The 125508-nt window shown below is 36.3% G+C and overlaps 2 protein-coding genes across 8 annotated transcripts in view; one reads left to right on the top strand and one right to left on the bottom strand.

The window, feature by feature from the left end:
- The first annotated feature begins 19418 nt into the window (after positions 1–19418).
- Positions 19419–101416, top strand: LOC133522438 (protein nervous wreck). Of its 6 annotated transcripts, none has more exons than XM_061857892.1 (19): positions 19421–19550; positions 32083–32226; positions 48609–48694; positions 49056–49200; positions 51791–51927; positions 52425–52578; positions 53018–53083; positions 53333–53494; positions 62690–62875; positions 65780–66016; positions 67216–67351; positions 67689–67936; positions 71568–71717; positions 85915–86163; positions 90004–90117; positions 90197–90308; positions 94797–95021; positions 96267–96298; positions 100690–101416. In XM_061857892.1, exons 1-19 carry the CDS (start codon positions 19530–19532, stop codon positions 101089–101091), a joined length of 3006 nt encoding a protein of 1001 aa, XP_061713876.1. In that variant the 5' UTR covers positions 19421–19529; the 3' UTR covers positions 101092–101416. The 6 variants fall into 6 exon arrangements, with proteins under 6 accessions (XP_061714093.1, XP_061713876.1, XP_061713812.1 ...); XM_061857828.1 differs by having other exon boundaries at positions 85885–86163; XM_061858031.1 differs by having other exon boundaries at positions 19422–19550; positions 67776–67936; positions 85885–86163.
- A 21173-nt stretch (positions 101417–122589) lies between these two features.
- Positions 122590–125508, bottom strand: part of LOC133524329 (ATP-binding cassette sub-family F member 2) — a 19980-nt gene continuing 17061 nt past the window's right edge. For both annotated transcript variants that reach the window (XM_061860328.1, XM_061860404.1), the window contains one exon: positions 122590–124839. In XM_061860328.1, the coding sequence (XP_061716312.1) occupies positions 124705–124839 (135 nt within the window). In that variant the 3' untranslated portion in view covers positions 122590–124704. The remainder of the gene's footprint in view (positions 124840–125508) is intronic.

The raw sequence follows: 125508 nt of genomic DNA, 5'->3' as shown, positions 1-125508 counted from the left end.
CGGTAAAAAGAAAAGATCATTGTAAATTGGTATTTTCCAAATGGCAAGAAAATTTGCAATTTATTTTAAGTATTTCGAAGCATGTAGGAACATGCTTCGAAATGCTTAAAATAAAATCGAAGTTTCTCTTGTTTATATTGTCTCTCGAACAGAGACTTCGTCTTGGACCATTTCTCGAACGGAATTAGACTAATATTATTAGTGTGTTGCCATGGAGACCCATACTATTTGGCAGTTCGTGGACTAATAATATTAGTCTAATACCGTTCGAGAAATGGGCCCCAGTTCTTGGACTAATATTATTAGTCTAATACCATTCGCCCAATGGGCCCCAGAAAGATTGTTAATAGAATTTGCGAAAACGAAGCATGCCCATCATATTTATACAATTTCCTACGTTCAAAAATCGCATTTGGTAATTGCTGAAGACCAGAGTAAGATCACCAAATGGCCTGCAGTGCCGTTCTCTTTCATGGCATTTACTTTATTAAAAACGTTTAAAATTTTAATATACAAAATAACAACAAGTGTGTGTTAGCCCCCTCTTAAATAAAAAGCAATATTTTGTAAATTAATCAATATCTATTGATTTTAATGAAGTTGTCTTAAATTTTGTAAAGTTTCTCACTTTTATGTCTGTCAATAAGTATGAAATGTTACTAAATAGGTTGCACCCAGAAAACTCCATACGACATTTTATGTTTATGATCAGCGACGTACCGTTTGCTCTCGGGCATGGTGAATAAGCCAATAGATTTTCTGTCTTTTTTGTATTCTGACGAATTATCTTTGTTATGTTGGAATTATATGAAGTATCGTGCAATAGAAACATAATACTTTCATGCGGTGCCTTAATTTTAGAGGTCACATCATAATATAGCTGCGAAAAAAGCGTCTCTTGTGGCTCGAGAACGACGGAAACAAATCTAGCTCGCTAATAATCTTGCGAGAATTATGTTACCATACGTTAAAACAACATACATTTTTATAATAAATTAGGTAACTAGGCAATATAAGGTTAGCATTCATAGTAACTTGTGTATATATGAAAATGATAAATAAATAGAACGCGTAGGTATCCAATTCCACTGAAAGATTTTCTCAGAACGAATATATCCGACTCAGTATTGCACACACGTGCTTAAATAACTGCCCAAAGCCTTACCGAGCTCTAGTTCCTTTCTGATTTCAACCACAAAACAAAACGAGTAATCCCATTCTCAAGAGTTTCCAAAAAAAACTTATTTTCTCATAACATGTTCCTTAAAATACTATTTAATTAACTAAAAAGACAACGACTAGTTTTATTTACAAATCACGTTTGTTTAATTTCATTAGTGAATTTTGTTCGAATTAGTTATACAGAATGTCCTCTTTGTTGTTATACCTACTCGTGAAAGTTGAGCTTGTTAAAACATTCGAAATAAAAAATAACGTTCTGTCTACATGCACAGGCACACTGTAGTTGTGAAACGGACGTGGGGACATACAACTTTTTAATTGGGATATTTAATTGGAAATTGCGGGCACGTGGGGTTTGCACCCTTTGTGTTTCCATTATAAGGATGTCTGCATGTAACCAAAAGTCCTTTGATTATACATTCAATAACAGAAAGGAAAACTTTTATGCACGTATTCCTATATAGATGTAAAACGTTATTTGTTTTACACGACACAGTTATATCAGAAAACATGATACCTTTAATTTAGTCACGGAATGTTTTTCCCGTTCTTGTACTATTTATTGTGTTCTTTTACACTGAAGTTTCGAACTACTTGTGTTTAAAATTAAAATCATAATTCTTTATAATGGGTTGTTGATAAACAAAACAGTGTGCAACCGTTTTAAAAAATGCTTTCCTGATTTATTTGTCACAACTTTAAAAATCAATTTGCGTACTCTACATACATGATTTTGATTAATGTTTATTATTGCCTTTTTATATAAATGAAATCCTTAAATCAATAAATCTAGCCTATTGGCCGTTATAGCTTAGTAATTGACTATTTGTACACGGTGATTAGACACTTAATTGGAGACTATAGTCTTTTAAGTCTAAGTAGGTTAAATCGTAAGTTTTAAGAGTTCTACGGTCGCCTATGGCTAACTACCTAACTAAACCCCAAAATTAGAGCTTAATCGACACATAGACATTTCGAGACTTTTTGTAAAAAGATTATCGTAAAAATATTTATGTATAGTATTTAATCATAGGCGACATACGCACGGCTCTCGGGTATTAATAGCAACATTCATTCAATTATAGATAGAAATGTCCATATAATAATTAAATTATTCTTAATGAACACTTCCGGGATCTCAATTTAAGTGAGCATCATAAAAACAAAATAAATTATTATTAATATTTAAAATTTATTTCGTCTCACGAACCCTAAATCGGATTTATATGTCAGAATTACGAACCGTTAGGTAGAGAATAATAGAAGACGTATTGTTCAAGACAATAGCTAAGAGAATTACAATAATGTTGTTATTTTTAATATGAAGAATGGAGTCTCCGGCATTCACAGACTAACCGACTAGTCTCATCGACACACTAGTCCATGTACATAGTTAGTTGTTTGTTTTGTGTCATTGGTGTTTGATATTAAATTCTTGAATACGAAACTGCAGGCAAAATCACGCTAAGGATGTCTTCCGTCGAACAGCGGGGCCAATACGGCGCCTTGTTCTCGATTCGTAACCGAACCGGTACGATGATATGCAGTTTCGCAATTCGTTCCATTCGTAGCGCTCACCGCCGTAGCCTCTCGCGCTACATCGCTAGTTTACAAGTGCCTATGGCTTACTGAGCGCTTTGCTCAGGCCGAATCAGGATCTCGTTGTACGGATCTCGGGGTCACTTATACTATACCTATTGGCTTGCTAAAAACAATGTGTTCAGTAAACGAAACTCTGTCCTTCGTTAATTAAAGGCGGGAATTTGTTGAAGCCGCGATTTAGCACTTGATACTACGGCGTTCGTGCATCGACTCAAACGAGTCGAAATGAAAAAGTCAATCTACTTCATGTCTAGATCTCAATACCGACTGAGACTTTTTAAGAATCCTCAGTGACTTTGATTCTACGGCCATTTGAGTCGGCGCATTGCGAATAGTAATTAATAATAGACTTAATTTAATTAATGTATTTTAATAAATTCCCATCTGTGTCTGATCGTCTGATTTGGAGTGTCTCTCTTGAGCCGCTAATACTTGTTCTTCATGCGCACTGTGCGCCGGCGCCGGATAGCGTTCAGCTAGTTGTCGTACGGTCAGCATCCTTCGGTGGCCGTCGTTCGATGATCTTTTTGTATAATAACTCGATTTATCTCTGTCCGATGGACGTTTTCTTCGTGTGGTCTCACTGACCCTCCGGATTCACTTACCCTTGCTTTATAATAAAACGAAGTTTTATTCACAGTCTTAGTTCTCAAACTTAATTATCGAGTGACGTGTTCGGAAACAGAGTTTTGAAGTTTATGTTACCGACACCTTCTCGTGATTGAAAATGAAATTCTGCCATTGAAATAGTTTAGGTAAATGTTCGTGTATGTAGTTAGTTGGACGTAATCGGAACCAAAGGCAAATAATCTGTCCCTTCGGAGCCCTGTCGCCCCATCGGACCGGACTGTCCGTACAGCTCTCATTGTATGCCAACCCCATGGTTTGTTTATTATCTATGCCGGCGTTAATTCTTCTCTTTCACCCTTTTTCTACGCACAATTCGACATTAGCTATACGACATCACATACGGAAATTATATTTATATCGTTCATTACCTTGTTACTGTGATTTGTTTTAATTTATATTTTAAAATTAGATTTTAAATTAGATTCGGTTTTTAAACGGAACATCATTCGGTTGTGTTTCCGTGAAATTAAATGGTTTTTTTAATACATATTTTTTTACAAAATCAATGAAATATTTAAATATTTTGAGAGGATAGCATTCATTTGAGGTGATTTATAGCATGGCGTTATTTAGATTTCGTGCTTTGAGCGCATGATTTTATATTGAGTATTCTTATTTACTGAGTGTTGAATATTATAAAAGTGTTGTATGGAATTGTAATTTACTTTGTAAGTGATGTTGATAAGAATGTGTGTTGTTGATATGTTTATGTATAAAATACTTGTAGGAAACGTCGAGGCCGGCGGCGGCCGCCTCCGCGTCCGCTAGGGACGGAGTCTGTTCTGCTAGACTAGGCATAGGATCAAGCTTCGACATTGATTGTTCAGTAGCTCTCAGTGTTGGTATATTTATTATAAAGGGAGTACATCTATTACACTATGTATGGTACCGTTAGACTACGTGCCACTGACGCAGAGGTTATCTATGTTAGATGTAAAGCTATGGCTGACCGTTTCGTACCAGTCATTAGGTTAAATGATTCAATACATATATTATTTATATTGTAGCCGATACACCTAATCAGTTTATAAGTATTTAACTTTAAGAGATTCACTTCTTATACCATTATCTGTATAAGTATTATGATCAACAATATTTCCATTGTTTTAATTAAATTTAGAATATTAGTGGTTAAGTTTAAGATAACTAACTTGTACAAATGATTTGTGTACAGTAATGTAAGTGGAATAATTGTACGGGCGAAGGCTAGGCTCGGCCCGCGCGGCCGCTGTAAATAGTGTACAAGTGGTCTTGTAATATAACAAGTGTTTTCAATGTGCACATAGTCGCCTCATTCATTAATAAATTTTTTAGATCAATTACTCTTTCCTTTTAATTTTTTCTGTCCAATGTTTTTATTTCCCGCAACCTGTCCCGCGAGGCCGTTTGGGTTTGACGGCTTTGGTCATCTTCCTAATAACCCGTAAAATACTATAATAATATTATCATTTTTCTCGAGCAACATATCATACAAACCTGGAATATGAATAGTGGTTCCCTGATAATAAGTGAATACATATGCAACCAAAGTCTACCCCTGAACGACCTCGAATTATCTTTGGCTCGTAGCGAATTTGTTGTATTCCATGATAAATGTAAGTTTAGACTAACAACACTACTATTGTGCATTGTTTAAGTCAATTAAAATTCAGTATAGATACTATCGTTTTTATTGGGGTGGAAATCTGGACCTAACATGAAGAATCTGAATGTTACAACAAAAAATCATAGGATATGGTGCCATGGTGACCTTAGCACCAGAATTGATAAAGAATGGTTATATTAAAAAGTGTTATAATTTCTTTAAGTTGCATTTACACGTAGAAAAATAGCCAAAAAGATTAGATTAGGAGTTCCCAAACTGTGCTTCTGTAACATCTTCGAGGCGTCAGAATACATTTACTTTGCCATCGATGCTATTGCTAACCACAGGTTATCTTCATTTTTAAAATTGAACATGTCCTGGGAGTATTTTTGTGACAAAGGTACCCCTTCATAAAATAATTACTACTCGAACCTAAACGTGTTCCAAGCATCCTGCTATTATTAGTATTACTTTAGAGTTCATGGTCGTAACATACTAATTGTTTTTTTATTTTTTTTTCAATTTGGCCACTGTTAATTCTACCTACGTACCTACATGTCAATTCACAAGAGCTGGCACTAATTGGATGAATGGGTGAATGAAAATATCTGTGTGTATCACGTTATCCAATAAAATTGTGACTAACTGTATATCGCTACAGGCCGCGTAGCTAACCTTACAATCGTTAACGCTCCGTAGCGTAGCGTAGTCATCTCTCTCTATCACTCTTCCATATTAGTGCGACTGTGACAGTTGCGTTTCGTTCGCCACGGAGCGTGAACGATATGCACGTTGGCTACGCGGGCAGGTGTCACTTATACAATGAAAGATTCGTCCATTCCATTCGTGCCAGCTTTCGTGAATTTGACAAGCTGGGGCAGCAGCTTCGTTTTGACAAGCTTACTGGGGTTACTGTAGTCATAATATTAACGTTGGTTGCACTAAACCGTGTGTCACCGTTAACGTTTTCTCTAAACTCTATAGGGACCGTGCGCGTTGGAGGGTCTGCCATCTTGTGGTCTGAATCGGAACCATAAACAGGCACATTTACACGTCAAGTGTTTTCTTGTGCATAGTAGGTTCTGCCATCTTGTGGGCTACATCGGAACAATAAACATCACATTTACGCTTCGCGCCATAAATCTAACAGCTCCTGTGCTGCCTCCTACAGTTCATGCACGCTCCCTATTGTATGAGAAGTTTCATAGTTCACTGCTGAACGTCGTTGGCCAGTCCGTCAACTGTGGGCGGTGCAACTGGTCGTAAGCCCTCAAAGCCCTGTGTAGAAGTATTTCAAGAGTTGTCCCGTACAAAGGCATTTTATTGCGTGTATTAGAAAATTGTTTAAACCAGAAATTAATAAAATGTCGAGCTTAAGCAGCTCTAAGACTTCTAGGGCCTACCGCGAACATTAAAATTCGCAAATTGCTTTACATTTTTCAAATTATTTTACAGAATTTGTGGTAGATTTACGTCTCATTATTGGTGCCACTTAGGGTTTGCAATCCGAATATCTGCCTATAATAATATCCGAAAATATTCGAATAATACAACTCAGAATATCCGAATAAACGGATAATTTAGATAACACAAATAACGCATTTAACTATGTTTTAATACAAAGACGTTACCCCAACCAATTTTAAATGATTACTATGATAGCTAACATAATGTTATCTTTAGAAGCGTACTTAATACTCGTAAAGAGGCTTTATATATGGATTAACTGGTTCATATTTGGAAGTACATCTAGTGCCTCACCTCTCTTCTCTCCCGTCCTGTCCAAGTGAGCGAGCCAGCGAAGTCGTGCGGCTATAATTTCGCCAATTATATCGGGTGCCGCAACTAGCTCTCTAGCTCCCTATTTTTCCTACGCCTCCAATTTCTATATTCATCTCTGATAGGTCTCATAATCTTCCGCCAGAATTTCGTTTTCATCATTAAGAGCTTGTTCTCTTTTTTTCGAGTCAGAGTCCAAGTGTGAAACTTACCCATACATCAACATCAAATTACTGTCTTATACTCGTAGACTCGAATCTTGGTCAGTCTACTGATCAACTTGGACACTATTAGAACTCGGTGATGGAGCGCTGCAGAGCATCTTAGGGCATTTTGGATTGGAACATCTATCTCCTCTTCCCTTCGGTTGGTAACATCCGGCACTGTTCAACCAAGGTACCTAACACCATTCACACCTTTGTAGGTAGTTGCTCCGACTTTTTTCACGCTGATGTGCTGACCTTTTCATTAGATTTTTCTCTTTTCTGTTGGTTGATTCTGAGACCAATCTTTCCTTCCTACTCTACGATCCTGTCCCTGGCCTTCAGGTCGGTTTTGTTTTGAGCCTATAGCCCCAAGTCATCAGCTTATCCAATGATCTTAACTATGTTTGCCGTTCAAGTCTAAAGCCCCACAAACAATTTTTGGACGATGTATTCGAGTGCCAAGTTGAACAGCATTGGCGAAAGAGCGTCTTCTTGTTTCAGACCAGTGACTACCTATAGTTCAAATTCGGCTGTTTTTTCTACGAGCTTAGTTCACTAATCCTGCTTAATTTGGTAGCTCTTTAAAGCACTGCAAAATTATAAAGTGTCTCTCTCTCTCTGACATAATTATACTTTGGCAAAATCAATAAATAAAAAATGGATGTATTGTGCCTACTCCCATTTCATTTCCATCACCTGTTTCAACAGCTCGGTATATATAATCCACAGTACTGTACTGCGGTTCTTGCAATGAAAGCAATAATAACTATGAATGAAAAACAAAAACAGGGACTTTGTCTGAAACGAATAATCATCAACAACTGAACTAAAAATTGCATTCGTGTTATTTTACTCTGCATGAGTCTCCGTCTGATTATGTGATCTCAAAGCATCCTTTAAGGTGTCTATGAAACTGAATGTCCCCATTTATTTCTCATTATTTATTTAATAGTTCTATAGTCCTTGGTGGTTTTTTTGCCCACAGTTCTGCTGATTTACGCATTTTTTTAAAGCAAGATGCTAGTTTGGCATTATGGCACTCTAGTATCACAGCCGTTATCAACTCCACGCTTATTTTAGCGCTAGTTTTACGAGTTATATTACCTGGAATAAAAATTTTGATACATTTATAATTATCCGAATATTCGGATAATACAAATTCTATTATTCGAATTATCCGAATAATAAAATCGGACGGATATTGCAAACCCTAGTGCCACTGCCATTATAGGGGTGTGTACTATACAAATCTTCAAATCTTAATGATTTTCGTTTGTATGGAACAACGTTAGCTAATATCGAGGAGTGCTTCTATAAAAAATAATTAAAAACCATGTTCTTATGGTAAATAAATCATAAATAAATATTGAATATTCTAACACAAATTGACTAAACCCCACAGAGGTTGGAACTATCACACACAGTGGATCCCTGAACAACTATTTAATTTCATGGGAAAAAATACATTTTCTGTAGGATAGTCTAATTCCTGTGATTCTAAGTAAAAAACACCCCCTGTCTCGGGCCGGTTGATGGGAACTCTACTCACTATTTATGTGGGTGGTGGACAACAATTTTGGATTCAAACATCGTATAGAGCAGAAAAAAACCGTTCTCGAGAGAAACACAAAAAGTTGACTAATAATTTAGTCAAATCCTTATCACACACAGACGAGAGGTTTAATAAATTGTTACTGATATGTTACGTCATGTTAATTCATACAAAAACAATCAATAAGTAGTAATGATTCGATAATGCTAACTATTAAACGTTATCATATTATCTCTTGATAACGGCTAATAAGAGAATCAAACAAGGAACAGAAAATTCAGTAAATATTATATTATCGAATAAGACTGACAATACGTTTTGTACGATGGATTCAAAACGGGCGAGTTATTACGAGAAAAAGTATGGCGAAAGGCGGCCTAAACCAAAAGTGCTGGTAAGTTGTATTAACGCATACTTATTTGACTTACAAGAAAATAGTGGCTTAAACGCCAGGATAATTAGACTCGATTAGCGATATTTGACCGAACTCACGCAGCATTCTTGCGATTAAATATCGTGAACACCCACTGTTTACGTCAGTTATAAAATAATCAAGTTTTTTTTTAATGTGGCGGTGGGAAACGTATAAATTACCTATCAGCGGGTCTCATTATGGTGCCAAAAATACTAAGATGCCGCCATAAAAAACAATTAAATATTAGGAAACATATTAACCTTTGCGCGTGGAAAAATCATTTAACAAGTTTAGTACTTCCAAGAGTATTAGGATAGGCGCGTTAGATTTCGTCCAATTATAGGAGTTGCCGACTTTGAAATGCGAAAAAAAATGTTTAAGTACATTTGCTTAAATGTATTGTATTTATTTGTATTGCTCATAATGTCTATTTTAGGTTAATATTACTTGACTATAAAAAATATTGACTTACAGTTTTTTTTAATAAAAAATATAATTAGCAAAAGTGTTGATATTTAAGTTTCCGTCCGCTTATGAGCTAGTTTTCGTCCACGTATGAGCTAGTTTTTAGTTATTATGATATATATAAATCATTTTTAGTTGGTTTTATAGCCCCTGCCCGTGACCTCGACCGCATATAATGATTATTTTCGTAATAAACCTAACCTGTGTCCTTTCTTGGGACTCAAGCAATTTTCATACCAAATTCAAAGTCCTTAATTTGAATCGGTCCAGAATCAATGGTACAAAATACCATTTTATTCACACACCGTTGACAAAGTAAACTACATGCCTGCTTTAATAGGCGATACAGATCATATTGAGAGGAAAAACAAATGTATTTAGTAAATAACTAAATATTCACCTAGCTACTTATTTGGGTTTCCGTCCGTTCGTGGACGACAACTAAATTTTTCATAAAATTGATGTCAGTTTTCGTCCATAAAATTTCACTAAGTTATCTTTAAAAAACTTCATATCAATGATAATTTTTGGTTTTTTCATACGTCTAAGGATACATACGTGCTAAAAATACTACTTAAAATGGCTAGAATAGTAATTAAACTTTCCATTCACATTTCCCGTCTGCCCTTTTTTTCTTGGTTTTATGACCTCTGATAGGCATGGATGCGAATTACACACTTTTTTCCAAGTCTTCTAACCGCCTCGTTACCTCGAAGAAGCAAGCTCCTGAGCAAGTCAGCTTCCGAAGTGGACTTTCTCAGTAGATCACCGTCACGCAGTAAAACAGTTAATGGAAAAATATCACGAATAAGTACAACCGGCGCTTGCGTTATGTTAAAAATGCCGGTTTTTAAATTTTAATTTATCAATAGCTGTTTGAGCTACGTTTATGAAACGAAGTAGCTCGAAACGAAGGGTATAGCCATGGTTAATATACGTCAAATTGTGTAAAAATATATTTACAGTATATTTCGTGTCATCCACGATGACGCGCAGATTTGTCCAATCTTATCTAACCTTTAATAACTTGACAATACGAGTCAAGGCATGCTTCTTTGTGAATGACATGATATATACATATGGTGCTAATTTACCGCCCTAGTGCGCACTTGTCGCACTTGTATATAAGTTAATACTTATCTTCGTTTGTATGGAGAAACGGTTGTCCACTATGCTCTTAAGTTCTTTTTATCCAGTTATTTGAGCTTTGCTCTTTTCTATTCTATCCTTTACTTCCCATACTTTGTTATGTGTACACTGTACAGTAAGATATTTACATAAACTGGCACTAGGATGCACGCTTTCACATTTGCAACGCAATCTAGACGCGTACCGTATGTCGCTCGCCATGTTTGATTAGACACAGACATCATGTTCCCGTTGCATGGGTAAAATGTGCCTAATTTGCTCCCAACTGTATGATTTGTGCTCCAACTAGCTTTTTACATATAGGAACAAAAATAGCGGGGATCCATTTAACACGTCGGCTGCCACCTTCTTACACCCCATGCAAATTTAGTAATACCACCGGTGATGCTCACAGTATCGGAGTATTTACTGAGGTTTATTAAAGAGGTAAAGAGCCTTTGAACCCACCGACACCGGTACTGCTCATGGCAGCCAACGTGTTAAGAGCATATTCGGTATCGTGTACTGATTGGGAAAAAGTAGAAGTTTTTTTTTCGCGAATATATTAAAACACAAGATTTGTCTTTATTTAGACATTGTTGCGGTAATTGGGCTTGTGTAGTTACCTAAACACTGTATGTATGTATAATGTATTGACTCAGTGGGTTGCCACGGTTGTTCGTCACGTGTAAATCGAATCGTTCATTAAATGTACCACGTATGGTAAGAGGGACAATAAAGTTACCGGCGACAAACAAGCATACACACCGCCTTATGGAAAGCGGGCACCGTTGCATGGACTCGTACTGGGTGATTTTGGGGTCGTGATCCTGACTGTAAAAAAATATGTTAATATGGTCATAACTTTCCTATATGGGATCCAATCACAAAATCGCGAAATAAATGTAATGTACCTACATCTTGAGGACCTGAAGTAGACGGGTTATTCCCAGTAGTTACCACCAAGTTCTTACCAGTGGTACTTACTGGGAATTTTTTTCCCACCTTTTACCAGTGGAAACTACTGGGAATAAAAAAATCCTACTACTACTGGTAAAAGGTGGGTTTTATTTTTCCCAGTAGTTACTACCAAAATTTTGTTAGAGTTCAATTCTAATCAAAACCGTATTAATAGTATATTTTAAATATAGAGAATAAATAACTATAAAACAATTAGTGTTTCAGTCAACTCTATATTTAAAATATACTATTAATACTGTTTTGATTAGAATTGAACTGCAACAAAATTTAGGTGGTAACTGCTGGAAAAAATCCCACCTTTTCCCAGTAGTGGAAAAATGTGGGAAATAATTCCCACTAGATACCACTGGTAAGAACTAGTGGGGTTAACCTGAAGTTGACGAACAATTTGCGTTATATTTTTTCACGATTTTCATGTCGGTCCCAAATGGTCCCATAAGAAACCTTGATCAGCAGCTGCGAGTTATCATCTTTCAAGCAAGGCAAGTCATTCGAATAGCATTTAAGCGCTTCAGCCTTAAGGCATGATATTAGTTATTTCCTTGTGAACAATATTCGATATATGTAGAGTGACGTTATCTACACGGGTCTTGGAGGATTTAAAAACCGGAGTCGCCTTTAAGAGCTTACCCCTCTGTCGGAAACCTGCGCCAAACGTCATATGTATATTGTATGGACTGACGTTACGTCCACAAAAATCGGCAGACTTTTTTGTACATAAAAATACAGACAAGGAGTCTCCAGTTGTTAAATTCTCCAAGACACGGGTACATATTTTGAATGTTGAATTTTGTAGTACAAGGGATGCTTGTGATCTTTTTGATATCGCTATTCTTACTTGTTTATTTCGAAGGTAAGCCTTTTACTTTTACCTACGCATTTTGAACTCTTTTGACTAGCTATAGCTATAGGCTAGCTATTGACACTCGGGTACAGGAGAGGGGACGGCCGCTTCTCCATACAAACGTAGTCTCCATTTTCCTCTTTCGGTATTGTCATTATGGAAAATATTTTTATTTAATTTGATGTAAATTAACCAAAGCTATATGTCCTTACGTTTGACTTTTTTCAAATTTTTGAGAATTGTAAGAATTAGGAGCGAAAAACAGATTTTTAGATGCTCCTAACTCTTATATTAATAATTAAAAATACGATATATATAGAGGGGAAAATGAGGACTACGTTTGTATGGAGAACCGGTCGTCCCCTTTCCACTTAACACAACTCTAACAAGATCAAACCTTAACAGATTGTTAAATCAGAGTCGGCCTCCAAGGCTAAGTGCAAAGCTTACAGGTGAAATCTAATTTTAATAATAGGTTCAGAATTAGATCTGGATTAGATGGATGGGTGGAAGTGCATGGTGGGGGTAAGTAAAGCGATCCCGGCGCATAAGGTGGTAAAAATTTGAACTAACTGCGGATAACGTCTTTAACAATTCATACAAGTTATATGGCTGGAAATGAAACTTTAATTTACGATTACTCCTGAAATATTCATGTAAATTGTATGTGCTGTAAGGGACCATTGTAATCGGTATGAAATGCTTAATATAAGTAATATAACTAACGTATTTAATTTGATAATTATTAATACTGTATCCGTGTAATTAGCGTTGCAAATGCCACATATTATGTGTATAGAATAAGTTATCCATAAAAGATAGACATTCAACATCGCGGACTTTATGGTAGACCCATGACAGAAAGACAACCCCACCATACATTGTGTTGATATAGCTCAAACGGATTAGGCAGCGTTTTCGATTAAAGCTGCCTGATTTTTTCCGACAACATCGTTATATTTCAACCAATTTACATAAAACCTTAATAAGTTATATACCTAAACCTTCCTCAAGAATCACTGTATTGATAGATGAAAGTCGTATAAAAATCCGTTCAGTAGTTTTTAGTTTTGGAGTAGTTTTATAAGACGTAGTGAATTAACGTTTTCCCGTAGACTTACGAACGCTAGGTTGCGTGACAGTCGTGCACATAGCGAATTGTAAGTACAAAGTTTCAGAGCGATCTAGCTAGTCGTTTTAAATTGAGAGCGTAACTACGTTTATATGGAGAACCGAGCTTGCTGCGGACTTAACCTATGATTAAAATCAGAATATGTTTTCCGTTTCTCTGTTAGCCTGACTTAGATTACAATTCATAGGTGAAGCCAGGTCAAGGAGTCAGATTTATCGTATTGATGCTTTCAGTGCATTCAAAACAAAGGCATATCGTATGTCAATGCTGAAAAGGCTTCGTGTTTACGTCTGGCCAGTTAGGCCATTAGTGCTTGTCAGACAACGTTGTTGTGTCGTGTTGATATTATATTACAGTATAAAATTACTAAAATTTTATAGGATTATTAAATATCTTTCTTACCTTGTTATTTTAACGCTTGCATACCTAAATCTGTCAAAAGTAGACATAGATGTAATATAAGGTGTAAAAAATAGTGAGGAATTGTTTAAAGGCATATTCGGTATCGTTTTATCATTAGGAAAAAGTAGACAAAAATTTTTTTGACGTAAAACTTGGCCAACCTTACAATGGCCAACAATTTTTCGGGCCCAACAAAAATTTCAACTGCCTTTACCTTATTAGAATACAATACCGTGTATGTCCTTAAACGGATCCCCCCTATTTTATTACACCTAATATATTTTTATTTATTTATTTAGGGTTATACGTACCTACTTATATTATAGTAGATAATGTCCGCGACTTCGTCTATAGATGTCTTTCCCCGAGTCTCTAACTATAAATTTCCATACCATACCTAATTTCATCCAAATTGGTCCAGTTCTGGAAGTATGAAGAGGTATAGTTTCTATTTTCCTCCGTGAGCTTCTACGGGTTATCGTCTTATCTATTGTTTAAAAACCGCAAAGGCGCGTGCCACTATGAAAAAATGGGCAGGCCGCATAGGTAGCGTTTATTGAATTACTACTCTATTGAGCACGGAATAAGATTCATTATGAACTAATACAGAATTCTAACAGAATAGCTGTCTGATCTCTATTGGTGCGTCTAAGGTAGGCGACTAAACGCTCTCAAACCAGCTTAACTTGTGACACTGCGATCCGAAACAAAGATACGTATTCGAAGACCTCGCTTGCACTGGTAATGCGAGCGCACGGCTAGCTAGCGCAAAGGAAGCAATGTTATGTTTCTCGAGGAGCAGGTAAAAAACAGGGCCGGATTTTCACACAAATATATTTGGGTGGTTTTACGTTGTTTAATTTAAAGAGATAAAACATAACACTATTTAAATAGTAGGTACACATCTAACAGAATGGGTTTGTGTAATTACAATAATAACGAGATATACTCATTTTTATAATCAACTGTTTAAACAGTTGTTTGCTAATTTATAACTTTAAACAGGCTAATTTTAAATAAACAATAAAACAATGGTAAAATAGTAATAAATATGTATATCCATTTAACAAACCCGTACTACTAATGTTAAAATAGACCTATATGTTATAATTATGTACACTAAAATAAAGATATTATTTACAATAGAGTACACATTTAGTAAAACATTTATACAAATTTATATTATGAGTCAACAAAAAAATAAGTAACATATACATAATAGTGTATGCATAAAATAAATAAATATAAAACAAAATATGCATATCGTTTTGAGTCAAATCACGCTAACTCTTTCAAGCAAACCATACAAACAGTGTCAGTTTGTTAGAAGTCTGAAGAGTTAGCGTTTATTGTAAATAATATCTTTATTTTAGTGTACATAATTATAACATATAGGCCTATTTTAACATTAGTAGTACGGGATTGTTAAATGGATATACATATTTATTACTATTTTACCATTGTTTTATTGTTTATTTAAAATTAGCCTGTTTAAAGTTTAAAATTAGCAAACAACTGTTTAAACAGTTGATTATAAAAATGGGTATATCTCGTTATTATTGTAATTACACAAACCCATTCTGTTAGATGTGTACCTACTATTTAAATAGTGTTATGTTTTATCTCTTTAAATTAAACAACGTAAAACCACCCAAATATATTTGTGTGAAAATCCGGCCCTGTTTTTTACCTGCTCCTCGAGAAACATAACATTGCTTCCTTTGCGCTAGCTAGCCGTGCGCTCGCATTACCAGTGCAAGCGAGGTCTTCGAATACGTATCTTTGTTTCGGATCGCAGTGTCACAAGTTAAGCTGGTTTGAGAGCGTTTAGTCGCCTACCTTAGACGCACCAATAGAGATCAGACAGCTATTCTGTTAGAATTCTGTATTAGTTCATAATGAATCTTATTCCGTGCTCAATAGAGTAGTAATTCAATAAACGCTACCTATGCGGCCTGCCCATTTTTTCATAGTGGCACGCGCCTTTGCGGTTTTTAAACAATAGATAAGACGATAACCCGTAGAAGCTCACGGAGGAAAATAGAAACTATAACAGAGGTCGCTTTTTAAATATTAGTAGGGATGAATGTATATATGTGTGTATATGGACTATATGGAGTAATGAAGATGTCATAGTGGCCAAGCTATAAGTAACTTTCTAATAACGTTATACTCGTAATGTAATGATGAAAGTGAGATTTATAACGACAAAAGAGTTTCTTGACAGACGGAAAGAAAGACAAACGGATAAAGAAATAATCCTATAAAGGTTTCTTTTTTCCTGCTAAGGCGCGGAAAGTAAAGTATCCTCAAAAATGATTGTGGTTATATAATTTTGTATTGAAGGTTTCACCTCAGTAGCTCGAACAAGCCTACTTTTGTCACTCCAGGGAGTGAGTCAAGCTTTCATCATAATGATGATGCCTTTCATTCATGAATTAATAATGTGGTTAACTTTACTTGATGTTGAATTTTTTTTACCTTTAATATGTTCTCATGACTGAGGTAAAAAGTTGTATGTGTCACACGAGCAAAGTTATTTTACATCTCGTGTTTTTGAGTCCCTTGCTACGCTCAAGGTTCTAACTTCCTGTCGCTTACTCGGGACTCAAAATCAACACTCGCAAGAAAAACCAACTTTCCTCTCTTGTTGCACAAATAACTATTTTCAATCCATATATACATATGTGTTGTGAGGTTCTCTGTTTGTAGGCGGCTTTCGCTACAAAGCGGTAAAATAACGTTATCGGCTACACGCGTAGCTAGCGCGAAGCTCACACAGGCTTGCAGCCAATATCTTCGCTCTGTTTATCATCTGTGTTTCTTTGACATATCCCACAGAAAAACTGTACTAGGAACAGTTTTTTTGGGGCAAGGGTTTAGTATAATATTTTTATATTAACAGAAAAATAATAAATCAATAAATATTATACGGCATTTATTTATTTATTATTTATTTAATCTTTATTGCACAATACAAAAAAGTACATATGGCGGACTTAATGCCTTAAGGCATACTCTACCAGTCAACCATTGGGCCAAAGAAAAGAAAATCAGTACAGAGAGACAAAAGTCACTATCTAAATACTACTATTATCAATAAACATGCCTACATACATAGTATTATAATACATACATATACCATATATACATATCTGAAATATGGTACCCATTTAAAATCGTCATATTGTCAAACAATGTTGGTGTACGTCCGAACAGTGTTTACGTAATTGGCGATTTAAGGAAAATTTGCTCTGTGCTTGTCATATTGGGAGACGGAGATCGTTCTAGAAACGAATTGCCTGGAGGGCGAAAGAGTTGGACATGAAATCAGTGCGGTAAAGAGGAATAGAGAGTTTAAAACTCCGAGAGGTACGAAGGTTGCAACCGGGACGAGGTGTTACAAATTGAAATTTTGATTTGAGGTAATCTGGTGCAGGTGTATCAAAGAGGATAAAGCATGCAAAGTATACTAGACGACCGACGCTCGCGGATCGGCAGCCAGTTTAGTTTGCGGCATTCTTACACAAATTGCTGAAGCCCCGTAACAAACTCAAGAAAGCTTGTATTGTGGACACTCAGTCAACGATATAACATACAAATACTTAAATAAAACAATAAAGCTGCTCTGTAAGTCGTGGTTATAAAGTCACATCGTTACCTTACCGAGACCGTGCATTTCCAGTCCAAGTTTCCGCAGAATATATTTTGCCTAAAAATTCTCTCGATACGATATCATCAAGCGATCTATTTAAGCATTAACCACGGAGCAAGCGATGCTACCTAAACGTTAAGTCTTAGAATGAGGTTTTAAATGATAATGAGTAATAGTTTCGTACTTCTTCAGCTGATTTTGCGTACACGGTGCTGTTATTTATCTGTGTATAATCTCAAAACATACTTTGTTGAATATTTTAAATATGACTTTTTTCGTACTTTCTAAATATTTCATGCACCTAACTGCTTGTTCTCTGTTTGACCCGAGGGTTCACTGGTAGAGAATGCGTTCTCGCCTTAACTTCGCCTTTTGTACAATTTTGACTGTGCAATAAAGTTTAAAATATATAAAAATATATTATATTCCGGTTCTTTAGCACTTTCGATTTAGATCTTTATTTCATGGTCCGAAGTTATATATTTTATTTATATAAGTTTGGCAAAAGATCTGGGACTGAAGACAAAACACTAATGTGGACGAGTTAAGGTGACAATTTCGGTATGGAACGTAGAGGTAAGGAATAGAATTTAGGTGGAACTACAATACCTAGAATACTGAAAAAAAAAATCAAATCATAGACATCGCGCTTCACTCCGTCAATAGCACCTACGTTCTTATCTACTCTAGCGCTACTCTGGAGAGATTTGGAACTATTATTTATAGTTGACAGCTGGACACTTTTGTAACAGTTCTGCCTATGGAGATTGTATTCCTTACCTCTACCTTCCATAGATTTAGGAATTGTGTGCTGATGACATTACATTGTCGATGATTTATAAAGGTGACGAAATAGGAGTGTGGACGAAACGGTCCTGAGCCTACAGTCATTTGACTTGAGGCTAAAATCTGATAAACTATTTGACATATGGCCTGATCCGAAGAATGAGATACGATAACGATAAGTTCCCATTTAGATATCGTTTGTATGTCGTATAATTGACAGAAGCAGCTCGATTCGGCGACATATATTGTCACTTTGACGTTAGAAATATCTTAGATAGATCTTATTGCGCTCACAGCGGAATCGAAATAAACGTCAATTTTGAAATGTCGTTTAGTTATCGATCTTTTAAAGATCTTAAACGTGTCTTAGTCATTCTTCGAGTCGGGCCGGTAGGTGTGGTAGAGTCGGGCCAAGCTAAATCTGCAGACTGCAGTGAGAGTTTGAAGGTGACCACGATAAACGTATTTAACTATTTACCGATTATATGAAAATATGACGTTTATAAGCTCTGCGACACTTTGTCACGCCAAACTAGGTGCACTCGGTGCAGGCAGAATTGGCTTAGAAGGATTTTGATTTTGTTGGTCCTAGTGTAATTTCTTGTAATAAAACGAGATTGTGGATAAAAATTTGACATGCTTTGATGACTACTCGTGTCACAGTGTACCTACAACATATGTGATAACCTTGTGGGTAAGTGGCGAGTTATTGTAGCTAATGACTACAGTTGTTTAGTTTAGCATATCGCTCAAATCGCAAGCGCTATCATAGATATAAAAATTCCCATGTTTTGCATCCGTCAAATTATAAATGTCACATGTCAATAACACATGCGATCGTATCTAATCATTACCCATACGAAAAATGTAGCTTCCGCTCTCATACGTTGATAAATAAGTATATATGTGTAAAGGGTAAACAAAAAATAGAGTAAAAACAAGGGTTTCTTTTTGCACTGAATAGGACTCTGAAATTGCCATCAATTCCTAGAATTGCCATCTCATTTTTCTCCGCTAGCACCTTAACCAAAACAAAAATGTACGTCTATGGTAGGGTGCGTGGGTCGGTGCGCGCAGGCGCGGCGCGCGGCCGTCGCGGTCTACGGCTAGCGGCTATCGCGACGCGGACGAGTTACCCACCGCACGCAAGCGTGCGCCGCCATCGATCGGGCTAAGGCAGGCACCATGCAGCCGCCGCCGAGAAAGGTAAGAAAAAAATACTCCAACCGTAAAAAACTTCCCTCCAAAATTGGTAATGTTATTTACTTAATATTTCAAGTTTTCAATATGTGTTACTCACGCATTATATAATGTGATAATTGCGCAATATTCGAGGGTGCGTTTCTGTGATTTAATTTCTCTAAGGCTATAAATTACTTATTTTTTGTAGATTTTTGTGACGAATTTTCAATACAATATATCTTAAAGATGACAAAATAATATGTAGTAAAGTTAGATAATTAAAATCAATAATAAAATTTAAAATGTCTTCCTTAATTGTTCTAAATCCGTAACAAACACACTGACGGTCAGGTGAATTTCTCGCGGTACGGCTGTGAACGATACCTGAAACTGTTAATGGTGATTAAGTTATATGGACGAAATCAAATTGTGTAAATCCTTAAATAAAACAAATGAACCATTAACAATATCCCACAAAAAGTGTCACTTGGTTTAAAGTTCATTCATAAAATTAGACAGCGTAAATTCGACGCAGAGCATTAGGCTGTGTAAGGAACTAAGAATCGATAGCTGCAGCGATTCGAACCATCCACCAAAATTGAAACACGCGCGTGTTTTCAAATAAACAGCTCTAAAACCTAAAAACACATGAAATTGGCTTAAAACAACATTAAATACGTTCATACAGATTATGCACTGACTTAGAAAAGTCCTTAAAACTTATTTTTTTTTATTAAAGCCTGACTAAGCCTATTTAAAGTGTGACAAACGAAACTGCGGGATTTGACAAAGGCCCGACATAAAAATAAAAACGTATTGATTTTCAAGGGTGAAGTGTGATAACGTTTGTTTAACATCGATAACATTTGTCAATTTTAACTATTGTTAATAGGGAAGGCCTGGTTGTTAGTTCATAAAGTACCTTCAATTAAATAACATTTAAAAATATAAATACTGAATAAAACTGTATAGTAAAACTGATTTTTATGCTAACTAAAGAAAGATATACAGATAAATTTATGTACTTTTTAGTGTAGGATCTTTTTCAATATTACTAAATTATTACCTATTTAAATAAAGTATGGGATATATATATCCCACATTTTAACATTCACTAATAGGTATGTACCTATATTTCTTTAAGTGTCAGTTGTCTATTTTGTCGTAAGTAGCTGCCGTACTTGAGTTTGATGTGTTGAAAGCAAAAAAAAAACGAGCATGTTTTTAGAAATATATATTAGTAAGATGGAAAGAAGAACTAAGAAGTGTAGGGTATCGTTATTGCCATACACACACTTTTACTAAAAAAAATGAATCTTGATTAAAGTTTCTTGTTTCAAAGTGAGTTTTTAAAAGTCTTCGATTTTTAAAGAATTTTCATATCTGTTTGATAATGATATCATAATAAGATATTAATCATTCAAAAGCTTATTCCATCCGAGCGAAAATTCCAAAACAGCTGTTAAATTTGTTTATTCCTAAAAAAACACTTAGAACAAATACGAAAATGACGAAAATGCAATATTTTCAGCAACCCGAAGACAGTTTGCTGGCAAATAAATGGACTGTTAATGCTTTTATAGTCTTCAAACTTTTAAATACAACATAGCTGTAAATAATATTACAAATATGAAAAATTACATCAAAAATAATAATATAAATAGATTAACCCATTATCTTTCTTCGGGTTATTCCAAATCGGGTTAAAAATAACTCTTATCTTAAAAATCGATCTCACATAATCGCACACAGCCTTATAGAAATACCTAATTATAAAATAATACCTAACAAAAAATCAGTGATATTGCTTGGAATTTGCCCTTGCAAATACATATAGTCTAATATCCATGTGATTTTTTTCATAGTATTTGCCCTTAATACGTGTAAAAATCAATATAAAACTACAGTTTTGTGTTTATGAGCACACCGTAGGTAAGCAAAAAGTTAGTTAATCTGACAACATTACAGTTGCGGAGTTTATTCACAGGCTACTAAGTTCTGTTCTGTACCCCTAGTGTAAATAAATTCGATTTCGAAACGTGACGTACGCGTTTGCGTTTAGTCTCATTTTGTATTGGATTTAGAAAGAGCGCGCCAAGTGGGACGTTTTGGAAACTCAAAATCCTATACAAAATGAGACTTAACGCAAACGCGTTCGTCACGTTATGATGTCGATCAAATTTACACTAGGGGTACTGGTTTAACTTTCGCTAACGGACTTCAAAGTTAACAAAAACAGGCACAAAGTTACTGTTTCAGGCTGCGTAACAGAACTAGAAATTATAATTAATTACATCTATGTTGCATTTAAAAGGCAGTTTGAATACTAGAAAAGAGTTAATAGTTTTGTGCATTAACACAGACACAAAAAGTAGCGGCTTTTTGCACATGTACGGAGAAATCAGATTTATCTAATAAAAAAGTTCTAGTTTTTACTTATTTTACAATACATATTTTGTATAACGTAAAGTATAATTTTGATCTCTTATATCACGCTAAATGATTGTAAAAACCGGTTAAACACCCCGAACAGTCAGTGTCGCGAAGTTAAAGGTGATACGGCTTCTTCTTTCAGAGATCACATTTTCTTTCGGTGACGAGGGCTTTTTGTCTCCCTATTCGTTTGATTACATATTGTTTCATTCATCGCTTTCTTAAAAGCGCTGCTAAGTTAAGAAGTGTTTATTATTAAACACATAAACAAAAATAAGAATATTAAAAAATAATATCGTGTAAATATATTTTTGGAACGTTGGCTTGTAAAATGTTGGTGAACTCGACCGACCGAGGCACTTATTATTTAGAATCATAAACATACCTGTAGATTATCGATTATTGCTTTTGGTGTCTCATTATTCTCCTAAGTGTTTGTATTGGAAATGCGTCATCATTATCTATAAGTTATATAGAATAAGTTTTTTTGGCAAAAAAATAATTTTTAATACAAGCTTTTGTGGCTGACTGTACTTTTCCTACCACAGGCAACTACGGCCATTTCTCGTCTCCATTATCAGAGCTCAATGGTATCGTAATATTGCAATGGCACCCAACTTACATATATATGCAAATTTCTAGCTAAATCTCAAATCGGGTAGTGACTAGTGAGTCAAATTTAACTTCCAAGATTTGACTCACACATACATACATAGTTACATACATACATACATACTAACACGGCAAGTTCAATAAAAGCTTGTAAAAACGCCTAGTATACATATCCAGTTATTTATAACGTGTAATAAAGCGCTCGGTATAGAAAAGAATCCAAATGAAGCAAGGACCGTGAAGGGTCTCGGCGTGTAGAGGCTCGTAGCACTCGCGTAGCACTCGGCGGTGCTACGACGCGTGCAGTTGCGATGTGAACTTATACATTCGTCACTCTACCGCTGAAATAAAAGTTGCCTGGTATTTATTGTAAGTACCTATTATAACATTATCCATACAAGAAAAACTCGTTTTAAAATCGAACGAAATAAAACATAATAGTTATGTGTCTACACTACATAAAAATGGCTTTCTCTGAAACTTAGCAGAATTAATCTTTGTGTTTCTAAGATGTATTCAAGAAGCGGAGTGACCCAGATTTTTGATGCAGGTGGGGTGGAGGAGGGTTTTCAGCGTTGGCAAAGTCTGAGGTTAATAATTGTTTAAGTTTAGGTTCTAAGACAAGTTTGGTGCCATTTTCAACTAAATCAAAGATATGTAGACGTAGATTTCAGCTATTAGACTAAACCAACGGGCATGTATTATTTAAGCTACTAAGTTTAGTATCGTTTTTGTATAAATCGAGGATGCTAAATTCATTTATTGTATCATTCCGTAGTAAGAACATATAAACTAAATGAATCACTCTGTATAAGACAACCCCATATGTGTCACCGGGCTAATTTAGCATGGAATTGAAACCGTTTCAGTAGATCAGTTTCGTCCACGCTACAGAATGCGCAAAATCAGATTTTTTTCTAAATGTTGGAAATGTTCTCAGAAATTTCTGCAACATTCTTAAAAAAAAATATTTTTGGATATTTTTTCTCTTTTTGAAACTGGTTACGCAGACAGATATATAATTTTGTGAGATTTCGCGTTTTTAGGTTATAATTTGTATGGAGATGACACATGTCACCCTACCTATCGAGCTTGAAAAATACTATAGTTTGGAAAATACATACATTTGGAAAATTTTCAGCGGCACAGTATCTGGAGGCCTATTCTGTTTTACAATTTGATATGATTTTCTTCTCATTTTGCGAACGACCTGCCTTATGAAACCACCCCTGATTTCGTCAGCACAGCACCCATCAGTGCGACGCGCTAACCCTTTCACTCACGTTCAAGGTCGAATCAAAATAAGATGACAATCATATCAACTTGTTAAAATTGAATGGGCTGGAAAACCTTTTATACACCGTGTTTTTATTGAATTGCGTTAACTCCGGGGTTTGGGTAAGTACGTTTAAGGAAACTAAATGGCATAGTTAATTTTCAAAAAAAATTTTTTTTTTGTCTTTTTTTTACTTTTTTTATTTTTATAAAAAGTAACTAAATGTTGCATATAGCGTTGTTGTAACACGGGCATTACATTTAACTCAACCAAACAATTGAAAACTGTGACATATCAATGTCATTTCTAACATCGATCGTCCGAGATAGTACGTACGTTTAGTAGCAAATGTATGAACTCGCACTAAACACTAACTAATAAGTAAACAGGTCCTAAAGCAAGTGTACACGCTCGTAAGGGCCTTATAATATAAAAATTTATGATTGATTATCTCCGAAATGGAGTTAGTTAGAATATCGGTATCTTTGAGAAAGTTACTTAATTTAAGCTCAGGAATGCACCCTCGAAATTAACGCAAATCAAAAAAAACACGGTGTATAGGCCTCTGTAGGCCTAGCATATGATTGGCGCGGTGATATCTCGCGGGGAGATAGACTGCCCGTCTTTTTCTATATACATAAAAGAGGGTAGTCTATCTCGCCGATCGAGATACTGTCGCACCAATCATATGCTAGCCCAGCAGAGCGGCTTGAGGTATAGGTTGCAAGTCAGTAACTATTCGTGGCGTACCATTTTACAATCAAAATTGCAACTACTCGTGCGATCTCTCTTCCAAACGATGCCTTAGTTATGCAATAAAGATATGATATCATTTATAACGTTCTAAGCCCGCCTTTGCGACATACATGCGAGTTACCTACTAGCATATTTTCTGCATTCAACGCACAATTGAAATCTAAGTCGGTATGAAAAATTCTTGCATCTGCCTATTCCTCCCCGTTCATTCGATTTGCGTTTGCTTGATGTGTTACATGTGTGAAATATGTGCCCCCGTTTCTGACGCCCGTAATGTGACTGCTGTATGTTTGAGACGACTCGCAGCGCTTTTGAAATATGCAGTTTTTATTGGTGTATAATAATCTACTTATTCTTAAGTTGGTTCCACCATTATAGTGAAGGCACAATTTTCCCTTTTCAATTATATATTTTTTAAGTTCGGGTTTTATGTTTTCATAATAAAAATTTTTTTTAGTGTTACGTATATTTTGAAATGGTCTTATCCGTATTCTATAAGGACCCCCATTTTTCAATTGTGTTCGCTATTTTCAAGATTTATATAGCCTATGTGACTACCATATTTCTGACGAATTTAACGACACCTTATATGTCAAAAACTTTCCAGCGGTTTAGGCTGTAGGGCATGCCGAATAAATGGACATACATACAACATACATACGCTCGAAAAATATTGCCCTCCTTCTGACGCAGTCGGGCAAAAATAAGTGTATTCGGTTGTAAGAATTCAAACTGAACTTTATAAATTCACAACACTCATACCAAAGTTTTCTTTATTTCGAGTCGATTCTTATTTGTTCTTGTATAGATTGTCCTGAGAATTATAAACTCCGCGGTGCCTGCGGGACTCAACTTTGAGATCTGAAGAATATCGCGCCCAGTATTACTTTCGACTATTACTTCCAAATCGGATAAAAAACTTTGAGCTTTTAACAATTATAAATGAAAGTACTTTCTTTATTAAAAGTTGTGCTAGAAATAAAGAGAACACTTTTAGAAGTCTTGCTTGTTTTTTTTTTAAATTAATAAATAAACTTGTCGTGCGTTATGCATTACCTGCTTCTCCCTTTGGACTGCATTCAACGAAGAGAGATTCGTTGTCCGTAGCCAGCATATTTTATTACCGGCTTGACTCCTTGGCGCTGCGTAGAGATGTACTCGTAGCCTTGCTCTGAATTTTCTATCACGCCTATAGGTATGGTCCGTATGCTTGTTTGCCGCCGTCGTGGTATAAAAAAAGCGGCCAAGTACGAGTCGGACTCGCCCATGAAGGGTTCCGTACCATTTATGACGTATTAAATAAAACTACTTACTAGATCTCGTTCAAACCAATTTTCGGTGGAAGTTTGCATGGTAATGTATATCATATATTTTTTTTAGTTTTATCATTCTGGTATTTTAGAAGTTACAGGGGGGGGGGACACTTTGGAAGTGTCTATCGCGCAAACTATTCAGTTTAGAAAAAAAATGATATTAGAAACCTCAATATCATTTTTGAAGACCTATCCCTGAGGGCCTACCGCGAACCACGAACGACGTGTTGCCTCCCTGTCATGCTTGCGTATGAATTTACAAGTGCGACAGAGAGGCAAAACGTTGTACGTGGTTCGCGGTAGGCCCTCTGGGGTTTCTATACCCCACACGTATGTATGGGTTTGATGACATGGTACATTTCGATGCTAGTGCGGAAAAAGAATGACATTTCCGCACGTGTATCGAACGACGTTTTTTAATACAGTTGCGAAAAAATAATAAAACCACCAAGTACTTTTTTATGCATGTTCTACAAGACAAAAACAATTGTAATGATAAAATATTATACTATTATTACCTAAGTATCGTTATTTAAAATTATTTGTGTATCGTACATTTAAATTGTATGAAAACAATATCGAATGTTGCCTTTGGAAACTTAAAACATTCTTGCGGTAAGGAAAAACGCCTCTGCTTTGACAGGCGTTTCGGCAGCTATTCCGTTCCATTCAGACAACTTATTAAGAACGGTTTTTCAATATTCAATATTTAATAAAATAAACGTGTTATAATGATGAAGAGTTAAGTAATAATATATGAAATATGCTTTAATTTATTATTTTTACCTTAACAGTAGGCTTTTATGTTAATTACGACTTTTAATGAAAACTAACATCACTCATCAATAAGTAGTCATGAATTGGAACACGTGGAGAAGTAAAAAGCACTAGTTCGCGAAATCCAACTTTCCGCACGCTAAACAGCTACGTAAAATAGCACTTTTTGAGCAACTGTATTAAAAAAAAATGTTGAGTTGCAGTTCTAAGTATGGGGAACTCCCAAAATCTATTGTTTTTTTTTCTATTTTTGTGTGAAAATCTTAATGCGGTTCATAGAATACATCTACGTACCAAGTTTGAACAGTATAGTTCTTATAGTTTCGGAAAAAAGTGGCTGTGACATAAACGGACAGAAAGACGGACTTGACGAATCCATAAGGGTTCCGTTTTTTGCCATTTGGCTACGGAACCCTAAAAAAGGTAACGGAGAGTGCTCCAAAGAATTATTCGGATTAAATTCCCAAGCCCCCTGTTAAAACTGCTTTTGCTATGAGATTCTCGGCTTATCTCTTTCCGCATTTATACAATAAATTAGTAAAAATCTGCGACATAAGGCACTGTAACTTAACTGAAGCAAAAAGGCATATCCAACCCCTACTACTTTCTTGGAACTATGATGAGTCAGAGGATATTTTGAAATGACTGTAGTAGACGACAATATTCAATTGCGTCTGCTCCCGAAAGATGAATAACTTCTACAGCTACTTTTCTTTTATTTTGTTTTCTCTCACATTTCGTAGTTATACACACGCACATATTCATACATACATACTCACATATATACACACATACCCTCACATAAACACTTTCACTTACATACAACTTACTGAGACCTTTTTAACTGTTTTTGTGCTTAGTTTGATAGTTAGTCATATAATTAAAAAAATCTTATTTAATTTAGCTTTAACAATAATGTATTCTGTTAAAATGAGAACCGCACCATTTCGATACTTCTCTGAGATTCCCACGTGACAGGCTGAGCCTAGTGTGGGGATCAATGTACTGCTGGTCTTGTAATGCCAAATTCTTGAAATAAATATTATTCTTATTCTTATTCTTATTCTTAATCTCTGCCACTTCTTTCCGCCATCGCTCTACGCGACATCATTTCCATCTTCACCACTTAGACGGTTAGCAGTTCTCAACTGTCCGTTTCTCCAGAAACTTTCTGTCTCGCACAGCTAAACTATGGAATGAACTGTCGCCAGGGGTATTTCCAGACCGATACGTGATAACTACAATAAAAGAGCATATACTCTCATTTCAAAGGCCAGCAACGCACTGTGCACACACAAGTTCCCTCGCCCACCGAATCTATAATTTTCAGATATTTTCCTGTACTTGTAGTATAAGACGATATTACTTGCTAAATTATTTCATTCTGGTTCTAGGTCTAGGTCTAGGTCTAGGGAAGTACCCTATAAATTTTGATGCCCTTGAGAGTGTGGAAATATAGGTACGTTTTTTGAGGCATAAACGGTTGTAACTATTTTTTCACAGTTTCAAGAGTATATGGTTTTAATTTCAAGTTGATACCTCCACGGGTTCCCGAGATAAAGGGTCTTGACAACCAGACAGACGGACGGACGTCACGGACGGAAGGAAGCAGTTGTGTCCGAACGTCACGTTAAGAGAGAGCAAGGGAAATATGTATACATATATATATATATACATGTTTATGGTTGTCTAAGTACCCAAAGCACAAGCCTTATTGAGCTTACTGTGGGGCTTAGTCAATTTGTGTAATAATGTCCTATAATATTTATTTATGTAAAAGCCCGGTAACGATTTTAGAGCAAAAATTTAAAATTGATAGATTAAGTCGTTGAAATTATACACCATTTGCTACGTAATATCTAAATAACAAGTATTAGTTTCTATTAGGCACGTCTTCTCATTTTGCCTTTTAATAATGAGGTCGCAAGCGTGCGTCCCCGGTAATATGTGACGAGTAGGGACAGTTTATAAAAATTCATCAATAAATTATGGTGGTAAATTATATAAAATGATGTACAAGAACAGTTTCAGCAAATGTTGTAGATTGTTTAAGTATCAAAATTACGTTGAAATTAAGTCTATTTTCGGAGAAATTGTCACTTCTTTTGAAGTAATTTCTGGAGAAAATGATTTCGTCTAACTTTCATTTACACTAGGGACATCAAATTTATTATAACAAAATTTTTGTGTATTAAAGTTGAAGTACAGGATATATGTAATACAAAATTACCATTTTTAGCAGTCAATACTTTACGAAATTTACAAATAAGAACTTTAAAATCAGTGCTTTACGCGCGTTTACCTACTACTACTAATTAAGTCTGTATTCAAAAAATATTAAAATGAAAGATAACAAGACGTGCTAATAGAAACCAGTACTTGTTACTTCTAATAGTTATATATATTTAAGTACCTACAGCACAAGCCTTATTGAGCTTACTGTGGGACTTAGTCAATTTGTGTAATAATGTCCTATAATATTTATTTATTTAAAAGCCCGGTAACGATTTTAGAGCAAAAATGTAAAATTGATAGATTTAGTCGAAGAAATTGTACACCTTCAATTTCATCGACTAAATCTATCAATTTGACATTTTTGCGACTAAAATCGATAACGACCTCTTAAGCGAAATTTTATTGTTCAGTGGAAAGTAAAGTCGACGTCAAAATAGTTTACTTATACTGTTGATCTTTTACAGCTTTACAGATCAGTTACATTCCTAACTATAACCAAAAAATTTACTTTAACATGTTACAACGAATACATTAAACCTTGCCCCGTAGTAGTGGGATGGGGAGATAGGGGCCGAAGGGTTACTTATAGCTAGCCCCAACCCAACATGTAGGTACTTATTTACTTTCGGTACTTTTAGAGGTTAAAATTTAGGTCTGTTCGTTAAAGCAGTTGATCCTTTCTTTTTAGACAACTTGCGGTATCATTAATCACGTAAAATAAGTTGTTGTACATACATTAAGTTTACTTTTCCTAATTGATGTTAAGTTACTCAACATACAATACATTACAACTATTTCTTTTAAGACTTTAATGAATTCTTTTTTGTAGCAGAAACATTTCATGTTAAATACGGAACATATGTAAGTCGACAAATAAAGATTATCAACTTCGATAATTTTATGTTTTGCAATATATGGGAAAAACGAATAAATGAAAAAATATAGGGACGATCACAACAGTCGCTTCCCTCTACACTCTTTAGGGTTCCGTTTCTGCTAGAAAAAAAGAATTCATTGAAGCCATAAAAGAAATAGTTGTAGTGTATTGTATGTTGAGTAACTTAACAGTGTAATGGCAGCTTATACGAATATTGTTTTAATAGTAAAATACGCACAGTATTGTAATTATAATTACAATACTGTGCGTATTTTACTCAATACTTAGTATTGCAAAGCTCTCGGACTGAACGGGGCCGGCTTCTATATAAGTAATAAATATTCTGTTGTACTCGTATTCAGGTCAGGTCCTGTATTTGAATAAGAGCTCGTATTTATTTGTTCATGAATATAGAAAACGAAAATATCCTCTTATTGAAGTTCAACGTAGCACGCGTGTTTGTAAAGGCCTAATGTGAACACAACACACGCACTCAGATATAAATAATGTGACGCAAAAACAACAGGATTGATTTCAATAAGTATATTTTATTAATAATAGCCTATTGCCTTATACAATCACTGGACAAGTCTTTTTTAGGGCTCCGTATCCAAAGGGTAAAACGGGACCCTATTACTAAGACTCCGCTGTCTGTCCGTCTGTCACCAGACTGTGTCTCTTGAACCGTGATAGTCAGAAATTTTCACAGATAATGTATTTCTGTTGCCGTTATAACAACAGATACTAAAAAGTACATACGTCAGACAGTCTGACTTGCACTTGGCCGGTTTTGTTATATTTGTGGATCTCAATGTTAAGTTTGACTGCAAAATTGTAATCGGAAAATTCGTCATACGTCTTTATTGAAAATTGTATTCACAAAATCATAGTAAGACTGGCTGGTAGGTAGGTACTCTAATAAGTTGATATTGAATTACACACTGCAATTGAACTAACACGTGTACATGGCACAAAACACCGGCATTATGAACGTTTCGTCATCGTGTTGATCAAACTTTCGTTGAAATGAAAATCGGTCAAGTTTCGGACAAACGTGAGATTAGGTATATCCGGCCAAATCATACGTCGCAACGTGCGTAGCCTGTGAATATCTAACTACCGAATCTGTTCTACTCGTATAAATATTTTTATATATAATGTACCTATAGAAGATTTTCGGACATCACTAATATGCAATAATGCAGTTACGCTGTTGAAATTTGCGGTCCAGCGCTTGGTGCTGATGCAAACTTATTACATGGCACCCTCCCAAATCAGTTGCAAGCGAGAAAACAATTATCTATACCTTATTTAAGCATCTACCGCTGCAATAATCACAGCATAGTGACATTATTTGTACCTACGTGTATATCAGGAGGGTCTCTATTGTTTCCCATAAAGTTTTAAGTCATAATGTATTGTTTGTCCGCATTTTCGTTAGTCATAGTTTGGTTTTTCTCAGAAACGCGTAACATTTCAGGATTGCCATAAAACAAACCTAACCTAACCTAACCTATCTATAGGATAATCTAAGGAAATTCCTGAAAAGTTAACGGTTTCAGAGTTATGACTAATGATAATATGACTATCATTACATTATGACTTTCAATAATTATGTCAAACAAAGGGATCCGATATCAGGAATACAGATTTTCAAATTATAGAAAAATAACAAAAAATTGGGAACGTTCTCAAAAATTAAATGCAAATCCCAGAAGTACGATAGTTTCTATTTTGGAAATGTAATTTCGTTCCCCGTAAAAAATATAAGAATAACCATAATTTTCCTTGTCAAATGTTCCAGATTTTTTTAAGTTTTTGTCAGTATACCACGCGACATTGAGATGTCGACTTGTCGAGTTAAGTACAGTAAACTAACCCGATTGCCACTGAAAAGTACCGACATTAGCCCCTTTTTTGTACGATATTCACCACTGCTACTTTCCTTCAATAAGTTGATGAGTTGCCCAAATGGCTAGCAACAATGTTAAAGCTAATATTTTTAATTGTGCTCAATTCATTACCTATAACAGTGGAAGTCTCTTGCTACTTAAAAATAAGGGAATTTGATGTTTTTTGATAGGAATGGAGTAGTATTCCAACATTTCATATGAGTATAATTTTTTTAACCACCGTATTCACACTGTTATGGGGTTAGAAATGACTCGTCTAATATTTTGAGTGACTACTACATCATCTAGCACTTCGTGTCCCACCGGCGCTGATATTATTAGCAGAATAAATCATCTACAAACCTAACAAGCGCTCTTTTTCCAGAGTAACTACACCAAGTTCCTGAAGAATTTACACACGGAGCAGATAGCCAAGCTCCACGCCAAAAACCAGCACGAATGCGACCTGCTGGAGGATCTGCGGACCTACACCATCAAACGCTCGGCCATTGAGAAAAGCTACTCCGAGGTACGTATTTCTTTCTTTAATTGTGTGGGTAACCATATCACCATTTAGCAGAGATCAATTTTGAGAGCGAAATTTTATTCCCTTGGCGACGCCCATGCAGAAATCTATAACGTAGATGAACCAAGAAACTATATAAGGAATTTATTGAATGTTTACGTGATAACTGTTTTTTAATAAACTGACAACTGACATACATAAAAGAAAAAAAACAGCTGACAGAATCGTTATTACACAAATAAATTAAACAGGGTTCCATTTACTGCACGTGGCCTTTCAAAATTGACGCAATCAGTTTCTACAAATACCACATTAACGTAATATTCAATAGATTGCTTTTGCTGAATGTGAAAATAAAGCTAAGAAGTACCGCTAACGGATTATCAGCCTTACCAATCCATAAAATTTTAATGTTGGCAATTTCGCATTCTCACTGACAAACGTATGCAGAGTTAGCTTAGTCTGACAATAATTAAATCTTATCTTATACCTTCAATTATCTTGAGCAATTCTTGTATATATATATATATATATATACAAGAATTGCTCGTTATATATATATATATATATATATATATATATATATATTTCGGGGATCTCGGAAATGGCTTTTGCTGAAATTTCGTATATGGGGGTTTTTGGGGGTAAACAATCGATCTAGATTTGGAAAAACGCGTGTTTTCGAGTTTTCATGCGTTTTTCTTTCGACGCAAAATATGGTCGCTAATTTCGTGTTACCGGCCACTATCCGTCTGGTCCAGCGGGTTAAGACGCGGACGGCAAGAAACAACCAGTGTTACGGGTTCGAATCCCGCCCGGTGACTAACTTTTGTTTTTTTTATATGTTCAAGTTTATATATAATTTTTTATACTTAATTGTTTTTAGACAAGTTTAAAACTAGTAGCTCTGTGAGCTGTAGACCTCGCGAGCTAAGCTTAAAACTGAATAAATATATAGCAACGCTGTTTAAAAGAATTTATAAAAACTAATAATTTTCAAGAACAAAAAACCGACTTCAATGAGGGACACCCGTTGAAAAAAAGATAATTGTTGATGCGTCCGATTTTATTTTTCATGAACGGCTTAGGCTGCTTTTATATCAATGCTAAGCTACTTACCTTAAATTTACATACAAATCGACCAAGCTAAGCTCCAAGCTGTCTCATTGTAAACGTAGCGGAGCTGAGCTCTGTTATAGAAGCAGATTTTATTCTTATGTACGGTAGAGTTCACAATAGTATTTTATACAATCGTGATATAAGCTTGATTTTATAACTATTGTATACAATACTCTTTCTACGAGTCATCTTAAATAATACTTTTTTTACCATAAAACCTATATAATTAATGAATATTGGTAAATATATTAATAGACAAAAACGTAGTATAAAAGACATAAACGCGCGACTGTTGTGGTCCGTTTATTAATTTCTATGGGAGCACGTGATTGGCAATTATTTGTTATAGTTGACTACAGCGTATCGAAATTAATATTATAGTTGAGTTGGGAGCCCATACTAGAAAAGTACGCAATTATAGTTAGGTATACGAAATCTTAATTCAACCATTACAGTCGACGAATAAAAAAACATCTTCACAAGCCACCGTATATATTTATAATAAATATATTTGCACGAGCTTATTGTCAATATCTTAGAAGCGTGTAAATGTATTTTTAGAACGTTGGTTTGTAAATATTCGATACGCGTTATCGACTATCGTAATATATGTATAGAAAATATAATTTAAGCGTCGCCTTAGAGGATTGAACCGTGTAGGCAAAATCGAATGCGGTACCTAATCTTATGCGAGAATCATGTTAAATATGTCCTCGAGTTGTTTACCTTTTACAAATTATATTATGAATATAATTGCCCGTTTACATGAGCTTTTACCGGGAAAGTTACACAAAGAATATGGCGTATAAGGATTAGGGATCGGATAATAAATACTCTTATCGGATTAAATTCTCGGTAGGTGGTGATCAGGTAATGCTTGTTTACCTAGAAATCTTGAACGAGAAGTGCATCCTGGAACTGATTCGAAAGCATAAGTAAATAATGTATTACAGTACATTGAGAAATTTGGATAAAATATTTATTTTCCAATTCTAACAACCTGAGTTAAAGTTATTTACGTGTAATTTGCAAAGCAAAATCTTACCGCTCAAAGTGGAGCATTCTCGACCAGATTGACTGTGTTGTGTGGAGTACGTATCTAAGTAACAGAGACCTCCAAACACAAAAACTTTTTGATCCCTTTAACCCTTTACCTTAAAGAGTAAAAAATAAGAATCAAAGTCAAATGGCGTTCTAAAATTTTTTATCATACATGATTAAAATTTTGAGAAGTGTCGAAAGAGGGCAGTAAATTTACTGTTGCTACAAAGTTTTCTTTGACAAACCACCTCCATTTCAAATTCTCTTTGCTATTAGTTACATTTGCTAATCTCGCCATATTTTATTCGTAGGTCAATTGTACTCACAACTCAAAGTAACCTACGCAGTGCTACTCAGAAATGCACCCTCTAATTGTTGTACATGGCTGACGACAGGAAATAGATGTGAAATTGAATAGTTTATATTAGTTCGTGCTGTAACCGTGTTACGCGGTGGTAGGAAACAGGGCACAGGAAAACGGACGTAGGCACGACCGCGCTTCCTTTTACGCTTATTACATACATGTACTCGATAGACTTGTAATACCATTACTTCTACGAACCGTACACATACGAGTATATGTAATACCTATTTAGATCAAGATGGCAATCGTTGACGGAAAAATCAAATCAAAACTTATGGAAATAAACTAATGTCGCCGACAAGAAGGACCGTGCGTAATAGTAGATTGTTAACCAAGGTAGTTTGGCGCTCGAATGCAATGAGACCCTCCACTTTACATTTCAAATAGGTACAAGAAAAGTAAAATGTATTAAAATAACATGACTAAGAATAAACTTACATAGAACTTCTTTCAATTAACAATTTAGGTAAAAGTATCGATATTTATGGAATGAGGAGTTAAATATCGGAATGGAAATTGACCAACAAATCCATTTTAAACCAAGTTTTAATTGCTTATCGTTGAAACAAATTAAATAACCTAATTGAAATGTAAAAAGCTCTAGTGCAGAAACGTATCACTTTCTGCACATTTCATAGATCAATAATGATTCCAGAGCATGAAAAATGGAAATGTTTTTTTTTTTTTCATATTATAGGGTAGCCTCTTAGGGGTAGCAGCTCGGTAGATATTTTTATTTATTACCGTTCACATACAATCATTGAATTTTAGAGATACAGAATTCTACTCGTATGTTTGCCCATGCACTAATGCGTCTGCGTGAAAACCATCTTATTCTTAGGTGTATCCTTTCCCGAGCCTCGAGCTATAAACGGCCAAGCCACATATTTTGACTAAGGATTAGAGTTTGTGAAGTTAGGGATTGTAGAGTTAAAAGCTCTCTGCATGAAATCTGATAATTTTTTGACAGTGTGAGCCTTATTGTTTCATCTTGGCACAATTTTACATGTAATGTTTTTAGTCAGATTGCACTATTCCGGAAAACGCCGAGAAATGAATAATTATGTTTGAATTTATACGAGAATTGTGGACGAAATAGCTGTTCTAGCTTTGGTTTAATTTGAATTCCTTTGGAGCTTTTAACCGGGAATAGGTATTGCTCTAGATTCTCTGGCAAATAATGCATTGATTTGTAACCAATCACATTACATGCAAGAAAAAGCGCCAAAACGAGATGCTTAACGACAATTTTGTGCTACTTTATCCATCGCTGCCTGGTTTACTCGTCCAAGCAGTCCAATGCTGGCATTTTTAAGTTCAAATATTATCTTCCTTAGAAAACTTTTTAGAAAAACATGCTCAACATAATTATCTCAACATATGGCACCGGCACGTGTGGCGTCGCCGCCGCCCGCCGCTGTTGGCCGTACCTTGCTCGCACAAAACTGCTGAGGGACGACCCGCTAACAAGGGCTATTCGCACTATCAATAAACTTGCGTTGAAGTTGGACATATTTACGTACTCTCTGAATGATCTCACAAAGGCTGCAATGTTAACATTAAGTTTATAATTATATTGTCAATAACTCTGATTATTGGCTTGTCGCTTATCTATCGCATTAGGCTAAACCCGTAATGATAGATATAAGTTTTATTAATAATAATTAAAAAAAATTTTTTACATAATATATACACATATTTCACATTCTGGTTAGTTGGACCATTAGTATTCTCAAAATAAAAGTTACCTTGCTTGCTTGCTACTAATGAATCGTCACCCATAATGTCCATAATGCAGGAACGATTATTTTTACATTTTTTGTACAAATGGCGTTGCCGAATTTACAGAGTAATTTATTTTTATTTTTGGAGTCTATTGGCTTAATTTTTTTAACGTTTTCCGATGCCTTATTGCTGTCACATTTGAATGTCGTCCTGAGTTTTCCGTAAGATTTTGGGACTCAGCCACCCGCCGTTTACTTTAATCGACCTCTCTCAGAAAACTGGCTAAAGCTAGAATATTTATCTGAACCAGACATTCTAGCAGCCTCTAATTTTTGTAAAAGATAATGAACTAGAAAAACTATTATAAGCTAAGCTTCAGCTCTCATTAATTTCCACAGAATGTTCCATTATCGTCGGTTTCGGCCATAGGGAATGTGTGCTGTAGAAATTAAATACTTACAAATCTTACAATATCGGGACATCGTTTTTCTCGATCGATCATAATTTCAAGATTTGAATGCGTTCAATTCCCAGTTACAAATAATATAATGTCAGTTTATTTATTTTTTCATTTTACATTTTCCTTGTAAAGGCATTTATTAGTTCCTAGGTCATCGGTGTTCTCTATATATTTACGTATTTATAAATCTTTATATCGTTGTCTAAGTACCCACAATTTACGGCTTGTTTCGCTTACTGTGGGACTTTGTCAATTTGTAATAATGTTCTTTAAAATTTATTTATTCAAAACTTTGTCCAAATTTTATTCCGCATACGTTATGTGTATAAAATAATGCTTTGTTTTCGTGACAGCACGAATTTTACTGTTATCATCAACAATGTCACGGTTTATTTACTTAATTGCTTGTGTAAACTGTACTAATCGCGATTCGTCACCTAGTAAACCTATGAAATTAGTCCTAAGGGATAGCACCACCTATGTAAACTATCAGACGTTAAATACCGTAGGCATTGTAAATTGTTCATTTATTTTTACTCCATACGCAATATTATGTTTGCTTATTTTCATTTAATTAATTTTTATGTAAATATTTTAACTATTGAATATTATATTGTTTGTGTTTTTTATACAGTGTGTATTTTTGATATACCAACAAACTTAAACTAGACGTAGGTTTTTGTGCTATAAAACAATTCTGGATGTTTTTTTTTTTAATTTAATCTTAACCACCAGAACATAATTATTTTTTGGATTTTTTTCGAGTGGCAATGTATTTCTTACATCATGATCACTTGAGGAGTGTCCTTTCAAAAGGGCTTATTTCCACTATACACATTTTTCAGGAAATCGAGAAAAACATAAATACACGGTTTTCATTTCGTAATTATTATTTTATTTTCGATATTGTACTAACGTAAGTTGACATAAATTCTATGGTACTGCATACGTTTTTTTATCTATCTTTATAATTATTTAACTTATCATACAATTTCAAAATTAAGCACTTTGGATGCGAACTTCAGGAATTAAGCCGTTTTGTTGTGGCCTTGTGAGATATTCACTTTTTTGATTTGCACATTTCATGAATAAACTTTTTCGAAATCGATAACTTTTAATTCAGAAATTAAAATTCACTACTAAAAATAATGTTATGGTGGTGTTTAAGTTCGTCTATAATAAAATTATAAATTTACATGTTGCTAAAGTAAACCTTAATATTAAATACATATGTTTAAAACTTATTATTTCGTAGTAACTGGACCAGAAGATAATCAAAGTGCAATAATAATATCAGCCAAGGAACACTGTGTATGTACAAAGAAGAAATAAGCCCTTTTGATCCGAACTTCGATATTTGAACCTTTTTTTAGAGAACAAGAAGGAACTTTTAGAACTTTAATCTTAATGAAAATGCGTAATTTTATGTTATAAGCAGACTTGCATTGATAGTTGAAAAAGTAAAGAGAAATGGAAATAAGTCCTTTTGAAAAGACAAAACTGTCACTTTTGACAGTTGTGACGTCGCGTCATTAAGTGCGACGTTTTTGAGTTAAAACAATGTACATTGTTTGCTGAATTATTTTATATGTAAAAATAAAAATCGACATTTTTTTTATAAAACCTTTGATAGTGTGTTCAATGTTCATTACAGCCTAAACTAACTACCATCTGATTATGTGGTCGTATTAAAAATACACGCTGTATATTTATTTAAGATATTCAGTGTGTCGTTGTGTTAGTTTCGAACCCGACTGTATACCGCAGCGAACATCGTAGTTCGAAATTCGTGTACCCCTGTCTTTACATTTTAGATTATAAAATAGCAAGTAAACGTTAGATATTGACATAGACTTTCATCGAATTTAGTTTTCACGGTAACCGTGCAGCCAACTAACTAGCCAGAGATCCTTGACGTGATAGGCGATTTTATATCGTTTGCATAATAGTATTAAAGCCCGACCAGAAATATATGATCATTGTCAAGAGGGCGCTGTTATTCTCATGTATAGGGAGACAGTTCAGTTTAGTATCATAAATTAATTTCCAATGAAATTCCGCAATATGGAGCGTGATCATATATTTCTGGTCAAGCTTTATACTTAATGAGGTTTAAACGGAACTATTGAAACAAACAATTCCTCCCTATTGCTTACCCAAGCCAAGCGTTGACGCGAAAAGAGCAGCAGGGGTAAAAGGTGGGGGTAGTGGGGTGAGGGTATTAATCTCATTAATTAGGCCTAGATAGGAGCTGACGTCTAGACGGGAGGAGGAAGGGCAGCATCCTGTTAATTGGCATCATACTTACCAAATCGATATGAATTATTAATAATTATTTGTTTTCGAGATCATATTGATAATGATACCCGGGCAAGCGAAAGATTCTAAAATTGAACCAAGTAGCGAGTGATTTGAAAAGTAGAATCTTAAACGTTGCGAAGGTTTCAAGGCACGAGGATTAAACACACTTTGCTCCCAAGCGAAACACAAAATTTACACACCTAGCGTGGAAAAATCCAAACTGTAAAAAAATATAAAATTTATAACTTAAAGTCAAATGAAAACTATAAAATATTTATCATTCAACAATCATGACTTGAAAGTCTGTTCTTCAACCAACATCAAAATTTGCAACAGATTACTTTGCCATTCTTGTGGATAAGATGCAATTGTCTCGTCAGTTTTTGAAGAATAAAACATAAGAGCTATTACTATCGGGTCTGGTGTAAGTAAATACTTTTTTATGTGTTAAATATTTCAATTGAATTATATCTCTGATACAAGGTCTAGTAGGAGTATTCTATTACTGCCAGTTTAGTAAAAAACATTACTAGCCTGGATTTAATATTTATCAATCAATCAATTACCTGGTCTACTTATTGATTAAAATATTGAGGCAATGTACCACCGTAAAGTACATTTCAACCATTTATTATGTGTCGCCATTTTTTTTCACATTTTATCTCGAAATAACACCAAGCAAAGGACGACGTTCATAAAAGTCAGGCACCTCTTTGTCTTGCCGGTTATTTTATTCCATGATAATAAGAAGTTTTCAAAGGTTTTATAGTGGAGAGGTTTCTGCGGCGAGGGTGCAGCTGATTTTATTGCATGGAAGCTATAAAAGAAAACAATGCTGTATATTTCTCTTCAACATCTATTCATAGCTTTAATTTTAATTAATAATTATAGCTTTCATATACCGAGCATGTCCAAGAATCGTTATCGACGCTTTTAATTAAATTCTAAGCTTCGAAGTAAATTAGTTAGATTAGAAGTAAACCACAGAATCAGTATTTTGTAATCGCTTGCAACATTTTTCAAAAATAAGACTCATAATCATAGAGCTGCTTAACTTGCTTAAGTTAGACGTTTTATGAATTTCTGTCTATTGAATATAAAAAGAAATGGTGCCATAGGCCCTCAGTACACGGAGCGTACGCTTAAACATTGCGAGTACGTGACGCGTAGAGTTCTGGGCACCAAGCGTTGCGTAAGCGTCGCGTAGGCGTTGCGTAAGCGTAATTATTTTATAAGTAACGCTTACGCGTCGTGTGCTGGGGGCCAGCCATACTGTCCATGACTATAGAAAAAATGTAGGTAGTTTTAATTTGTTACTACCGCCCGTGTATCTTTAATTAAACAGGCCGAAAACATAAAAGACGAATAGGGTATTCGACTTTTAAGTTTTAACGCACAAAGCGGTAGATATTTTAATGTATCATAATTGGTGCTGTTACTGTTACTTATAATCTTTCTAAGATGGCGGGACGTCAATGTAAGCAAAGTGAATTTAGTATAGAGGCGTATTGTCAAAGTAAATTTTGTAGGCAACTAAATTTACTGCCATCTTTCGACAAGTTGACTAAAACTCTTAGTATGGAAGGTGGAGGTAAGGAATGGAATCTCCATATACCAAAAAGTGTCATCCAAAAACCTTGAATAGACAGCGCACTTCACTCCGTCAATAACACCTAGGTCTACTCTAGCGCTACTCTGGAGAGATTTGGAACTATTATTTATAGCTGGTAACTAGACACTTTTGCATCAGTTCTGCCTATGGAGATTGCATTCCTTGGAAAGAAGAGCTTGGAAGGTAGAGCCTTTCATAACTCTTAGAATGACATATGGCTATTTGAGCCATGTTCTTTCACTGATATGAGTTAAATGTCTAACGGTGTCGCCATCTACTCGAGTATAGGCCAAAGATATATCGCCATCTATTCGAGCATATTATTTTCTTAATTTTTCGAGGCACGTTCTTTTTCTTATATGGAGTTTTATATATGACTGACACATTCAATAGATATGTAACTGATAAAAATTGTGATTAAAGTAAACGAAAATATCAGAAAGTAAAAGAAAATTAAATGCATCGTAACGTACCTAAAATAGAGTACGTAGGATAGAGGCTCTGAGTTACAAAGAGTAACTTTTTGACCCTGGCTTTAGGTTTCTTGGATCTCTGCCAGTTGGCCAGAGAGGAATCTAGAGAAAACAGCAGCTCCCTCGCGGCTACTTGTTTTCAATTAACACCTGTGGGGCTAAGATGGTCGGCTCTTTATCATTTGTCACCATGCCTATCACGTTCTAACAAATATGTAAGTGTGAAAGTGACGCATGACATGACAGGTGATAAAAATGCGACCATGATACCGCTGCTGAAATCACAAAACTATATCTTAATATACCGTAACTATATTTTTTAAAGCTTTCACGCCGATTTCTTATTATTGAATGTATGTATTGTTTGTTTTAAGTTGAACTTGCATATTGATTTATTACAACCAAGGCACCCTATTCGAGGAGCGATTTTAATTAAGAGGCTGTCAATACCGAAACTACTGCGCGTCAGTGTACAAGGAACAGAATCCGACAAAAAACCATAAATAGGTGGCGCTACAATACCTAGAATAGGTACTTGAGAAAAAATCTAATCATAGACAGCGCACTTCACTCCGTCAATAACGCCTAGGTTCTTAGCTACTCTAGCGCTACTCTGGAGAGATTTGGAACTATTATTTATAGCTGACAGCTGGAGACTTTTACAACAATTCTGCCCAAGGAGTTTCTGTTCCTTGCCTCTACCTTCCATAAGTGCACACTATTTGTATCGGAGTTACTTGGCCTTAAAAGGAAATAATAAGAATACTATTGAAATTTGAAAAAAACACATGTGGATTATTTGTGTAATATTGCTCGTTATGGTTTAGGTATAAATATTTTGAAATAGTGATTTTTATTGTAGACCCATCAGCAAAAACTAAAGACATAGAACCTTTTAATGATGACTTTAAGACCAATCTTTGCAATTATTTTCTATCAAGCCGATTTCGTCCAATCATATATCGACTACGGCCACGGTCTTTAAAATTTGATGAATATTAACATATCTATTTATGCTTAACTAAAAAAACTCTTAAGAACTTAAAAAAGACAAACCGCCGTATTAATTAAACTTTACCATCTTTGTTACAGCCGGATAAGGACAAACGATTGTCAAAGGCTTGTTAGACTTAATAACACCATAAGAGTAAGCAGTACATATTTTCACTTTTAAAATGTGTAATTGGTCGCAGAGCATCTTGCTTGCATTGAAATTGAAATCAATTTGTAAGTTTCAATGGACAATATCGAGGTGAACATCGATTTTAAAGGAAAACTGTCGCATCCGGGGCTATAACAGCAAAAATCGAAGTTCGCAAAGTGCGGCCTTTATTGGAGTAAAACAAAAAGATCCCCGCAATTTGCGAATATTGGTTGACTGAGGGCCTACTGCGAATAACGAAAATTGAAATTCCGTTATCTATCTCTTTAACGCCTTTGTGTATTATAACGATAGAGAGGTAGATAAAGAAATTTCTATTTACCTTATTCGCGGTAGGGCCTCGGGCACCTAACGCGGCCTTCTTCTTCTTCCTCCTGCCCTTATCCCACGTTATGTGGGGTCGGCACAACATGTTCTTCTCTTCCATTCTCCTCTATCTTTCGTCACCTCAGCACTCACTCCTTTCTTTCTCATATCCTCTTTCACACAATCCATCCATCGCGGCCATCATGTCGTAAACCATTTATCGACATTCCCAAGGGAAAATAATTACAAAATTTGATTTTTATACGGGAAATAAAGAGCCGTCTGAGTTATTAACTGAAAACTAATAGCGTTTCTTATCGGCTTCTAAACCATTTATCGACATTCCCAAGGGAAAATAACTACAAAATTTGATTTTTATACGGGAAATAAAGAGCCGTCTGAGTTATTAACTGAAAACTAATAGCGTTTCTTATCGGCTTCTTCTCTGGTACCGTGTTCCAGATACCGTATACAAAACATTTAATAGTGGCGATATTTTCATCACGATAATATTTCGTAAATGTATACTATTTATGCTATTTACTTTGTTTACTCGTAAGTACCTAATTTTCTTCTAAGAACGATATTTTCCAGTTCCGAAATGGAAATGTCCTTATGAATTTTTTTCTAGACTTTTTAAATCCTTTTTCGAATGATGCAAATTATCTTACGTTTTTTTTTTCTGTTTGAAGTTGTATTTTTGTTGGCGAATGACTATGAGTATTTATAAAATTTTACGGGCCTGATTTAGTTTAATTATGTTTTATCCCTTTCAAATACATAAGTCAAAATGACAGATAAAGACAAACGATTCATAGCGAATTCAGGCCAGTAACGCGTTTATGAATAACGCCATAAATATTTAACAGCGTGAAATACATAACTTCGTTACCTCATTTTCTATTTGTTTCATAGAAGGTACAAATAATATCGAGGCAGAGTTTAGGTTCAACTAATTCGAGTAATTCGTGATCTTGTTACTTTCTAGATTACTAGACAGAATACTCCATGTTTTAGAATAAATCTGTAAAATGCATACCAAAATAGTGACCCGGTCTTTGAAAGTAATTCCGTTCACACGGAAATAGGCACTAGACGTTGAAGAAGATTGCATTTGTGCACAATTTATTTACTTAAAAGGTAATTTTATTTGCGGTAAAGGAAATAGAATTTTCGATATTTTCTGCGTTAATCCAATGAAGTGCTCCACCAGGAGGTTCATTCCGATTGTAACAACAAGGTATACTGTTAATACATTCAGAATGGACCCCATTATGTAAAGTGGGTACTATTTACAATTTTATCTGCTTTCTAATTTATTAACACTTGCTTAAACTTATTATGACTGGCCTTTTACGTTTTACTGGTACGGCCGGTTTAGATTGCAAATCAAATTCTTTAATTTAATCCTTTATATTGCAAATTCCTTTCTAAAAACCAGCCCAGTATATTATGCCTTACTTACTCTGAAAGCAGCAGAAAACTTATTTTAATGGCTTGGCTTATTTTTAACAACGGCAGGGAAAAAATTGGGGTCCTAGAATTCTAAGATGTCGTTAGAGACTAACTAAATATATAAGTAGTGAAGGAGGAAAAATGGTGTCAGTCTTCTGTACCCTGGTTTTAGTAAGCAGCTTTGCGAATGTGGAGCCCTGCGAGATCCTTATACAAAGAAACCTAGTTAATTGGGACCTGGATAAATGGGAAACCTCAATAATTGCAACCAAAGGCACCAAAAGTTATCTATAATTGAAATTACGGAACCTCTTTAAATGACATTCAGAAACATATCACACTCATGACCTCCATAATTGAAACAGTGCTAAAAAGTTCCTTTACAGTACATATGGGGCTACTTTATAGCACTAGTGCGAGAAGTAGCATATTACGTTACTGTGTCGAACATTTAAAGGGCCATATGTACTGTAAAACGTTGTACGATACATGTGCGAATAGGTAATTCGCAACTCGTGTCGATTTAAAACACTCCCTTCGGTCGTGTTTTAATTTATCGCCACTCGTTTCGAATTTCCTATTTTTCGCACTTGTATCGTAATGTACTATTATAATGTGCTTTCCATTGCCTCTACTATTGAAACGGGTCAGGGTATTACCTCTGTAATTGGAATAATGTAGCGAGGTGAAACAATGTTCTTTATAGTTATAGCTTTCTGTTTTATAAAACTATTTTGAAGTTTAAAATAAAACCGGAAGTTATTTAATTACTTAGGTAGGTATCTGTCGAAGCGTGTAGACGAATGAGTCTTTTTTTAAATCAAATAAATTGTATTTTTCTGTAATTAATATAATAATTCCCTACTCCGTACAATGAAACTTTCTTTTACAATTCACGAGAAAAATATTAAAACCCAAACAATTATAATAAAATAAACTAGTAGTTAACATAGTATAAAGTTGATTTTAAATAATCTATAATATATAGACCAAAAAACCAGAATATAAGATTGTGAAACTAATTTCAAAGGTTATTTGCACGTCCATAAAATAATTTTGCCAGAGAACAACCTGTGTAAATGAGAACCTCTATGTGTTTAAGGATATTTGGCATGATCTGCTTAAAAAGAAAACAAGGTTAATTGACTCAAAATCGCCGATCTCTTGAGATTTCAATTATCCAGATTTCACTGTAATTCATAATGTTAATGAAACTACTTAAAGGAATATTTCTTCATCATAGTGTTGGTCCGGATTATGTTGCCTACAATGTATCACATCCCAATATAACATTTTCACATAAAAATGTGCTGAAAACTCCTCAGTTACTTTTTATTCTATTGGGTAATGTTAATATCTTGTAGCCATCCATGCGTTCGGGAGGCCAATTCTAACTTTCCCTACATTTTGAAGTCAAAACGTGTCGGAAGCCGGTGCCGCTCGAAAAGTCAAATATTAAATGATTTTGTCAAAATGATATCTATGTAAATAATTTAGTATAATTCGCACGTGCATTTCGTTCGTACTTGTTCGTGCATCTATTGACGCAAGCGAGACACACGGCCGAACAATAACAAAATGACGTCTTTTTGATATAATTTCGACGTTTAATCGATTTGTCTACCAATGGAAAGCACATAGACGCTGTGTGAACAATCACTTAAATGTTGTACTGTAGGTATGGTACAGTCAGCATCAGATATGTCGGAACCGCCGTAGTGCTCAATCAAACACGCACTTTAACGCGTTGAAAGTAGAAGTGTGTTCGGATATTTGTGAGCACTGATATATCTGATGGCGCCTGTATTAGGTAATATTTATCCATTCAAATTTTTTCTATCTCTGTCACAAAGGAATCAACACAAAACGCTGAATGAAATACAGGAAATACGTTGGATAAAATACGTTTGTACAGGATAGCCGTGGAATGCCCCATTAACACATTCGTTTCGTTACGGAAAACATTTGGGCGTATTTGACTTTCCGTCGGTGCGGCAGCTATCTACGCTTGTCTTGCCCTCAGTCCGGAGGTGGCTTTTCTATGTTCCCGTGTAAGTAAGAAAAAGATGACAATCATTCCGATATTCTTACTTCAAGTATATTCCATTTCAATTTCCTGGTTTGATGATTTTTCTGGTGCGCTTAGGAGTAAGAGGATTTACAATTAAGGAGTTTAGAATTAGAAGTCAGATAAAAATATTTATCGAGTAATTTGTAAGGTAAACGTCCTAGTGTTCGGCATGATAATGCCCAGTTGATGTCACCTGTCAGCCCTGTTGACAATGAGTTAGGTTTAAAAATGACATGGAATGGGACGGTGACTGGCACTCGGATGTCTGCCTTACCAATATTTTGTACTTTTTTATCAATTTTGTTCATTCCATAAATCATTTTCTTTTTATTTGGCTATGCATTTGCTCATATCATATTTTGCGTTGCTAATTAATCATTTTAAATTGCGCTGCCTTCAAACTTTTCATCTCTTCATGCGAAATTAGCAAGCGAATGAATTATTAACTTAAAGCAGCGGGCACACCGCTGCACAATAGATGTTGATACACCGTGTACGCAAACTGTGTTTACGCAAATTGCCTATGACAAAAACGCAGCGCATATGACGCGCTTCTGCGTATAAGCTCCGTTAACTGCGGGTGTGGTCGGTCCTTAACTTGTTAAATTTTGAAAATAAAAATTAATACTAGTTTCTTTATGTAGGTACCTGTACACATCTTCAGCCGGTATTGAAATTCCTTGATTAACTAAAATTCGCTAGTTATGTGTTCATAATCTACCTAGGCGGTCATATTTTCTATTTCCCTGTATGGATAGTGATTATTGGAAAAAACTTCCCTATTATGCCCTTTCCCAGGCCTCAAACTCTTTCCGTGCCAAATTTCATGTAACTCGGTTCAGCGTATAGACATGAGGAGGTTACAGATTGACTGACAGACCGAATTCCTGTCGCATGTATAGGTATAATATAATGTTGGTAGGGATGTATCTACAATTGCTCTTAGTAAGTAGATCAAAACGCCTGCATTGATTGACGATAGCATTGATCTAATATTTTATTATGTATGACGTCGCTACCCAGTTTGGTTGGACATAATGAAACTTATTAAATGGCAGGTTTAACTATCTGGTAGACGTATAACCTAGTTATTAACCTATTTAGCGTTTCTAACTTTACAAGCCATGAACAATATAAGTAGGAACCTAGATAAGAAATTGCAAAATCTGGGTCATTGTGACATTAAATGAAAGCTTTATTTTCGTATTCTGGTAGCGGAAAGGAAGGCCTTTCAAAATATCCTGGAACGTATCAAAAGAGATTATGGCACTGGAGGATATAGAATAATGCCGAAATCGAGGAGTTGGTGGGTGAACCTAATATCATCGGTGAAACCAAATCCCAAGACTTCGCTGCTTCGGCCACCTACTTAGAATTGAAGAGGATCGGGCTGCTAAGAGAACCGGTCTTCCGGGAAGACCGTGGTGGTGGTTGTGGCCGCCCGATGGGTCGACCCAGATACCGCTGGGGAGACAGCATTGAAGCGGATCTGCGGCAGCTCCAAGCCGATAATTGGCAGGAAGCGGCGTAGGATCAGATAAAGTGGCGTGCTCTTCTGTCGGAGGCCAAGACCCTTTAGGTCGCTGAGCCACATTAGTTAGTTTCTTTTCGCATGGAGGCAAAATTGAGTCTCTGCATAAGAATGATCAGGTTAGCTTTATATATATACCAGTAGCGGCCAGTTATAAAACATGGTCTTGATTTGACATTATTCTCAGTGCGTGTCGCTCGCTTCAATAGACAAATTCGATGCTATTTTGTATCTATTATAGATACTGTTGACGCTGTAGGTGTTCCACAATAAAAGCTCGAAATACGGATTACGAAAAACAGTTTAATTTCACAAAGTTACAGACACCACGTGAATTTTATATGAGAGCGATATGTACGTGTGTCGCGCGCGGATAGACAAGCCGACTGACGCGTGGTCAAAAAACAAAACCGTTGGAACCTTGTCGCTGCGTCACACGTATATATATATATATATATATATGTACCTTCAAATTTCAGCATAAAACTAACATTGTACAGATTATGAGAGTACCACCATATTAAAATAAATTAAAATAAAGAGAAAAAACCCATTTTGAGCACGTCGCTAACAGATACAAAAGATATTCTTCTAAGCCCGTAGAGATTTCTAAATTATATTTTATTCACTTTCCAGATCAAGAAGACTTTCTGGGTGTATAATAAGCGGTTAGCGGTTTTAAACAAGCATCTGTTATGTTTGCTTGAAGATTGCGGTATCTATCGAAGTTACAAACGCATCTTAACACAAAGTTTTTGTTCGCAGGCCTTGCTGAAAATATCTTCAGGATATCTCAGTAAGAAGATCCCAAACATCCCGGACATCAAAGTCGACGGAGCGGAGGAAAAATGGTATTTAATATATTTAGTTTACTTAGACCGTGACTGCTGTCGTTTGGTGTTGACTTAATATCCACAGGTCTATTTGTATCCATAAGTAATTGTCATTTCCGCTCTTATAATCAATGTTATAAAGGCAAAACTTGTAAACTATTAACAGTTTTAAAGAAACAACAATATTCTTAAGTATAGGAGAAATACGGTTTTTTACCATGAAATACTGACGAGGTGAAGCTGAAGGTGACCTTACTTCTTATTCTTTGATACCTCGAGTTGCATGCATAAAAGGGCAAAGGTCTTCTCTTACCAAAAAAAAAAATTCGTGGTCGCTTTTAACTTTTCTTCAATTGACGAATTTACTGTTGACGAACAGGAACATGTGGAACGTGTGGCGCACGGTCCTCGAGGAGAATGAGAAGCTCGCCCGCGCGCGCCTGGCGGCCGTCGAGGTGTTCCAGCAGCAGATCGCCGACGAGGCCAAGATGCTGCGCCAGCACAAGATCAACGTTGCAAAGAAGGTTGGTTCCTTCCGAGTGGGTTTCAAATAAAGGATCGCTGACGAGGTCAACATGTTAAGCTAACACAAAATCCACGTCTTCAAGAGGGTTAGTGTGTAGTGTAGGTATTACATGTAGATGGGATGGGAAGCTAGTGTATGCCTCGCCGACGGCGAGGTGATCCAGCAGCAGATCGGCAACGAGGACAAGGATTAATATTTTGCAAAATTTATTGTACACTCTGTGTGAGAAAACTTTAGTGCAGCCTTCATCTGTAATGCAAATGCAATGTTAAAATATAATGGCGCAAGGGAACTAAAAAAGACCAATTTATTGGTCCCAGTATATTTTAATATATGTAATAATTTGGAGGACGCTTTTAATTTATAGGACCCTTAAGTTAATTTATAGTTTATTTTCATCAATTTGTCTAGTCTAGTTTTATGTAATTATTACCACGATTATAGGTACTTACCGATTATGCCCTTCAAAGGATTATCATGATTTTTGTTACATCCTCTGTTATGTTATGCATGTAATGTAACATTGTCAAAAGTCAAGGATGGTAATAGTAGTAGCGTAAGTCACATACCTGTGCCTAACGTTACGATCACAAAAAGTTAATTAAAATCGATTCGCTCGTCTGCGACCATACCATGAAAGTGAGTTTATGCCCTATAATAAATGCCATTCCAGTTCTTTTCTTCCAATTACATAGTCACCTGACGTGTCCCACAAGGTAATAAAGCAGTTACACCTTCAATTACCTATTTCTTACTAATTGTAGACCTTGTAACGGTCTCCGAGTTATTGGAGTTCAGGAGTCTACGAGTTCTTTATCCTGTTAAAATAGAACGAACTTTGTGATCTTAACATGCTATGGCTTCTCCACTTTTGAGTGGTTCATTCCAATATTAGTAACTGGCTCTAACATATTTGACGCACTAGCAGCTCTTGGAGCTGATGCGTGTACTTACATCGCAGCACTTGTGTTTATTTTGGACTTATTAAAGTTCTAAAATGTGTATCTAGTGTATTTTGGAAAGAGTTCACCGACGGTGTACTAACAACAGTTTCTGGTAGAGAGTTTCACGCATTTACTACACGATTTGCCATGAAGTGTTTTCTAGGGTAGCACATGGATGTTAGATTAGTTTTTTAGTGTCCTCTCAATCTTACATTCTGGCTTGATATGTATATGTCTTTAATATTTGAAACATTATAGTGTCCAGACAAGACTTTGTATGTCTCAATAAGATTGCCTCGCTTCTTCCTTCAGTCCTTCAATGTTGTAAAACCAATTCATGAAGCCGTTCTTCATAAGGCTTGTCTTTAAATGAAGCAAATATTTTAGCAAATGTGATGTCCTTTTTAAAGCAGGCCATATCTGAAAAGCATACTTAAGTAAAGGACGGAGGAATGACTTGTATTTTCTAATAAATAGATCCTTAGTAATTACATTACATTGCGTCAATACCTACACTAAGCAACTTGATACTTGTATCTTAGGAATTTCGTGTTAGTAGGTCAATGTGTAACTTAGGTGCTTATTGGTCAAAAGCAATAAGGATGATATATTATTACAAACAAAAACGTATGTATATACTTAAATAAATTTATACGGTCAAGCAATAAACGGGACAACCAAATGTTAACCTAAGTAGCAGAATGATTATTTATAACAAAAAAAAGGTAGATAAAGTGAGTGAACTATGTTATATTTATACAAATATCAACTGGTGACATAACTATTTTAAAGAAAAAGTGATTTCTAATATTTTTTAAAATACTATCGCTATACTTAGCGCTCTAGTGGCTCTAGGTACCCGCATAGTCTATAGAACTTAAATATCCAGTTTGCGCATTTTCATCGCTGGGCACTGCTCGCCTTCGGTTTTATGGTTGGACGGTTTCTTAAAGCGCTGACATGTCGCACATTTGGAAGGCTCACTCCATGCACATTCCTTGATGCCTTATATATCAGACTACGGCGTTTAAAAGGTTAATCATCATGACGTTTATGCATAACTACATATTATACACATATTATGGTTAGTATGCATTTCTGCAAATTCATTTTATTCGAGGACGTCGCGGGCTTTGTCCGATGTTTACCCGTTATTACATTATTCATATTACGATTGGCTGTTTATATTGACAAGGTCGAAACAATTTTTTATACGTCAACTATAAGACAATAACATATTTAAGTATTTTTATTACCAAATTTAAACGCCCTCCTGATATATAAGCGGACAGTTCTTATTACCCTAATATTATAATGCCAAGGTACCTTTCTAGCCCCAAAATATTAGAGTAGCGTGACGCACCGACCGATATTAGAGATCATGTCATTTAAAGATTGCAAACGCCATGCCACAGCTTTATTCTGCGAAATACCATATTTTTCTTCACCGAAAAGCGATCGGTAAATATCAAATGAGAGCCGGGGTTCGAAAGCCGCACGCCTTGGCACACGTCTACACAGTGCCACACGTCGCACATGTATGGCAATGTGGGCTATTGTCCACCAACGCTTCTATTTGTGTACGAGTATGTGATATTACTATTACTGTAAACACTAAACATAGTTTTGTTCATTTGTCTGCAGTGCACAGACTCACTGGCGCAAGCGCACAAGGAGCTGCAACTAACAGTGATTGACGTCGACAAGACCAAAAAGCTGTACTTCGACGAGGAACACACCGCCCACGACGTCAGAGATAAAGCCAAAGACATTGAGGAGAAGTAAGTTGTTTTTTATTTAAGAGCCTGGAATGTCCACTTCCAACAGGGTAAAGGCCTCCCTCTCACTCTCCTTTTTCGGTCTTGAGCAGTCTCCCAGTCAGAGGCATTCCATGAACAGTCCCGTACTATACTCTATCTCTCCATACTTACCTGCAAATCTTCAGGAAATTCGCGTTGGTACGGGACAAATGGTAGACAATATCGTGGAATACTCAGTCAGCAAAAAAGGTTTCAATTTTGACGGTCCATCGTTTTCATGGTTTTCTATTACGCATGTGTTTTTTGCCCTTAAGTCTCACGGCAGACGTATCCAGGCTCATTTTAAATTGTGTTTGTGTTAGTACTTATTGCTACAGCCATATATGACATTTAGAAGTGAGTATGTTGAGATTTTTTTAATCAATCGCAGCAGTCGTTGATTTAGATTACATACATTTTGATTTGCTAACCATTCAATACAAAAATACTCGTTCCTTATCCAAGATTTTTTGCTGTAGATTGAAGAAGAAGAAAGGTTCCTTCTTCCAATCGATAACGTCGCTCCAAAAGAACAGCGCCAAGGTATCGTCGCGTCGCGATCAACTCGAGGAGAAGTCCACGGGCGCCAGGAACGACTATCTGCTCAGCATCGCCGCTGCCAATGCCCATCAGGTACCATACGTAAACCTTATTGCAATTATATTAGATCTACCAATTATCAGTTAGAGATGGACCACGCTAAGTTTTTACATGGGGTACTAGGATATGTATAGTTATCAGTAGGCCTAGCACAGGAGGGGCGCGACAGTATCTCAACCGCGAGAGTCAGTAGTCAGTCGTCTTTTTCTTTATGTATTCATTAGAGAGGGATGGGTAGCCTATCTCGCGGGTGAGATACTGTCGCGCCCCTGCTGTGCTAGGCCTACCTACTGAGTCTGTGTGTTTTAGTGTTAGTAGAACATAAGACACTTTCGTTCGCCACGTGTTGATTGGCTATCACACATGTACTGTAAGCTGCAGAGATAACTGACCCCATGAAACTAGAAAATTGTTTTTTCTCATTTGTTTTAAGCAATATGAAAATAGGTACATATTGTATTTTTGCCCTCAGAATCGCTACTTCCTCGTAGAACTGCAGACTTGCATGCAGAACATGGAATCAGCCGTATATGAAAAGGTGAGAAATTCGCTAAATGTTGTTTTACCTATATGAACATTTTGAAATTGTGATTGTAATCATCTCGGAGTTAGTATATTTTCTTTTTATTTATGATTCTATTAATCTAGCTAGCTTACATTTTGACAAGAATAAGATAATTTTTATTCTGAGTGCTAAGCGTGACTGATTAATAGAAACTATGGACCCTTTGTCCTGCGCGTGATAATATTTTGTATACTACATAAGTAATATGTATTTATTGTCCAGGTATCAGAGTTCCTGACCCTCATGGGCCGCACCGAGCTGCTGACGTGCTCCGCCACCCAGCACTCGTTCGGCAAGATCCGGGACCAGGCACAGCAGCTGACCCGGGACTATAACCTGCAGTGCGTGTACCTGTACTACCCGGTGCTGAAGCAACACATCCAGGTTAGCTATGTGTGCGATGCGATATGCGATATTTTAACGTCCCTTATTTTGATTTTTTTAATCGAAAATATCCTTTACAGTACATATGGGGCTACTTTATAGCACTAGTGCGAGAAGTAGCATATTACGTTACTGTGTCGAACATTTAAAGAGCCATATGTACTGTAAAACGTTGTACGATACATGTGCGAATAGGTAATTCGCAACTCGTGTCGATTTAAAACACTCTCTTCGGTCGTGTTTTAATTTATCGCCACTCGTTTCGAATTTCCTATGTTTCGCACTTGTATCGTAATGTACTATTTTAGGGTTCCCTAGCCAAATGGCAAAAACGAAACCCTTATGGATTCGTCATGTCTGTCTGTCTGTCCGTCCGTATTCGCAGGAGGAAAATACTAACTAAGAAATACCAATAAAATCCAATGAAATCAAATCCAAATAAAAAAAGTATCATCCAAAGTCATAATTTAAAAGTAAATTCTACCAGCTAATTATTATTTATTTATCGTATGGCATATGTGTGTCACTGGATTAAGTACATAGATAAACTTATAATTAGAATTTCGCCTTTCCTAGGTACGCGACCGCTTCTTCTGATAGGATCTTAAAATCATCTACATGGCCTGTGTATCTAGTAAGGGGGCACTTCAGAATGATGTGGTTGATGGTCTGGTCTGGGTGCCCGCAGTTACAGGCAGGAGAGGAGCTAATTAAGATGGAGAGACTGGATTTATTATTAAAAATAATTTATTTAATCGAACAGAGTAACGTCCAAGATAATAATTAATACAATATTAACTTAAATCTAATTCTTAACAGCTATTTATAATAAAGTATTGACAAGTAAGCATTGACGTCAAGACCTAATTAGGGGTAGCGCTGACAAAGGTTAATTGTATTGGTTGCTCCACCTTAACTCCTCCCTCCTCAAGAGAGAAATTATCTGAAGACGACACAGTTGGGTTCAGAGAATTTCGTCCTATACACTTTGTATAAGGTTTAAATTTATATAAAGTAAAAACAATGATTAAAAGAATGACAACATATAGTAAAATGGTCCAGACACTAATATTTTTCACCACGTAAATGAAGTCGTCCGTGTTGCTTTCGCTCACGCTGAACTTGGCACTGTTGATGACGTCCTTGATGTCGCTGAAGTCCACATTTTGTAGGTCTAGTCGTCTTTCTTCTTCTCTAATGGGCTGTCGTAATTCTGGTAATGGTACGAACGGCGTTTGCAGGTCGTTCATTGAGGTGTTTGTGGGTGTTGGAATGATAATGTCTCCTACTTCTGTTCTGCATTGTTTCTTCGGTTGTAGAAAGAAGGTTCCTTGTATGGTATGTTTGTTAACTTCTTCGTTGCAGTATTCTGTAACTATTAGGTTATTTTCGGTATATATCAGCCAGTAGTTTTCGGTGATCCTTTGAATTTTTTCCTTTTCTATTTGTATGACGTTCTGGTGGCATTTCGTGTAGTTCTCCTTCAGCATCATAATTTGTTCTATGCAGGTCTCAGTGGCGTAGGGTACGAGGTCATCACTCGAACACAGGAACTTGTTGTCCTCGATCTCTTCACATGGGTTTGCTACGGGCCTGTATTTCAACCTGTTCACCACTAGGTAGGGGTGTTTGGGGATAATTGTGGTCGTTTTTAGGGTTTTATGATTATGAATAGGGATAGGGATTACCTTGTAATAATTATACGTACTTGGTTCTATCAATGGAACTTCTAATACAAAAACTAATTTATTACTAACTATATAGGATTTAAGAATAATGTTACGTTCTATTTTAATTAAGTTTATTCTATCTACTGGGTAAATTAAGTGAGCATGTTTCGTTATTTCTGAAAGGATGTGAATAAGTTCTGTAGAATTTATTATAGACTGATGTAGGACATGTAATTTGCTGAAAGCTATTGCTGTCTCTGTTTCTTGAATAAAATCGTATATAATGTGAAAGTTGTTGGATATTTGAAACAGGTTATTCATAAGTGACAAGGTGATATCTCTTTTGGATTCTCTTTCTAACAATGACTCTAATTCAATAGTTTTATTACTTAATTTATTAATGTTTGAATTTGTAATTTCTGCAAGATTGGCAAATTTATCTAGGCTATTCACCATCAAAGATACTTTACGTTCTACTGAATGTTCTGCATTTTTAAGTTGCCTTATCTCGAGGTCATAGCGTATTGCGTCTGTTTCATCTAGATTTCCTGAAATTGACTTAATTACTGAACCTAAAGGACTAAATAATGCTCGTTTAGATCTAGAAAAAGGTAAAATCTGATTAATCCTATGTCTTATTTTAGATTCAAATGATTCTATTTGTTTACACAAATTACCTAATTGATTTTTATATTCTATGTTGCTTGAAATAGTTATGTTTAATTTACTATACTGTTGAAAGTTAACATCTACTTCATTTATAAGTAATTCTAAGTCTAATGTCTTAAAAATAGTCCATGAATTAATCCTCATCACTGCTGTGCCCAGTTTGATCGGTGCTATTCCCGGATTTGTTTTCAGGCTTTGAAGTTCCAGGCTGTAGGTCGAGCCGATCAGTGTCAGGATTGCGATTCTTAACCTGTGGAGGACGTTTAACATTCTTAATAGCTACCTTAGTTTTCCTTTGTTTTAATTGAACTGGAATAATATTTCTACTTGGTTCACCTATTACCTTAGCCTTTTCGAAGCGTGGTAAATCTTTAGCCTTTCTAGTCCTAGTATTTTTCATGAAAATATCATCACCTTCTTTGATTTTCGGTGGTTCTTCACCTCCCCTCTTTTCCCTAACTTTAACTTTATCTTTATGAAGTTTTTTCGCCACGTATTCGTATAAAACCTTTAACCTCTTCCTATGGTCCTGTAAGAGTTTTTGCGTGAGATTTCGTTCTCTATCGATATCGAATACATTATTCGAATCCGTATTACCAAAGACCATTTCGAAGGGTGTAAAACCAGTAGCCGAATGGATGGAGTTATTGTATGCCATGATTGCATAGGTCATTACGGAAGCGGCATCTGAATCACTTCTTTCATATTTAGCTAGACGATAGATTTCGATAACCGTCGAGTGAAATCGTTCGACCACTGCCATTGAGCTGGGGCTATTTGGAGTACCTATGTGTAGCTCGATTTTATAAAGTTTTAGCAGCTCTTTTATAAGTTCGTTATTAAACTCGGTACCTGAATCACAATTGATTTTCTTGACAAGTCCGTACATACTAAAATATTTGATAAGCGCTTGTACTACCTCTGGTGTGCTACGATTTGGTATATTAATAGCCTGTCCTAATTTACTAAACGTGTCTGCTATTGTTAGATAATATTTACTATCGATGTAAAGTAAATCCATAAAGACTTCTTGAAATGGTGAGTTTTGGGTTTGCGTTAATTGTATACAGGGTTTGATTGGTTTCCTTTCGTACTTCATTTTCTTACACTGTTCGCATGTATTTATGATGGCAGTAACGGTGTCTTTCATATTTGGCCACCAGTAGTAACGTTTTAGCTTTATTAATGTTTCGTTAATTCCCCTGTGGCACGTTTTCCCTTCATGATATTTTATGATAAAATCGCGTTGATCAACTTCTGAGTCTGTCAAATTAACTATGCGCTCTGTACATTCTATTAATTTTAATGTTCCCTTTTTGTAGAGTTTTGTAATTACTGTTGAGAAAGTTTTCCTAAACTCGGGGGCTTCAAAGTAAATAAAATATTTGTATTTTGTATCTACATATTCTTTAAGAAATTCCTTTACCAAGTTTTCATTATTAATGGGCATAAATACTTCTGTGATACGTTGTTTTTTGTTAGATCTATCATTTACGCATATTTTGTCTTTAAACCACGTGTGAACCAAGATTTGTTTTGGTTTGCTATCTATGGCTTCTTTTAATATTGGTATACCCTCGTGTTCTCTATTTGAAACGGAATTCGCTGTAGCATTGTCATCTGAATCTGAGATTTTTATCATTTCGGATGACTGTTCGCTTTCGGAGTCTGAAATTTCTATCGTCTCCAGTTGCGATGAACGATTTTGTTGTATGTTTTCCTCTAATTGTTCTAACTCTCTCCTAACTTCAGCTACGCGAACTTCGTTTTCATCTATGTTTGCTATTATAGAGTCTAAATCATCATCTATGGCATTAATCCTAATTCTAGAAAGGGCGTCAGCATTCGTATTTTGCTGTCCTTTTTTGTACTTAATCTCGAAATCGTATTCTTCGAGTCTCAATCGCCAACGTGTGAGCTTACTATTCGGCTCTTTTAGTGAGTACAGCCATGCTAATGGTCTGTGATCTGTGTAGATAGTAAACTTTTTACCGTAAAGATATGGTCTAAAGTACTTCACGGCCCAGATTACGGCTAGGAGTTCCTTCTCGATGGTACTATACCTACTCTCGGTATCACTTAGAGATCTACTAGCATATGCTACAGGTTTATCTGACCCGATTGGTCCTTGTGATAGGACCGCACCTACTGCAAAGTTGGATGCATCAGTGGTTAGAAGGAATGGTTTGTCGAAGTCAGGAAACTGAAGAAGTGGTGCGTTAGTTAGCAATTTCTTACATGTTTCAAAACTGTTAACATATTCCTCATCTAAGACTATCTTTTTTCCTTTCTTTAGACAGACGGTAAGAGGTCTCGTAATCTTCGCGAAATCTTTAATGAACTTTCTGTAGTATCCTATAAGACCAAGAAAGCTTTTGATTTCCGTTGCTGTCTTAGGAATTGGATATTTTAATACGGCATCTATTTTATCATTATTTGGCTTAAGGCCTTCATTGGTTATTGTATGTCCTAAGTAAAGGACTTCTTTTCTAAGGAAATGAGACTTATCTAACTGAATTTTAAGGTTAGTTTGACGAAATCTTTCAAACACGGCCTTTAATTTATCTACATGTTCTGATAAGCTTTTTGAAAATATTATTACGTCATCTAGATAGACCAAACAGTGTATTCCTTGCAACCCTCTGAGCACGTTGTCCATTGCTCTTTGGAAGGTAGCCGGGGCTGTTTTTAACCCGAACGGCATTCGATGGAATTCGTAATGACCAAAGGGTGTGCTGAAAGCTGTTTTAGGTTTATCCTCTGATTCTACTTCTATCTGATGGTACCCACTCGCAAGGTCTAGCGTAGTGAAGTACATACTTTTACCTAACATATCAAAAAGGTCATTGATGTTTGGTAAAGGGTATTTATCATCAGTCGTTATGTCATTTAGCCGCCTGTAATCTACGACCATTCTCCATTTTTGTTCCCCCGAAGCATCCAATTTTTTTGGTACGAGGTGAACTGGGGCACTCCATGGTGAGTGTGATTCTTGAATTATATTATCGCGTAACATTTTACTAACTTGTTTTTTTATTTCCTGAGTTTGAGTTTGAGGTAACCTATGAGCTTTTAAGTTAATGGGATCTTCATTTTTAGTCCTAATTTTATGCTTAACTTGATTACTGAAGGTTAATGGAATATTTTCACAATAGAATATATCCTTGTACTCTCTACATAAGTTGCCTATTATTGTTCTTTCTTCCTCGTTCATATGGTCTAATCTAAGTTTATTTAAGTTGTTTACTAATAATTCATCCACATCTTGTGAAATTTCCAGTTGATTTGAATTGATTGAATTTATGTTAAGTGCTTGTTGATTAAATAACTCTACACGAAATGGGGCTGTCACTGTTATTTTTTGGTGTAAATCAGTTGTATTTTGAATTACAGTTGCAGCGTAACCGTTAGTGCATTTTACTATAGCGGCTGGCATTCTTACCCCGTTAGTGAACTGGGTAAAATTTAAAATTCCTTCCCCATGTAACAAGTTAACTGGTAATTTAACTCTAACCTCAGTTCGCGGCGGTACATTGAAGGTTTCTTTTCGAAATGATTTATATGTCATTGGTATTTGCGTGGTGTTTGTGACTAACATCCTTGTTTTATAATTAACATCGGCTCCTAATTGATCTAATAAATCACTGCCTATTAGACCGTCGTATCTTTCGTCCACCGTATAAATATAAAATTTATGCTTTTCGTTAGTGTTAAAAGTTTTTGGTAGATTAATGTAAGCTGTCTCATTATGTGTGCTTATGGCGTGTGTGCTAACTACTTCGAATGGTTCAAATCGTTTTGAGTTTCCGTAATATTTGTTAGCTATTTGTGGACTTAAAAATGATCGAGTACTGCCCGTATCTATCATAAAAACGGCGTCTAACTCTGGTATATGAATGTATGGCAGATTTTTATGCTTATTATAGTTTAAAATTATTTTCTCCCTACAATTGAGGCTTCCACGTAAAAATTTTCTACTGGTTCGCAGTACGAGACAGAATTTTGACCGTCATTATACTGTTGAGAATCGTAATTATTCTCTGTGTAATTAACACGCTTCGAATTAACTGTTCGCATAGTGACATCGGTATTCGAACCCGATGCTACCGGTTGTTGTGCATCATAGCCTGTACGATACCTATTGTCCGTAGCAGATTGCTGACGGGGCGTCTGCGCCGGCGCCTGCATTGGCGGTGACCTACTTACGCGGGGCACGTGTTGTGGATTACTGTCGTTAAATCTATTATTAGAATATGAAGTTTGTTGGCGATTATTTCTATATTGGAATGAATTATTTTGGCCGTTTGAAACATTGGTGCTATATGGCGTGAATGTACTTGTTGAACCAAATGTCCTATTAAGTACAGGTGTGTTTGATTGCCTTTGCGTATTGTCAAATTTTGGAGTGTTGCTACTAATCTGGTTTCGGTTTGAATTCATCCTCGGATTCCTAGCGTCGTATATAGTTTGAAAGTTTTGTTCTTCTAAAACGATTTTTAAAGCATCCTCCAAAGTTGTGACATTTTGCAAACGCACTAGCCTAACTAAATAAGCTGGCAAATTAAAAAGAAAAACATTCAGTGAAGTGTTATTATAGATATGGTGTTTAGCTGCTCGTAAATTTTCGTCTTCTATTGTTTCACTTATTTTTGCAAACAAACTACTTCTTAATTGTTGGACTTTGTGGCAAAAATCCAAATAACTTTCGCTTTTATTACGTTTTAGTGATTCTAATTCCATTGCCAAACATTCCTCGGACCTAGGGTCACCAAAATGTTGGCTTAAAAGCTGTTTTAACTCTTGCCATGTATGTATGGAGTCCCTTTCTCCTATTAAATTAGCGGCATTCCCAGAAAGTCTACTGGTTATAATGTGAAGCAAATATAAGTTTTGTGCGATACCTCCCGGGAAAGATTGTAAAACATATTCACATTTTTTTAGAAATAATGGTAATGCTCTTGTTTCTCCATCGAATACTGGGATTACCTTAATTATTTCTGCAGGTACCCTATTAACGTTCTCCATTATTATTGCAAAGTGAATTAAAGGCAAGTGAGAGAAAAGAAAAAAAATACCTCGAAATTAACTAATATTCTTGTGTTTACTTACTGCTACACGCTATTTGAAAAGAATTTTATTCTCAATTAGCTTTACTATTTATACTATACGATTAAGGCAATGTCTAATCCGTAAAGGTACGTATAAATATTACTGGTAGATAACGGAAGTAAGCGAGGGAATGGTGAAAAGGTGTACTCACAGTCCCGCAGCTTCCATGTCCTTCCGGAATATTGTAGATCTTGAAAATACTTGTTCTCGGGTCCAGTCCAGGTCTGTCGCTGCTCGGCTGCTCAGCTTCACAGGAACTTGACTCAGTTTCCTCTTAATAAATTTATTTGTTCGAATTCCCGTTTAAACGTAGAAACGTACGTTGTCCGGCACGGCACAGTCGCGAGATTTTATCGGCTTTCTGAACGTGTCAGGATACGACGGGAATCCTGTCCTCAGCGCCAATTAAGATGGAGAGACTGGATTTATTATTAAAAATAATTTATTTAATCGAACAGAGTAACGTCCAAGATAATAATTAATACAATATTAACTTAAATCTAATTCTTAACAGCTATTTATAATAAAGTATTGACAAGTAAGCATTGACGTCAAGACCTAATTAGGGGTAGCGCTGACAAAGGTTAATTGTATTGGTTGCTCCACCTTAACTAGCTCCAGCCCCATTTGTACCAGTGGTGGCCGCAGTTGCCAACTCCTGTTCTTAAGCGGTTAAGAGCAGACCACACCCGGCGCGGTTCCTTGAATCCCACTAGGGATACTCGCAGGGGTAGAGCAGAGAAGGGGTTTGCTTGGTCCCTGAGGGCTTCCCATTCTGCGGTCCATGCCTCCTCCAGGGTACGGGTGGTCAGGGAGTTTTCAATCCGTAGTGCAGGCGGGTTTCGGGATTTAAGACGTTTTCTTCCGAAGCCCTCTAGGTCTTGGTGAATTGGTAGTTCAGGACTACAGTGCGCTTTCACTAGTTCGCGTTGGAGGCATTTTTCTCTTCGCAGGCGCGCAGGGGCTATGTTGCTAAGAGCGGGGAGCCAGTGGATGGGTGTTGGCTTAAGGCATCCCGTTATTAGACGGAGAGTCTGGTTAAGCTGCGTGTCAATGGCTGAGGTATGAACACTATTTATCCAGACTGGAGCGCAGTACTCGGCCGTCGAGTAAACCAGTGCCAGCGCCGTGATTCGGAGACACGAGGCAGAGGCTCCCCAAGTTGTCCCTGTTAATTTTTGCACTAGACTATTCCTGGTCTGCAATTTAGCTGATACTTTTTGTAGGTGACACTTGTAAGTAAGACTTCTGTCTAGAGTAAATCCAAGGTACTTGGGGTGCGGATTATGTTTAAGTATTGTGCCCTTAAACTTGACGGTCAGTGTTCTTTCTGCAAGCTTATTGTTAAGATGGAAGCAGCAGACTTCCGTCTTGCTTGGGTTAGGGCAGAGGCGCCAGCTAATATAAAGATACAACTCAAAATTTGCATCTGATTACTTTGCCCCACATGTGGATAAAATGCAACTTTCTCATTAGTTTTTGAACAATCAAGAGGCCCTTTACCAGTTAGTGTGGTGAAAAAGTTATTTATGTATGGCTGTATGCATAGTTTATAGTATGTTATTATATAAAATTAATTTAGTTATAGGTTAACTGGAAGTGATCCTTCTTAGGGATAAGTTCGCCTTTGTACTACACAATTATCTTATATCTGGTGTAATCTATATATATTTTTTCTCGTACAATCAAGTGTTTACTTACTTACTTACAATGGATCGCCAATACTAATTCGTGTTTTGTTGAACAGTACGACTACGAGCCATGCGACAACGACCCCGTCGACATCGTGACCATGGAACACGAGTCCGTGGCGCAGACGCTGGCGCAGGAGGCGCGGCGCTGGGCCACGCGCGTCGTGCGCGAGACCGCGCTGGTGCGGGACGCGACCCGCAAGCTGCACTTGTACCAGGCCATGCGCGAGGCGGGACAGAAGGTGAGTTGTTTCCACAGATAACGAGGCTGGGTGCACACGCGAAGGAATACCTCGCAAAATACAGTCACTTGAAACTCACAAATTTACAATTTTGATTTAGACAATTTCTGACTAAACATGGTAAAATATGTGTAAAACCTGCTGTTCGCGCTATAGACAACAAGATTTACATAGTTAACAAAATACCATATGTAGGCCACAAACCAGTCCCATCTAGGTATTAATTGTTGAATACTGAAAACAACTTCTTATCGCTCACGCATTTTATTATCTTACGAGTATTAAAACCTGTTTTTTAGCTCTTAGTATGAACCTACTAAAGATTAAACTTACATACCTAATGTAATTTTTTTTTTACCTTTACTCGATTAAAACTATGTAGATATAAAATCTACTTATACTACCCTTAATACCTTCAATAATAGTATAATCAAAGCTACAATATACGTAAAAACATCGGATTCTTCGTCATTCAAGTAAAAACATAGTATACTATGGCATCGAAGCGAGAACTAGTTATCTTGTCGTTAGCATGCATTGAAATTAATACGTATACATGCAAGGCGGTGCAACAGCATCAATATTAAACTAGAGCGGGTTTCAGAAGTTAGGAGGCGGAGCCTCTGTTTACACGGAGAACACGGTTGTCGCCCCGATTGCCGATTTTATTCCTTGGATCGTTTGAGAAGAAATATCTTTGATCCTAGCGAAATAACAGTACTTTTTCTATGAAATTCCTTTTCATAATAATATATTATAGGTTTGTAGGTTCCAATTTTTTTTTGTATCGCTTATTTTGAAAAAAGGAAAACCTATAAACCAAGTTTTTTATTGTGTCAATAACATAGTAAAAATCGTGGATAATGGAAAATATTTAGAAGTGGAAAAACGTCTTCTATTTTTTTATGGAGGATCACGTGGCTCTTAAGAGGAAATTTGGAACAAAAAATATGTTACGCCGCGTGAAACTTTTGATGGAAGATATGGCGATCGCGCGCGTTTTAACGTTTTTCCTCAATAACTCTTAAAGTATACTTCTGATTAAAATTTCGCTAGTCAAATCCCTCGGCTAAGTCACTAACTATTTTATACAAAAATTATACTGATATAGTGTACAGGGTAACGATATGCCATAGACATGTTTTCGTATTTTTTTTATCGAGACAACTTTAATTGTTAAGTTTTTTTTAAGTTTGCCCTCGCTAATATACCTAGTCTAGTTTACGAGTGAATTGAATTTATCATGTAATTAAGGTAGGGTAAAAATTCAATATAAAAATTAAAATACTTGCGTTAGACCTCCTTTTAACTATATACAAAAAGAACCCCGGGGTGTTTCCTGTTACTAGAGCCAAAAATTAAAACAGATAATAAAACGTTTGTTAAAAAACTATTAAATAAATAAAGTCTTGATTTTCTCTTTCTCATACAAGTGAAATATTCTTTCCTATGTACGCTATCATCAGTGTAACTGAAGTTGCTTGTCACGCTTTAAATACACTTAACTTAACATGCATTGCGTCTTAGAATAAACTTCAAAGTGTACTAAAAATCAAAACATAAATTATTTTTTAAAGTCGCTGAACCAATGTTGGTCAGTTTGAGGAGTACAGCCTAAACGGTCATATTGTAGCATTTAGTTTGCCTAAAGTTACAGCTTTTGTGTCCTACTTTCATTCATTTGCCGGTAATTTACACATAATACCACTGTGTCAGGTGTAATAAGGATCATTAAACAATTACGATTGTCAATAATACTTACTTATACTTAATGTCAATTGTAATAAGCATAATCTTTAATTGGTATTATTACCAACTATCAATGGGCCAATATTTTTACGGTACCCTTGTTCTTTGCCAAAAGTATTATGTTACTAAGAGTATTTGGTATTTGACTAGGACAGCTTACATATTGTCAGAATAGTGGCCATTACACAAGGTCTGAACAATGTACGAAATTGATGAATCCGCCAAATCTGCCGTGTGAAATTAGGCAGTGTCCCGTGGGGCGCATGAGAATGACATCGTGATTGCAATCAAACTTCTACGCGTGAGAATGCATGACAATGACCGAATTCATGAATATGGTAGTAGTTCCGAGAAGGCCACTGGCTGGGCTTGCCCTGCACCGATAACCAGGATCAGTTTAGATTTTATTACTTCAGTAGCTCGAATTAGAATAAAATATTATGCTGTTTGAAAACAGTGAATCAAATAGCATTATTGAGAAAGAATCACTTTGTCCTACGCTGCTCGAATATTCCATTGTTGTATTTCGTTCGGTCTGTCTAGTACCGTAGTTTACCGTACCTATACTTCATTTACTTATTTATTTGTGAGAGAGGACAAATAAAAGCCTTCCAGAATACAAAGTAAATTTGCCGATAGTTGTTCCTGGAAACCTTAATTAAATATAGCACTAAATTTTCTTTGCTGTTGTGTAAAACGACGGGTGGTGCCATTTATTGCAATTAACAGTTTATTTACAAGGAACACGTGGAGGTGAAGTCGATCGTTTGTCATTTACTATGCAGTTTGGGGGATCTATCTATTGTTTTATATGCTAAGACCTTATTTATATTAAATATGGACAGTCGATGTGGCTCGGCGAATAGGACTTCGAGTGACTGCAAGTCTTAAGTCAGCTGCATAAGTAAGTATCTAAGCGTGTGAAATAGTCAAAATGATCCGCGTATGCTTTAAGAAATCTTATTTGATAAAACTTTAAAATTGAGTCTATTAAATGATATTTTCAAAACAACAAAAAAATCAAGTAGATCTGAAACCAAGGGAGCCACAAAGGTCGCGCGAGAGGTGATGGCTTTACGTCACCGACACAAATACTAAGATACTTAAATCGGAGAGAAATACAGTCCTAGAGAATAATTCGTTCTTTGTTCGTAGACGGATCCAAACGACCCGAACGGACCGGACCTGGAGACGCGCATGGACGAGCTGCGCTCCAACATCCGCCGCTCCGAGACCTCGAAGGCCAAATACGAGGCGCGGCTCGAGTGCCTGCGCAACAGTAGCGCGCCCGTCGACGAGTGGCTCAAGGAGATCGACCTGCTGGCCGTGCAGGACACGTTGCCACGCAGCAGCAGCCTGCTCAGCGTGAGGACCGACGCGTCCGGTGCTGCCGTGAGTGTACTATTGTATTCTAGCAATGAGTGACTGCAGGAAATCGACCCGCTGGCCGTCCAGGTCACGCAGCCGGCAGCATCAGCCTGCTCAGCGAGGAGGACTTCAGGTGCTGCTGTGAGTCTGCTGTATTATAGTGAGGTGGATGAGTGGCTGCAGGAGATCGACCTGCTGGCCGTTCAGGACACGCTGCCGGCAGGAGCAGCCTGCTCAGCGTTAGAAGGACTGCTGGTGCTACTGTGAGTGTACTGTGTTAAATCGAGGTGGACAAGTGGCTGCAGGAGATCCACCTGCTGGTCATCCAGGACACGCTGCCGGCAGCAGCTGCTGTCAGCGTTAGGACTACAGATGTGTAACTTGCGTAAAGTTCCCAAAAAGTAGGAATAGTTCTCGGAAATTTCAGAAAATTTTACAGGTAACAAAGGAAACTTTCATTTTGGAAATGGAAAATTTCTATTCCTACACAAAAACATGAGAAATTTCCTATTTTTTTCCTAGTGGAAATTTTGGAATGTTCCAACCGCACATCAGTAGGACAGGTACATCCGATGCGCCCTTAAGGGTAGATGTCGCTTTGTATTATACGTTTCTAAATATAGTGGTAACTATCTGTATTTTTTATGTGTGCGTATTGTCGTCAACGAGTTCTTAACTTCTTAGTTGTATCAAAAAATGTGATAAGTAAATACCACTTGAATGAATTTGAAATAGCATAGCGCTTCACAATGTTATGCGTTGGATTTTTTAGAATCTTACAGCTTTCCTGACATTTCCATTATGGTAGATACATTTTAGTTAAAGCTTCTGAATTATTAATGAAATCTCGATTCGCACTGATTATTTTTGTTCATAAATGTCTATATACATCGCTATATTAAGTACAAGGAATTCTTGATGCTTGATTCCCCAAAGTTCACGCTCGGAATATTTCAATGCGCAACCTACGTAAGCAACCCACGCCTGACTTGGTAATATCTAACTAATGACGACATATAAAGACGATAATATGCTGTTTATGAAACACGCGAAATGATTGACATTATTTTTTAGAGTGAATATATCTATAAACTTATCATCATATACTCATATTATACATATATGAGGAGCAATTACGTAATTTACGAATAACTTTAACGTTAACGTAACGTTAGAAAAGCTTTTATCGTAGAACATTTTACTAATGGCAGAGTATTTTCCAGGACCAGCCGAGCTCCGACTCATTCTACGACAGCGACAACACTGAAGGCGAGCAGGCTCCGGCCGCCTCTGTGTCGGGCCATCAGCGAACCACTTCCGGCTCCCAGCATGAGGACGAACACGAGGAGGATGTTGACAGTAAGTGCGAGTAAAGCGATACTTCTAAGGATAATTATACTAATTGGTCTTGAAGTGGCGCAGGATTTTCATGTAAACCTGGCTGTATTTGATTTTATAATTATGATTTTTTTAATACATGCATTCTTTATATTTGATTTAGATTTCTCTTTGAATACCTGCACATTAAAGTTAAATAAAATAATAATTATGGACTAGAGAAAATTAATGTAAATTACTTGTCAGTTTTAGTTTACAAAAATATATTCTTTTGACTTTTATCGAGTTCCCAAATCCAATCAGGCTCAAAACCCGAGGCACAGTGTAAAGAAGGCCTCTTTATTTGTGTGTAACACAGGAGAAGAGAGAGTGATTGGTTGGGACCCTCCGGCCGCGGATGAATCCCGGGAGATGGGCTGGAATACAAGCGTTTCTTCCGCAGCAGCGCTGGAGGAGGAGAGGATGCGCATGGAGCAGCTGGCGGTGGGCTGGGACGACCCCACGCAGGTCAACTGGGGCGAGGAGCAGGAGGCGGAGGCGCCGGCAACAGGCGCGGAGGCGCCCGCCGCTCCGCTCTACAAGTGCACTGCGCTATACTCCTACACGGTGAGTTTTGTAAACGTTGGTCCCATAGCTGGAGGCGCGACTCGTGGATCTGGCAGTGGGCCGGGACGACTCCACGCAGGTCAACTGAGGCGAGGCGCCGGCAGCCGGCGCTGAAGAGCACGCCGCTCCGCTTTACAAGTGCACCGCGCTCTACTCCTACACTGTGTGATGCAAGCGTTGGTCCTTCAGTTAGCCTATTCACCGTTAATCACGACACGTTGTCGTTATGCCTCTTTGAAGTATTTCCGCTACATACCGGGAAAGCCATGTTACCGGCTACGACGTAGCGCTAAGACCGTAGCTCAGCGGTGAATGTGTTAAATTACCTTTAAATACATCGTGTTCCTATCAAATCAGAACTATTAGTGCGTTAAATCAATTAGGCTTAAAATAAAATACAAATTTTATAAAAATACGGCGGACCTTATGATTCTATTTTATAATTCAAACACAAAGCAAAAAAAGTCCAAAATAATTTTGCCTAAAATATTATCTATGATAAAAAATGGCTAAGATAAAGTGAACGTATATCCCCGGAAAATTCAAATTATGTTTCATACAAACGAATAATGCTTTTTGTAAAAGTAATGTCCTACGCCAATATTTTCAGATAACATTATAACTACAAACTACATATAAAGTTTTACAAATACAAATTGTTTATTTTGACACAAATAAGTTTAATCAGTCGGAGGACCTCCAGACCAGGCAAAGCCTATCTCGTCTGGCATTGGAGAGTATTTTTACTGTATAGAGTATTGTAGTGTCTATAAGCCATATCATGCCGTATACATTATTGGAACCGACTAACCAACGGGTTTTCCTTGAAGTTGCTATACGCATTCAATTAACATAATACCTCCTTTATGCAACTAACGCAGCAAGACTGTATATTAATTTATCGAAGCCAATAGTCCCGCCAGACGAATTTAGAGGCACCTCTTGCTTCTATTTGATTGAAATGGAAATGTAATATTGTGATCCATTTGGAGTGGTATTACATCGTAGCCACGTACCGTTAGGTACTATGATCTAATCGGTATTTGAAATTACTGGGCGTACCCAAACACGGAACGGCACAGAAGATTATCCGGCCCTGTGTTTACGTTTAGCTAACTACTCTAGTAGATTATTATATGGAAGGTAGAGGCAAGGAACAGAATCTCCATATACCAAAAAGTATCCGACAAGAAACCATAAATAAGTGGCATAAATACTTGAGAAAAAATCTAATCATAGACAGCGCACATCACTCCGTCAATAACGCCTAGGTTCTTAGCTACTCTAGAGAGATTTGGAACTATTATTTATAGCTGACAGCTGGACACTTGCAACAGTTCTGCCTAAGGAGTTTCTGTTCCTTGCCTCTACCTTCCATAGATTGTTACTTCGTAAACGAAAGCCACTGATACTTTTTAGATAGAATGTGCCCTTTGAAGCCAACCAAGATCAAGTCGTTTTGCTCTGTGGACTATTATGATTACCTATTATAAGGAATGAAACGAATATAGGTTTGCATTAATTTTGAAATTTCATTAATTTACAGAAATATTTTTAATATAACTAAAAAATAAAAACATTTTTATTAATAGTAATGTGACTATTTATAATTAATAATGTTTTCCTCCGCTTAGAATTCAATCCTGCCATTTAATACATTATCTGCCTGCCACTAACATCACTTTATGACAGTCAATGTATAAAAAAAGTACGTACCACTTAGGGTGGTTAGCCAGCTCCATATTAGTGCGACAGAGACAGTTGCGCTTGGTTCGCTACGGAGCGTTAAAGATTGCCATCTTGTCTACGGACCCTGATCTAATATAATCGTTACCTCCTTTCACACACTCGATAATATGACCGACTTTCGAGGGTATTTTCCACGAAATGCGTTTAACCAAAACCTTTTCTGATTCGTACATACAGTAATTTGATGCATTTTGTATAACGTTACAAAGATAAAACTGGTCTAAATTGATCTCGTAAATATGCTCCCCCGATTGTTGGCTGACATGTTGCCTAACTACGTCTATGTAACGCTGGTGTTGCGTATTTACAATTTACATGCTCTGCTGCATTTCGTAGTCTTCGAGGCCTTTATAAATATATATTTGAAAATATTTTGACTAGAAAATAAGAATAGAAAGAAAATTCGCTTTGCTTTGTTTTTGAGTGGGTGAATAGTCAAGTCAGCTGTTTAAAAATGTGGTGATTACGATAAAAGCTCATATTAGATTTCTACAGGAATTTGCCTTTAATTTATCGAAGGCCGACTTAGTTTCCCCGAACTAACTAAAATACCTTTACGAAAACACTTCTAATAGAAAAGCAAAGCAAATGTATTAAATTTCTTAGAGTTTCTATTGACCTAGTTTACATCATCTTTGCGTCCTTTCAAACGCTTCAGTCTTAAATAATCTTTCCTTTAATGAAAAAAAATTGACGGGCTAAGTTAGTTCTCGCTCGGGCTGATCCAATCTATCTGTATTGATCTCAACTCGAGGTTAAATTTGTAGACTACAACTGCATGTGAACGTTTCAAGCTCTCTGAGCTTTTCTGTTACTTACGAAACCCATTAGAGCGTGTCAATTAATTCTACGTAAGTCCGTACGTCAGTAAATCATTAATTGAGCTGGAATTATTATTGAATTTTTACTTAGATATGTAGGTGAAAATACAGTTTAATGTAGGTAATCATAATCAATCGTTCACCGAGGCATTAGTGCGGTTAGATTACAGTCCTCACATTGTAGCACTGTCAAAAATACTGAGCTCAGCTGTATATGCAACAAAGACAGTTAGAGAACTAATCAATGAGGAGACTGCAAAGATGGTCTACTTTTGTTATTTTCACTTTTAGAGCATTATGTGTTTTGTTACTTTGGGGTTCAGCTGCTGATGTTGAGTAGTGTAATATTATAGAGTAGATTGTACAGTCAAGATATTGAATATCGATACGGACGACGTGTCAAAAATATGTATACAGGACTTTATTGCCTATATATATATATATATATATATATATATATATATATATATATATATACTACGTCGGTGGCAAACAAGCATACGGCATGCCTGATGGTAAGCAGTCTCTGTAGCCTATGTACGCCTGCAACTCCAGTGGAGTTACATGCGCGTTGCCGGCACTAACCCCCCACCCCTCGTTGAGCTCTGGCAACCTTAGTCACCGGCAGGAACACAACACTATGAGTAGGGTCTAGTGTTATTTGGCTGCGGTTTTCTGTAAGGTGGAGGTACTTCCCCAGTTGGGCTCTGCTCTAGATCTGGAATGACATTCGCTGCGCTGTACCCTACCACACAAAGCAAGATGACATTCACAATGCCCATACCTCTCTTTTGGACGTAGTTAAGGACGTACCCGGGTCCAAAGATTAAAGTAATGTGTATTTTTTTTTGTCACTTTGTCCGTATCGATATTTAATACCTTGACAGATAAACACGTTTGGTGGTATGCCTTTTATATAAGTAATATCCTTCTTTATTATATTTACCAAATATATATTATTTTTTCCAATTCTTGACCTTCAAAATGTGTGTATAAGAATCTATTTCGAATAAAAACATTTGAGTATTTTGACTTGATTAATGTTTAATTTTGACTCGCAGGCCCAAAATCCAGACGAGTTGTCGATCATAGAGAACGAGCAGCTGGAGGTGGTTGGCGAGGGCGACGGCGACGGTTGGCTGCGCGCGCGCAACTACCGCGGCGAGGAGGGCTACGTGCCCCACAACTACCTGGACGTTGAGCGAGAGCAGGTCAGTGTGTGATGTCACATGTGCGAGGACGACGTGACGACTGCCAGAGTAGGCTATACACTACGCTCATCAAATGACGCCAAATAACCTTAACCTCACAACCTTGGAAATGCTATGAAGAAGTTAAGGTGCATGCTCAGAAGAAGTTAAGGTACAAGCCAGCAGGTTAGTCTCGCATCACAGGCAAAATTATAGTTAAAAATTATATAGTGTACAAATCCAATACGGGCAATAAACCAAACCAGACATAATTCATCCGTCTAATCATTAATTAAGGAGTTTTTTTTAAGTTACACTTAACTATGACCCCGTATTTTTTTTTAATTTACCGAGCAGTAATGTACTTCAAACATTACAAAACATAAAATTGCGAGATACGAGATCTATATAGTAACTGCAAACAAGCGTTGATGGTTACTTTAAAAAACTCGTATTTCGTAACTTGCGTGTTGCTTTACATTGCATGATTGCGGGCCGAATTATTTTGTCTGATTAATATTTTCATTGTATTTATGAGCAAAATTTATCTTTTTACACTTCTTAGACCTTCTTTCCTATACTAACGACCGTTGTAATAATTGCCCGTATTGAATTTACACATTATATAAAATATTAATTATCCGCAATTTCGACGTGTAAATTGAGTATGGTGACTTCAAAAATACCTGGGAATTTTAAAAAGTCGACAATATTGAACGTCTAAAACGTTTCCGCTTACTGAATAATAATATGTCGACCCAGCTGCTTTTGAAGACAACCGTACCTAAATAATCTTTAAAAATAACCTTATTGTGCAGCAAAAAATGTGCATTTAGAATTATTGCCTCATTTTAAATGGGGCTAAATAAATTGTTGCTTTTGTACGAGTGTACTTATTTATACACAAAGTTTGGGTGTATTTTCGTAACGTTCTTTATTTTATTGTCTTTAAATACTGCTTGTTGTTCAGTTGTGGCGCTTAATTAAACGTTAAAGAGAACGCCGAATAATTTGTGCAGGCTTTAAGTGGTTAGGTCAATAACTAACATTGTATGGAAAATTGGGAAATTCATCGTTTCGAGAAACACAAGCGTATTCTAATTTTAATTATAGGATATGAATGCGACCAGGGGTCCAATTTTTGAATTACGAGCGCTCGAATTCGTCACTCGAAAATCTGTGGAAAACGGCGAAATGATATTTTAGAAACACGAACAAAAGAAATTGAGATTCTAGTGGTATTTACCACTCGTTTTCAATGATATTAGTAGAATTTAAATGTCTAGTAGTGGAGATAAATTGAAGGGAATTATACGAAACCGAGCACTAGAAATTAAAAAATCGCCCCCCTGGAGTAGATATGGATCGGATCTATCAGTGTCAAAAATGGCATTTTTAATTGAAGAAATGTCACTTTTAGCACTGAAAGAATCCATCTCTAATCCAGATCTAATTCATATCCTATAATTAAAATTGGAATACGTCTGTCAATCGAACGCGGGATGTTTCTTCGAGACGGTTGTTATAGCCAATAGGGCTGTTGAAGACTCGACTGCTTGAATTTTTCAATCTCTACCTTTTTGTTACACCTAAGGAAACTTACAACATAATCATATTAACAGATGTCTGCTTTATGCAAAATTAGTCTTCTTAACTTCTTTCGTATGGTATGTAACTGGTTACAATTTACCATTGCATGGCATGTGGCGTTGTAAGCGTATCATTTAGCTTCGCTCAATACCATACATATACAGTCCCCGCTCAGGGAGCTCAGCTCTGCATAACTCAGAGTACAGTACTCTAAATATAGGGCTCAACATAGCACATAAATATTATTATGACAAAAATATCCCGCTAGGTACTGATAGCAACACAACAATAATTACATGTAATTCTTCCACGCAACGCATCATATATATAGTTTATGTTAGATAATAAAATACCTAAAGAACGCAAACATCGCTCTTATAAATGTTTGTGTCCAAAACCCCAACTACCTAGTCACGTTAAACGTCCTAGTACATACTACCTAACTAAAGAGTAAGTTCCTTAGAAAGCGATTTTATATTGAAAGTCACATAAAATCGATATTTATTTTTACCATACAAATAATGGAAAAGGATACTTAATAAGTAGTTTGTGTGTTTGTTTGTCAAGGATAGTTGATTTATGTTCATGCAATCATGATGCCTCAAGTGGGAGGTAAGGTGAAATGGGGAGGGATATTTTGTTTTTTATTTATCTGTTAAATCGACCCATACGGATTATTGTAAAGTATTGTAGGCATTTGTATAGGTATATTCCTTTCAATGAAATGAAATTAATTAAATATCGTTTGAGAGAAAGTGACTCATTTTTTTATAGAACATGCTATAATACTTAAATGAATCGCTCTTGTAAATATCCCCAGAAACTTGATACAATAAAATACATGAACAAATGACGTCTATAGTTCGTACTTGTAATACTATACTTGGGCCTTATTCGACATGCACAACTGTCAAATTTCGCGTCCACATCAAATCAACACTTGATTCTATCGCATGTTGATTGTATCAAGTGTTGATTCTATCAACTGTGGATATTATCATTTGGAACAATCAAAACTCATTCATAGAAAAAATAATCAAACAAAAATCAACTTTGTTTATTACTACTATATAGTTTGAAATGGCTCTGAACTCGAAGTGGTTCGGTTTGATTTGATTGTCACCTGACTGTGGATTACTAATGTCAAATTTTGACAAGTGTTGATTTTATTGCTAGACTTTTTTGTCCATGGGCTTGGGCACCATCTTGGATTTTTTGACGTACGACAGGGAATACCCTTCCTTTCATACAATATATGGCATAGAGTAAAGCGTTTTTTTTTTCAGAACATAATTTTACAAGAATCAGCGACATCTTGTATCCGATAGGATAAGTAATGCGCTATGAATAATGCGGCGGCGAGTAGTGAAACTATACCTGACAACGTCAATCAATTAAAAAGGGACTACACTGTTGATGGTCGGTAAAGGCGATTATTAGTTGAATTTTATCAACAATAAAGCATTATTGACATGCGATCTTTTTGTTGAACCCACACCTACACTTCGAATAATGCTCGCTCCACATATTCTCCTATGAACGCTTAAATTTGTAAAAAAATTGAATTCTCGAACCAAGTTATAAGTATAGATTTAGAGATAAAGTCCGTTTTTTTTAAAGAGATGGTTCATGAATAACCTTTATTACTATAAAAATAATTCTACATTTGTCAAAAAAAATTACTATTTTGCGCTATTACATTATGCATAAAATTGATACAAATATAGGTACCTTAGTAGCTGGCTCACTTGGTCTATCAACAACTATTTTAATGCTTTTTGTACTCGTATACGCGACCCCCATTGTATGTACAGTTTCTATCAGATATATCGGAACGCATGTATGAGATCTCAAATTATTAAGATTTAACCTACTGTACAGTCTATATTACTTACCAAGACCTAAATACCTATTGTTTATATGTACAGTCAGCATCCAAAGTAGCGGATGAAACAACGCGCCAAAAGTATCTGATATTCCGGGTAACTTGTCCAAATATAGATAAATTTCTAAAATTCGCGTTATCTTTTACAGTCTTAGTTGTTCTATATTAAAGACATCACTTTTTGTTAAGCTGATACAGAATGGCAGTTACTTATGAAACGTTATTTGATCCGCTACTTTTGATGCCGACTGTACCTACACAAAGATGATTCCTATGTTAAAAGGAGATCAATTACATAATTCTGTTATTCAACTACAAATAATAAAAAAAACAGATCTATTTCAGTTAACACATTTTTTTGTTCGATTTCTTCAATTAAATAAAACATTAAAGTATTCTGTGACTATATTTCATTTTCTTCAGTGTAGATTATTTACTGATGTTCCAGTTTCCTGTATCAGTTTGATACCAGGAAATATAAAAACTACACCTCTTCAAAAACTTTGCTGGTAATTGGACATCTGTAAGTTTAAATAAAAAACATGATAAAAACACTTAAGTTAAATACTTATAAATCAAATATTTGCCCTACATTCTGGTCGCTCGGTAGGGTGCCCAGAAGGCTGGCTGCATTGCCCTGCTGGATAACAATGCTGATCCGCTGAGTGAAATATAGGCCAGCCCTCTGGTCACCAGAAGCCTATATAAGGCGCTCTCATAGAGCCACGCTAGAGTTTCAAATTCAACCCCAAGCGCCACAAATATGTAGTTAAGGGTTTAAATTCTAGATCAAGAACATGGAATACTGTTCGCTAGTAACTAGTAAGGCCATACGTATTAGAAAAATGTAATGGTAGGAGACGGCCGTGGTCGTGGTAGGTAGGTACAGCATGCGTGGGCCAGGCAAGCCCTGAAATTATGCACCTATTTTACTATAACTTTGTTCACCTGTGTATATTTACTGTTTCCATGATAATCATTTTTAATATGTAGCCCGTGTAATCGGGCTGTATAATTTGCCTCTTATGTTTTAACACAAAATCATAATTTTAATTCAATAATTAATGGTGTTTCACATATTTTTACATCTTAATCATGAATGTACCTATTTTGCAAACTTTTCTTGGATATAATAATAATGTTTACTTCAATTGACGTGTTTATTATTTTCGTTACTATGTCAACGTTAATTCTTAAAAAAATATAACTTTAAGGTTGAGTCCGCAATACAGTTACAGTTTACTTACATAGTGGCATTAGCACAATCGAATTAGGTTAGGACCAACCTCGAAATCTCTGGAACTGTCGGGAAATTTGGTATGTATATACATTAAAGGCCCCCTTTTCATGCCCACACCATTTAACATTTGGGGACCTCGAGAAATCGCAGCCATCTTGGAAAATGTGTACCATCCAGGAGAAAATTGCGTTTTACTCTAAATCTACGTTCTTTATTCAAACATCGTTTAGGGCAACATTCAAGCTTCTTAAGTTCTACACAAAATAGTTCCAGACATCTTTGCGAAAAAAATTGATCTTGCTATAAAAGTACTTGCTGAACCCAGATTTAGCGCTTATACCCTTTCAGGGGATATTCTCTTAATAGGAAACTAGGAAGAATAAAAATTCCACTTTTAACTATACATTTGTACATGATCTACTCCAATATCCATATTTTACTTGACTGCAACTTAACCAGAAAGTAGGATTATGGGTATGAGTACTGATTATTCAGTACACTCTGTAGCTTAGGATACTAGACGGATTACCCGGACATATCGGTAGATTCCTCTTGCCATTCTCAACCTATTTTTACTTGTTCTATTAAAGAAAAATCAATACAGCCGTCTTGAGAGGACTCCGAATATTAAATCATATTTTTTCTTCTAGCGCCTTAACTATTGAGCGGATTTCAGTAAAATATACATCAGTAAATCCACAATTAGTATACAAGTGCTATGCAATACAAAGTTACTAAAATTAATGGATGAAAAAAGTTTAGGGCTAAATAATGTTATTGCAAAAACAGATTTTAGGTCTTAAATGGGGTTCAAAAAATAGTGACAGTAATCAATTTTACGATCCCTATAACACACTCTCGGAGATCCTAGAAATTGTAGGACACCTACAATTTCTAGTATCCCTGTTTACGTGTCTTAAAATTTGAGCTTCAGGGGCCACTGGGATCAGACGGCATAGGAAAAAGTGTGTGACTTATTTGTTTTTTTTTTTCTGTCGCTGTGGATTTAATATTGCATATTTTGTATATTTGTATTGCATATTTTGAAATAAAAGGAAAACCTATAAACCAAGTTTTTCATTATGTCTGTTTCATATGTTATATATAAAATCTTAAAAACGTCAACCCGCCTCAACCCGAATGCCAGCCCTGGTGTAGTTCGATAAGAAAGAAAGAACCAGGATTGTACCTATTTGGCTTGGTACCGACTTTAAACGTATCAGTTGCTAGCGCATATAAAACGGGATGATATTTTATTTCATACTACATACTAATTTTTGAAATCGGTTTTTTTTACATATCAGTAGTACAACTATTTGACTTCTAAGGCATATTTCTATGATTCGTTTTAGGGACATAGTGTTGTAAACATTTTTTGTGTGAAATTTAATAAGATTTCACTTAGCCTTACACAATTTTCATAATAAATCCATAGCTATAGAGATAAAAGAAAAAACGAAAAATTTGCATACTTTATCCTGTACCGTCTGATCCTCGTGGTCCCTGAAGCTCAAATTTTAAGACACGCAAACAGGGATTCCAGAAATTGTAGGTGTCATATCTGATTACTATCACTATTGTTTGAACCCCATTTAAGATGTATAATCTGTTTTTGCAATCACATTATTTGGCCATAAAAAGTTTTCCTCCGTTAATTTTAGTAACTTTGTATTGCATAGAACTCGTGTACTAATTATGGATCTACTGATGTCTCTTTTATTGAAATCCGCTTAATAGTAAAAGAAAAAAATATGATTTAATAATCGGAGTCGTCTCAAGACGGTTGGTTCAATTTTTCGGTAAAAAGCAAGTGTAAACTGGTTGTGAAGAGTAAAAGGAATCTAACGAGACGTCATTTAAAAAAATCCGTACAGTATTCTAAGCTACAGGATGTATTGAATCATCAGTACTTAAACCCATAACCCTACTTTCTGGTTAAGTCGCAGTCGAGTAAAATGTTAATATTGGAATAGATCAAAATGGAATTCATATTCCTCCGAGTTTCATTTTAAGAGAATGTCCCCTGGAAGTGTATAAGCGCTAAACTTAGATTCCGCAAGTATTTTATATAACAAGATGTATTTTTCCGCAAAGATATCGAGAACTTTTTGTGTAGAATTTAATAAGCTTTAATGTTGACTTACACTTTATTTTCTTAAAGAATGTAGATTTAGAGTAAAACGCGAATTTCTCCTGGGTGGTACACATTTTCCAAGATGCCTGCGATTCCTCGAGGTCCCCAAATGTTAAATGGTTTGGGCATGAAAAAGGGGCCTTTAATTTATATACATAATAAATTTCATGACTGTTACAGAGATTTCGAGGTTAGTCCTAATCCGATTATGCTACATTGTGCGTCCGCAGCAAATTCGGTTCTCCATACAAATGTAGTTACGCTCTCATTTTAAATCGGCTAGCTAGATTGCTCTGAAACTTTGTACTTACAATAGGATATGGTATGTCTATGCCTATAATTAATTTAAAACATTAATGTGAAATGAGAGCCAATTAAGTTCAATATTAAGAATATGTGTCGTTGTTGACTCGCCGACAACGGAATTGAGATCTATATGGGTGCCATGTTCTGTGCTGTGTAGAAAATCCTGAAATTATAAAGGATTTGTCTTGGCTAGTTTTTACGTATAGGCTACGTATCACCGAAACGTCACAAACATCACGAAGGTTCGGCTTGTACGGGCCCTCGTTTTTCCTATATTCTTATATGCTGCGGAGACCTGGACTATCCGAAAAACAGAGGAGAAGAAGATAGACGCCCTAGAAATATGGTGCTGGAGGAAAATGCTGGGGATATCCTGGACCGAGTTTCGGACTAATGTCTCCATTCTTAAAGAACTCCGTATCAAGCAGCGCCTTTCGACTCTCGTAAAGACCCGCATACTCAGTTTTTTCAGTCACGTCTCGAGGAGAAACAACGACTCCATAGAGCGTCTAGTAGTGCAGGGTAGAGCAAACGGAAAAAGACCGCGCAAAAGGCCACCTATGCGATGGACTAACCAAATCAAATCTGCCATGAATGGACCCCTGAACGCATTTGCCAGAATGGCTCCCAACCGCGAAAAATGGCGAGAAATCGTACGGCAAGCAACATCTGCGCCTGATGTCAGCAGTTGACCACGACGCTCTGCAAAGAGTACAACGACAAAGAAGAAGAAGACGTTTGTCTAAAATTTAGTTTGTTGGTACACACACAAGGGATAGTCTCTAGCTAGGTACGGGGTGCCACACTCGTCAGCGCGACGGCGATATTTACCTAAAAATCTCAAATTTGTGTACGGGCTCAGCTCCTGTTTCGTCTTAAGCCTGAATTTAACAGATTCTGACTCACAGGGGGCTTTGAGCATGCTGTTGCGTTCATTTTCAAATTTTGAAAAAAAAAACTAGACTAACAACACAACAAATGCTTGTTTTTCCGCATTCTTCACTATATCTCCCTGTGTCACTACTATCTGACCTTCTAACCCAGAAGGGAAAATATACCTTATTGGGGCTACTCCATCTTCCTCATGATATTTTACTTTACTGAAAAGCAATCGGTACATGTTACAAGATGCACATTGTTAAGAGCCGGGGTTTGCCGAAACCCACGACCATTCGTTTTAAAACGAAGCTTTGTATATAATTTGTATTTTTATAATAAATCTGTTTTCTTTTTGACATTTTGTGGTATTGTATTGCTTTATGTTAATTGTCAGATATTTTTTTAATCCTGGACAATTGTCACTTGCGTCACATGTACGTTTTTATGATAGATCTACATCGACGCAACTGCATGTCATTGTCATGGTTCTTGCGGTTTATTTTTATAACGCCAAGATCGGAATATTCGGAATCAAAGAGCATATAATCAATACGTTTTAAGAGACGGGACTTCCATACTAGCGAGTGGAATCAGTTTGTTTCGCAAATCATTACCAAAATATACGACAAAGAACTGTCAAAGAACCATAGTACCAACATAAGCGATTTAAATAGTGTAGTACGCTACACGCTTGCGATTCTTATCGATATCGATAAAATGGGGAGGGTTGAAACATAGGCTCCTGTCTACAAATTTTGTACTCGAAATCAGGTTAGCATCAAGTCCACATTTAAGTTGTATGTTATATAGTGGATAGTTCTTAATTGGACTACTATCTGGTCGGGCTTAATGTGGACCCGAATTATTTTAATACAGTTTTTAAGTCGTGTTTTTTATTTTATTAAAAGCTTTATTTTCAAAATGATGTGCACATACATGTTTGAATAAATGTAACTTTTCTATGGGAAGATGTATCAGGTCTTCGTTCCCAACAAATTTGAACCACTGCCTGCATCTGAAAACATACAGCCCTGGACAAACATGACTTTATCTACAGTTTATATTCCAAGTGTTTGCTAATGAGATGATCAACTGATTATTTCGCGCTAATATGCATCTATAAATCATGTTTTTCGGCATCCAGTTATCAACAACCCTTTATCAATGCTTTAACTTTTTATGTATTTATATGTCTATTAATCATGAGAACGGGTCTGGCCTTGTTGGCAGCGACCCTGCCTATGAAGCCGATGGTCCCAGGTTCAAATCCTGGAACGGGCGTTTATTAGTGTGGGACATGGGTGTTTTCTATGTATTTATAAATTAGGTCTATGTAAATATATATATCGTTGTCTAAGTACCCACAACACATGCCATGCATACTTTAGTACTAAGTCAGTTTGTGTAATAATGTCCTATAATATTTCTTTATTTATCATAAAAACAGAGATTAATTTTCTTACATTTTAGGTTAATATATTAAATAATGACTAGATAAAAAAATATGTTAACTAATGACCATTAATGCATAAGTAATAGATAATTTATGCATTATTAATCTTCGACGAATTAATTATGGTCATATTGCATGCAAGTTCTCAGGAAATTTCACATATTTAATTTAATTAATTACACTGATATACAAATAAAACTACAGTTATCGATAGTTATAGTACATCCCAAATTCACAACGAAAAATAATATAAAATATCTAATTTTCGATGTGTTTATAGCCTGCTGACCCAATATAAGGCCAAAAGTATCCAAAGCAATACTTATACCAGTCTTCATCCAAGGGAAATTTCGCCATAAAATCCCTTTTTTGGTGATTTTCTCGAGTGGCTCGCTTGCCACATATTTCACACTTAGTAAACCGTTTTCTCGCTGGCATTGTAACAAACTCGCTCTTTACTCTGATCACGGTTGACTATTTTCGATTTTTTCACTAAATAATAAAGAAATTACACGTAATACCCGAAGAAAACATTGAAGCCTTCAAAAAAAACAAAACAATTAGGCTGACAGTTGACTTGATGTAAACTTGACAGAATAAATAGCACTGACGTTTTCTTTTTCTTCGTTGGCAATGATTTGCGAAACAAATTCCATACAAAACTTTTTTCTTCCTAGTTGCGTCAGCCTGATCGGAATTTGGCAGCTAACTCCATCTTGCGTCCAGTAGAAGAATCAAAATCGTACAGAAAAAACTACTCTCTGCCTTAGAATCCCCTTTTAAATGTCATAAATCCAAACATGGCAGCCATACCCATCGACAAAAAAGTCTACCGTTGATCTAATTTCATTTGACAGTTAACTAATACGTATTCGACACGCTTATATTTGACAACTAGAATCCTGACTAGAGCTGGGACTGCGTACCAAAAGTACGTCTCTGTTACTCGTACCAAAAGTACGTCTAAAATACCAGTTTTACGAGTATGACCCCCAATAGGCAGTTTACGTATTTGCCGTGCTTAGGCGTCTTACAAATAAGGATTATTTATGCAAATATCGACTTATTATTTCGGTAAGGGTCGAAAATATGGTGACGTTTTGAGTGAAGGCTATGAATCTATTGTCATATTTTTGTTATATATTATTACAATATTTTTAGATACAACAGACACCCAGACGACCATCTGTAAACAAAATTTTATTCTGCCTAAAGTCACGGTAAGAATGGAGGTACGAGGTGATAAAAGTTTCATATTTGTTTTATTTCAGAAATCAAAGTCTGTACTTTTAAATACTCGACAAGCTAAAAGTAGTCTATTACAAATAACCTGTTCCAAAAACTATTCCGGTACAACGCCCCGCCTCTAGTGTGGATATTGTTCACTGACAGGTGGTGATAATAGCAATTCGACAAGTCACAATATTTCTCACATCAAATGGAAATCAACACGAAACGTCACTTTTAGCATGTCGAATAAGGGCCCTACTTCATTCACAATTACTCAGTGGAGAGTATATTAGGCACATTTTACAGTATAGCAACATGAAATATGAACAAGTAGTCCGATATCTGGAAAAAAGACGTATTTCAAGCCGAGTAATTCAACGGGTTTAACAGGTTTCTTACTTCTTGATATTTGAAACTTTCATTCAACTGATAGTTACACCAATAATTCATTAAGAGTAATACATAAAAGTCCCGCGGAGGATGGGAACGTCGTGCTGCCCGTAATTTCCCGCAAGCTTCCGCGACGGTTTTCATTTCCTCGCATCGTCTTGAAACGTTCCGGTTCCATGCAACTGCATTTTATGTGTAATAGGTATCTATCTATTTTTAAGTTATCGTGCTAGGGTTAAATAATGTAAGTATATTGTACAGTATATTATAAAGTATATTGCAATGTTTTATTTAATATTGCAATGAAAAAGTTTCAAGTAAGCCGATTTGATTTGATTGAGCCGGAAATAGAATGTAAACATCGTGTTTTTGTCCAATTCGGTGTATTGTTTCGTGTTTGTATTGAAAACCCCATTCTAATATTTTATTTATTGTAAATATTTTTAGGTACCTATAATATTTGTCAATAATAGATAGAACCTACTATAATAGATTATTATATGATAGTCCATTTCATCAGCGTATAACTCGGAGACCGTTAACGCTTTATATAAATGACCGGTTCGTTACTCTTAAAATAAGTACTTCTTTATCGATTCAGTAATGCTACCCTTCTCTTCCTATTTGCTTCAACGGTTATTACTTACTCGGGTTTCCTGTTATTCACCTAGCCAATAAAAAAACCTTTGCTTAGTTTAGCTGCATTCTGTTTCTCAAATTCATTTGTTTTTGCGAATACGCGCACAAAGAAACCTTTGTAAAAGCAGACCCGTGAATATGCACGATGCGGGTATGAAAATATCTGCCCGGGTAATAATTGAGAGAGGCGCCCCTAGCTGCCCGGCTGCGGGGAGCGTCTATTGTGACGCGAGAGGGTTTTTCTCCTCCATTTCATCGATGCACTTAATTAGTGCAGTTCTCAATTGTACAACATGTTTTTAGTTTGCAAAGCTTCTACCTCTGAGAAATACTGATCAAACAAAAGCTTATGACTTCAATTGTGGAAAAGTATCCATGAATAAATAATTAAAAGTAGAGAAGCCACGAATATTCGGCAACTGTTCTGTATTCGGCGAAACTGTGCGTTACTACATTCGGCCGAATAGTGGATACCTGTTACTGTTGCACCTACTTATAAAAATTGCAGAGTTAAAGTGCAACACAAATCATTATTTAAAATTAATGTTAACTATATACACAACTAATGAGCAACAAAATTTAAGCAAACATTGTCTTTTGTGGGTGACCAGATTTTTATAATAAATGTGATTAAAAATAGTACTTAAATCCATGAAATAGTTTTTCTCATTTCTAGAACTACGGGGATTAAACGAAAATAGTACATTTTCTGTATTCCTTAAATAATAAATGGTCGTCCAAGCCTGGGACATTGCTTTTAAAAGAGCTTTTAAATATAGTTATGAGTAGCAAGAGATGGAATATATCTGGCCTACATACCGATACTCTTAAACGGATGAATTAACCGGATGTTTGTTACAGATTTTAATTTGTTTTCATAGTTTAAATTAGTATTGCGATTCAGATTTGCATACGTAATCCCATTCAGTTCCAAGTTCTTACCATATGAGCACACATTTATGTTTCAAAATGAACATTCACAAACAAATAAAAAACTAAAACGTGATGTACAAATCCGAGAAACTTTTTAAAATGACAGAATTGAAAATGCTACAACCATTTAGTTCTGTAACCCCAAAGAAATCAATGTGTATGAAAAAATAAAGATGTGAAAAACTCTCATTTTCCTAAACATTATTGTATTCATACGCCATACCGTCCTCTGGAACTACATACATAAATGTGGAAATGGCAGACGCATAAATGTGGAATGGTTTATTCATTGAGAGTTTCACAGCCCGAATTTATAATCGGGTTCATTGGAAATGTAACCGATGTGTAACCAGCCGAAAATCTATTTGCACCCGGAAATTTACGGCGATCCGTTGCGACAAACGGATATAAATTTTCAATTGTCTGAGTTGATACTAGTTAAATATTCGCTAAGCTTCTAACTAACAGGTCAATTCGAACGGACACTAACTAATAGTGATGTCATTCAAATATCGTGCATTTCGTTCGTACTTATCCATATTGGCGCGGTCGAGAACGATAACTAAATAATATTATATGAATATCATTCTAATGTCAGTGTCCGTTCGAATTGGCCTGTAACATTCAACAAGGTCATATTGGGAATTAACTAGTACAAAAATACTAACGGGGCAATAAAGAGGCTATTTAATGGACTGCATGCATAAACATGCAGGATTCTTTATAAAGATCAAAGAATACAATACTCCCTAGGAGATAAAGATTTAAAAAGTGTACTAACAGTTGTATCTCCCATCCTTTTGTGACAAAAAGACCACCGACTGTGCAGTTAACAAAGTAGCCTCATAATCCTTTCTATTAGCCGTAAATTACGCTTGGAAATTTTAATATACGTAATCTGCCTTTCCTCGTCAAAGTCGCACACTGGGGAGATTGCCGTGCTTCGTTGGGAATTTGATGTGCACTTTTTGCCATTTTTTATCAACCACTATTATTATATAATGAAAAGTGTTGCGACATAGCTTGGCGGTAGATAGGGCTGCTACAGTGCCTAGTGTATGTCTTTGGAGTTTTGATAATCGCGACAACCCTAGGGTTCAATATGCTGTTGCAGGCGGCTTTATGGCAAAGTAATACAATTATACCTTTGTAGCTTCAATTCTGAAAGGAATATAAACTCAAATCACGTTTCAATTAAAAGTTGTACGTCGTCTATTGACCGTAACGAATACCTATATTAGTGTTTAATAGTTTTTTAAACATATTTAATTGAGATACAACCTTTTTAAAGGTACTGACATAAATTGATTTGGTAGGTTTGATAGTTTAACAAATATCTCGTTACTGATAGGAGAAGCACACATGCCAGGCGAAATTAAATCGTATATCAGTCTCACAAAAACTTTGTATACATACATAACCTGAATTCCTTACACACACAGACACAGCAACACCGCAGCGCAGCCGAACGCCAGCTTCGTAGTGCTTCATTCAACTTTCTTTTCATAGGCCTCATCCAATCCTGGTCTGGTCACTCAGATATCGTTCTCTTCGGTGGACTATACCGTGGAAGGGGAGGACGCGGACGTGGTGCAGTCCCCGGACCAGATCTCGGTGATCTCGGCGCCGGTGGCAAAGGCGGACGAGCCAAAGGCCGAGGCCCTGAACACGGAGCTGGCGCGGGCCGTCGAGGAAGCGCAGTCGGAGTGGCCGACCCTGGGCTACTGCTTCGCGCTTTACGACTACGATGCTGATGCTAGTGATGAACTTAATCTTGAAGAAGGACAGGTAAGTTTTTTTAAAGTATTATGTTGTTTATTTTGTTATTTCATAGTTGTATAGAGTGAAAAAATATTGCCACTAACAGGGCTAAAACATAATTTACAAATATGTATACTTATACCGTGCGAATACGGTGTCGTGTCAACATTATTAATGTTTTAAACGATCAATTTGCTCAACATTGTCTATCATGCGTAACATTGCTTAGCTTGAATAATTAATCGCCATCTTAAACACCTACATAATTTACAAATAATAAAAGGCTGTGTAAGTAAGCATGTAGCTCTCTCGTAGCGTAACATCATAGCCAATGGTACAGTAGGCCTAGCACAAGATCGGCGCGACTGGACCTCGCGCGCGAAATAGACTACCCGTCACTCTCTAATTATTACAATTAGAGAAAGACGTTTATCTCGCGGGCGAGATACAAAGCTGTCGCACCGCTCCTGAGCTTGGTATACAGGTATTTGAGTAAAAACGCCTCGTAGATATACATCGTGTGTCTTTTGATATAGGTAACCTCAAACTTAAACTAGACGTAGGTTTTAGTACTATAAAACAATTCTGAAAGATTGTTTTATTTAGTTTAGTCTTCACTACCAGAGCATAATTAATTTTTGCATTTTTTTTAGCGGCAATGTATGTCGTATGTACATCATGATCACTTGTGACAGTTGTGACGTCGCGTCATTAATGAGACGTTTTGAGTTAAAACATTGTAGTGATACATTGCTTGCTGAATTATTTTATATGAAAAATCAAAAGTCGTCCATTTTTTATAAAACCTATGAAAGTGTGTTCATTACAGCCTAAACTAACTGCCCTTTGATTATGTGGTCGTATCAAAATTACGCGCTGTATAATTTGCCGAAATAAGAGTAAAATTAGAAATCCTTTTGTAGTACCTATTAGTTATTAAAAGTTTTGCCTTAACTACGAGAAAATCATTGTCCCAGTTCCTCCATATCAAATACTCACGGTGGCGGCAGCTATGGCTGGCTAAAATGACAAACTACTTAAGTACTTAAGGGAAAGTTATTATTTCACTTTCTATGCAGTTTAATTTGCGTCATATTATTATTGATGTATTTTTTTAACAAAATGGCTACGTTACAACAATTAAATACTAAATAGTATTGCTTAATTCCAATTACAGTTATTTAAATTGATAATAAATATAATAATGCTTTTTCTATGTTAAGATTACATTAAGTGGCACAAAAAATAATAATAATACCGGGAGGGCCCTGTAACCTTGGAGCAATAAATTAAACTGTAAGCTGTACTTCTCAAACTGACCCACATTTGTTCAGCGACTTTTAAAAATTGCTTGTGTTTAGATTTTCAGTCCACTATAAAGATGATTTTAACCACATTTTAACTATTCTAAGACGCAATGTATTAAGAATTTTGTTAACTTTAAAGCGTCTACAATGTAGATAGCATAGATTGAAGATAATAATCAATTTGTATGAAAAATAGGAAGACTACATAACTTTTGAAAGTTGTTAAATAAAAGTTTTATCGTTTGAGGAGTTTAAAATATGTTTTAACTAATTGCTCAAGTTACAGAGCCCGGTATAAGTATGGTTTATGTTATACTCTAATTTGTAGGTATATGTATAACAAAGTGAGTTACTTATGGCAAAGTTAAATGAACAAACTTTCACTCTAATGAGCTTGGACCAGGGCTTAAATTATGCAAACCCAAATGTATATAATTCATTTCCTTCAAAAAAATGTTAATTAGATAAATATTATTGCACTAAGTTTACAACATCTCTATTCAGCTTTTTAAAGGGCGATGCTAAATGCAATAATTTAAAGGTTTCGCTAAGTTTTTTATTTACATTGGTATTGACACGTAGAGAGCGGCAACACACACAACAACAATACTGTATAGACTTCGGAGTCATTTGAATGTTTTATCTCTATAGTACATGTTACGTGCTTGTTATTTTGTTCATTTCATTTGCCGCCCTCGCAACGGCTAGGCTAGACCTATACCTACGCACATCCATATGTCGCGCTCCTATAGCCGGGCGCTCGCCGGCGCTGGTCGGTTCCAAGAATCTCTCAGGCCAATTTGAACGTACACTGATATCAGAATGACACTGATGACTGACTTTAAGTTAGGTCGTCAAATATTATGTCCAGGGCTCGTACATTTCATGCCAATGAAGCAAAAATAACGTAGTTTAACTTACAGGGAGTTTTCTTACAACACTAGAAATTTAGATAACTTACCTATTCACGTATAGAAAAATAAATACTTGTTACGTAAAATGTACACTGTTGAAAATCAAAAATATGTATTATTGAATAATCTTTTATTTAGTTGAGTCACAATAAGATGAAAGTCAGACATTTATGTACTGATTGTCATGTATCTATTATTATTACTTACATATATTACTTACCTTAAGAGGTTGACAAATGATTAATTATTACGAAAATACTAATTGGAATTATACCCTATGTAGCGTGGCGTCATTTTTCCGTCAACGGCATGAAATGTACAGGCCCTGATTATGTCAATGTCAAAAGTTACATTTTTGTTTGAAAAACCGTCCCTCTTGACATATCCGATCCATATCGTATCTAAACCTAATATTTGACGTATCTTAAAGTTCGTATCGGCCCGAACGCGTCGCACACAAAGATGAATGTACCTGTAAGCGCGTAGAGCATCAATGTTACCTAGGTAACGATTCCAGTCTAACGCTAGCGTGGGCCAGTTTCAATCGCGTCACTGACTAGTACAGACGTTATCATCTTAAACATAAAGCTTCGACTTCACTCGGGAATTGTCGTGATAATTTTTATGGCAAACATTAGCTGCCGAAGATATTAGAAGAAAATTCTGTACGCCGTAGGTCGCGGAGCTCTACGCGTAACCGTACTTGCTTTTATTCGGTTGTGCTGGAGGAAACGCCGGTGTAGGTCAGTTCTAGCAGCGTCGCCGTCAAGAACGGATGTGCTATTTCGAATCGAAAGGAATCCGGTAACGTTTGCCAGTCACTGGCGGCACGCGGCCTCAAAGTCCTTGAACGGGCGCATTGCTCGCGAACAAGACAGCTCACGTGTGTGTGGATCTAAAGCATTGCAGATTGTTTCTAAATTAGTGCGTATCTAATTAAGTACCAAACATTAAAACTCCAATATCGTGTCGTAAAAAATTTCTTTCTACTGTTACGCGTCGAAAGTCTAATCATTTTGAAAGATAAGGTTAGGTATAAAAAACTTTAATTGTGGGTTTATCTCGCATTCATATAATTTAATAATTAATTAAGTTCTAAATTTAGTTCAAGTTTCTTTCTTTGTTACGGATAGCTAGGGTTCAGTAGTCAGTTTCATAAGTTGATAGTTGCAAATATACTCGTTTATTATTTGAAATTTATTATATTCATAAATGGCTCGGCTTGGTGCATTTTCTTAATCGTATACAACTGTATACTGTAACTTGCAAGACAGACTTCGACTTCGTTCAGAAATTGTAGTGGCATATTTAGTAGATATTAGCATTAGCTATTTGTTGTTTTTTTTGATCATCTAATTCTAACGTAATTCTCATTTACGGCCAATATGCAGACATATTTGGGATCATGAGTGGCGAGCGACTAGGGTGCGCTCAGCGGGGCGCGCAGCGTGCTTCGGGCTTCTGAGTGATTAGAGCAGCGTGCACGAGCCCGCTCTCATAGAGTTGCATTTGTTTAACGTGGACGCCACGCCGTACGCCCCGCTCGAGCGTCCTCTCAGTTTGCTCAATTATTTAGACGGATGTATTGAATTATTTAACTTTATAGTACTTATTTGGTTGGTAACTAAGCAATTGATCGTGTGCAGATTATCCGCGTGGTTTCGCGCGACGCACACGGCGTAGACGACGGCTGGTGGCGCGGTGAAGCGAACGGCGTCATGGGCAACTTCCCATCGCTGATCGTCGAGGAGTGTGACGAGGTAAGTCTCCGCAGGACCACAACGGTGAGACTTCATTTAAAGGAGATTACTTTATTAAGAATAAACTTGTTTGTGATAGAACGGAGAGCCCCTGAGCGGCGGTGAGGACGACTGGTCCCCGCCGGACTCCGCGCCGCCGGTATTCGCTTCACCCCCGGGCTCGCCTACGGCTGGAGGCTTCGACGAGCAAAGTAAGCCACCTCCACCTTTCTGAACCTTCGTGCACCACGCTTACGAACCTGGACAACTTCGAGTGACTTAACATGTACAAAAAAAAATATGAGTCTCATTTTAAGGATAGTGCTCGCATAGTTTAGTGATCACGCCACCTTCAAATACGTAAATGTTTTTGGAAAATGTTGTACTTAAGTGTTATAACAAATGATTTTGCGGATCGGTTATGAAAAACGGGTTGGTAAACTTCGAAGGGAACGAAAAACTTCGTCTAAGTAGGTAGCTAAAGTTTTTATTAAGGGTACAACTTTCAGGCAGCTCTATCGTTGAAAAGCGATCTTGGTTAGTTAATATTTCCGTAGTTTGCTTACGCGAAATATCTAAACGAGAAATGACGGTTAAATTTTACAATTTATTTATTGTTGTTATCGATCCATATCGCTGCTATTGGAAACTATAGAGGGGAAAACGTGCTGAAAATATAGGTATCGATATTAAAGAAAGTGTCAATAACTGAGTCGTTTATCCTATTTGGAAAATGTCAAATATCTCGATTGCAGATTCCAATGTAGTCTACATTGGAATTTGCAACACCAAATGTTGGCACCCTTCCAGGATTTGAGTGTACGGCCGCTGCGAAAACGAAAATGAAGTAGGAGAAGGATAGATTTCAGATAAGGAGAATAGCGGTGGGATACTGAAGCAAACCCTTCAATCTAAGTTCGTTCACAAACATTCGCCAGCAAATGTATCACAACGCATAACATCTTACAAATATTTCAATAATTATTACTCGATCGCTAAATATTAGAATACATATTCAAAGACTTTTTGTATCGCACCGACCGATAGTTTTAGTTGTGATTGCAACTGATAATTAGAATTGGTAATTATGATTTAAACTTTCAAGCGATATATTCCAATTTAGATGACCTGCTGATACGTTTTCAATCTAATGTAATATTAAGAACATTTTCTTTGTTTTGAAATAAGTTACACCGCGTCAAGTTTCTCTTTATGCTATCATCATTATTTATTCAGCGCGTGTATACACAATGTAATTTTAATCATCGAGTACAGAAATAGAGCATGTTGTCCCGGCTTTGATCCAGACAGATGAGATTATGTATGCGACCTTTTTAGAAAACTTTTACCGGTTTAGCTAGAAAATATTAGTAAAAGAAATATGCTGTAAAGTTAAATCCCTATGAAGCGGGCAATCACTGCTACGAGCTACGCCGTAGCGCTACGAACTATGTCGGCAAAAATGATATGCGTTTGGTAAATACAAAACCTACTTAAATCAAATAAATTAAATTACAAAAATGTATTGTTTTTGAGCGAAGAACCGGTTTCGAATCTCAAGGGAAGCAAAGTTTTTTAAAGTGAAAACTTCTTTAGCGGCGCTGTGCACTTTTTGTGACCGGAAAAAAATGTTAAACTCGCGACAGGTCTACGTGACCCACAGATTCGTCAGATTGAAAATTCGTAAGACGAACACGTGACCTGATGAAAAACTCCATGATAGTTCTAGTAATGATGACGGTGTAAGAGTCGTTGAAATTATGGATGGAAGTTGATTTTTCTGAGAGATAAACATTTAATGTTAAATAATTGTAATAGTTCTGAAGTGTTAAAAGTTTTAATGTAATATAAATTGTCATATTTGTGTACGATAGCGCAATAAATGAATATTGTATTTTACCACATAAATACTTTTATACTGATAATTAAAGCAATTCGTGCAAAATTATTCCCTAACCATTCCAAAATATCAAAAATGCACAACGTTAATATTCAATTTTTCACTTCTGCCAGCACTCCCGGAGTGCAACCCATTATTATTATTATTTATTTCTCCGTTAATTTGAAACGTACGCTGCGCTACTCGTACGTATTTACATCAACTTTAACTTTAAGATGTCGTTTATAGTATATTTCTCATGCACTGAAATCCTATCTTGCAGTGTACTAGAGTTTTTTGAGGCGTTATCCAGTTTAAGTTTGCAAAACACCCGGCCCATAACTTTCAAACCCCGATTGAAAACCTGAAAGTAGTATAGGAGAAAAAGTTGTCGACATGAATAATTCCTCGCAGTTGATAAATAAAGTATGATAGTGAATATCATGATCGAAGTTGTCCTCGTTCGGAAGTATCAGTGTCATGCTGTATTTACCGAGTATCTGTATTGTATACACATAGTGGCCAACATTATGCGGTTGTCACCTAGCGTATAGCTTGAGGCTGGTTGGGTATTTTGTGGTTTTTCCCCAATTGGCATGGTATTGCTGGCAGGTGAATAAGTCGCCAGGTATGTGCAGTTACGGCTACCTTGACAGAAATCACTCAACTAAGATACTTTAAAATTTCAAAAATAACTGTGAAGTATCAGTTGAACCAAAAGACTCGGTCACTGCGCATCCCTCTAACTCCTTTTTCTTACCAACTTGAGTGTACGCACGTTTTTTCTGGCTAGCCTGACGTCACACCGAGAGATGAAGCGAGCGATGCGGTTGGTTCTCGCTCATGTACCGAGGGTGTAAGCGAGAGGCACATCGTCGCCTCAACTCTTACTGCGACGCAAACATGTGTGATCTCCACAACTGCATGATTGCACGTTTTATCTATCTAACAGTTACGTAAACGTGAAACACTTGATGTTTTTTTTTTAAATTCTATATTTTTCTTGTTTCTACGTGTTGTTAGCTTCCTTCAACATAAGCAAACCAAGTTATTTCGCGAGTTCATTTAACGATGAAAGGATATCAAGGGAGATAAATAATCGCTATTCCTGTACCTTACAGATTATCAACAATAGAAAACAAAATAAAAAAATACACCGAAAAATTGGCATCTCACGTTGTAAAACTATTTATGATATTTCTAAATTAAATTAAATGTTTTATACTAAAACAAACATTTACTAGCTATTTTGGATTCAAAATGTGTAATGTACTAAAATTACTTTTCAATATCAAATTATAAATACAACAAAATACTATTAATGATGTATGCTGTACCTCTCTAGGTGTCACACACTACCCTTATCTTCACTTCAACTTATTGTATACACTCTTCTCCAAATGCTGTCCGTCGTCATGTTAATTATATGTGGTGTTTAGGTGTATGTACTGAATGCAATAAGTGTCCGATCTTCCGATATCACTTGTGTATTCAAATGTATATTTTAAAATAATTTATTTTAGAAGTTAAATCGATAAATAGAAAAAAAATTAGAAAAATGTAAAGAAATTGTTCGTTTTGGTATCCATCGATTTACATGTAGCTGCGAGACCTCCAGTATGCATACAGGTAGGTATTACAATAATGATTTTTCGATCAATTTCACTGCTTATTAGAATGAAAATCAATTTGATAATGATGAGAAGAAAATCTCACTATTATTTTACGAACATGCAATAAGAATCGCCATTAATAGTGAGCCGCTGTCACTGTTTTGTGTCACATGTAATACGAGTATTTTATGTACAGTTTAGCTTACATTTCTGTATAATTCATTTATATACCTTTATTACAAAGGCGGTCCAATGTATTTAAATGTGATTGGCACCTTTGTAGGCACGCGGAACGGGATTTTTGATTAGTTTTTTACCATGTTGCGTATCTACACTGGTAACACGTAAAATACTTTATTAATTTTAGTTTGTAACATTGTATTTTTTTGTATTTTACGAAACCGCTGAGTGATCTGTATTTTTTCTGATGAAAAGTACGGTTACAGGCGATTTGAAACAATAAAATTATATAATCCACAAACGTAAACAAGTAATGGAACTAGCAGCAGAGACGGTCGTAATCGTAACAAAAACAGCATTATTTATTCACAATTCAATTTCTCTCGGCTACGTCAACTTCACAAAAGTTGTAATAAAATCTGTAACTAGATAAAACCTTGCAGCGGAGCGTCAAAGGTTTTAAAAGCATTATGGCTCGTGCACTCACGATCATATAATTGCATTTACTTAGGTACCTTTAAAAGAGGTCACTAGGAGGCTATCGCTTTATATAATACAATTCTGACCTCTTTATATATGGCTGTGACCGCCTCTTTATTGTTTCCGGTGCGTTATCGATCTTAGGCTTGCAATGTTCTAGACAGGCGGATAATTTTATTATATTTTTGACATGGAAGAATGCATTTATGTAGGTATGTAAATACATATGCATAAATGCATCCTAATAGAACGAGGTTTTTCAACGAACAGCCCGAAATACTGACTAACTTACCTGTCATCATCATAGTAGCGTGACGGTGAACAGCTTCTTTTCGCTAAAATTCGGAATCCTCTATGATTTATGTACTTACATTATATTAAGAATATTGTCGAGCGGACATAGAAATCGATTGATATTTGATAGGCAGCTTTTAAATTGGACATTTTGACCGTCCCGGTAAACAAAAACCTCATCAACTAGCGGGGTTAATATTGACGATAACGTGGAGCGGCTGCTCTCATTGTATGCCTGCCCCGGACGCTGCCAGTGATCCTCGGAGACAACAACAATGGGAAAGACGCCCCGCCGCCCGCGGCGCCGCCGCCGCCGCCGCCCGCCGACGCCGGCGATGACATCGACCTCGGCGACTCTATGGACAGTCAGCCCGACTTCAGCTTTAACCTGGAGCTGACTAAGAACCAAGTTGAGCAATACGGGAGCCAGTTTGAAGGCCAGGAGGCGAGCGACGTCGCGCCTGCTGTTACTATCGTCGGTAAGTTTTGGACCGAAGTCTGCATGAAAGGTGTTGATCAGAAAATATAAACTATTGGTCAGTTTTAAAGTTAGCTTCCAATTTCATAAATAACAAGCTACAGCAGGCTGTTCATTGTAGAAAGTTGTTAAACTTGGAAAAGTGTTATGTCACTTTCAGTCTAGATTCAACATAGCAATCTATAGAAATTGTTTAGATTCTTGCCAGCGCACATCCGAGTTTCGTAAAAAAAGACATAAATATCTATGTGCATTAGTAAGGTGCTCTAATTTATTAATTCCTGACAAAAATATTTAAGTCAAATGCCGTAATGAAAGAAATTTAAATGTATACAATAAATAAACATTATGGGACAAATAACAAATACCAACCTAATCCCACATTAAGGTTAATAAGGTTAGTGTTGTCAATATGTGTACATGATAAATTCGTAAATACTTACAGTAAAATTTTACATATTCGTATACATTTGTGTTTTGTGAATAGGAGGATTGATTTTGGAGTTTAGGGAATTTGGTAAAACCGTGGAAGTTTAACTCAGAAAAAATATAAAATAATTAAAAAATATAAACAGGTCAATTTCTTTTTATTTATGGTCAAATTTGATTTCGAAAATCATTTAGTCCAATTCGACTTGATTTTAAGTCAATACAATTTACAGTGGAGGCAATACATGCACATACAAGCCTTTTTCAATATTTTGTTGCTCATATTGTTACACGGATGGAGAAATGATATAGTTTAAGACAAAGATAAATAATTATATAAGGTAAATAACGTAAATCGAATTCGATGGAATTTAATAGTGGTTATTATTCTTTACGGGTTCAGTTCAGTGTTTGACAAAAACCTGTATAGGTAGTAACGTATTTGGACTACATAATTCCCTTATGAATATTGTTAGAGTTTTACTACTCTTTTCAGTAGGTACCATTGTCATTAAAGCGAGAAACTACTAGAGGGAACAGCATGAAACTAAAGTAAATGAGTCCCCAAAGTAATACAAAAGCACTCCCGATTCGCTTTTGTCATTACCTACAAATGTATGAAATCATAAGTAATTTACCAAAATGGATATTGCATGTACCCATGTTATCATTAAAAAATTGATTAGGACTTTCTTATTAATTATTATATTTGTAAAGACATTTGTATAGATCGTATTTGTTTTTATCACGATTCATGTTTAGATACCATCTCATACTGTATAAAGTTTAATCGTTTTGACTTTTTTTCATGCATCAGTCGATGAGGTTGTCGCTGAAAATTGGAGCGAGGTTTGACCCCACACAGACAATTCTACATTCACTTTGTGTTGTGAATAGGTGTGCTTCGTGAACACTGCTACGTACAGGATGGGGCATAGATGTGTAAATGTGACTAAGTATATCGTTTATTGAGAGGTACAACTCATAAAGTTGCAGTTGCAGAAAGGCACTGAAAGCAATATAGTTAGTACCTCCATTTATCACGTTTCGACGCGAGATAGGTAAAAAAAAATAGATATACCTAATACCCATACGTACAATAGAACCACATAAAGTAGATCATATATATCAATGTTGTCTTTAATGTGTAGCAGGTTCATATATTTCATAATTATCCCCTTTCATGCTACATAATTTTACTTATTAGGTAATTTGCGGTGACTTCTGCAGATTACATGCTGCAAAAAAAGATCTAACAAAATATTAAAGTATACTTTTAGATATACAACGTCACCAGCCACTGAAATTACACGTTGTATAAGTCATAAAAATTGACTCAACTGATTGATATCAATATCAGCCAGCCAAAATGTATGGGAGATTCAATTTTTTTTTCGTGATTTCGGGGTTGTCCCAAAGTAAATGTTGCTCAGTATGTACCTACCCCACTTTCAGTGGCCGGTGTAACACGTTATATGTGTCATGCATTTTTATTAAGACTAAGTTCCATTGGGTTGTAGGTTAATACTGATCTTTAGTTAGGTAGCAGTAATGACAAATTGTTGAGTTAAAGATTGATAGAGACACATATAAGATGTGTTACTCGTACATTACCGTACGTACGATATTTGAAAAAAGTATTTATAACATATAAAATCCAGATGCTTAGGTGTATAGGCTTAGGTGTTACCTCTTAATATCCGACACAACGAGCCGCAGAAGGCCCTCAAAAGCGCGACATATAACCTCTTTATAAATAAAAACTAAATCCATAACACATATTTCATTTTTAATTTTTTTAGATAAAGATAAGCTGGATCAAAAGATACACTAAAAATAATTTTGTATTGCCAGCATATCGAGACCATTGCAGATCTCATATTGATTCAGCTAATCTTAATTGAACTTAGGATTATTATAGATATTTAATTGAAGTTCTAGCTAAGCCCCATCCTGTATTATGTACTATATTATTAATACTGTGTCACAGTAAGACTTTACGCTATCGTGCTTATACCTTTAGGATTTGAGCGAGACAAGAACCACAATGCGGTGATATTGACGATCGCAAACAGTGCCTATATTCAAGCTGCGCCTTTAACCGGTGTCGCTACATTTCAGGTCAGCAGACCCGTGTTAAATGGAGACTAAATTTGATTCCGCTGTTTTAGCAAAATCTGTTCTGTCTCAAGGACACATGGTCGAAATTACAACGCGAAATAGATTCAGAAACGGCGGGTTTAAGGGGCTTATGTACTTAAGCACTGTCGCGTCTTACTGTGACCGCTACGCCAAACATGCTTCTAGCTCTGAATTTACTCCGCTTTATTTGAGCTTTGCTTTGCAGGTGCTACTTTAGCTATTATATTATGGATAATAATTTTAAGACGGTTACAGAAGAACACACTAACGAAACACGACACAAGTAGGTAAAAGGTTCCCCAGAAATCCAGGAACTCACTGCATGTACCAATGCATGATTACATTTTGCATGTAAGATACTTATACTCGTACATACCTACAGAATATAAATCCAAAACTTCGGATTTGTTTGAGATACCTAAACTAATTGGTCAGTTTTCTTTCCCGCAAAAGCACATGCTACAAAAATCTGTATCAAAAAGATATACTGCAAAGAACACAGGTTAGTTCAAACGTTTACTCGAGCGGCTTAGAAATCTGCGAAAAGAAAAGAACGACCTAAAATCTCCGTAAGTTCAATCCCTTTAATATTTCAAACGGTTTACTTTTGCAGACCACAGATCAAAGCAAATACTTATCAGGCCAATTCGAGTTTTAGTTATTAGATATGATACTGATATCATAGTGATCTGCCAGTATCAAAAGTGACGATTTTGGTTGAAGAAATGTCACTTTGGACACTGACAGATCAGTCTCATATCAGTATCATATTGGAAAGAGATCTAATAAGTAATAATTAAAACTAGGATTGGCCTGTTTGTTTAATAAGAAATAAACGCATAGGTACAACATATACTTAAATCTGGTTTTTATTCTAATTCACCTTTTGTTTGGCGGATAGGGCGAAATAATATACCTACCTAGTTTCTGTACAGTTACGTCTAAAAATATCGATACGGGAAAAGTGCCAAAAATATGTATACACAACCTTATTGCTCATATATTAAGGTAGTTTATGTACATATTTTTGGCATTTTGTCCGTATCGATATTTTTAGACAACAAATTTCCCAAGAATTTCGGAAGACTGCGCAGTGTCAACCCTTCTTTCTGTCTCTACGTACTCTTGCAAGAGTTGCAAGAGACCAACATGCCAATCGTTAACGCTCCGTAGCGAACGGAATGCAACTGTCACTGTCGCACTAATATGGAAGAGTGATAGAGAGAGATGACTACGGTACACTATGGAGCGTTAACGATTGGAAGGCTGCTTATTTAGCCCTTTTCAAATACTATGTCCACTCCTCTACCTGCTTCCTATAAACATGTGCTCCAATTTTCCGGTCCGTTGAACGAAAATTAACAAAGAATTATTTATTTATGTATAATTTTCAGTCCGTTGTACGAAATGTATTGGAAACAACGAGCTCAACGAGGGGGGTGGGGTTAGGGTCGGCAACGCGCATGTAACTCCTCTGGAGTTGCAGGTGTACATAGGCTACGGAGACTGCTTACCATCAGGCAGGCCGTATGCTTGTTTGCCACCGACGTAGTAAAAAAAAAAAAAAACGCGACTGAACTATGAATTTTTATCTACTTCTGATCACTTCCTAGGCAAAAAGATCCATTTTGAAAATATTATAAATAATAAAACATTAAACATACCTAACTATCAATTATCAGTAAAATCGACAATGAAATAATCATAAAATCTTTAGATGTACTTATTGAAAATAAATTAAATTAAAATGTACTTATGTGCCAATTTATGATGATTGTACGAAAATAATAAGTCCAATATATGTTTTTAGGGTTCTATGGAAGCCTTTATTTCCAAACCTAATATAATGTGAGAGTCAGAATGGCGGGTGTACCTAAATAAAAATAAATGAAAAGCATACCATATTTTTGTACCTAATTTGTACTATTTAGTACCTCCGTTAAAAAAAATTGTACCTCACGGTACATAAAGTTATCATCAAAAAACAGTACACCCGCCATCCTGACAGTCAGTATGGCGGGTGTACTTTATTACGCTATGTTCCCTTGGTTATTGATAAATTCTATAAAAGCCATTTTTTTTTTCCTTTTTTATACCTACATATTCAATTATAATATGAGGCATTTTATTTGTGGTTTCCTAGTTTTACTCATTTTATATTTTGCTTGCTATTACAATTTTGCAGACGTTATAATTTATAAAGTTGTCGATCTAATTTTTAAGAAAAAACGCTAAGGTACAATTATTTTTATTACGCCAGGAATTAATACCTTTAATGTTTAATCTGTTAAGTTCAAATAACTCGGAAACTCATGTCTTAAAAATGATTTTTCTTAGGAAGAGATCTTTGAATTGGCGCCTAGCCTTTTTTAAGACATGATTTTCTGAGTTATTGGAACTTAACTGACTAAACATTAAAGGTACTTATTCCTGGAGTAATAAAAATAATTGTACCTTATCTTTTTTACTTCAAAATGAGTTCGATAACTTGAAAAATTATAACGCCTGCAAAAGTGCAATAGTAAGAAAAATATAAATGAGTAAAACTTGTAAACCACAAATAAAATGGCTCATATTATAATTGAATATGAAGGTATAAAAAAGGTACTAAAATTTGGCTTTTATAGAATTTATCAATAACCACAGGAATATAGCGTTATAAAGTACACCCGCCATTCTGACTGTCAGGATAGCGGGTGTACTGTTTTTTGGTGATAACTTTAAGTACCGTGAGGTACATTTTTTTTTAAAGGAGGTACTAAATAGTACAAATTAGGTACAAAAATATGGTATGGTTTTCATTTAATTTTATTTAGGTACACCCGCCATTCTGACTCTTACAATATAATATGCACTTATGTTACGATAAAATGTTAAAACCAGGTGTCAAGTTGCGAAAATGGGGTACAGCCAAACTGAAATAGAAGCGTCTCATTATTAAGCAACACAGCTCAACATGGTTGGTTATAATAGTTCAATAATTCGGTTGCTTCAGAGCGCTTTAGGTAATCTAGATATGGTCACTCACTGCACTATCACTGCACGTATTTAGATCAATACACTTTCCAAGCGACATTCTAAGAGCATATCATGTTTAGGACGAGGAGGAGCCGGCGCCGCCGCCGTCGAAGCCTGTGCCGCCCAAAGTTGAGCTCCCGGACGACGGGGGGCTCGGCGTGGCGCAGATCGTGATCACCGCCGCCACGCCCATGGTGGAGGAACCCGAGCAGCCCTTCCCTCCGCCGGAACCCGAGCCTGAGCCCGAGGAGGACGAGTCATCCATCTCCGAGCAGACCGCCGTCTGCGTACCCGACCAGGCCGAGGCCCCGCCCGCCAACAGCTCGACGGCCTCGGAAGGCGAGTCCACCGGCGCCTCCGGGCCCCCAACCGCGCCACAGTCTCCGCCCGCGGCGCCGCGCGCCGGCCGCGCTTCTATACCTGACGAGCTCGAGCCAGCCCAACTTGCTAGGCTCACTGACTTGAAGGAATCCAACGCTTAAACTTGCGACTGTATCTATTTCTTTCTCTACGGAAGAACCGTTTTTCACTCTCTCGATTCAGTAACATCGTGGCTATCACACCGGTTAGAATAAAACACTAACTCGCTCAGTAACTCGGTATACGAAGTAGATGTTACTTTAAAATTTCATCATTTTTAATTGATACTTGCTCTGGCCGCATAGAGAAAGAGTACTATAACGTACAGAAAATATAGCGATAGCGGTGAGTATCACATTTTTTTTACAAAATATAAATTATAAGAGTTCAAGAAGCAATAACAAATAACCATCATTATCTGAACAACTATATTTATAGTATATTTGAATATTTTATTATTAATAGTAGACCGAGTTTTGCGAGCGAGTGTCTAACGGTTCGGATAGGCCGGTGCTCGGCTGGATGGATCCGTTGAATGTCGACCCGGTCAGTGGAGCTGTAAATACGTACTTATTATATACTGGTTACTGCTAGGTGTAATAGCACGATCTAGTACCTGCTGACTAGGGGTATGAGAACATCGCGAACTGGCCAACGATCCTTTTTATTATAAATGGATCACCATTGTTAAATACTTACAATATAAGTTTCTTTTAAACGCGCATTCTTAGGTGCCTCAAGACTGTATAGGAAGTGGTATACTTTAAAAACTGTAATCATATTATATCTTGCGTCCATATGACGTCTTGTTACAACGAAATAGTCGGATGGTTATTATCTTATATTTATCACATGCATATACATTCTTATCTGTGTTGAACGTGAGAGATGCTGTTACTCTTTATGTACTCGAATCTGGTAACCAAACATCGCTGCCAGCTCGCTAGAGTGGGGCAAATAATATAATACGAGCAGTATGTGGTCCAGAAAAATTCAGTGCTCACAGCATTACATTTATACGAAGACTTCTTTTAACATCTAGCCATACTCTGCGAGTTGAATATTCAGTTATTTAAATATATATATATATACCTAACCAATAACTGAATATATAGAAGAATAAAAAGATATCACAATTTTACCTGCCTCTTTGTCGGACGACAAAAACGTTATCGCATAAAAATTGTTGGAGGGTTTTTGGTCTTCGTATTGAACGATGGTCCTGCATATCGCCACGCCTATAGCGATGTTTATTGTAACTGTTTCCAATGTAGATAATTATGTACGAGTAACCTAATGAAGATTTTATAATACATGAGAAATTACTTTACTAAAAATCCAGATATATATCAAAATAAATTTATCATTTACAAATAATTTTTTTGTTCCAAAGGGCTTGAAATACTTGTATAGATTATTTAACTAAACGTTTCAAAGTTTATGAAAAATTATAGAAAATATGTCTTCTGAGACTTTACATTTCCAACTAGAGCAAATTCTGACTTTTACATATTAAATGATGAACAAATCAGTATCCTTTTAAATGTAGATAGGCAAATATTTTTTATTTATTTAATACTAACTTATGCTTCTAATACATAATAACACATGCTTGTGATTTACTTTATTTGCTTGCTTGAGTCATAAATGCACTTGTCGATAAATGAAGTACAAATACAATTCCAGTCATTTGATGACATTTAACTATGTTAAACCCAGAAATTGCAAAATGTTATATTCAATACAACATTTCCCCATTTTGCAAAAAATAATGATATCCCTTTAAGCCAAGCTGATGAATATTGCGAATGGTAAAGTATGTAGTTAAAAATATCCCGTGCAACATGTAGCTACGCTTGAAGTTTGCCCAAACCTTAGTGCTTGGGTTTGTACACAAAATTATTTTTACTAACAGTTTCGACTCCCGCGTCCTCGATCACAATCGGCAAAAGTTTTTTATCAAAGTATTAAGAAGTTTGATTAACTTTTACTTCTATAGGTAGCCTTTTTATTTAACGTCAGATGACCCCGTAATCTATTTGAATAGATTGTAACCTTATAATCACTATAGTCACTAATATTTTAATTAACTAAAGTAATGTTTATAGAGATTTATATATTTGTTGGCCAGCTCGCGATCGCAAGATTAAATCTCTAGACTTGTTCAGTCAACCTACATCTATATTCGACAAGCTTGTGTTGGCGTAGTTTGCTATCGTATTTCGCACCATGTGCACGTCGAATAGAGACACGAGGTTGGCTGAATGTGAGTCCAGCGATTGAGCGTAGGTTTAGGAACAACATACAGGGTGTTACTACCTTCTCTTTTCTGGGACCGATATATTTTTCATTGGAGAGATGGATTCGCAAACTCAGACTCTTTAGCCTATTTTCCATACAAAAATTGTAACGACTCGATGATACCGAGTTGGCTGATAATCGATTTCACGCAAGTTATCGATACTACTCTTGCTCTTGGAATTCTTGTAGGCCATGAGATGCCAAATGGCAATATCAATCGTTTAATTTGGGTAATACAATGTACCCTTTAGATTATCTATGTTGCCCCAGTTAAATGTCCTTGTAATTACGAGCCGCCTCTCTTAATGCATAAAATGTCTTATATAAGTTAAGTTTTCACATTATTTGTTGAATTAAAAACCGAGAAAATACAAAAAAAGCGTTGTAACCGTTATGATTGTTAGCTGCACCAGGCGTCCCCAGTTACGTCAAAACATTTGGGTTTGTGACCCGCCAGAAATTCATAAGACGATAAAGTTCAATTACCCATATTATTATCGTATCATATAGTTATATATATATATATATCTTTCACTAAGGCGATAAAACTGCAAACAGTGATACTAATAAATAAAATCACTAATATGCTCAATGTTACTCAAAAGACAATTTAATAAAGGCAGTTCACAAACCAAACTGTTTCTGTTTCTAGTAGGTAATATGATCCCAGTAACGTAAATGTAATAATCACCACACGCACACGACCGTGTTTGCTAGAAGTTACGATTGGTGCCATTTATTCTGTATGACATTATTATGTTTGTATAGCAAAGGTTTCACCGCCTAGATCCGTGGAAATTATGAGCTGTGTTGTTTGTATTTCTAGTTTTAATATAGACTAGTGCCGTTCGCGAGAAGCCACGCCACATACATTTACTTATTGAATTTAGACAATAAACACCCGTCAACACAATTCCACAGATAGTATAACTGTCGGCCCGATTCGAAATTTAAGATACGTCAAATACGATATGAATGACGTTTCTGTTTGAAGGAACATCATCCATTATCTAGATACATATGATATCATGTCATTATCTAGATACGATATGGATTGGATATGTCAATGTCACTTTTAACAGTTCCTTCAAACAGAAACGTCATCCATGTCGTATCTAATATTTGACGCACCTTAAATTTCGAATCGGGCCGACATAACTTACTTTATTAAGTTAAGTAATATTTCATGGCGGCGGCGGCACGGCACGTCTTTTATATACGAGTAGCGATCGGAGGTTAACCGTAATGGGCCCTGTTTTAGAAACGGTTAATTAGGCATTATATCACATGAATGAAGTATAAAACGTATTATTCCAAAACACGTGTCGTTTTTTTAACAGTTCACGAAGCCGATAGTTCTAGGATTCATTAGTGTTGTGCAATAGTGAATCCTAGAAGCATTATGGTAAGCGTCCGTGTGTCATGCTGCATATTATAAAATTACGGCGTCAATTTTATTGGACGATAAATAGTAATTTTTCAGATAGTCAGTAATTGTACTGATAAACGAAATTAGGCAACTCAATACTTAATACAGTCAAGATGATTTTAGAGATCAAGAAAGAGTTAAAGATTAGGGCCTACTGATTTATAAGTATATATATATTTATATACGGTTTGTACTCGTAATGCATTTTAAAATTTGACTATACCTGGGTGCGTAGCTAAGACGCCAATCGTTTACGCAACCGTCTTTGTCGCACTAATATGAAAGAGTGGTAGAGAGATATGACCGTATCATTTGCTACGGAGCGAACGATTCGCATCTTGGCTAAGCACCCTAATACGAAGCATTTATCAACTTATTAGGTATTGAGTTGGCTCTCAACTTGTCTTCGGTTGTGAAACTTACGTACTAAATAGCATTGAAGTGACGTTTTTTCGAACAGTTGTAAATGTTATTTAAATGGTGCGGTGCATGTGCTGTGGCTGCTGACTGGACTTTACCTTTTAACCGCCAATGTGTTATGATGCTTGTTTCGTTAAGTATAACAAAAGTTTAATGATAAAGTAAGTAGAGTAAATTACAATATAATCTTGACAGTCAAAAGTCAAAGACAGACGTCAGATTAAATGTTAAAATTACTCCCGGTAGAACAATGCCACGGACTCAGCGATGACTTAGTACGTATTAACTATTATGTGTTTTAAATAACAATATATTCATTGTTCGTGTCTAGATTACCTTTTATTGTATATCAGTGTTCGATGGTAATGAATAACTTGTATCTTCTTCGCGGTGGTCGGAAGCGGACTGACGTAAGCGCCCCTCGTACAGTCAGCGTCAAATACTTTGTAGCATACAAAGTAGCCAATTAATTCGGTACACCATATATTTAGTATGGTGTACCGAACTATTTGGCCACTTTGACTGCTGCAAAGTATTTGACGTTGACTGTACCTGTTTCGGTATCGCATGGGCGACGTCGTTTGCTTTTTACCAATCAATAATTTATTTTGCCGAGAGGTCTGTAGCACTCTGTAGTTACTCTACACTGTATCAATGATGCACAGAAACGTTGACTGTTGTACTATTACTACAAAACTAGCTATTGTTTGTGATATATAACATACAATACTACATTATATTAATATGTAAGGTGTCGCTTTCTTTAGAAGAAACTGAGATCCGATAGGGCGCTGTAGCGAGGCGCCGTCACGTCGGTGGGTCGTGCCAAATATTCATCTTGTGAGTACTCTATCACTCGAGAAAGGATTCCTGCTGCAACGAAATACTAGAAAAGCTTCCACCAAACTATAATTATAACAGTTGGCAAATTACGGTGTCCACACAAAACCTTATGTGACCAAAAATACAATTCGTATACTTCGTAGGTATCCGACTGAGATATCGAATGTCACGACTATTACACAATTTTAGTTTCGGGATTGCTATTCGTAAAAAAAGTTACAGCTACGTCATTACGTGTCACTACGTATTAATCATCGAAATCGCAAGAAAAGGCGCAAAAAAGTGCCACACATTCAGATTTTCTCTTTCATGAATATTTTCGTAAAATCTTGTAATACTTTTACTATGATTTTGTCTCATCATTAAACATTACACTACTTCGGTACCTAATAAAATTATCACAAAAAAATATTTCGACATCACATTATGTAGAAACCGTAGTCTTATTAGACTTCCGTCGGTTAAAATCATCATGTCACGTGTCGGTTAGTCATAATTAAAATTATTGCCTATCGTACTCGTACAAAACTGTCCACCCCCATAAGCATGAACTCGTATTTGTAAACTTAAATTTGTCGTGACCTGTCGGAAAAGTCAATGTCAATTAGTTATTTACGTATACCACACATTTAAATCGGAGGTTGATGCTACTTATTTAGCTATCTCTCGTGTTCACGAGTACTACATTTGGAAATAAATCTCAATACTGACATTTGGCAAGTACCTACCGTAATGCTTCGATACTCATGCACTCGTTAATATGTTACAAATCGTTTTTTCTTTCTAATTTAATTTAAGCAAATAAAACTACCTTGGAACGAATTATGTACCAAACTATATAAGTTTTAAAATATTTTAATTGTTTGAGTTTACCAGAAAGATTTAATACTATGCACGGTATACGACGATACCTTTGTGGTGTTGGCATGGGGATGGGTTGGAACAAGGGAACACACTGACGATGTAACGTAGGTATACTTTGTACAATCTACTTTAAGGATATGTACACATTTTTTATTTAGACCTTATTTCGCAAAGATAAAGCGCAAAATAAAAATGTTTCTCATTAGAATCTACACAAAATGCCGTTATTATATTATAAAGATACTTAGTTTATTTTAGAGTTTTTACAATCCGCTTATGAACGTCAAATAAAGCTACGCCGGCTCTAACCCTACACCTCTGACCCGAGAAGATTTAAATCCCTCCTAAATTGTTGGATACCGCCGATATGGCATCGGCAAGAAATTCGGTTATAGGTAAGTACTCCAATAAGACACTGGCAATTGTTAATTTTAAATCATTTCAGTAAAGTATGTAATTTGGCTAATCAAAATGAATATTTGGCATTATCCTACAACAGGAGAGTTTTAGAGTAAAATAATAGTCGATTAGTACTCATATGTTTATACACTTAAGGAATATTGTATCACTTTGAATAGTTAGTGACGGGCGCCGTATACCGTACGATGGAAAAGATTAGCACTTTAAATTTCGTTCGATATCATTTAGATAGTTCGGATAATAATTAACATTTCTTTGACGTTTGGCAAAAAAATATTTCTCTCGCGATGACAACCTTATCACATGGATATTTTACAAGCTTTTATTATGTACTATGTATGTTTGTTAGTTAGTGAGGGTCAAATCTTGGAAGCTGAATTACACCCACTTCCCGATTTCCTATTGAGCAGAAATCGGATGAGAATGCAATATTATAATGACATCAAGCTGATCTCATGATGGAAACAGAAGGTGGCCGCGGGAAACGCTAATTGTATTTATGGTTGTTAAAATTGTCTCGATGAGTATTAGACTGTGGAAAGAGAAGTACAGTCAGTGATAAAAGCTTGTACCAAAAATATTTTTTTTAGCAAAAACCAATTTAAAAAAAGCCCAGAAAGGACCAGAGTTTTAACGAAGCACTTGATTATTTCTTAACATATTTTAAACGCGACTTTATTCAGGAAGAGTATTTACTCGTAAATATAAAAACTATTCGTATATCATTCGTGGCTAAATCACGACACATTGTTTTTCCGCCTCTACGAAGCATTTTTGCTACGTACTGGAAAACACATGTTATCTGCTACGGCGTAGAGCTACGACCGTAGCTAGCAGTGAATGAGTTAAAATAATAAAAAAATCAAGTTGAGGTTTTAAAACCTGGTTCTTTCATTTCACGTTTCCTTACTCATCCTTTAAACTTTTTTATGCGGTCTTTGGTATAATTATAAACGAACATACTAAGTGAATTACTTAGGTACACGAAAAAAAGGTAACAACAATATTGTCCAAGTGACGATGGTTTTCTGTCTCTTCTCTTTTGATCTTAACTTGGTGTGGGATAAATGGTCGATGCTTTAGTATTATGAAACAATACAATATTGGTAACAACACAGAACAATTTATTGTGATAAGATACTGTAGCTATCATAAAAAATAGGCCAGTAGGGCTAAGATGGTCGGCTCTTTATCATTTGTCACCATGCCTGTCCCGTTCTAACAAGTATATAAGTGCGAAAGTGACAAGTGATAAAAATGGAACCATGATGGCACCGCAGGCGTGTAAAGAATGAGGAACAGTCCCACTTTTCCCGGACAAAATAAACTTACACCACCTGCAATTTTTTCTTACAAGTCGCTTCAAAATATCAGGGATTTGCCTCTTTGGTCCAATCCTCAAAGCTTTGAGGTTTCGGCAGCGTTTGACGCTAGTATTCATGTAAAGACCGCGAGCCCTCAGGCTACAGGCTGTTTAGGCGTCATGCTAAATAGAGTCTTATCTAGAACAACACAAGGTGAAATATGGTCGCTGTACGTCCCAGTACGCGCATAAGCAACGACGATTTATTTCAGCATTAGTATTGCAGTCGACGTTCTTCATGCTGTCACCTTTTTTTCCAGTTACCTATATTTAAATTATGTTTGAATTACCTACTTGTGGACACAATGCACAAGTGACAGATTTACTATAAACTTTTTCTTGAACTCTTTCTGGACAATTTTATACTTACTATATTAATATTTAGTTAAATCGTAACTGCGGGGACTGACGCATTCACCGTCGCCTTTTTTTCGACATTTCACCCAGTACTTTAACCCTTCGAACGATTTATGTCATAAACACAAACATTACTCAAACGCCAAGGCCCCGGGCGTAAGCGAGCTAATGTAAGCTTTACTCGAAAGTGTGAAGGTTACTTTGACAGCGTCCGCCATATAACACCTATATGTTAACGGCACCTATCATGGAACATTTAAGAGAAAATTTGGAGTGTTTTTGATATTTCACCGACACTTGTAAAATTTCTACCGCTTTACGCTTTAAAAGTTGAATGTCCAATTCGTCCTTTATGTTTTCTATGTATTTAATGAAAGCTACTGCAATAGGTTTCAATATTATTAACCAATTAAAACTGTGCTTTTTCCCCCAGTCATGGAATGTATGGCGCCATTCATTTTCAAAATAACAAATATCGATGAAAAATTAAACTTATTTAAACAGCTTTTTGGCTCTTGTTTATAGTTAAATGTTGCCAGCGATTAAAAACTGATGGTAAATACTTGTTTAACAGGATTTGTCTATAGTAATCCATTACTGGTGCCTGTTCCATTATAGGGGTGTTTACAATAGTTGTCGTTGACGCTGTGGGGATTAGTAACGACAAATTTAGTTGTTCTTGGCTTTCAAAAGGTTAAAATGTTGATAAAACGTAGATAAGATCTGACACGAGCATTCAATGCATTGTTCTGAAAATGTATGAATATTTGTGTGCAAAATAAGTGGACGCTCGAGCGGGGCGTGCGGCGCGGCGTACATGTTAACTTTGACCGCCGAAGACGTCAACTGACGCGGGCGGCCTCAGCCCATTATCATTCTTCGCGTATTCAGACATGGTTCACGATGACACGCCGCGCACAATAGGCGTGGCGTTTAATGGGTTGAATAAATGCAAACATATGCGAGCAGCCTCAGTGCATACTGACCTTCCTATTGGAAGGTCGACGCCACGTTGGACGGTCCCCCGATCGGCCGCTAGACGCTCGCCACTGAGGCTACACTTACCTATTTGCCATCGAGGCACTGACAATGCATTAAACATCATAATCCCCGCTTTATTTCACTGTAATCTAAACAAAAGTTTGGCCTACCAAATACCGTGAGACCTAAATAGTTTGATGATGTCTTGTTTGTGGCCTGAAGCGGTATGAGTGCCGATAACATTTTTTTAATATTCCCATCTATGTAGTTGATTGTGTGTGAATGAAGTGTGTCCGTTTTAGTCAGTAAGTTATAAAGATAAGCCATTTTTATAATATGCGTGCTCCTTTTTAAGGCACCTACGCCCCTATCTAATCTAACATGAAGTTTACATTACGAGTAGATAGGGAAGTTGGTTTATCTGTACTTTTGGGTCATTAAAGTATCCAAATTCAATCAGACATTATTGTATCAGAAAAAACTTTTTACTCGAGTTTTTTTATGCATGTTTCGTAAATTCTAGACGTCAAGCTAAATAGGTGGGAGTGCAGATTGACGTATTTAATTTTAGAGTAAAAATAAATGCTATCGTGGATTATTATGAAAAGATACAAATTTTATATTGCGAGAATTTGTTCATATTTCCAGATTGTTTGGATCATAATTTGTTATATTTTTTAATGTACCTATAGTTTCAACTAAGTAAATTATAGAATAAGCTACATTAAACGAGATACCATAAACATAGTTACAGTTATGACACGTTTACATTAATCCGTTCGCCGCAAAACCGAAGTAAATTTTTTAAATAAAATCAACCCGGCACCTATCGCGCACGTGGACCTGGAGGCGCATACTGATGTTTAAAATGTGATATTGATATGATTTAAAATATGTATTCGGCTCCTACGTTTTGTTGTCGAAATTCGACTCCGCAATTGAGAAGGTCCAGCGACTAGAATAATGTTAATGGGGCATTAACATCCTTGTGCGCATTTCCACGTTGTCCTCTATAAGTGCGTCCAGATCTAGCAAATGCACCACGAATGTGCACGCATGATTGGCCGTTTCATGCGAGCCTTGCATGAATTGCGCTCATTTGGCACGCAACATGCGTTGTACGTCCGAGGCGCATTCGCAAGAACTGGGTGCCTAGTCAAAGTGACAATCGCTTGCGCTACGAAAATGAAACGCTTTGTGTCTCTCTATAACTCTTTAATATTAGTGCGACAGTGACATTTGCGTCTTCGATTGGCATATTGGCTACGCACCCTAGACACATGTTTGGATAATTTGTTCATACGTATGTGTACAAACGTGGTAATTTGCTTGAGAAACAATAGATTAGAGTAGATACTGTTCAGAAAGAGTTCAAGAAAGCTCTCGCACACGTACGGTATCCGGAGTCGTTTATAATACGAGTATAACTAAAGGTTCGTAGTACGTTGGTTCGCCTCGGCGAATTTGTACGGTTGCTTTGATGTCCCCATGCCTTTTCAACCTGCAGTAAACTTTATCAATAGAATTTGTGTTTTATTTTACATCCCCTATCACATAACACTGCTACAATACAGTTGATATAACCTCAAACTTCTAGTCTAGTCTAGTCTAGTTTAGACGTAGATTTTAGTGCTATAAAACAGTTCTGATAGATTTTTTTTAGTTTAGTCTTCACTACCAGAGCAGAATTAATTTATGAATTTTTTTCGAGCGGCAATGTATGTCGTACATCATGATCACTTTTGAAAGTTGTGACGCCGCCGCGCCGCGTCATTAATGAGACGTTTTGAGTTAAAACAAAGTAGTGATACATTGCTTGCTGAATTATTTTGTATGAAAAAATAAAAGTCGTCCATTTTTTATAAAACCTATGAAAGTGTGTTCATTACAGCCTAAGATACCTGTCCTTTGATTATGTGTTAATATCAAAAATACACGCTGTATATAAAAGTGTAACGTTTGAAAATTATTTAATTTATTAATTTATACTTTATTGCACATAAAATATTAAGTACAAATGGTGGACTTAATGCCTTAAGGCATTCTCTACCAGTCAACCACTGGGTCAGAAAAAGACTTGTTAGGTGCAGGCTTTGTAATTGAGAATAAGATTTCACTACCTACTATTTACAAATTAAATACTAATTAATATAATATAATGAAATCATAAACTTAAACATATACTTTGTATGATATACTTACATAAATATCTATATATATACATTATTTATGTACCTACTGTGAAACATTACTTACTTCTGTCAGATAGATGCTTGCGTAACATGCGCTTGAAAGTGAATTTACTTTGAGCTTTTCTGATATTGAGTGGAAGGTTGTTCCACAGGCGTATCGCCTGAACAGTATAGGAGTTGGTCAGGAAACCGGTGCGATGAGGGGGAATGGAAAGCTTAAGGCTACGGGAGGTACGAAGAACACCACCAGGGCGAGTAATTTAAATTTGAAAATCTATAAGGATGGTTTCAGACTAGCGTATTTTTCTGCGCGTATACGTTCGTTTTGGCGTTACGAGCTTACATGCTCACTACTTTTCCCTACATTTGGTCTATACGAGCTTACACGCTCGTACGCGTATGCTCGTATAAAACGCTAGTCTGAAACCGCCCTAACCTGCCTGCGAATTTTTTTTATCATACAGATCTTCCTTTTTTTTAACGGTTCGATTCAAACTTTAAGATACGTCAAATATTAGATCTAGATACTATATTTGGCGTCTTAAATAGGGCGGTAAGTCAGTGTATGCAGCAATGAGGACCGAGGTTTGCGGAAGATGAATGGATTGACATTATTTTGATCAACATCGAGTCACAACTTTCGGAAATAGACTCGAACATGTGAAAGTAAAATATACGGTACAGTAAACAACATACACTGTTTCTACATACACTGATACCAGAGATGGGAACATAGTTTATAAAAAGTATTTAAATACAAAATACAAGTACTTCCTTGATATACTATTTCAAACGCAAATTATAAAATAGTTTTAAAATAATAAATACAGAATAGGTATTTTCTAAATACTTTTTTAAACCCTTTGAACGCTTTACATCATAAACACAAACATCACTCAAACGCCAAGGTCCCGGGCGCAAGGGAGCTAATATAAACCTTACTCGAAAGTGTAAAATTTACTTGACAACGTCCGCCATAACACCTATAGGTGTCCTTGGCGCTGTGAGAACGACTACGGAAGAGTAACTACGGAACCCTACACTGAGCGTGGCCCGACATGCTCTTGACCGGTTTTTATTTACGCTATGAGCTCGGTAACTTATTAGTTATCGAACAAAACTTAGTGTTATTACACTATCGTGCGTAAGGTGACCGTTGCGTGTACAGTCAAGGTATTAAATATCGACACGGACAAAGTGCCAAAAATATGTACACACGACCTTATTGACTATACATTAAAGTAGTGTATACATATTTTTGGCATTTTGTCCGTGTCGATATTTAATACCTTGACTGTACAGGCTGGAGACAAATGAAAAACTAACGACATAGTGTGTCAATTTATGATTATTTATTGACATTACAAAATAATACAACTTTACACACTGCTATCGGACGCGAGTGTTCGGTTACAAACTGTCAACTAGGGTATAACTGTAAGGCAAACCATCTATGTATCCGGGTACTACATATGCTTACTCTGGGAGGCACTACACTTTACTATCTCGGCTGGCCGAAGTACATCCAGAGACATGGTAATAATAACTACTTTTAAACTAAGCCAGACGTTCACGATCTGCTGTGGTGAGAATTAGCAAATGCTCCCGGTACTAAGTTTGTATGACGAGAATTGGGAATTATTATGGGGTCTGTATGGGGAGACCCGGTGCTGTATTTGTATTGAAAAACAGTACCGGGAGCACTCTCTAGTGAGAATCACTCAACATGATTTATTCATTATACCTATTGACGCGAATAGCGTGTCATCAATAATTTCGAACTTCATTAACGATTTCTTAAACAACCACTTTATCTACACACGTCTAGCACATTTTGCCGCAACTCGCGTGATAACTAGTGTTGGTAGCAACGAGTTTTTTGAGTCTATATTAGACGAACTTGACTCATAGATGCTTCCGAATGAAGACTCCGTTAACAATTTTGTAGCTTTTTTTTAATTACAATTTATGTTAATAAATATTTAGAAATCTCTGGAAGACTCAAGGACTATAAGAGACTTTGGTCTCTATGAGGGTTTGGTGGTATGTATTGGTGTTATGTTTATAAGGCTGGTCCTATAACTGTACTATATATTCGAACTGTTTTCTCAAGACTATGACTAAGACTACTCAAGTAGTTAGAGGACGTGAAAAGAAATCTGCTAATGAACTTCGATCCAATTGAGCCTTTAATAACTGGACCTTTATTACATCGACAACTACCTACTTTATTTTACATCAATATTCTAGTACAGTCAGCGTCAAATACTTTGTAGCAGTCAAAGTGGCCAAATAGTTCGATACACCATACTAAATATATGGTGTACCGAACTATTTGGTGGTTGCTACAAAGTATTTGACGCTGACTGTACAATAATTAATAAACATCACAAGGGCCACTGAATTACTAGTGACACTTCGGTAACAGGAGGAGAATGTGCATAAAGTAAATCGTGTAAAAACACAGCAGAGTTGTTGGTACAAAAGAAACATACTTTCTTTATGTTTTTCAAAATCTATACTGTATTTCTATCTCAATTGTAACTCTTTACCTACATAACTGTACTCCATGGTCATCAACTAGTAGCGTTACACCGAAGCCGATAGCATACTTAGATACATATAACAGCTGTGTTGCGATTAGCGCTCATTGGGTGTTATATACTACATATATGATTTTTTTGTATTAATCTTGATGCACAATTACAGAAAACCATTTATTTACGTATTTTTCAGAATACTCGACAAATACTGAAAAGTATAAATAAAACTCACAATATCATGCAGTCTTGGTCAAAGAACATCAGGGGTTCAGGGGAAGACAACCTTTTGAGCGCCAAGTACTGTACAGATTTATATGGTAAATATCGCTCTGCAGGATCTTGACGACAAAAGGTTTGACAAAACATTTTGTGACATGGTTTATAAACTATTTATATTACATTAACATCGGATTCACTAACCTACCACACGCGACCTTATGCGGATAACATAATAAATTATAAATGGTGTTCTGTGCCGGATTCAACCCATCATGTTCTCGATTTACGATCTTGGTATATAAATTGAAGTAGCTACTCAATTTCAAGTGAAATATCACTCATTCGGATTAAAACATCATGGAATAATCTAAACACACTCACAGCTCGCTCAAGCAAGAAGTGTGTCCCACGCCCGACAGGGTGGCGCAACAATCCTGCAATATTTTTGTGATAATGATAACATCGGATTAATAGAACGAACCTGTCCTCCCATACAAAGTATAACAGACAACTAAACCAACATACACAAACTCAAACAATAATTCACGATGTCAAGATGTTAGCTTCCCTGGAGACGGTCCCACTGACAGCCCCACTTGTTTGACTTGGCACGTCTCTTAGCTACGAGTAAGTTGCTTGACATGACACACTATTATATTTTGTACGGTCTAGGTAAAGAATATGAGAAGGTAGATAGTTCTTCCGAATCTATCAAAACGCACGAACGGAGCGTGCACGTCGCCGCTGACGCTGACCGCCATGTAGTCAAAGGAAACTAGTTGCCGGTGCCGCCTTACGAACGCCGTCCTAGAAACGTTGGAGGTAAATTTAAAACTTAATTAAGTCCCGTCGCAGTGGAATATAAAGACCAATGCTATTATTGGTCGATTCCCGCAAGTCGAACTCGGTCTCAGTCGAAAGGCAACCTGAAGAGTATTATCAAATGTAACATTCTGCGATTTTTACGGAATCTGGCAATTTATAATATTAAATAAATATTTATGCAACTTCTTTCAGAAAGAACCTGACTTAGGCGTGAACCTAGTCTTCAGTACTATTAGATACTAAGTCTAGGTAAATCCGGCACAAAACAATGTCACTGGGTATACTGTTAGCTAGCTGTCTCTACACGTCTCATTATAAATAAACATTTGATGCTGGCTGTAAGTACTCGTCGAGAGCATCTCGCTGAGTCTCGGCAAAGACTCGAAGCACTCTGATAAGAGCGAGACGAGATGAGAAGGGAGCAGTATGTATACACTTATTCTCGGTCTGTCTCAGGTCTCGACGAGTGTGTAGGTACAGCCGGCATAAACAATTATGTTACTAAATATATAGTACTATTTTAGCACCTCGTTGCTACAATTACATTTGCTAGGCTTCTCGCGGGCCTGTCTCTTTCTAGTCAAAGTTGTAGTGAGTTAGTGCGAAAGAGATGAAAACCAGCCCGTGATTAAGCGCTAGGTTGTGATTAGACTGTGTAAGTTGTGAACAGACAAATTCAAAACATTTTGAAATACACGAACACTATATAATTATATCTTCATATATCGATGAGCGTAACCTTAGATTCCGAGTTGCGACATCAGTTTCGTGCCATTCTTTTAATCTCTTGTGAAACCACCAATTTTTCGACAAGATATAAAGGAAACACATTAAATCGAGGTATGGTTGAATACTGGACTTTGGACAAAGTACCTAGGCCAGGGGTCACCAATTAGTTTCGCTCGGGGTCTGTTTTAAGTAATGAAATGACCATCGCGGTCCGCACAACATATTATAGAAAAAATATTTATTAAACAAATGTAATTAAAGAAATAACAAAGGTATTTTTTTACATATCAATAAGAAAAATGACATTTTTTGTTGCGGACTATCTGTCTGAAGTTTGGAGTAAAATTGGTGCAAGCTATTGACATTAAATCCTGGAGATGTTCGTCAGTAAGTCGTGATCGAAATTTATTCTTAATGAAGTTTATCTTCGAAAATGCTGCTTCACAAATATATGTTGACCCAAACAAAGTCAGAAGTTTCAAAGCTAATTTTTGTAGTTCTGGATATTGAATGCCACACACAAATTTTATCGAGAAGTCTTCACTGGAAACTTCCGTATGTTTGTGTTTTAAAACTGTGTTTTCTTGGAAATCTATCATTTCTATTTGCAGAGTAGCTTTATCACTCCCGAAAACAATTGCAGCTTCGTTGCTCCATTCACCATCAGGATGCAGAGAGTAAATGCTGCTAAGGATTTCTACAACATTCTCAATTTTTTTAAAGTCTGCGAACCTGTTTTTAAATTCCGATTTAAGATCCGTAATGAACGTTTTGTATTGGCCGACGTCAATCTCGATGTCCCTGCTGATTATTTTATTTAAATTGGGGAAGTGTAAGCATTCATTACCAAGATCATTCATAAAGAGATCGAGTTTTCGCGAAAAACTTTTTACATCTGACATGAGCTCCCATACAAGCTTTCCCTTGCCTTGAAGTTTAAGGTTCAGGTCATTGATATGTTTAAAAATATCCGTCATGAAAGCAATGGCAGCTACATTTTCTTTTTCGTTTAGGAAACTTAAGTAGGCGTTTGCTGAAATCTGATCACTGTTGAAAATAAATGTCTTCAAGTGTTCTAAAATGCTGAAGAATCTTTCTAAAGCGCAGCCTTTGCTTAACCATCTCACATTATTATGCAACAGTAGATCGGATACATTTTTATTTCAAATTACGTAGTCTGTAGTGCAAAAGTTGCTGTGTTCTCGCGGTCCGCACAAAATGGGTCGGCGGTCCGGATGCGGACCGCGGTCCGCCATTTGGCGACCCCTGACCTAGGCTATAATTGATTATAAAATATCTAGTTAAAGCAAGTAAGCAAAGAAAAGTAAATAATAAAGTATTAATCTCCACACAAAGTCTGGTTTCTCATCATTATTAAAGCGTAACGCCATCTAGTGAGCACTTTAAGAGTTCTAAAATAGAGTATAGCGTTAAGGGGGGATGTTGTATTATGGTGATCATTTCCGTCCATCTAGTGAGCACTTTAAGAGTTCTAAAATAGAGCGTACCGTTAAGGGGGGATATTGTATTATGGTGATCATTTCCGTGGCAGTTGTTAGCCCCCCCTCTCCACGAATGCGCTACGCTTTTAACCTTTTAGATTTGGTATGGTAAGAAAAATCCTTGCTGAGAAGAACTAGCCAGGAACTCAGTCGTTGCGGTCATGGAGAAAGAAGTATTGAAGATCTGCACTATTGAATACTGCTTTAACAGCTAGATGGCGCTGGTCGGCGCTATAAGACCTAATTCTAACCCGAACGAAGCGCTGAATAGCGTTATCACGACAAGTTGTTATTACGGCATGAGTCAAGACAAGGTCGTATCAGAGCCAAAACAAACTGGTAAATCGTCCTCTTGGAGTATTTATAAATTTCATCGTCATTTAGTTCAGATACTGAAACAACAGTCGCCATCAAATATATCGGAGCGGCCAAGCACAAATATCTGAACACGCCTCTATTGTAAGAGTGCGTGTTCAGATATTTTTGAGCACCTCGGCAGTTCCGATATATCTGATGGCGACTGTACCTTCATGTTCACGTTATTTGTATGTATACGACATTGTTATAATTTTCGGCCTGATAAAAGTATGTAAGTATACTTAATGAAAAAATATTCTGAAAAAATACGTTAAATATATTCTGTAAAACAAAATTGTCGTAAAAACAAAGGTAAACCGCTGAAACTCAATGATTGGTTCATTGGTGTATTGGCTTTAGTACCTACGTTGTTGACTAAAAGAAAAAACATTAAGAATAAGATATAATAAAAAAATATCTTGATAACTGTCACCTCGTTTGTGAATCAAGCAAAAATAACATTTGATGAGAAGAATTGGCTAAAAACTCAGTTAACCATTTTTCTATGCCTAGAAGTAGAAGCGTAGCTTATAGGGGGGATGTTGTAATGTAGAATTCCGTAGCAGTTGTCAGCCCCCCCTCCCCACGACTGGCTACGCTTCGTTAAATAGGTTCTTGGTAAAATCTCGTCTACAAAGTTCATGAAAGCTTAACTTGTTATTACAATGGAATGTCTAATAAACGAAGCTAGCCTTGGTAGAGAGACTGAGCCCAGACTAGGAAGCGGCAATGTACCAGTGCTAATGTTAAACTAATAAATTTTATATTTATAGTGGCGCTCCCATAATCTGCTGCTAGTCAAGTCGATGCAGATAGCTAAGTATGGAATTCCACCTGTCCAATTTCTTGGTCCAATGTCATTAAGCAAAATGTGAGACCATAATACACATTTGACCAAGAAGTTGGACAGGTGGAATTCCATCATCAACACTACACATATTAGTTTAACATTAGCACTGGTACATTGCCGCTTCCTAGTCTGGGCTCAGTTACTCTACCAAGGCTGGCTTCTTTTATTAGACGCTTAGAAGGACTCGAAAAGATCTTCCTTGTATTATAATTTATAAGCTACCATGCACAGATGTGCAAGTTGCGGAAAGTTGGAAAAGTTCGCGAAAATTTCGTGAAAATTTCGCAGAAATATAAGAAATTTCCTTTTCATGTTTCGGAAGCTTTCAATCCCCATACAAAAAAAGAGAAGTTTCTGAAACTTTCCTATGTGGAAAATTTCGCAATTTTGGAAAGTTTACTTCGGCACATCAGGCAAGATAAGTGCAAAAATGATTAAAAATGTGTATACAAACGTGTATCTCTTAGCTCACCAGATGGCGTTATATGTATAAGCGGAGGACAGACGTGCCAAAACGTTTACAAAACGAACTTTCCAAATACATTAATGATGACGAACGCTTTGTATGGATTTCGAGTGTTTTCAACTTATTTCTCTACTTTTACTACTTTTACATAATTTAAAAAGATAACCAAATCTAAAGCTGCTAGAAACTTTACACTAATGAATAGCACGATGACTACTTTGAAAACACATTTCTTTTACTGACTTTAGTAGATAATTTATAATAATATAATAATATCTTTGCAATTTACAAATATAAACTTCAACTAAAACGAACACCTATGAACATATGCGAGTACAGTAAAGGTAAATATCACCACCGACAAAGAGTCAATATACCCGGTGGGCACTTCATCCTTATCGATATTAAATACCTGTGTACAAGTCTAGGTACTATGTATATTATAAAAACAAATTCGTGTATTTTACTCTCATAACTGTAACCAAAGAAAAAAACTACAGTTGAGTATTATTTTTCAATACGTGAACTAGATGGCGTTGTTCAGCTGCAAAGTTGCAAGGTTTGTTAATTTATTTACCACAAAACATACGACGCAGTGTAACGACTTCTAGTTCGTGTATTTATTACTACACGAATTATTGTTTTAACTGTACACGCTTAACACTTTCGGTGCTGGGCGCCCTTTTTTCAGTACAAAATGAACACACATACGTGTTCTTAACAGTGAATGTGTTAATTATAGTTATTTCTTGTATGCCATAAGAGAAACCCGACACTAACGTCATTTTAGTGCCGGCCTGTAGTGAGCGCTATGAAAATGGCGTCGCTGCACAGTGCGCCAACGTGGCGTCGAGCAGCAGCCAGAGTTGCCGAGACGCTCGGGAGACGCTAGTGTGGGTCACTCTAATCAATCTGCAATTAATCTTTAAAAAAATAATTAATTCAAATCACAAATCTTTCATTTACTTTTAATCATTTTTTAATATACAATTGGTCTACTCGGTTAGGCAAACTACTCCCGACCACTTTTTAAAATAATATCGTATGATCCCCGCACAAGACATCGTCGTGCGCCAATCTCTTTCTAATCGGTTCAGGGTGCCTAGCCAACGTGACAATCGTTAACGATCCGTAGCGACGGCAACGCAACTTTTTCTGTCGCAATAATATGGAAGAGAGAGATGACTACACTGCACTACGGAGCGTAAACGATTGGCACGTTCACCCAAATGGAACATCATCATGGACATACAATAACGTCGATTTTCGGTTCGTGTTCGAGTATCCCAAAACAATTGAAAGGCGAAGCCAACGAGGAATCAGTAAGACAGTTGAGATGAGACATGTTACACGTGAACGCACCGCGTAACGCCAACAAACTTTGATACAATTACTATGGAGTGGAGCAGCCGTGAAAATAGTATTTAGTATGGAATGGGCATGAGTGGTGGGGGGGACTGGCAGAACGGGATAGTCTTATGTATCTTTTAGTAGGGGTAGCAGAGAAAGCCTTATTATTGTGTCCTTGTCACAGTTTAATTTTTTTTATTCCCCACCGTAAATTTTAGTATGGTTTATGGTGGGCAACAAATAACTCGACCAAATTACGTAGGTTGTTATTGGTATTGTCAGGAATGTTAAAACGTGTTTTTAATTTAGTTGCATTGCGTATATTCTGTCCCTCACGGGCACAGGCGGTATAGCACATCTATACTATCCTACCATCTATGGGATCCGTGCCAGTTGGGAAGTAGGAAAAGGACCAACTATTTTAAACGTTTGTCCGCCATCGATTCGGTCAATGCGGAATTCCGTGCACGAACGTATTAAAAAAACGCTCAAGTACGGTATTTGTCGAAGACGGTGTTGGCCACATTGACCGTAAATTAAAATTCACCTCAAGTTATACTCTATCCACGATAACGAGCTAGTATAACGGTATCTCTTTTGCACTTTTGTATGCAGATGAAAAGGAGAAAAAAAGGCAGTGGGCGTAAACAATGGTACCTCGCTGTCCGGCCCGGCTTACATGCCGTCGCTCGGAATATTTATTTTTATATTCCTTATGGTTAATCATACATCGGGGTTTCTGGTGAGGGAATATAAAATAATTAATTAGGTTTGTTTTTGCGAGTTAAAGCCCTGTAGGTTCGGGTTCTCTTCTCACTCTCACTGAGCGTAAGCCAGACAGATTTGCGTTTTCGGGAATATTTGTTGTAAGTTTTAACAATAAAAAAAATATCAATAATTTCGTTCGAAATTCGCGCATTTTTAGAAGTAATTTTTAGCTTTTGCGTGTACAAATTTATAAAGTGCGTTGCGAATATAACTTGAGATTTGTGAGTAAAACGCGCATTTCTGAGTTTTTATATGTTTTTCCAAGCAAAGCTCGGTTTCCCAGATATTATATATTTATACACACATGATTATAAAAATCATTACAAAAAAAAAAATAATTTACGCCACTGCAAAGTTTTCTTCGAAAATATACCTCTAATTCAAATTCTCTTTGACACTATGCAATGCACTGGTTGCCCTTTCAATGAATTATTTCATTATGAACGTAGATATTTTTAGCACTAAATAAATACTCAACTTTTCTACTAATCGTACTAACTCTACATAATTATGAATTAAATAACCCTATAATATTTACTATCAGGGTATAGGACTATTACGTTTAAATTAAATAACTTAGATATCGTACGTTAACTTTAACCTTTTGAACGCTTTCTCTCTCGCATCATAATGTGGCATACACGCCAACATCTCAACTAATGAGAAACGAATTTAAACCTTATCCATCAACAGTAAAATTGCTTTGACAGCGTCAGCCATGTCCCCTTTAGTGGTTTTTGGCGAGGTAGGCACGACAGCACACGACCACTTTAGTGGCTCTTGGCGTTCAAAGGGTTAAAAGACGATGTTAATTTTGGGAGACAGAATAAATCAGTAACAATAATTCAGTGACAACTTTATTTATCATACGTATTTAATAATTTCACAATGTCAGCAACGTGCACGTACCAAGGAAGAGACAATCGACCTGTCCTATACCCTCCTGTTATCCACGCGTATAAGCTGATAAAGGTATCTTTGTGACATGTTTTCTCAAAACGTACCATTGTCGTGCATTGCCTACAACAGTGGTACCTTTTGGATAAGGACACAAATCATGGCTAACAGAAAGTATAAAGGAAACTACCTGTTTCTATCACTAAGTCTCACTAATAGCCCGGCAGCACCAATGTTATTTCAAAACGTGACGTACTTATGCAAAATGTACCATTTTATTGCTTGTCAATATTACATTTCTAATGGAATATTCACAACTTACAAAGTGGTCGCTTTTGCCTTAATCGACACACGGCAATACAGTAAAAGCATGGACTCACGATCTAATTTACTAATTTAAATCTACTTGTGTAGTTAAATTACGGTTTCTACTAATAAAAAAACCTTGTAACCTTTACGTGCAGGCTTTATATACATAATTAAATATTATGCTACAGTTAATTTACCAAAAAAAAAAAACATCTTCATGCAATATACACCGTGTTTTTATTGAATTGCGTTAACTCCGGGGTTTCGGTAAGTACGTTTAAGGAAACTAAATGGCTTAGTTAATTTCAAAAAAAAAATATTTTTTGTTTTTTTTTTACTATTTTTATTTTTATAAAAAGTAACTAAATGTTGCATATAGCGTTGTTTTAACACGGGCATTACATTTAACTCAACCAAACAATTGAAAACTGATATATCAATGTCATTTCTAACATCGATCGTCCGAGATAGTACGTACGTTTAGTAGCAAATGTATGAACTCGCACTAAACACTAATCAATAAGTAAACAGGCCCTAAGGCAAGTGTACACGCTCGTAAGGGCCTTATAATATAAAAAATTATGATTGATTATCTCCGAAATGGAGTTAGTTAGAATATCGGTATCTTTGAGAAAGTTACTTAATTTAAGCACAGGAATGCACCCTCGAAATTAACGCAAATCAAAAAAAACACGGTATATATTAAGTCAAGAGCAAAGAGAATTCATTGTAATAGATATGTAGTCTAAGAAAAACACGTGCCCCTTAGTTTAACATCCAAAACAGATGGCGCTATATTTTGCGGTCACTGAATTGTCAAACGTCAACTTTTGACAATCAGTGTTACCGCAAAATGTATGCAGCTGTACAGCGCCATCTCGTTGACCTGTCAAATTCGAAGCACGAAATTGTCTTAAATGTACTCAATCAATGTATCTTTGATTAAGATGAACAACCAATAAGTAAGTTAGTGAAAACGTCTAAAGAGCTTGGGGTATGAAGAAAGGAGTCGTAGCGAACTCATCAGCGTAAAGAGACTTGAATCGGGCGGTGCCATACACAGGCTGCAAACGTCGTTCCTAACGCGGAATATTCCTTGAGGCTCCTTTGTATACACACGGCTTCATCGTATGTATTTACAGTATTATTTATAATATATTGGAAGTGGGAAAACAAGACTGGAAAAGGCAAATTTTAGATTATTAAAAAAATGTCCGGCTAATCAAGAAACATTTATGGTACCTCCAGCCTATACCTATGTGTGGTCTCAGACCTGTGCAAATTCAGAATTGATAACACATCAACGTGCGCTTTCCCCGAAACCTCAGGGCCGAATGACATCGAGCGTAAAATACTGGACATAGCCTTTGTGACCCTGGTTTCAACCAATCAGAATCATTTCAACGTAAGTACAATACGCATGAAACCTTTCATACATTAACACGCCTATTTCTATCTCACGCATATAATTATATTGTCCTGCTCGCACTGTGGTATTGGCCGTTGAGGGAGAGTGCGATAGATATAGGAAATGGCGTGTTCTTGTGTTCTTGCATGGCCTTACTTTATTAAGCGCCAATTATTGAATCGCTGCCTTCCGTATTTGTGTCGATATAAGGGAAGACCACACGTAGGTTGCTCATAAGTGCTCTCCCTCATTAGGAGCAGGAAGGACAATATCTGGGCTACTATGTACTCGGCTACTCGGGCGTTACGCGGTGCGTATATAAGTGTAAGGCTAAGCATTGGACTATTTGCGTATCTTGGCCGCGTTGGCGGCGTTGTCCTTGAGGATCTTGGTCTTGAGGTGGTCTTTGTACTTGAGGATGCCGCCCGTCCACTTGGTGCAGGTTGTGTTCTCGCAGATCCAGATCTCTTCGGCAACCTGGAACGATTTGAATGGTTAGTTAGGAAACAATTGATTGTTTTTATAAAATATTATAAAAAAGTACATCCTTTTCATGTTCTATAGCCAAGTGATTTTAAACTATAAATTAGTGATAAATGTATAGTACTTTTATGCTTATTAATAATTGACCCATATCACCGTGCAGGACAGGTGATCATAGGAAACTTAAAGAAAACTGCCTGAAAGAGGTAATCAAACCAGAGTACTGTCTCGCACTAGTCACATATTTGACATAAAATGACTCAATTAGTTTTAAAAACCAGTAATTCTTTCTTATGAAAGCAAAATAATGTAAATTATCGTGTATGATTTATAAAAAGTCTTTCAATAAAAAGTCACGTCAAACTCACTGACTTCTATCTAGTGCTAAAAAAAGTACTATAGGTAACTTGTTATAATGACGGATCTGTATAGAATCCAGGCCGAATACTTCTACTGAAGTGTGACCGGAAGAGAAGTCAAACTAGATGATCGCATCGTGTTTTGATTTATTGACTAACATTATTAAACAATAATGATTGTTAAACACTATTAAACAATACTAAACTAACATTATTAAACAATAATGAGGCTTGTGAAGGTTGTATAATATTAAAAAATATAAACCCCTACGCTATATGCCAACTAATGCGCATTTTTTTATTT

This window comes from Cydia pomonella, chromosome 1, assembly GCF_033807575.1.
Source record: "Cydia pomonella isolate Wapato2018A chromosome 1, ilCydPomo1, whole genome shotgun sequence".
NCBI classification, from domain to species: domain Eukaryota; kingdom Metazoa; phylum Arthropoda; class Insecta; order Lepidoptera; family Tortricidae; genus Cydia; species Cydia pomonella.
Note: the sequence above shows the minus strand (reverse complement) of the source record. Positions and strands in the feature narration are given on the sequence as shown.

Coding starts and splice junctions, on each gene's coding strand:
- LOC133522438 (XM_061857828.1), top strand. CDS start 19,530: ATGCAGCCGCCGCCGAGAAAG. Junction 53,495..62,689: donor TGCTGAAGCAACACATCCAG/GTTAGCTATGTG, acceptor TTTGTTGAACAG/TACGACTACGAGCCATGCGA. Junction 90,118..90,196: donor TCGTCGAGGAGTGTGACGAG/GTAAGTCTCCGC, acceptor TGTTTGTGATAG/AACGGAGAGCCCCTGAGCGG.